The following is a 122729-nucleotide window of genomic DNA, read 5'->3' as shown; positions in this document are numbered from 1 at the left end:
AACCAGATTAGTAAAACATTCACAGAACAAAAGCATATATCCAATTTGGTTTGATCAACGTATGTCAAAGTTAAAGCTTAATACATCTAACAAGATGTACATAGTAGAGGAAGGCCAAGAAGAAGATGACAACATGAATATATGTACAATGCAACATTTGTGCATGAATATATGTACAATGCAACATTTGTTCATGAATATATGTACAAAATAAATTAGTACATATATTCATGTTACTAAAATTAAAAACACCCAAGGAAATATGAGATAACTATGGTTAAAAGATATTGAAGGCTAAAGAGAAACTAAGTTATTCATTCTTATATTTTTTCCCCAACCAAAATAAAGCGATAGCGATATTAACAATATTAAGAACCCTGATAAATGGATCTTGAAAAATATATAGTCTAGTGATGTCATTCTATTAGATGTTTGAACAAGAGAAGGTTTCTATTTGGCTTGTTTTGAGAGTGGAAACATGTACAGAACTATTTTAACTGGATTATTTTAATAATGGGAATTAAACTAAGTTTGGAATATAGTTTTGACCTGGTGCTGGTGTAGGGGAACCACATTTTAACTTAGCCCCATCTTACAATTAGATATTCAACTCTGATATCCTTTAAGATTTGACTTTGCAGCCACTGACCAGACTTCACAACAATGCAATATACAGGGAAAATATTTAAAAAATGACTTCACAACAATGCAACAAAGAAGTAAAAATGTTTAAAAAATGTTATACATTGTAAGCAAAATAGTTAAATGCAGCTTTGAAAGCAGTATGCTGTAAATATTAAGAATTTTATAAAATACTAAGCTTTATGCAGCAAATATTACTCATCTCTAGTTAAGCTGTTACATTACAGATTACCATAATGTGGCACCTACCTTCAAAAGTTTCCACAAAATGAAAACTAAGAGGGAAAACTAATAAAACTTACCAGTTTCCTGGGGCAAGTGTTTTCCAGATAGTTCACAGTTTCAAGTTATATCACGATTAAGAATAAGGAAGAGGGATGGGTGCTTGTTCCTTCCTTTCCTGGACTTCCTGTTTTAACAAGGTAAAAATTAAAAAGAATGAAACCAAAATGTAACAGATGGGATATACACATAATTTATAATCAGAATTTACTGTATGCTTTCTCTTTTTTTAAATTTTGTTAAGTGATTAAAATTCCATGGCTATTTTCCCCTACTAGCCAGAAACATAATGAAAAAAACAAGGTAGATGTATACTGTACACAAAAATCATAATTGATACTTTCATAATAATCTTGTCTTCAGTTTGTGGTAAATAACTGGCTGAACTAGGAAATCCAACAAACCATATTTTATAAACAGCATACTGACAATGACATATAATGAAAAAGGCAAACCTGCTTATTCAAATAAAGATGAAAGAAAAATAGGTCACAAGGGATTTAGGGTTACTTTAAGTTATAATTTAGAAAAGTTATTTTGTTAAAAGATAGTAATGTGGATTCCAAAATCAAATAAAATACCAATTTTGATATACAGTAAGCCCTTACTTCATTATTAAATTTAATCATATAATTTGTGAGAAATCATTTAAACTTACAAATTTAATGACATTTTGAAAAGATAAATATGTAAAAAATATCAAAACTCTAAATAAAAATAAAGACGAAAGAACAAATCTGACTAATCAGCTTATGAGTAGTTAACCATTATTTATCTGTTGCCAATTAATTAAGAGAAGGACCTTACATATGAGATTTTTAAAGTACATGAGAAGAAAACTAAAACTAAGAAATAACACGGTCTATTTTTTTCTTTTGGACCCATTTGAACCAGATAAAGGGATTCCACAGTAGAATCCAGAAATGTTTAGCACTGAAACATTCTTGAACTCAGGCAGTTGTAATGAGAAATTTTAAATAACAAAATAAATTAATTTTTCCAGGTTTCACATCATTTTGTTTATTTCAATGATTAGACTGGTCTGCAGAGATTTCAATGCTTCCAAAATTCATGGTGTTTCTGGGTGTACATTTCACAAATCCAAACCATTTTTACCTATCCCACACAGCTCTTTTTATCAACAGTAAGAATTGTTTTCTTAGATATGCATTCCATGTATGTGAAATTGTTGCCATTGTGTAGTATCGATACAGAATAGCATTACGTATATCTCGAACTTGATAGCGTAAGGCATAATGTAAAACTAGATAGCGTACACATTGGCACTAATGACATTACGTGTAGATCTGCAGATTTACTAAGTAAGTACAGGTCAATGCTGAAAAAAAGTCGCAAGTTAGGGTTAAATTTAAAAGTGTCTGCAATCCTGCCCAGACACGATAGGAGAGAGTACATGATGAGAGCCTTGTCAATCAATTCAGCCCTGGAGAGACTGTACTCATGTGGTAGAATTTTTCTCAGCGTGGTCTGTGCTTGTTAATAGGAGACATTGCTTCTACAGGGATGGGATATACTGTAGCACTGTAGTAGGAATCTGTTAGCTTAGTATAGTATTGGCAATTAATCAATTAAATTTGTAAATACTTTTAATTTTTTTTGTTAATTAAATTGTATTTAAACAGAAATAATGCTCCAGACTAGAGCAGCAAAGCAACTTGCACAAACTAGTGAAAGTTCTGTGGTTTGCAGGAGAACCATATGGGACAATTCTCCAATGCATCACAGTTTAAAAAAATGTGCAAAATGCGACATGTTTGCAGATCTCTCTTGGATTGGACATGATCTAGCCATGGAGGATGTCTGTGTGTGTGCTAGGTGCAGAGAATGTGAAGAAATTAGGTGCCAACTCAGCGTTCTGATGGGTATCTTTGAGAGCTTGAAGAGTTGGGTGGATGCCCTCGAAAGAATTAAAATGGAGGACCCATCAAGTTCTCAGCTGCCCAACTCAAGGCCAGAGCGAACTCTTATGCACCAAGTAACAGTGTGGCAACCTTCAGGGCAGAATGTGCTGGTCCCACAGAGCTAATTATTATTGGTGATTCAATTGTCAGGAAAACTGGAAATATATTGTGCAAAAAGGATAGGACCAGGGTATGTCTGCCAGGGGCAAAAGTTGATGAGGTTGTAGAGCAGATATCTTTTAAGGGCACAAAAAGTGATATCGTTGTACACATTGGCACTAATGACATTACGTGTAGATCTGCAGATTTACTAAGTAAGTACAGGTCAATGCTGAAAAAAAGTCGCAAGTTAGGGTTAAATTTAAAAGTGTCTGCAATCCTGCCCAGACACGATAGGAGAGAGTACATGATGAGAGCCTTGTCAATCAATTCAGCCCTGGAGAGACTGTACTCATGTGGTAGAATTTTTCTCAGCGTGGTCTGTGCTTGTTAATAGGAGACATTGCTTCTACAGGGATGGGATATACTTAAATAGAAGGGGTGCTGATGCTATCAAGGCAATGTTAGGTGGGGCGGAAAACTGCTAGCGTGGGGGATTCACAGACTAATAGATTAGAATCATTTCCACCTCTGCAGGCACAGAGGCGGAAATGATTCTTGCACTGCTTCTATTGGAATGAGCAGCAGCTCGGAAAGCCAGTTGCTGGGGATTTCCAGAACTACTGGGTGTCATGACACATGGAAATACATGGGCTGTGTCAGAGTAACTAAGAGTAAGAACAAGTGCAAATATACTTATATGTACACAAATGCTAGGAGTATAGTAAATAAATTTGATGAATTTGAATTGCTGGTTAAGACATCCAAGGCTGATATTTTTGGGATATCAGAGACATGGTGCCACTCAGATATAAGGGATGCAGAATTGGAATTTGGGGAATACAATGTTTACAGGAAGGATAGACAGGATAGGAAGGAAGGAGGGGTTATGCTTTTAGTTAAGAAATACATAAAATCTAAGGAAGTGCATCCAGTTGACATAGATGGACAGTGCAATGATGAGTCAGTTTGGTGTGACATAGGCACTGGGAAAGCAAAAATGAGGGTCAAGTCAAGTCAAGACATAGGCATTGGGAAAGCAAAAATCAGGGTAGGAGTTTGTAATAGGTCTAATGACTCTGATAAGTACAATGAACAACTATACAGAGAAATAGAGTGGGCCAGTAAGTCAGAGTGTCTTATAATCGGGGATTTTAACTTCTCGGATATACAGACTGGAACTTGTGAGTTGGTCACTAGCAAGGATTTGTGGATTTATTGGATGATTGTTTTCTACAGCAGCATATTAGAGAGGCAACAAGAATGAGTAACAATCTCCATCTGATTATCAGCAGTGATTATTCATGCATTAAGAATTTACAGATAAAGGAACCACTAGGAGGCAGTGATCACAGTGTACTGATATCGAATTTACTTAAAGATGTAACTACCATCAAGGGTAAAGGGAAGGGTTTTTTCTTTTATAAAGGTGACTAGTGGTCTCAGATTTTTTAGATTCCGTACAGTGGGACCAACTGATGATGTCACCAACAGCAAATTCTTAATGGGAAGCATTCAATAAGTAATTCTGGAACCTACAAGGCTTTTATAGTTCCAACTAAGAAATACTGCTCTACATTTAGAAACAAATGGTTGTCAGATGAACTAATGAGACTCGTGGCAGAGAAGAAAAATACATGAAATGCACATAAATTGTCAGGCGACACAGAAGCCTATGTCAGATACAAGCTAGTCTGTAATCAAGTCACAAAGGAGGTTAGGCAAGCTAAGGCAGATTAAGAAAAATCTTTGGCAAAAGATGCAAAGAAAAACAGCAACGACTTCTTTACTTATATAAACTCTAAAAGGAAGGGATGAATCAGATTGATTCATTCCCTTCCTTTCAATCACTTGATATCAATGGTTTGACTGAAGATGATCATTCTCAGATAGTTCCCGAACTAAATGAGTATTTTGCATCTACATTTACACATGGAGTTATTCAAGGAGAAGACCAGATGTTCATCAAACTCTAGCAGGGAGTTAAATATTTTTTAATAACTGAGAGCAAAGTGGAGGAGAAATTGTTTAAGTTAAACATAAGAAAGCATCTGGGGTAGATGAGGTCCAGTTATATTAAAGGTGGCAAAGGAAGTAAGCAAATCCTTAGCCATAATTATGAGAGCATCCTTGGACTTGGAGAAAGTTCCCATGGACTGGAGATGTGCAAATGTATCACAAAGGGTATCAAAGGGTGACATGAGTAATTACATACCTGTTAGTTTGACTTCTGTTCCAGGGAAAATAATGGAGTCACTGGTTAAAGAAGCATTGCAGGATCATCTAGACAAGGCAGCAGTAATAATTCAGACACAGCATGGATTTGTTAAAGGGAAGTATTGTCTGACCAATTTGATTGGATACTATGATGTGTTCACAAAGGAACTGGATGCAAAAAATAATTTTGATATCATACACAGTAAACCCCCGCTATTCGCAGTATCTGTATTCGCGGTCGCTGATTTAATATAAAATGAAACCTAAAAAAATGTGAATTTTAAAGCGCCATTTTCAGCCATACAAAATATGGGAGCAGCTAAAATCATCTTTCCCAGTCAAAACAGAGCTTAGTGGGTAGGGGGGAGAGGGGTGACAAAATCACGAGCGCGGATATTTCCCACTAATCCTTGTTCAGTATGTGTGATGCGCTTGTCATGGAAGGTTTCGTTGTTTGCTTTTAAATGCTTATAAATTGAATAAATTTATCAATTTATAAATTGCTATGCTTACAAAAGTGAAAAATCTACCGTTTTGCAGTATGTTAGTGTAAACAGACTTTTTCGAGTGTGTTAATGGTTAAAAGAAAGTGACTTTATTGTGGACAAGTTCTTTTCTAACCCCTACGAATCAAAGAAGGTGGTGACATTAGCGAGTAAAATTGAGCTATTAGACAAAATTTCTAATGATGAAAGTGTCTCGTCAGTGGCAAAACATTATAAAATCAATGAGTCAACAGTGCGATCAATCAAGAAATCGGAAGAAAAATCCGCCGTTTTTTACGGCGGATTTTTTCTTCGGTGCGTTTTCACACAATTAGTGCGTGAAAATGCACTAATTACTTCAAAAATTTTCTCTGCAACTCGTGATATTAAATTAGAAAAAATGGAAAAGCTTTAAAGCTGTGGATAGAAGACCAAACTCAAAATAAAATTCCGTTAAGTTCACTTATCATTCGTGAAAAGGCAAAACACCTTTATCAACACTTTAGCGAAACTGGCGGGACAAGTTTTTTTAGCTAGCAAAGGCTCTGGTTTGAAAGATTTGCTTGAAATTTCTAATAAATATTACATTTAATATTAAATTGTTTCTTATTTTCATTTCGATGCCTTATGCTTGTATTTCACTAGGTACTATCTATGTACATAGTCATATTATGAAGGTACATATAATACATACATAGACAAAATTTTAGACTAATTTTTTTTCTTATACACTGGAGTCCCGCTAGTCCGAACTAATTGGACCGACCCCTGTTCGGATTAGCCGAATAACTGCAATAATGCAGCAGCAAGCAGTAAAACAGGTCTGGTTTATTAAGGAATGAATGTATAGTAGGCCTACTAGCATTTGTACATGAGCGTGACACACCGGACGTTTCCGAGTTGACATCAGGGGATATAAAGGCAGCTTTCTTACCTCCTAATGTAACACCATTATTACAGCCCATGGACCAGGGGGTGTTACAGTCTATCAAGCTTGCATACAGAAAGAAATATCTTAGGTCCTTGATAGAAGATAACACCAATTCACTTTCTTTACATGAGAAAACGAAACAAGTGAACTTAAAAGATGTAGTATATTGGGGTGCTGAGTCGTGGGAGGGTGTAACCGAGCAGTCCATACAAAGATCATGGAAGAAATTATGGCCCTCTCTCAGCTTTGTTGTTAACTTGTGTCGCATGCAGATGCAGCAGTGGCCCTTGACCTCGCTTTATGCTACTTAGAACAACATCCCAGTGCTACACCAGCAGACTACATGTTTATGAAGCGGTGGCGAAACATAGCAACTTCTAGCCAATTTTCATCATTACTTCAAAATAAACTAACAGAGTTTGTTACTTCTGAAAAATGATTCTGAAAAAGTTACTTCTGAAAAAAGTGTGTAAGTATAGATCTGTAGTTTTAATAGGCCATGTCAAACACTGATTTATTAATTCTGTATTAGTACAGTACTACAATAAAATACAATTTTTTTGTGGAATTCTAAATGTTTTTGTACCATTAATACCATTTAAATTTAACATATTTAACGTATATTTTGCGAACTAAAAAATTTCCTCTCCGCCGACCGAAATGTGTTCGGATTAGCGGGACTCCACTGTATATTTCATACTTTGGAATGGAACCCTTTTATTATTATGGCAGCCATAACTGAGTATTCATAACGTTTTTGATATTCGTGGCATTTCTCAGGAACGTAACCCCTACAAATAGCAGGTGTTTACTGTACTTGGATTTCAGGAAAGCTTTTGATACTGTTGCACATGGAAGACTACTATACAAATTGGAGCAGTATGGCATTAAGGACAAGTTGCTACAATGGATAAAAGGATGGTTGAGTGGGAGAAGACAGAGAGTGGTAATCAATGGGTACTGCTCTACGTGGATTATCGTTATTAGTGGTGTCCCTCAGGGTTTAGTGTTGGGCCCATTGTTGCTTTGTATATTTATCAATGATATTGATGAAGGTATATCAAGCTTAATGTCAAAGTTTGCAGATGATACATACATAGGTTGGCAGGGTGGTTAATAATAGTAATGACAGTATGCTGCTGCAACAGAAAGCCGTGATACTGAAGAGAAAGTCTAATAAAATCCTATGGAGAGTCACAGACCATCTCAATCAGCAAATAATACCACATTACCTTGACAACAATGGAACAACACTGGAGGCCATCTACACAGCTGTATACTGTGCTGCTACAGCAGCTACCAGGATTAATGGAAGAGAAACGAGAGACCAGCAGCAGAAGAACTGAAAAAAGGAGCCGCTAGATTGGGAAAGAAGACTTTAGCAGAAGATAGAAGAATTAAGAGTCAAGATAGACCTATTGACCCAGTACCAAAGTGGTAATAGGAGTAAGAAATTGATTGGAAAAGTGAAGAGCATCCTCAAGACAGCATCCAGAGCAAACATGAGACCAAAATTCAGAGACTAAGAGAGTACTTGGACACACTGAAGCAGAACCTTCTCGCACTCAGCAAGAGACTACGCCAATACTAAGAGAGCCCTCAGAAGAAAATAAACAACCAAATCTTCAATGAAAACCAAAGAGCCTTCTACAGGAGTCTTGGAAAAGATGGGAAATACAGAAATGGTCCACCCAAGCTGAAGAAAATCAAGGAGTTCTGGGGCAACATAAGAAGCAGTGAAGTAAGACATAACAGCCGAGCCCCCTGGATAGAACTAGAATGGAAGAAAATCAAGGACATACAAGGGATGAATGAGTGGGAGATTTGGGAGGAAGAAGTAAAACAGTCGATCAGGAGCTCCCACAACTGGCAAACCACAGAAATAGATAATGTCCACAACTACTGGTACAAACTCACTTGCACAGACAAACACCTAGCAGAGCAGTTCACCAGGATGATAAGGCACCCAGAGACAATCTCAAAGTATCTCACTCAAGGAATCATTTATCTGAAAGCTAAAGACCAAGATACAAGAAACCTGGCAAAATACAGGCCAATCACCTGTCTCCCAACGATGTACAAGATCCTGACCAGTGCATAACCAAGATATCAGACCACTTGGAGAGCCAGAACATAATGGCCAAATGGCAGAAAGGATGCAAGCAGATGAGCAAAGGATGCAAGGAGCAATTAACCATAGATGCCGCAGTTACAGAGCAAGCCAACAAGAAGCACTGCAACCTGTACATGGCCTAGACTGATTACTGCAAGGCCTTCGACTCTGTACTTCATAGTTGGCTAATATAGATGCTGAAGATCTACAAAGTCGATCCAACAGTAACAAACTTCCTAGAAGCAACCATGGCGAAATGGAGTACCACCATCAAGAACGAAAACATCACAACCAGATCAATCCCCCATCAGGAGAGGAATCTTTCAGGGAGATGTCATGAGCCCATTGTGGTTCTGTCTAGCACTCAACCTGCTATCCACCATGCTCAACAGCAGAAAGTATGGCTACAACCTCAAAGAGGAAAGGAAAAACCTGTACACCCTCTCACACCCGAGTGGGTGTACACGGATGACATCAAGCTCTATGCGGCAACTGAAAAGCAACTCCAGCAACTACTCTGGATCACCGAAGAATTCAGCAATGATATCAGGATGGAATTTGGCCTAGACAAATGCAAGACTCGCGGACTGCATCGGGGGAAATTAGTCAGCAGAAACTACCAGCTGCAGACTGGTAAAGAGATAGAAGCCATGACAGGGGAAGAGACCTACAAATATCTGGGGATGATGCAGGCTCAGCAGTTAGAGCACAAGGAACTCAAGGCCTGCCTGACTGAAAAATACCATCAGAGACTCAGAAGCCTGCTGAAAGCAAAGCTGAATGGAGGGAGTTAAAGCCAAAAACACCTATGCAATCCCAGTGCTAACATACTTCTTTGGGATCATATATTGCACTAACACAGATCTGGAGGACATCATGAAAAAGACAAGGACAACAATCACCTAGAGTCGACAACACCACCTGAAGTTAGCCATGGAGAGACAATCAATAGCTAGGAAAGAGGGAGGAAGGGACCCATAGACCTCATTGACTCTATCAAGCCTCTAATAAGGAAGACAGACAAGCAGCGCGCCCCACTTAACCCATGTTAGGAGTACCCTCCAAACCATATGGCGGAAATGAAGACAGAAAGATGAGCAAAGAAGACACTCCATGGTAGACACTACAATGCCTTCATCAAGATCACATTGATAAAATGGCTTCCACATAGCTCATAAGGGAAGCTCTTCCACTGAGACTGAAGGATTCCTGCTCACCATCCAACACCAGGTAATCAATGCTAGAAATTATAGAAAATACATTGCCAAGTAGCCAAGAGTGTCAGTTGATATCATGTGGCTTCAAAAACGATCCAACACGTCGCCGCAGGATGCAAGGTGATCACCCAGACAGAGTACACTCATAGACATTACCAGGTAGCTAGGATAATACATCAGAAGCTACCGAGTAAATACCAGGAAGTACACAAACTTAAGGCAGGAGGTCAAAGAGATGTGGCATATTAGCATTAGTAGAGGCATACAATGCAAGAAAGCAAGTTATGCATCATCAGCCAAAAAAAAAAAAAAAAAACCCTCCCATTTCACTCCTCCATTCGTTTCAAATGCCTGTCCAGCTCAGCCTTAAATTTATTTAGGCTATCAACTTCCACAACAAATGATGGAAGTCTGTTCCACCAATCAACTGCCTGCTGGCTAAACGCAAATTTCTGCACATCTATTCTACAACTGTGTTTCCTCAATTTGAATCTGTGCCTCCTCAGGTTCTTAATCTGAGCAAAAGGAACAATCCCATCAGCCATTCACGGCCTTATACACCTCCATCAGATCACCTCATAGGTGCCTACTCTCCAGGTGCTGCAATTTGCAGAACTTAAGCCTTTCTTGGTAAGAGCACCCCTTTGTTCCCCTCACCAATCTTGTTGTCCTTCTTTGTAGTACTCATTCTAGCAACTCTACATCATTCCTAAAATGAGGCCTCCGGACCTGTACACAATACTCTAGGTGTGGCCTGACCATTGCCTTGTATAACGGGATAATCACCTCCTTGTATCTGCTAGCAAAATTCCTATATATCATTGACAAGATCCCAAGAACTGCCATGGCAGCCGGTCTGCACCATTCAGCAAACTTCATATTCAACTGCACAATTACCCCCAGCTTTTTTTAACTTTCCACTTCCCTGAGTGTAGAACTACACAGTTGGTAGGTTTCTCTTCAGTTATTGCTACACATGCAATATTTTGCATTTGCCAATGTTAAACTTCAGTTGCCACTTCTCAGCCCATTTGCCCGACTTATCTAGATCCAATTGGAGTAGCATACTGTCTTTACTGTTTAACAACCCTGCCAACCGTTGTGTCATCTGCAAACTTGGACATTAAACCTGATATACCTTCATCAATATCACTGATAAATATACAAAACAACAATGGACCCAACACTGAACCCTGGGAAACTCCACTAATAACATTTGTCCACAAAGAGCAGTGTCCATTCATTACCACTCTGTTGTCTCCCACTCAACCATTCCTTTATCCATTGTAGCAACTTACCCTTAATGCCATATCTCTCCAATTTGTACATCAGTCTTCCATGTGCAATAGTATCAAAAGCTTTCCTGAAATCCAAGTATATGATATCAAAGGAACTGAATGCCAAAAATTATTTTTGGCATTCAGTTCCTTTGTGACACACATCATAGTACTGGTCAGACAGGACCTCCCTTTAACAAACCCATGCTCAGTCTTAACTATTACTGCAGTCTTCTTTAGGTGATCCTGCAATGCTTCTTTAACCAGTGATTCCATTATTTTCCCAGGAATACAAGTTAAACTAACAGATCTATAGTTATTTATGTCACCTTTTGAACCCCCTTTGTGAATTGGTGATACATTTGCACACCTCCAGTCCATTGGAAGGTATATCAGGTTTAATGTCCACACCTCCCCTGAGTCCAAGGAAGCTCTCATAATTATGGCTAAGGGTTGTTTACTTCATTTGCTGCCTCTAATATAACTGGATAGATCCTGTCAATCCCAGGTGCCTTTTTTATGTTAACTTCAACAATTTCTTCTCCACTTTGCTCTCAGTTATTATAAAATCACTTACTCTCTGTTACAGTTTGATAAACTTCTGGCACTCCCCTCATTGAATAACTCCTCATGTGTGAATGTATATGCAAAATACTCATTCAGTTTATCAGCTACCTGAGCATGATCATCAATAGTCAACCCATCTATGTTAAGTGGTTCAATCTGATTCATCCCTTTCCTTCTAGAGTTTATAAGTAAAGAACTGTTTGCTGTTTTCCTTTGCATCCTTTGCCAAAGATTTCTCGTAATCTGGCTTCACCTGCTTAACCGCCTTTGTGACTTGATTACAGACTAGCTTATATTTGTTATAGGTGTCTGTGTCATCTGATACTTTATATGCATCCCATACATTTTTCTTCTCTGTCATGAGCCTCAATTAGTCCATCTGACATCCATTTAGGCCTAAACCTTGAAGAGTATTTCTTAGTTAGAATGAAAAGCCTAGTAGCCTCCAAAATTAAGTCCATGAAGGCTTCCCATTTAGAATTCATTGTTGGTAACATTATCAGTTGATCCCAATGTACAGAATTTAAAAACTGTTTGAGACCCCTGTAGTCACCTTTACAAAAGCAATAGCCCTTCCCTTTAGCCTTGATGGTAGTCACATCTTTAAGAAATTCCCACATCAGTACAGTGTGATCACTGTCACCAGTAGTTCCTTTATCTGCAAATTCTTAATGCATGAATAATCACTGCTGATAATCAGATCAAGAGTATTACTCCCTCTAGTTGCCTCTGGAACATGTTTCTGTAGAAAACAGTCATTCAATAAATCCACAAAAGTCTTGCTAGTGTGCGACTGACTGACCCACAAGTTCCTGTCGATATCTGGAAAGTTAAAATCCCCCATTATAAGACATTCTGATTTACTGGCCCACTATTTCTCTGCACAACTGCTCATTATACTCATCAGATTCATTAGGCCTATAACAGACACCTACTCTCATTTTTTCCTTTCCCAGTGGTTATGTCACACCAAACAGACTCAACATTGCACTGTCCACCAACATCATTTGGATGCACTTCCTTAGATTTTGTGTTTCTTAACTAACAGCATAACCACTCCTCCCTTCCTGTCTTGTCTATCCTTTCTGTACACATTGTACTCCCCAAATTACAACTCTGCACTGCTGATTTCTGTGTGATACCACGTCTCTTTGTGTAATGATTTGTCTTATCTTTTATTGAAAAGGGCAGTAATTGAAAAGGTGGAGTCATATACTTATCTGGGACAAGTTTGATATTATATACTTGGATCTTAGAAAGGCTTTTGATACTGTTGCACATGGAAGACTGCTGCACAAATTGGAGCAGTGTGGCATTGGAGGCAAGTTGCTGCTATGGATAAAGGGGTGGTTGAGGGGGAGAATACAGAGAGTGGTAATCAATGGACACTGCTCATCGTGGACTAATGTTATTAGTGGAGTCCCTCAGGGTTCAGTATTGGGGCCTTTATTGTTTTCTGTATTTATAAATGGTATTGATGATGGTATATCGGGCTTAATGTCCAAGTTTGCAGACGATACGAAGGTTGGCAGGGTTGTCAAGGACACTACTGACACTATGCTGCTGCAACAGGATTTGGAAAGGTTGAGCAGATGGGCTTCGAGGTGGCAAATGAAGTTTAACATTGACAAATGTAAGGTGCTGCATATGGGAAACAGCAACCCCAGAGCGGCGTATCAGCTCTGTGGTGCTACACTGACAGTGGTGGAGAATGAGGGGGACCTGGGGGTGGTGGTGCAGGCGGATGTGAGGTTCTCTGAGCGGTGCAGACGAGCTGCAAGAGTAGCTCATGGTGTATTGTCAATGATATATAGGAATTTTTCTAGCAGGGATAAGGAGGTGATTATTCCCTTGTATAAGGCAATGGTCAGGCCACACCTAGAGTACTGTATACAGGCCTGGAGGCCTCATTTCAGGAAGGATGTAGAGCTGCTGGAACGAGTACAGAGAAGGGCAACTAGATTGGTGAATGGGACAAAGGGGTTCTCTTACGAAGAAAGGCTTAAGTTTTGCAAATTACAGTGTCTGGAAACTAGGCACCAGCGGGGTGATCTGATAGAGGTGTACAAAGCCTTGAATGGTTTGAGCATGCTCAATGCTGATGGGATTCTTCCTCTAGCTCAGAAAAATCACCTGAGAGGGCATAAATTCAAATTGAGGAAAGACAGATGTAGGATAGATGTGCGGAAATTTGCCTTTAGCCAGCGGGTGGTTGGTGGGTGGAACAGACTTCCATCCCTTGTCGTGGAAGTTGATAGCCTAAATAAGTTTAAGGCTCAGCTGGACAGGTATTTCGAACGAACAGAGGGGTGAAGTGGAAGTGGTTATTTTTATTTATTTATGTTACTTTTTTTTTTTTTTTTTTTTTTTTTTGGCTGATGCTGCATAAGCTTGCTTTCTTGCATCAAATGCCTCTACTAATGCTAATGCTAATGTCTCTGATATCCCAACAATATCTGCCTTTGATGTCTTGATTAGCACTTCAAGCTCATCAAATTTATTAACTATACTCCTAGCATTGGTTTACAAGCAAGTATACATGCACCTGTTTCTACTCTTAGTTACCCTAACACAGCTCATGTATTTATTTGTTCCACTATGACTCCCAGCATAGTAATAACCAACAGTAATAACCAGACAAAACCAACCAGCCCATGTATTAATTACCAGTACCTGTCATGGGGTGGGTGGAAAAAAATTCCATAAAGAGAAAAAGTCATAATAATAACACAGACGAACTTGGTTATGAGTATCAAGGGACAGACAAAATTTCCTCGTTATAATCATTATTAACTATATCGGTGATGAGTTAAATCTACCTCCTATTTTTTTTTAAATTCTCAATAACTTGATAAAAAGATAGATTCAAAAAAAAAGAGAGAAAAAAAATAATATAAGTATATACACATAACCCTCATATAACGTGGTAGTGTGGTTCCTACAAAATCTTGTGTAATGCGAAACCATGTTATAAGGGACTAAGAACCAGTACAAAAGGTGGGGTACGTTCCGAAAGCTAACAAAAATACACCATTTTTTTTTATAGCTATCAGAAATTTTATTTTTATAATAGTAATAACTAAATATTTTAACTTTATTTTTATAATAGCAGTAACTTAAAAAAAATAGTAATAACTGGACAAACATCTTACCTTACAACTGTGATACTTATATGTCAGATAATGTACGTTCATTTAATTTTCTTCCTCTTCATCGCTGCTAAGCACAATCAAAAGAGAATGTTTTGTCTGTTGCAGAATATCTCCTTCTGAACTTTCTTCGGCAGCATCTAGATTTCGTGTATCTTTTGCGCTCTTTAAAAAATCAGTAATCTGAGTTTGTTTACTTTTGCTTGATAGATCTTTGCAAATTTCTTAGTATGGAGCTAAACATTTTTGAAGCTCCTTTTTGAACTTTGTGCTCCTTTCAGTATAAGGTTCAGCATTAAAAAAAAAAATAAGATTCTAATTCCTCGGCTAAGTTTATGCCTTCCCGTATGCTTTTTAGTGTAAAATTTGGAACTACAGAATTTTCAACTCCGCTATCATCCTCTGAATTGATTTGGCTTATCTCCAATGTCATCTCCACCAAATCCACTTCGCCAGCCTCTTGTTCTACCAATAATTCGTGAACATCTTCAGTAGTCATATCATCAAAACCTCCTACCGACTTAGCAAGTTCTACTATCACACTAATTCCGTTTTAGTTTGAACATATTTCCTGAATAAACTGACTTTGGCAATACATTTTTCCAACACTCAGTTTAAGGCTGGTTTCACTTTGAGCGATAAAGCTATGATTCCGATACAGTCCACAATTAAAATGTTTCAATGCCTCCATCACTTCAACAGATTCGGAATCAATTTTTACCAAATTCCATTGTAATGATTTTTTGATGTAACAGGTTTTAAAGGTAGATATAATGCCTTGATCTAATGTTTGTTTGTTATTTGGTTTTTAGGAGCATTAGCAACTAAGGCCATATTGCTCCGGGGATATGCGGTGGTCATTCCCTGACCTTACCGCATCCTCCGTATTTAGTGGTCACGGGTTCGAACCTCGGTCTAATCAAGAAGCATGTGCTATGCACTGCTGCTCCTGCCTACCCGTCTACGGAGGCACCCCTTGATCTAATGGCTGAAGTTGTATTAGGTTGAACATTACTTCAACACTTAGATGACTTAAACCTTTTGGATGGCCTGTCGAATTATCCAATAGTAATAAAACTTTGAAATCTGGATTTTTAAATAACAAAGAACACGGCATGCACAAGTTGCAACAAACATGATATGCGCATTGAGACACGGAGTAATGAGTTTCTGAAAATTTATTTATGTTTTTTATATGACTGAATATTTCATGGAAGGGGGAAACACATTTCACCATAATAACGTGAAAACCCATAGAATTCCAACTATCGGAACAAATGTAATAAGATAGAGTTTACTACCCATTTATAATTGATTGCACTAACAGAAAAGCCCAATAAAACAGAAAGTGCAAATTGTTTTTATTGTTTTATGGTAGTGACATCCAGAAATGTGTTTTAGAAAAATATCACGAAGGCGATAGCAACTAGCGAGTCAACAGCAGAGATTCACAAAAAGGAATGGAAACGTCGCAAAATTACATCTAACAGGGTTTTCCCAGCACAAAAGCTCAAGCATATGGTTTGAGTAAGGTTTCTCGCAATTCTCTAACCGTGTTAGAGCGAAACAGTGTTGTAGAAGTCCCATGTTAAACAGGGGTTGCCTGTACCTACATATTATTTGTATTAATATGCTTGTATAAACTACAATACACTTAATACTAAACACTATTTTTCCGTAATTAAAAAAAGTACTAATTAATAATAAACTCTATTTCAATTAGTTTTTTTATTTATGAATCTTAAAGTTGATGTTTGTAAACTCACACTTTCTAAATTTCTTTTGGTTATATTCTTTTCCAGTGCTGATATTTAAACATGTTTATTCTTCCACAATGTCGATTGTGGAAGAATAACTGTTAGCATTGGCATTAGTAGAGGCACATGATGCAAGAAAGCAAGCTTATAACACAGCATCAGCCAAAAAAAAAAAAAAAACCCTTCCCATTTCACTGATCCATTAATTCCAAATGCTTGTCTAGTTCTGCCTTGAATTTATTTAAGCTATCAACTTCCACAACAACAGATGGATGTTTGTTCCAACAATCGACTACCCGCTGGCTAAAGGCAAACTTTCGCACATCTATTCTACAACTGTCTTTCCTCAGTTTGAACCTTTGTACTGTTGAAGAGGACAAAGAAAACTTTTTACACACTTCAACATTTTTTGCACCATGTTCTGTTTTTTGTTGTTATTTGGTTTTTAGGAGCATTAGCAACTAAGGCCATATTGCTCCAGGAATATGCGGTGGTCATTCCCTGACCTTTCCACATCCTCTGTATTTGGTGGTGATGGGCTCGAACCCCGGTCTATATCAAGAAGCGTGTGCTATGCACTGCTGCTCCTTCTCACCTGGCTAAGAGGCGCCTTCACCATGTTCTAACTCACGAATAATTTCGAACTTTCTGCAAATTGAGACACTTTCTTTTGTTAGTAGACGTTTCCGAAGGAAGGGTTCGTTTCTAATTGACATGACTTTTAAAATGACAGTAAAGTGATCTGCATACAAACCATTATCATTTCCAAAATTCTTAGAAGTCCCAAAATAAATTTATGGTTCGTTGAATACAAAACAATCTGTAAATAGGGTAATGCGACCATAGAAATTACAAGTGGAATGCCAATACACTATTGTATAGCCCCCGTCCCCGAAAGGAGACGGTTAAGTCATAAATCGGGCTCCTAATCCGATGCGGGTGGTCATAACAGCAAAGTTGCCCCCGTTCATTTTTGTCATTCCAAGAATTTGGTTTTTTTGACTACCCAAGCAATTAAGAATGTCTGCATAGTTACCAAAATTTGTACGGTATATCTGAGTAGTACGCTCATTATAACAGTGAATGATTGTATGGGAATACGAGTAAATTAAAATCATTATGACTTTTTGCCCATTACAGCCATGATCTCATTATTTCAGTGCTTGCTATAACCAAGTTCAACTGTAATTACAACAACAACAACAATAATAATATAATAAACAATATATAATACAGCCATAAACACCTATGCAGTCCCAATATTAATGTACTCCTTTGGGATCATACAGTAATACTGAGCTGGAGAAAAATTGTGAGAAAGACCAGGACAACGATGACATAGAGGTGGTCAATATGTGGTCAATACCATCTGAAGGTGGCTGTCAAGAGATGACAATGAACCAGAAAGGAGGAAGGGGTTTGACAGACCTAAGAGAAAAACAGAATAAAGTGACTGAGAACCTAAAAAAATACCCCCAATAAAAACACAGTACCAATCTAGCAGGCAATAAGGAATACAGATAAGTGACACACTCCACTCAGTCAATGAGGAGATCCCATCCACCCAGCCAGAAGAAACAAAGACAGAACTATGGACAAAGAAGGGATTCCCTGGTAGGCACCACACTGGCTTCCATCGATACTTCATAGATAAGAAGGCTTCCAATGCATGGCTCAGCATAGCAAGATGCTCTTCTCCGAGACCAAAGCATTCATGCTCACCATCCAAGAGAAATACATCACTAAGGATCACAGATGACACATGTCAATGATGCCACCTTGCCCCAGAAACAATCAGCACATCACTGTGGGATGCACGGTGATCAACCAGACGAAGTAAATTCACTTACAGACATGACCAGGCTTCCAGGATTAACCATCAAAAGCTAGTGAAGAAATACCAGTTAATCAAAGGAAGTATACCATATTACGAGTAGAAACCTCAGGCCATACAAGAGACCCCTACCCACAAGTAGTAGTGGAACTGAATCAGACAACAGACCAGATATAATCCTCACTGACAAGAAGGAAAAGAATACCTACTTGAGTGGCATAGCAGTGTCCAACACAAGCACTCTCCAGAAAACCTACAAGGAAAAGATCAAGAATTACAGAGAGAGAGAGAGAGAGAGAGAGAGAGAGAGAGAGAGAGAGAGAGAGAGAGAGAGAGAGAGAGAATGGTACCAAAGAGTCCAACAGAAATAGCATAAGCATTAGTAGAGGCATACGATGCAAGAAAGCAAGTTTATGCAGCATCAGCCAAAAAAAAACCCTCCCATTTCACCACTCCAGTCATTCCAAATGCCTGTCCAGCTCTGGCTTAAATTTATTTAGGCTATTAGCTTCCACAACAAAGGATGGAAGCCTGTTCCACCAATCAACTGTCCACTGGCTAAAGGCAAATTTCCGCACATCAATTCTACAACTATCTTTCCTCAATTTCAAATTGTGCCCCCTCAGGTTCTTAGTCTGAGCAAGAGAAAAATCCCATCAGCATTCAGCTTGCTCAATCCATTCAAGGCCTTATACACCTCAATCAGATCACCTCGCAGGTGCTTACTCTCCAGGCGCTGCAATTTACAGAACTTAAGCCTTTCTTGGTAAGAGCACCCCTTTGTTCCCCTCACCAATCTTGTTGCCCTTCTTTGTACTCATTCTGGCAACTCTACATCCTTCTAAAATGAGGGCTACAGACCTGTACACAGTACTCTAGGTATGGCCTGACCATTGCCTTGCATAACGGGATAATCACCTCCTCTCTGCTAGCAAAATTCCTATATATCATTGACAAGATCCCAAGAACTGCACTTGCAGCCCATCTGCACTGCTCAGCAAACTTCATATTCGACTGCACAATTACCCCCAGCTCTCTTTCACTTTCTACTTCCCTGAGTGTAGAACCACACAGCTGGTAGGTTTCTCTTTGGTTATTGCTACCCATATGCAGTATTTTGCATTTGTCAATGTTAAACTTCAGTTGCCACTTCTCAGCCCATTTGTCAAACTTATCTAGATCCACTGGAGTAGCATACTGTCTTTACTGTCGTTAACAACCCTGCCAACCTTTGTATCATCTGCAAACTTGGACATTAAACCTGGTATACCTTCATCAATATCACTGATAAATACACAAAACAACAATGGGCCCAACACCGAACCCTGAGAAACTCCATTAATAACATTTTTCCATGAAGAGCAGTGTCCATTGATTACAATTGTTGTGTCCCACTCAATCATCCCTTTATCCATTGTAGAAACTTACCCATAATGCCATACCTCTCCAATTTGTACAACAGTCTTCCATGTGCAACAGTAAAAAAAGCTTTCCTGAAATCCAAGTATATGATATCAAAATTATTTTTGGCATTCAATTCCTTTGTGACCAGATCATAGTATCCAATCAAATTAGTCAGACAAGACCTCCCTTTAACAAACCCATGGAGGTTAACTATTAACCTCCATGTAGACAAGCAGGACCATCTAGACAAGCAGTCTTGTCTAGATGATCCTGCAATGCTTCTTTAACCAGTGATTCCATTATTTTCCCAGGAACACAAGTTAAACTAACAGGTCTATAGTTACTTATGTCACCTTTTGAACCCCCTTTGTGAATTGGTGATACATTTGCACACCTCCAGTCCATGGGGACCTCCCCTGAGTCCAAGGAAGCTCTCATAAGTATGGCTAAGGGTTTGCTTACTTCATTTGCTGCCTATAATATAACTGGATAGATCCCGTCCACCCCAAGTGTCTTTTTTATATTTAACTTCAACAATTTCTCCACGTTTCTCTCAGTTATTACAAAATCACTTGGCTCCCTGTTAGCATTTGATCAACTTCTGGAACTCTCCTCATTGAATAACTGCTCATGTGTGAATGCAGATGCAAAATACTCATCTCATTCAGTTTATCAGCTACTTTAGCAGGATCACCAATAGTCAACCCATCTATGTTAAGTTGTCCAATCTGATTCATTCCTTTCTTTCTAGAGTTTAAATAAGTAAAGAACTCTTTGCTGTTTTTCTTTGCATCCTTTGCCAAAGATTTCTTGTAATCTGCCTTTGCCTGCCTAACCTCCTTTGTGACTTGATTTCAGACCAGTTTATACCTGCCATAGGCTTTTGTGTCACCTGATACTTTATATGCATCCCATACATTTTTCTTCTCTGTCACAAGCCTCATTAATTCATCTGACATCCATTTAGGCCTAAACCTTGAAAAGTATTTCTTAGTTGAAATGAAAAGCCTAGTAGCCTCCAAAATTAAGTCCATGAAGATTTTGCCATTCAGAATTCAATGTTGGTAACATCATCATCAGTTGATCCCACTGTATAGAATTTAAAAACTGTCTGAGACCTCTTTAGTCACCTTTACGAAAGCAAAAGCCCTTCCCTTTAGCAACTTTAAGTAATTCCCACATCAGTACATTGTGATCACTGTCACCCAGTGGTTCCTTTATCTGCAAATTCTTAATGCATGAATAATAACTGCTGTAATCAGATCAACAGTATTACGCCCTCTAGTTGCCTCTGGAACATGTTTCTGTAGAAAACAGTCATCCAATAAATCCACAAAAGTCTTGCTAGTGTGCAACTGACCAACCCACAAGTTCCAGTCAAAATCTGGAAGTTAAAATTCCCCATTATAAGACATTCTGATTTACTGGCCTAATCTATTTCTCTGCACAATTGGTCATTAAACTCATCAGACTCATTAGGCTTATAACACACACCCTACTCTTATTTTCCCTTTCCCAGTGCTTATTTCACACCAAACAGATTCAACACTGCATTGTCCACTAACATCAATTGGATGTACTTCCTTAGATTTTATGTGTTTCTTAACTAACAGCATAACCCTCCTCCCCTCCTGTCCTATCTATCCTTCCTGTACACGTTGTACTCCCCAAATTCCAATTCTGCACTGCTTATATCTGTGTAACAGTCGGGATATTGTCGGGATATCGTCTCTGATATCCCAACAATATCTGCCTTTGATGTCTTGACTAGCACTTCAAGCTCATCAAATTTATTAACTATACTCCTAGCATTGGTGTACATACAAGTATACATGCACCTGTTCCTACTCTTAGTTACCCTAACACAGTCCATGTATTTACTTGTTTCACTAGTAAATACATGGGCTGTGTTAAGGTAACTTTCCCAGCAGTCCTGAAAATCCCCATTACCTTGTTTTCCTGACTGATGCTCATTCTAATAGAAGCCTCCCAGAGAACACCTACAAGGAACTCCAGAAAGCCACAATCCTCACCACCTGTAGGTTAGTCACAGAGTTCCTCAACCAATAATAATAATAACAAAAGCTGGACATGACAACTATCCCATGCACCTAGTAGCAGTACCCATCATGAGGATGAAAAAAAACCCATAAGGAGAAGAAGAGAACACAATAATAATAATCATCATTATCGTCATTAGGTTTAGGAATACAAAATTTCATATTTACAGAAACATAAGCAGAATAACTAAAACATTAAATTTAATATTTTGGTTATTCTGCTTATGTTTGAACTATCTTTTTCCATGTAGCACTATTTTGCTACATGGAAAAAGATAATTGCCAACTGCAACTAATAATGCTGAAGAGGTGTGATTTGCCATCTGTATGCAAGTGAAAATTAAAAATAAAAAATTATAAAATTTCAGAAATAAACAAACAGAAGCCTACACTCATTCAGGGAAGCACAGTGACATGTCTCCTGCTTAAAATATAGCACAACTGCTGCCAGAAACAAGCAAGGATACCTTCACTCCACCTATCCCAAAAGGTCAATGTGGACACCCAATAAAGAAGAAAAACATAAAATAAAGACTTTAGGGGAACCACTAAAATTACTGCTTCTTCAAAGAGGCATCAAGCTCTGCCCTGTGGAAATTCCCAAAACACTCGCATTCCTGTCGTGGCCATAAGTTTGAGTTGCTCTTGGTTATTGGGATAACAATATTTAGGACATCTTCTGTTGTTGCATCTGTCTCAAATGTTCACATCAAGGCATCTGTGGTTCTTCTACTGTATGCAAACTGTGACACAAATGTAAGTGTTTTGGGAATTTTACATGACTGATTCCTCTTTGAAGAAGTGGTCACTGTGAGCTAAACTTTATTTATTTTTTTAAATGTTTTTCTCCTTTAGTGGCTGTCTATGTTTGCTTGTTGGGTCAGGTTGTTGTTATTTGGATTTTAGGAGCATTAGCAACTAAGGCTATATTGCTCCGGGGATATGCGGTGGTCATTTGCTGACCTTTCCGCATCCTCCATATTTGGTGGTGACGGGCTCGAACCCCGGTCTAATCAAGAAGCGTGTGCTACGCGTTGCTGCTCATTCCCACCTGGCTACGGAGGCACCATTGGGTCAGGTGGAGTGAGTGTTTTCTTGATTGTTTCTGGCAGCAGTTGCAATACTTTAAGCAGGAGGTCATACAACAGTGCTTCCCTGAATGAGAGTAAATGTTTGCTTATTTATTTCTGAAATTTTGTAATTTTTATTTGTACTTGATATTTTTATTTTTAATTTTCACTTGCACACATGTGCTGATTAACACCTCTTCAGCAGTTGCTTCTTATTGGTTGCTGCAGTTTGCAACTATATTTTCAATGTAGTATATGTTTAATTTTATAAATAATTATTCATAAACTGCCATGGTATGAAGAGTCTGAATTTTTGAATCATGTTTGACTCCAAACAAGACAAATGTGTTATGAACCTTGGCACAAGTGCTGAAGGATTAACAAAGCAAGTACTCTGAACAGATTTTAGTTTATTGGCAATCAAAATGAAAGAAGTTACAAGAGCCAAGAAACAACTAATTGCTAATGTGTAGTTATTAACATGTGGTCTATTTATAAACATATGTTGTATTGTATACCTTGAACTCTTATCTGGTGCTACACTTAGCATTAGCATTACTAGAGGCATATGATGCAAGAAAGCAAGCTTATGCAGCATCAGCCAAAAAAAAAAAAAAAAAAAACCGCCACTTCCCATTTCACCCATACATTCACTCCAAATGTTTGTCTAGTTCTGCACTGAATTTATTTAAGCTGTCAAATTCTACAATGACAGATGGAGTTTGTTCCAGCATTCAACCACCCACTGGCTAAAGACAAAATTTCTGCACATCTATTCCATAACTTTCTTTCCTCAATTTGAATTTATATCCCCTCAAGCGATTAATCTGGGCAAGAGGAAGAATCCCATCAGCACTGAGCCTGCTCAAACCATTCAATGCCTTATACACCTCAATAAAATCACCTCACGGGTGCCAAAGTCTCCAGACACTAATTTGCAAAACTTGAGCCTTTCTTCCATTCACCAATCTCGTTGTCCTTCTCTGTACTCGTTCAAGCAGCTCTACATCCTTCCTAAAATGAGGCCTCCAGACCTGTATACAGTACTCAAGGTGTGGCCTGATCATTGCCTTATAAAACAACCAGAAATGATAAAATTCAAGTAATACACAGAATATTCGGCTGACGAGGCTACTAGAGACGGTCGTGTTCAAAGCCGCTAAGTGGATTTTTCTTATTTATTGATTTGAAATTATTGTTTTTCTAAAACTTTTGATTTAAATTTAGTAGTATAACATTATTTTGTGATTTTCTGATTAATTTGGTGTATTTATTCTTTACTCGGCCTTGTAATTGCATAAAAGTATTGGTAAAGGTTTCCACGTGTTTCAACTCCGCTACCGTTCGTAAATTTCCCGCCATTGTGATACGATAGCGTTAGTGAACTTCGTTAGCAGTTAAATTGTACGTTTAAATAAATACATATAACGACTTAGATTACAAACGTAATATAATTAATTATATTTAACATAATTAATAACATAACATAATTAATTATAATTAATTAATAAATTAATAGAATCATGACTCAGACCAGAGCAGCAAAGCAAAAGGCTCAAGCTAATGGAAGTGCTGTGGCTCAGAGCAGAACTGAGGGGGGGGGGGGGCAGTTGTCCTCTGACTCACAGCCTTATAAAATGCACTGTTTGCTTGATGTTTGCAGAGCAATCGGGTACGGGACATGATACTGCCATGGGAGATGTCTTTGTGTGTGCGCGATGCAAGGAGTGTATCGATATCAGGCAACAACTCGGCCTTCTTGTGGGCCTATATGAGAGCTTGAAGGACAGGGTGGATGCCCTCGAAGAAACTAAATTGAGGGGCCCATCAAGCTCTCAGCTGCCCACATCAACGCCAGAGCTGGAACTTGGGCATCGCGTGACACAGAGGCAACCCCCAAGGCAGAATGCGCTGGTCCCTAAGGAACTAGTAGTTGTTGGTGACTCTATTGTCAGGGAAACGGGGAACATGCTTTGTAAAAAAGATAGGTGGAACAGGACCAGGGTATGTCTGCCAGGGGCAAAGGTTGATGACGTTGTAGAGCGAATATCATCTTTTAAGGGCACAAAAGGTGATATAGTTGTACACGTTGGCACCAATAATATTAAGAGTAGGAGACCGGCAGAATTACTTAACAAGTACAGGTCACTGCTGAACAAAAGCCGAGAATTAGGGTTGAATTTGAAAGTGTCTGCAATTCTGCCCAGACACGATAGGAGGGAGTATATGATGAGAGCCTTGTCGATCAATTCGGCCCTGGAAAGATTGTGCAAGGCTCAAGGGGTAGAATTTTTTTCGGCCTGGACTGTACTTGTTAACAGGAGAGATTGTTTCTACAGGGATGGGATACACAAATAGAAAGGGTGCAAGAATATTTGCTGATGCTATCGAGGCAGTGTTAGGTGGGTCGGAAAACTGCTAGCTTGGGGGGAGACAAAGATGAATAGATTAACAGTAGCCACTGGCAGAGGTGAAAGAGATTCTTGCACTCCTTCTATTAGAATGAGCAGAAGCCTGAAAAACAAGATGCATGGTATTTCAGAGACTGCTGGGAGCCATTGCGGTACAAGTAAACACATGGGTTGTGTTAGGGTAGCTAAGAATAGAAACAGGTGCAGGTATACTTGTGTGTACACCAATGCTAGGAGTTTAGTAAATAAATTTGATGAATTTGAGGTATTGCTCAAAACATCAAAGGCACATATTGTTGGGATATCAGAGACGTGGTGTCACACAGATATAAGGGATGCAAAACTGCAATTTGGGGAGTACAACGTCTACAGAAAGGATAGACAGGATAGGAAGGGGGGAGGGGTTATGCTATTAGTTAAGAAACACATAAAAACCAAGGAAGTGAAGCCAGTCGACATCGCTGGACAGTGCAGTGTTGAGTCAGTTTGGTGTGACATAAGCATTGGGAGATCAAAATTGAGAGTAGGAGTGTGCTATAGGCCTAATGACTCTGATGAGTATAATAAGGAACTGTACAGGGAAATAGAGTGGGCCAGTAAATCAGAGAGTCTTATAATGGGAGATTTTAATTTCCCAGATATTGACTGGAATTTGGGGGCTGGTTACTCACGCACTAGCAGGGCTTTTGGGGATTTATTGGATGATTGTTTTCTACATCAGCATGTTCGGGAGGCAACTAGAGGGAGTAATACTCTTGATTTGATTATCAGCAGTGATTCTTCATGCATTAAGAATCTGCAGATAAATGAACCACTAGGTGGCAGTGATCACAGTGTGCTGAAGTGGGATTTACTCAAAGAGGTAACTACCATTAGGGGTAAAGGGAAGGGTTATTGCTTCCGTAAAGGCGACTACGATGGACTGAGACAGTATTTAAATTCTATACAGTGGGACCAACTGATGATGTTACCAACAGCAAATTCAAAATGGGAAGCATTCAAAGAACTTATCTTGGAAGCTACTAGGCTTTACATACCAACTAAGAAATATTGTTCAAGGTTTAGGCCAAAATGGATGTCAGATGAACTAATGAGGCATATGGCAGAGAAGAAAAATGCATGGGATACTTACAAATTAACACATGACAGAGAAGCCTATGATAGATACAAGTTGATATGCAACCAAGTTACAAAGGAGGTTAGGCAAGCGAAGGCAGATTACGAGAAATCCTTGGCAAGAGATGCAAAGAAAAACAGCAAAGAGTTCTTTACTTATGTAAACTCTAGAAGGAAGGGGATGAATCAAATTGGTCCACTTGATATTGATGGGTCAACTGTTGATGATCCTGCTCAGGTAGCTAACAAACTAAATGAATATTTTGCATCGACATTCACACATGAGGAGTTATTCAGCAAGGGGAATGCCAGAGGTGTATTCAACTCTAACAGTAAGCTAGAGAATCTTGAAATAACTGGGAGTAAAGTGGAGGAGAAACTGTTGAAGATAAACACAAGAAAGGCATCTGAGTTGGATGGCATCTATCCAGTTATATTAAAGGAGGCAGCAAAGGAAGTAAGCAAACCCTTAGCCATAATTATGAGAGCTTCCTTGGACTCAGGGGAGGTACCCATACACTGGAAATGTGCAAATGTGACCCCAATTCACAAAGGAGGATCAAAGGCTGACACAAGTAATTATAGACCTGTGAGCTTAACTTCTGTTCCAGGAAAATTAATGGAGGCACTGGTTAAAGAAGCACTGCAGGATCATTTAGACAAGACTTCAGTTATAGCTCAGACACAGCATGGTTTTGTTAAGGGGAAGTCTTGCCTGACCAACTTGATTGGATACTATGATGCAGTCACAAAAGAACTGGATGCAGGGAATAACTTTGATATTATATACTTGGATCTTAGAAAGGCTTTTGATACTGTTGCACATGGAAGACTGCTACACAAATTGGAGCAGTGTGACATTGGAGGCAAATTGCTGCTATGGATAGAGGGGTGGTTGAGGGGGAGAAGACAGAGAGTGGTAATCAATGGACACTGCTCATCGTGGACTAATGTTATTAGTGGAGTCCCTCAGGGCTCAGTGTTGGGTCCATTATTGTTTTCTGTATTTATAAATGATATTGATGATGGTATATCAAGCTTAATGTCCAAGTTTGCAGACGATACAAAGGTTGGCAGGGTTGTCAAGGACACTACTGACACTATGCTGCTGCAACAGGATCTGGAAAGGTTGAGCAGATGGGCTGAGAGGTGGCAAATGAAGTTTAACATTGACAAATGTAAAGTACTACACATGGGAAACAGCAACCCCAGAGCATGGTATCAACTCTGTGGTACTACACTGACAGTGGTAGAGAATGAAAGGGACTTGGGGGTGGTTGTGCAGGCAGATATGAAGTTCCCTGAGCAGTGCAGATGGGCTGCAAGAGTAGCTCATGGAGTATTGTCAATGATATACAGGAATTTTTCCAGCAAGGATAAGGAGGTGATTATTCCATTGTATAAGGCAATGGTCAGGCCACACCTAGAGTACTGTATACAGGTCTGGAGGCCTCATTTCAAGAAGGATGTAGAGCTGCTGGAACGAGTACAGAGAAGGGCAACAAGATTAGTGAATGGAACAAAGGGGTGCTCTTACGAAGAAAGGCTTAAGTTTTGCAAATTACAGTGTCTGGAGATTAGGCACCAGCGAGGTGATCTGATAGAGGTGTATAAAGCCTTGAATGGTTTAAGCATGCTCAATGCTGATGGGATTCTTCCTCTAGCTCAGAAAAATCACCTGAGAGGGCATAAATTCAAATTGAGGAAAGACAGATGTAGGATAGACGTGCGGAAATTTGCCTTTAGCCAGCGGGTGGTTGGTTACTTGTCCAGCTGAGACTTAAACTTATGTTTAAGGCTCAGCTGGAAAGGTATTTTGAACGAACAGAGGGGTGAAGTGGATTTTTTTTTTTTTTTTGGCTGATGCTGCATAAGCTTGCTTTCTTGCATCAAATGCCTCTACTAATGCTAATATGTATAAACAGATGTTTTTCGAGTCGTAAATAAGCGACAAACGGCATTATAAGTCGTCACTGGGATATTAGTGTATCTATTATCTTGCAAACCCCACTGTCTTCACACCTGCCGCTCAAAAAGGAAAAAAAAAAAAAAAAAAAAGAGAGAACAAATGTTTAGTTTGTTTTAGTGCATTGCATCGATTGTTGTGTTCCGTTGCACCACAAAAAGGCAAATTTTGTTTTGTTATTTGCGTCAGGGACGTTGAAATTTTTTTTATAGTAAAAAAATTTTTTTTTTATTTAGAAATCGCGAAAATGATGGATAAACGCAAAAGAATTGCGCTTTCAGTTAAACAGAAATTTGAAATTATTCGAAAGTTTGAAAACGATGCATTCATTAAATTCTCAAATGAACCATTATAATGTTGGTGACCAAACCATATGCAACATCGTAAAAAATATAGGAAAGCTATAGACTTAAAATCGACATCGCAAAAAATAAAGGGAAGCATCGTATTGGACATACAAGTAGTACGTGGTAAGTTTTTTATCCATTGCTATATTTTTTTTACGTAGGTTGCTGAACATTTTTCGATACAGTAAGTCCTCGACTTGCGCAACTACGGATTTACATAAATTTTTTTCACTCAATTTTTTTTTTTTTTTTTTTTTTTTAGGATTGTAAAATTTAAAACAAACAAAAAAAAAAATAAAAAATAAAATAAGCAATCAATAGCGATGATCACTGCACGCACAAATTGTACAAGTAAGATACGGAGTAACAAGCAAAAAAATTGGAAAGAAGAAAAGATTCTTACAATTTGTTTATGGGTTTTTTTTTTATATGATTGAAGATTTCAATGAAGGGGCAACACATTTCACCATAATAACATAAAAACACAAAGAATTCCAGCTATCAATATTATTGCAAATACAATAAGATCGAGTTTACTACCTGTTTATAATTAGGTGCATGAACAGAAGAGTCCAATAACACGGAAAGTGCAAATTGTTTTTAATGTTTTATGGTAGTGACCTCCAAGCTCACATTTTGCTTTAGCAAAATGTGAGCTCACACGGGGTGATAATAGTGAATTTTTGCCTAAACCCTGTGAAGTTCTTTACAGAAAATTTCATTTTGACTGTTATCATGGTATCGACTAAGAGAATAAGTGACAGGGCTACTAGTAAATCTACCAACAAAAGGAAAGTGATCGATTTGGATCAGAAAATTAAACTAATAAGGATGTATGAAAATGGTCGAACATTACCAAGTATCGCGCGGAATTCAGATTTATCAATAATAATATAGTAGCAATATGTTACTAGTCATTCCCGAGTTACGTCAAACTCGATGAAGTAAGAAGTCCTGGAATGTATCTCTTACGTATGTTGGGGACTTCTGTATTTTTGGATTAACCAGGATTCGTTTTTTACCATCTATCCCAGAAAATCGAGTGTCTACTGTATATCATTGATAAGACACTATGACACTCTTGCAGACTGTCTGAACTGCTCAGAAAACTTCATATCTGGCTGCGCAATTACCACCAGGTCTTATCCCCTAGTCATTAATGACTAGGAACAGCAAAATTTTACTGGAACTTTGTTTAAAGTATAAATTAATAAACAACAGTAAAAACAGATTGAGTTAGCAGTTTTATTTAAAGATTCAGATTAACAGCATGTCTGGAACTTCTCAAGCAATTATAACAGAAATTGACCATTTGGTCTCTACAAAGAATTATTTAGAGGAACAGATTTTGGGTTAATTCTGAAAGGTATGTAGGATATTTGTCATATTGCCACAGATGAGAGTTCAGGTGTATACATTTACACAAATTATTCAATTTTTTCATTGTATACCATGCAAAAATGTCAATTAGATAAGAGGATCAAATTATGAAGCTGGACTACTTCAGCTATTCAGATATATAGAGCTTGGCATACAGACCTCCTTATCATATTTCCTTCCTGTATATGCACGTGTACGTGCATACTCTACATACCTGACTTCAGTAAAGAGCAGAAATATAAATACTGAAATACAATTTGATATATAAATTATTTTTAAGAAATAGAAAATCACAAAGTCTGACTTTCACACTCTTCTTTGAAGTTATCACAAATGGTATCAGGAGTCAATACAGAAAAAATTTCAGAAATAGGGTGGAGTAATATGGCATATAGTTCACGAGTTATATATCCTTGTTATGCTTAACGCATTCCAGTGCCTTTTTTGTCAACACAAATTAATGCAGCACCTTGGGGCTATTGTGAGTGAAATAATAAATGGACAATAGGAACCTGGAAATTATGTGATTATACTTATGTTTAATTATTTTTTTTGAAACTTAGAATACAAAGGTTTTATTTTTTTTTTTTACTCATATGAATCAAGAGGTTTTGGTACTTGGAAAAAAAATATATATTTCCTTAGAGGAACACATGATTTCTGCACACAGACCAAATATGTTACCCTTTGAAAACATTTTCATCATGCAATATCAATTTTTGTAGCTTATTATTTTTTCAAGAATAGTTTCTGGTGTTCTTCCTGGTGCTGCTTCTATCAGAACTGTTTTATCTCTTGATTTTGATCCCTGAAAGTAAAGTAAGAAATATGGATACTGATTTAACACAGTAAGAATGGGAATAAATATACAAGAATTAAGAATGGCCTAAGTGAAAAAAGAATTCTGCAACTTTAAATCTAGTGATTCTAAAGTTTAATATATCACAAAACAGAAGACATTCAATGATGGAGTTTATTGTAAAAAGTTGAAGAAAGTTGCTCCAAGTTTTATCTTCTTGTCATTTCACATGTACTTTTTATGCAAAAAATATTTGCTTTGGGGTTACCAAAACAATTAGGGGATCACAGCATGTACACATGATGTTTTTGTAAATATGATAACATGCATGCTTCAAGATATACTTCAATCCAAGTTCCAATTTATCTGTGTCAAAATGTCCAAATTTGCATGTATACCAATGCTAGAAGTATAGTAAATAAATTTGATGAATTTGAAGTGTTGGTCAAGACATCAAAGGCGGATATTGTTGGGATATCAGAGACATGGTGTCACACAGATACAAGGAATGACGAACTGGAATTTGGGGAGTACAATGTGTACAGAAGGGATAGACAGGATAGGAAGGGAGGAGGTGTTATGCTGTTAATAAAGAAAAACAAAATCAAAAGAAGTGCATCCAGCTGATATAGATGAACAGTGCACTGTTGAGTCAGTTTGGTGTGACATAAGCACTGCGAAAGCAAAAATTAGAGCAGGAGTGTGTTATAGGCCTAATGACTTCAATGGGTACAATGAACAATTGTACAGAGAAATAGAGTAGGCTAGTAAATCGGAATGTCTTATAATGGGGGATTTTAACTTCCCAGATATTGACTGGAACTTGTGGGTTGGGCACACACACACTAGTCAGACTTTTGTGGATTTATTGGATGATTGTTTTCTGCAGCAGCATGTTCGAGAGGCAACCAGAGAAAGTAATACTCTTGATCTGGTTATCAGCAGTGATCATTCATGTATTAGGAATTTGCAGATAAAAGAACCACTAGGTGGCAGTGATCACAGTGTACTGACGTGGGATTTACTTAAAGATTAAATTACCATCGGGGGTAAAGGAAAGAGTTTTTGCTTCCGTAAAGGCGAGTATAGTGGTCTCCGACAGTTTTTAAATTCTGTACAGTGGGATCAACTGACAATGTTACGAACAGTAAATTCTAAGTGGGAAGCATTCGAGGAATTAATCGTGGAAGCTACTAAAAGTTTCATACCTATTAAGAAATATTGTTCAAGGTTTAGGCCTAAATGGTTGTCAAATGAACTAATGAGACTTGTAACAGAGAAGAAAAATGCATGGGATGGATATAAATTATCAAGCGACTCAGAAGCCTATGGCAGGTATAAGTTAATCTGTAATCAGGTGACAAAGGAGGTTCGGCGGGCGAAGGCAGATTACGAGAAATCCTTGGCAAAAGATGCTAAGGAAAACAGCAAGGATTTCTTTACTTATATAAACTCTAAAAGGAAGGGAATGAATCTGATTGGTCCACTTGACATCGGTGGTTCGACAGTTGATGATCCTGCTCAGATAGCAAACAAACTTAATGAGCATTTTGCATCTACATTCACACATGAGGAGAAATGTTTAACTTCAACCATTTCTCCTCACACATGAGGAGAAATGGTTGAAGTTAAACATAAGAAAGGCACCTGTAATGGATGGGATCTATCCAGTTATATTAAATGAGGCGGAAAAGGAACTAAGCAAACCCTTAACCATAATTATGAGAGCATCCTTGGACTCAGGGGAGGTCCCCATGGACTGGAGATGTTCTAATGTATCCCTAGTTCACAAAGGGGGGATCAAAGGTGACAAGAGTAATTACAGACCAGTTAGTTTAACTTCTGTTCCGGGTAAAATAATGAAGTCACTGGTTAAAGAAGCATTGCAGGATCATCTAGACAAGACGGCAGCAATAATTCAGACACAGCATGGGTTTGTTGAGGGAAGGTCTCGTCTGACAAATGATTGGATACTATGATGTGGTTACAAAGGAACATGATGCAAAAAATAATTTTGATATCATATATTTGGATTTCAGGAAAGCTTTTGACACTTTGCGCATGGAAGACTATTGTACAAATTGGAGCAGAATGGTATTAAGGGTAAGTTGCTACAATGGATAAAAGGATGGTTAAGTCCTAGAAGACAGAGGGTGGTAATCAATGGGTGCTGCTCTTCTTGGACTAATGTTATTAATGGAGTCCCACAGGGTTCGGTGTTAGGTCCACTGTTGTTTTGTATATTTATCAATGATATTGATGAAGGTATATCAGGCTTAATGATGAAGTTTGCAGATGATACAAAGGTTGGCAGGGTTGTTAATGACAGTAATGGCAGTGTGCTACTGCAACAGGATCTAGATAATTTGGGCATATGGGCTAAGAAGTGGCAACTGAAGTTTAACCTTGACAAATGCAAAGTACTACATATGGGTAGAAGTAACCCCAGAGAAACGTACCAACTGTGTGGTACTACACTTAAGGTGGTAGAAAATGAAAAAGACCTGGGAGTAATTATGCAGGCAGATATGAAGTTTTCTGAGCAATGCAGACAGGCTGCCAGGGCAGGTCATGGGGTTTTGTCAATGATATATAGGAATTTTGCTAGCAGGGAAAAGGAGGTGATTATCCCTCTGTATAAGATAATGGTCAGGCCACGCCTTGAGTACTGCGTACAGGTCTGGAGGCCTCATTTTAGGAAGGATGGAGATTTAATTGAGCATGTACAGAGAAGGGCAACAAGATTGGTGAGGGGAATGAAGGGATCCTCTTACCAAGAGAGGCTTAAGTTCTGCAAATTGCAGTGGCTGGAGACTAGGCACCTGCGCGGTGATCTGATTGAGATATGTAAGGCCTTGAATGGGTTGAGCACGCTGAATTCTGATGGGATCCTTCCACTTGTTCAGATTACGAACCTAAGGGGGCATAAATTCAAATTAAGAAAAGTCAGATGTAGAATAGATGTGCGGAAATTTGCCTTTAGCCAGCGGGTGGTTAATTGCTGGAACAAACTTCCATCTGTCGTTGTGGAAGTTGATAGGTTGAATAAATTTAAGGAGGAACTGGACAGGCATTTGGAGGGAATGGTGTGATTTTTTTTTTTTTTTTTGATTTTTTTTATTTATTTATTTTTTTTTGGCTGATGCTGCATAAGCTCATACATTTGCTTTCTTGCATCACATGCCACTACTACTACGTTTATTCTGCAATTGTCTTTTCTTAATTTGATTCTATGAATCGTCATGTTCGTAATCTGAGCAAGCAGAAGAATCCAATCAGCATTGAGCTTGCTCAAGCCATTCAACCACCTTATACACCTCAATCAGATCACCTCACAGATGCCTAATTTCTATATGCTGCAACTTGCAGAACTAAAGCCTTTCTTGGTAAGAACACCCCTTTGTTCCTCTCACCAATCTTGTTGCCCTTCTTTGTACTCATTCTAGCAACTCTACATCCTTCCTAAAATGAGGACTCCAGACCTGCACACAGTACTCAATTTGTGGCCTAACCATTGCCTTATACAAGGGGATAATCTCCTTGTCTCTGCTAGCAAAATTCCTATATATCATTGACAAGACCCCATGAACTGCTCTGGAAACTTGTCTGCACTGCTCACAGAACTTCATATCTGACTTGGCAGATTATTAGAAGGGAGGGATAAAGTGGCTATTTTTTATTTATTCAGTGGCTGAAGCAGTATAAGCTTCCTTGAACTGTTTTGCCACTACTAATACTAACCGAATACACAGAAAGATTGCAAAAGAAAACTATAATTGTTTTTTATTCCTTTTCATTTCAAATAACCATGTTCACAGTGTTTTAAATTTCCAACCAAATAGACCTAAAGTCATCAATGTATCTTGTAAATATCCTTGATATACAGTATACATACTGTATTCCAAAGAAATAAAGAACTAAAACATGTTCACTTCAGTCAGTCAGACAATCAATAGGCCGGCCACAATAAGGTCATTATCAACACTGAGTGTTTTTCTAAAGGAATACCACACACTTCCAGATTGTTCAAAAGAAGATGCCCAATACATGCCCTATAGATTTACTTTCCAACATTGGCAATGAGGGCAAGCTGCTTTCGATTTGGCAACTTTATATTTGAATAAGTTACCAATGGAAATTTGGACAATTTGTTTAGTGCCATCTGTAGCAATCAAAAAATGCTACATTCTTTCCCACTCTGTCTAATTTCACTAACAATGCAAGCTGCTTTTGTTCTTCCATAACCATATTTTTTGCTTTTTACTACCAGGAAACATACTTCTAAACAATGCAACTGCATGATTAGCAGTGCAACTCATAGGAAGATTATGTTCTATAATAAACAACATGGATAAACATTCAGCATGTATGACAGTATCATGTTCACTGCGAAATTTTATTTTTGAATTTCTTGCCACAGTGCATGTTGTATTTATGCTTATTTGTCTAATTACATTGCAATTCTTGTCACCTAAAACCAAAATATGACATATACATAGTACACAAATCAAATGTGTTACCTTTTCTACATTTTAAAATATGTGGAAAATCTTGCATATATACAATAAGACCCTCCATATCCACGGGAGATACGTTCCAAGACCTACCGTGGATGGCTGAAACTGCGGATATAAGTGAACACCCGCTGACCCCATATGTAATGCGATTTTCTTGAACATACATATGTATAATAAAGTTTAATTGCTAAATTAGACTCACAGTAAGACATTACCAACATTAAATACGGTAATAATAAAGTACAGCAGACTCTCGATTTATTGGAATTGGATTAACCGGGACACTTCAAGCCTCCAAATTAAAAAAAAAAAAAAAAAAAACGCCCAGAACTCATAAAATTCAAGTAATAACTGGAATAGGTATAAACAGATATTTTGCAAGTCATAAATAAGCGACAAGAACCAGCATTATAAGTTGTCATTGGGAGATTAGTGTACTTATTATCTTGCAATCCCCGCTGTCTTTTCACAGCCACCGCTCAAAAAAAAAAGAAAAAAAAAAAGAAAAAGAAAAGAAAAAAAACAGAGAGACCAAATGTTTAGTTTGTTTTAGTGTGTCGATTGTTGTGTTCCATCGCACCCCAAAAGGGCAAATTTTGTTTCATTTTTTATGTCAGGGATGTCAGAATTTTTTTTTTTTTTTTTTGTTTGCACTCTTGCACAACTCGCACAAGAGTTGTGCTTTCAAATTAAACAAAAACTTGAAATTATTCAAAAGTCTGAAAATGGTGCATCCGTTAAATCTCTAAAGAACCATTATAATGTTGGTGACCAAACCATACGTGACATCATAAAAAATAAACAGAAGCTATTTGATTTAAAATCAACATTGTAAAAAATAAAGGGCATGCGTAAAAAATAAACGGCATTGTATTGGGCACGCGAATAGTACATGTTAAGTTTTTTCGTTTATTTTCTGTGGTTAACTGTGGGTAACAGAATCAGCGGATACGGGGGCACAACTGTATATATATATATATATATATATATATCTTCATAAATTTTATGTCATATATCTCTGGATTCACAGGAGGTTCCTAAGGACTGGAGATGTCTATCTCCAGTTCACAAAGGGAGATCATTGGTAACATAAGTAAATTGCCTGTTAGCTTAACTTTTGTTCCAGGGAAAATAACAGTCTCCAGTTAAAGAAGTAATGAAGGACCATCTAGATAGGAATGCAATTATATTGCAGTCACAGCATGGATTTTTTTTACGGGATGATTTTGTCTGACCAATCTCATTAGATATTATGATGCAGTAGCAAAGGAACTGGATGCAAAAAATAATTATGATATCATATCTTATTTCAGGAAAGCTTTTGATACTGTGCACATAAAAGACTGTTGTACAAATTGAGGCATAGTGGTGTTAAGGGCAAGTTACTGCTCTGGATAAAGGGATGGTTGAGTGGGAGAAGACAGAGTGGTTATTAATGTACACTGCTTTTCATGGACTAATGTCATTAGTGGGGTTTCCAGGGTTTAACACTGTGCCCATTGTTGTTTTCTACATTTTATTAATGATACTGACGAAGATATATCAGGCTCAATGTCTAAGTCTGCAGAGGATACAAAGGTTTGAAGGGTGGTTAATGACTAATCATGGTAAGCTACTGCAACAAGATCTAAAAGAATTAGGCAGATGGGATGAGAAATGGCAAATGAAGTTTAAAATTGACAGAGGCAAGACACTGCACACAGACATATCAAAGTATCTTTGTGTTTTGTTTAGCATAAAGCCTATACATTTTCTATAGCTTCATAGGTGAGAGTAATCCACATGTGGAAAGCTTCCAATGGTGTTTTATGTTTGTATGCCAATTTTAAGCAAAATTGTATTAGGTCAATGTGTATTTGTTTATTAATCATATTAAATCTACTTTTTGTACTAGGCCTAAATTTGAATTCATAAGATGTGAATACACCTATATCACATAATATGATGTTTAGTAGAGATTCCAGTAGAGATTTAGAGGTTTCGCAATTCTGTGTGAGAAATGATACTCAAATCCCCGGTAATGATGTGTTCATGGTACTTATCCACATATGTTTGATATTGAGGCAGAGGGCAAAAACATTCTGCCTCAATATCACTTTCACTAGGTTGCAAGCCACCTGTTTGTAATTGCATACCATTAGTCCTATAGGTTTATTGTAACTAAAGCGAGAACTAATATAGCAGTTTGTAATTGGTAGTGCATATTTAAATATGCTGATTATTTGATCCATTAGTATATTATTCAATACTAAGTTATGGAATTTAAAAATGAGATATTCCTTGGTGACCTTAGACATATTACCTAATATAAATTTAAAGATATCATTCAATAAATGGTTTAAGTGTATGTTATTATAGCTATATGTAATACTAATTTTAAATAAGGCTCTAAGCTTACTATGTTTCAGGCCAAAAATAATGTCATGAATATACTTAACATATTCAAAGGTCACCGTTGAACAAAAGCTGAGAATTAGGGTTGAATTTGAAAGTGTCTGCAATTCTGCCAAGACACGATAGGAGGGAGTATATGATGAGAGCCTTGTCGATCAATTCGGCCCTGGAAAGATTGTGCAAGGCTCAAGAGGTAGAATTTTTTTCAGCCTGGACTGTACTTGTTAACAGGAGAGACTGCTTCTACAGGGATGGGATACACTTAAATAGAAAGGGTGCAAGAATATTTGCTGATGCTATCGAGGCAGTGTTAGGTGGGTCGGAAAACTGATAGCTTTGGGGGATACAAGGACTAATAGTTTAACAGCAGCCATAGGCAGAGGTGAAGGTGATTCTTGCACAACTTCTATTAGAATAAGTAGCGACCTGAAGTGAGGGGTGTTGGGGGTTTCAGGGAAGGACAGCGGTCATCCTGAAATAGGTGGGTATATGGGATGTGTTAGGGTAGCTAGGAATAGGAATAGGAGCATGTATACCAATGCTAGAAGTATAGTAAATAAATTTGATGAATTTGAAGTGTTGGTCAAGACATCAAAGGCGGATATTGTTGGGATAGCAGAGACGTGGTGTCACACAGATATAAGGAATGCAGAACTGGAATTTGGGGAGTACAATGTGTACAGAAAGGGAGGAGGTGTTATGCTGTTAATTAAGAAAAACATAAAATCAAAAGAAGTGCACCCAGTTGATATAGATGAACAGTGCACTGTTGAGTCAGTTTGGTGTGACATAAGCACTGCAAAAGCAAAAATAAGAGTAGGAGTGTGTTACAGGCCTAATGACTCGAATGAGTACAATGAACAATTATACAGAGAAATAGAGTGGGCCAGTAAATCAGAATGTCTTATAATGGGGGATTTTAACTTCGCAGATACTGACTGGAACTTGTGGGTTGGTCACTCACGCACTAGTCAGACTTTTGTGGATTTATTGGATGACTGTTTTCTGCAGCAGCAGCATGTTCGAGAGGCAACCAGAGAGAGTAATACTCTTGATCTGGTTATCAGCAGTGATCACTCGTGTATTAAGAATTTGCAGATAAAGGAACCACTAGGTGGCAGTGATCACAGTGTACTGATGTGGGATTTACTTAAAGATATAATTACCATCAGGGGTAAAGAAAAGGATTTTTGCTTCCGCAAAAGTGAGTACAGTGGTCTCAGAAAGTTTTTAAATTCTGTACAGTGGGATAAACTGACGATGTTACCAACAGTAAATTCTAAGAGGGAAGCATTCAAGGAATTAATCGTGGAAGCTACTAAAAGTTTCATCCCTATTAAGAAATATTGTTAAAGGTTTAGGCCTAAATGGTTATCAAATTTACTAATGGGACTCGTAACAGAGAAGAAAAATGCATGGGATGCACATAAATTATCAAGCGACTCAGAAGCCTATGGCAGATATAAGCTAGTCTGTAATCAGGTCATAAAGGAGGTTAGGCAGGCGAAGGCAGATTACGAGAAATCCTTGGCAAAAGATGCTAAGAAAAACAGCAAGGATTTTTTTACTTATATAAACTCTAAAAGGAAGGGGATGAATCTGATTGGTCCACTTGACATCGGTGGTTCGACTGTTGATGATCCTGCTCAGATAGCAAACAAACTTAATGAGCATTTTGCATCTACATTCACACATGAGGAGAAATGTTTAACTTCAACCATTTCTCCTCACACATGAGGAGAAATGGTTGAAGTTAAACATAAGAAAGGCACCTGGAATGGATGGGATCTATCCAGTTATATTAAATGAGGCGGAAAAGGAACTAAGCAAACCCTTAACCATAATTATGAGAGCATCCTTGGACTCAGGGGAGGTCCCCATGGACTGGAGATGTTCTAATGTATCCCCAGTTCACAAAGGGGGGATCAAAGGTGATCCCCCCTTTAATTCAGCAATAATTCAGACACAGCATGGGTTTGTTGAGGGAAGGTCTCATCTGATAAATGATTGGATACTATGATGTGGTTACAAAGGAACATGATGCAAAAAATAATTTTGATATCATATATTTGGATTTCAGGAAAGCTTTTGACACTTTGCGCATGGAAGACTATTGTACAAATTGGAGCAGAATGGTATTAAGGGTAAGTTGCTACAATGGATAAAAGGATGGTTGAGTGGGAGAAGACAGAAGGTGGTAATTAATGGGTGCTGCTCTTTGTGAACTAATGTTATCTGTAAAGTCCCATAGGGTTCGGTGTTGGGCCCACTGTTGTTTTGTATATTTATCAGTGATATTGATGAAAGTATATCAGGCTTAGTGTCGAAGTTTGCAGATGATACAAAGGTTGGCAGGGTTGTTAAGGACATTAATTGCAGTGTGCTACTGCAACAGGATCTAGAAAATTTGGCCAGATGGGCTGAGAAGAAGTGGCAACTGAAGTTTAACATTGACAAATATAAAGTACTGCATATGGGTAGAAGTAACCCAAGAGGAACATTCCATCTGTGTGGTACTACACTTAGGTTGGTAGAAAATGAAAAAGATTTGGGAGTAATCGTGCAGTCAGATATGAAGTTTTCTGAGCAATGCAGACAGGCTGCAAGAGCAGATCATAGGGTTTTGTCAATGATATACAGGAATTTTGCTAGCAGGGAAAAGCAGGTGATTGTCCCTTTGTATAAGGCAGTGGTCAAGCCACACCTTGAGTACTGTGTACAGTCTGGAGGCCTCATTTTAGGAAGGATATAGATTTGCTTGAGTATGTACAGAGAAGGGCAACAAGATTGGTGAGGAAAATGAAGGGATTCTCTTACCGAGAGAGGCTTAAGTTCTGCAAATTGCAGCGGCTGGAGACTAGGCACCTGTGAGGTGATCTGATTAAGATGTATAAGGCCTTGAATGGGTTGAGCATGCTGAATTCTGATGGGATTCTTCCACTTGCTCAGATTACAAACCTAAGGGGGAATAAATTAAATTTGAGGAAAGACAGTTTTAGTATGTGCAGAAATTTGCCTTCGGCCAGCAGGTGGTTAATTGCTGGAACAAATTTTCATCTGTTCAGATGGAAACCACTTCCATGGTTTTATAAATTATCAAATATACTTGTAAGCACTTCTGGAAATCTAAAGAGGCTGACAAAAAAAGATATGTCAATTCCTATGAATCTTGTGGCGAATTTATATGCCACATAAAAAATTTAAAAAAAACAGTGCCGAGGAAGTAAGCAGAAGTATGTTCTACTATCTTGTATGGTAATTTGGTGAAAACTGTTGTTAAACAATTGTTATATGAACGAACTATCACCTTTACTATATGTCAAACTATAGCTTATGTAAAATATCTTTAAATAAAAATCAGCTGCACCTCTTAACTGTTTTATATCTCTCAGGAAGTTTTCTATTCTGATTACAGTTTCAAATTAAATGAGTTGCTGAAGTACTTCTGTACTTACTTTGTCTAGTGAGAGTTGTTTCTTCTTAATGTTTAACACTTCTGCTAGATATCTAATTAATTCACAGTTAGCTTCTCCATCAACAGGAAGAGCACCTATTTGTATTTCTACGGCTTCCTCACCCACCTCTATGAAAAAATTCAATACAATAATAGTGTTCAAATTATAAAAAAGAAACTCCATTAACAATAAAATCTACATTATTGAAGGCAGTAACTAAACTTAATGACAAGCAAATATTTAACACATTGCCTCACTACTAATAGATTTACATCTTCACTGTATATAAACTCAGTGGGCAATATTTAACAGAACCTACTTCGTGACCTCTATAATGAATTCTCTGATGAATTCTTTCAGTCGAAGGAAATTACAGAAAAAAAATATAAATTTAATAAATAGTTTGTCATTTTTTTTCAACTTGTTGTTCATCCAATTCAGCTTTTGATTTAGGTAATTTCTGACACTCATGTGGCCATACTGTTGGCATGTATTCAATCACTCTTGAAGACACGGACATTGGGTATCGTAATAAATACCAAGCTGCCTCTTGTGAACTCATCTCCACAGAATTCAATACATCTACACTTAATGCTTGTGTTAGATCAGTTATATCCACATCAGGATATTCTTCTTATAGCTCTATAATTTTCCTTTGCAGGTTGCTTATTCACATTTTCACACTTCAATTTATTTTAGTTTTATTCACATTTTCAACTACATACACTGCACATGAATATTATTCTATGATAAATTGTAAATCCAAATTAGACTTGAGCACTCCTAAAATCCAAGGATTGTAATTATTCATATATTTTTCTTCTGTCTTGCATTTAAGAAATACATGTGGCCGCTTGATACCAGTCCTCAAAATATTTAGATATTCTTCTTCTGATTGGCATTGATTTGATTTAAGGAATTCTTCGAAATTAATACGATCATCCAATTCTAACAAGTCATGCATTTTACAATATTTTTTGCGATAAGCTAATCTTCGATCTGTGGTCATCGATATCAATATACAAGTTTGCGACATTGGCCAAAAAGGTGCTTCAAATTGACATTTGCGTCGGTTTGCATTATTATTTTTATAACAGGTAATAGTAGTGGCATATGATGCAAGAAAGCAAGCTCATACAGAAACAGCAAAAAAAAAAAAAAAAAAAAAACACACTACCCATTTCACATATCCATTTCCTCCAAAAGTTAGTTGAGTTCTTCCTTCAATTTATTTAAGCTATCAACTTCCACAAAGAGATGGCACTTTATTCCAACAATCAACCACTCACTGGCTAAAGGCAAATTTTCACACATCTATACTCCATCCGTCTTTTCTCAATTTGAATTTATGCACCCTCAAGTGTGTAATCTGAGCAGAGGAAAAATCCCTTTAGCACTGAGCTCGCTCAAACCATTCAAAGCCTTACAGGTTCCTAGTCACCTTGCAGGTTCCTAGTCTCAGAATGCTGCAATCTGCAGAACTGAAGCCTTTCTTGTAAGAGCACCCATCTTCTCCTCACCAATCTCGTCCTTCTCTGTACTCATTCCAGCAGTTCTACATCCTTCCTGTAATGAGGCCTCCAGACTTGTATGCAGTAAATCAATGTATGTCCTGACCACTGCCTTATACAAAATTCCTGTATATTGTTGACAAAACGACACAGGAAGCCTGTCTGCACTGCACAGAGAACTTCATATCTAACTGCTAAATTACTTGCAAGTCTTTTTCATTCTCCACTACCTTGAGTGTAGTACCACACAGTTGGTACGTTACTCTGGGGCTACTGTTACCCATATGTACTTTACATTTGTCAATGTTAAATTTCAGTTGCCACTTCTCAAGAACCTGTTGCAGTAGCATAATGTCATTACTGTCATTAACAACCCTACTAACCTTTGCATCATATGCAAACTTAGACATTAAGCCTGATACACCATCAATATCATTGATAAATATAGAAAAAAATTATGGGAAACACCAAACTCTGGGAGACTCCACTAATAACGTTAGTCCATAAACAGCAGTGTCCACTGATTACCGCTCTGTCTTCTCCCACTCAACCATCTCTTTACAAGCAGCAACTTACCCTTAATGCCACTGTTCCAATTTGTACAGCAGTCTTTTATGTGCAACAGTATCAAATTCTTTCCTGAAATCCAAGTATATGATAATATCAAAATTATTTTTTGCATCCGGTTCCTTTGTGACCACATTGTAGAATCCAATCAAACTGGTCAGACAAGATTTCCCCTTAACTAGATGATCTAGATCAGGGGTCACCAAAATTTTTTCACGACAGACCAGATAACCGAGAGATTGACGAGCGCGGGCCGTATAATCATTTTGTTCAATATGTACAATTCAGTAAATACAACAAAAATGAAGACAACGAATATATTTATTTACCAATACACAAAATATGCAAAAATAAAGAATATATAGAAAAATAAAGATAACAAATATATTTATTTATCAAAAACTTATCAAGGAAGGCGACATTAGGAATAAGATAAGCAGAAAAGATTAATGTGATTTATGGAACTGGCGTTTAGCTTTTAAAATATCATCAATGTTTGCTTTTGAATTGCTACACCCAACCAAGAGAATTGCCTTTAAATGTTCATCACTAGCCTTGTTCGATATGTGGACTTTACATATTTCAGTTTTGAAAATGCTTGTTCACAGACATAAGTTGTACCGAACACTGATGCCATACCAGAGGCAAATTTCTTTAATTCTGAAAACTCATTATCAGATAAGCAGCGACAAAATTCTACAAGATTTCCTTCTCTGCGTTTCACTTTCAATAGGTCATTTGCTCGTAAATCAATGATCTCTAACTGTAGTTCGACTGGCACATCATCAACGTTACAATGAAACGGATTTTGAAACAAAAAAATATCACTCTCAATTCTGCCAAGGTCTGAAAATCTTTCCAAAAAATGCTTTTTTAAGTAAATTAATAATTTTATTTGGAAACTCGAGATTGATATCTTCTCCGATTTCGCTGGCCATTGTCAAGGTATAAACCCCGCTCACAAGCTGTCATTGAAACAGTAGTATTTCGTTGATTCACTATTTATTATATTTCCATATAAATAATTACAATATATTTTAGAAATTTTGATCATTTGTAGCTCAGTGCGGGGCGGACCGTAGTTGGGTGACCCCTGATCTAGATGATCCTGCATTACTTCTTTTAGCATTAGCATTAGTAGAGGCATATGATGCAAGAAAGCAAGCTTATGCAGCATCAGCCAAAAAAAAAAAAAAAAAAACACTTCCACTTTGCCCTTTGTTCGTTTGAAATACCTGTCCGGCTGAGCTTTAAATTTTTTTAGACTATCAACTTCCACAACAGGGGATGGAAGTCTGTTCCACCAACCAACTATCCGCTTGCTAAAGGCAAATTTCCGCACATCTATCCTACATCTGTCTTTCCTCAATTTGAATTTATGCCCTCTCAGGTGGTTATTCTGAGCAAGAGGAAGAATCCCATCAGCACTGAGCATGCTCAAGCCATTCAATGCTTTATACACATCTATCAGATCACCTCGCCGGTGCCTAGTCTCCAGATACTGTAATTTGCAAAACTTAAGCCTTTCTTCGTAAGAGCAACCCTTTGTTCCATTCACTAATCTTGTTGCCCTTCTCTGTACTCATTCCAGCAGCTCTACATCCTTCTTGAAATGAGGCCTCCAGACCTGAATACAGTACTCAAGGTGTGGCCTGTGACCATTGCCTTATACAAGGGAATAATCACCTCCTTATCCCTGCTAGAAAAATTCCTGTATATCATTGACAAGACACCATGAGCTACTCTTGCAGCCCGTCTGCACAGCTCAGAAAACTTCATATCTGCCTGCACAATTAACCCCCAGGTCCTTTTCATTCTCTACCACTGTCAGTGTAGTACCACAGAGTTGATACATTGCTCTGGACTTGCTGTTTCCCATATGTAGTACTTTACATTTGTCAATGTTAAACTTCATTTGTCACCTCTCAGCCCATCTGCTCAACCTTTCCAGATCCTGTTGCAACAGCATAGCATCAGTAGTGTCCTTAACAACCCTGCCAACCTTTGTATCATCTGTAAACTTGGACATTAAGCTTCATATATCATCATTATTATTTATAAATACAGAAAACAATAATGGACCCAACACTGAACCCTGAGGGACTCCACTAATAACATTAGTCCACGATGAGCAGTGTCCATTGATTACCACTCTCTGTCTTCTCCCCCTCAACCACCCCTCTATTCATAGCAGCAATTTGCCTCCAATGCCACACTACTCCAATTTGTGCAGCAGTCTTCCATGTGCAACAGTATCAAAAGCCTTTCTAAGATCCAAGTATATAATATCAAAGTTATTCCCTGCATCCAGCTCTTTTGTGACAGCGTCATAGTATCCAATCAAATTGGTCAGGCAAGACTTTCCCTTAACAAAACCATGCTGTGTCCGAGCTAAAACTGAAGTCTTGTCTAGATGATCCTGCAGTGCTTCTTTAACCAGTGCCTCCATTAATTTTCAGGTCTATAATTACTTGTGTCAGCCTTTGATCCTCCTTTGTGAATTGGGGTCACGTTTGCACATCTCCAGTCTATGGGTACCTCCCCTGAGTCCAAGGAAGCTCTCATAAATATGGCTAAGGGTTTGCTTTCTTCCTTTGCTGCCTCCTTTAATATAACTGGATAGATCCGATCCACCCTAGTTGCCTTTCTTGCGTTTATCTTCAACAATTTCTCCTCCACTTTACTCTCAGTTATTACAAGATTATCTAGCTTACTGCCAGAGTTGAATACACCTCTGGCATTCACCTCGCTGAACAAATCCTCATGTGCGAATGTCGATGCAAAACATTCATTTAGTTTGTTAGCTACCTGAGCAGGATCATCAACAGTTGAACCATTGATATCAAGTGGACCAATCTGATTCATCCCCTTCCTTCTAGAGTTTACATAAGTAAAGAACTCTTTGCTGTTTTTCTTTGCATCCTTTGCCAAAGATTTCTCGTAATCTGCCTTCGCCTGCCTAACCTCCTTTGTAATTTGGTTACAGATCAACTTATATCTATCATAGGCTTCTGTGTCACATGTTAATTTATATATATCCCATGAATTTTTCTTCTCTGTCATATGTCTCATTAGCTCATCTGACATCCATTTAGGTCTAAACCCTGAACAATAGTTCTTAGTTGGTATGTAAAGCCTAGTACCTTCCAACATAAGTTCTTTGAATGCTTCTCATTTTGAATTTGCTGTTGTTAACATCATCAGTTGGTCCCCCTGTATAGAATTTAAACACTGTCTCAGACCACTGTAGTCGCCTTTACGAAAGCAAAAACCCTTCCCTTTACCCCTGATGGTAGTTACCTCTTTATGTAAATCCCACTTCAGCACACTGTGATCACTGCCACCTAGTGGTTCCCTTATCTGCAGATTCTGAATGCATGAAGAATCACTACTGATAATCAAATCAATAGTATTACTCCCTCTAGTTGCCTCCTGAACATGCTGATATAGAAAACAATCATCCAATAAATCCACAAAAGCCTTGCTAGTGTGTGTGTCCAACCCACAAATTCCAGTCAATATCTGGGAAATTAAAATCCTCCATTATAAGACTCTCTGATTTACTGGCCCACTCTATTTCCCTGTACAGTTTCTTATTATACTCATCAGAGTCATTAGGCCTATAGCACACTCCTACTCTCAATTTTGATCTCCCAATGCTTACATCACACCAAACTGACTCGACACTGCACTGTCCAGTGATGTCGACTGGCTTCACTTGCTTGGATTTTATGTGTTTCTTAACTAATAGCATAACCGCTACTCCCTTCCTATCCTGTCTATCCTTTCTGTACACATTGTACTCCCCAAATTCCAGTTCTGCATTCCTTATATCTGTGTGACACCACGTCTCTGATATCCCAACAATATCCACCTTTGATGCTTTCAGCAATACCTCAAATTCATCAAATTTATTTACCAAACTCCTAGCATTGGTGTACAAGCAAGTATACACACACACCTGTTCCTATTCTTAGCTACCCTAACACAACCCATGTGTTTGCTTGAACCGCAATGACTCCCAGCAGTCTCTGAAATATCCTGCATCTTGTTTTCCAGGCTTCTGCTCATTCCAATAGAAGCAGTGCAAGAATCACTTTCACCTCTGCCAGTGGCTACTGTTAATCTATTAGTCTTTGTATCCTCCCCAAGCTAGCAGTTTTCCGACCCACCTTACACTGCCTCAATAGCATCAGCAAATATTCTTGCACCCTTTCTATTTAAGTGTATCCCATCACTGTAGAAGCAGTCTCTCCTGTTAACAAGTACAGACCAGGCTGAAAAACATTCTACCCCTTGAGCCTTGCACAATCTTTACAGGGCCGAATTGATCGACAAGGCTCTCATCATATACTCCATCCTATCGTGTCTGGGCAGAATTGCAGACACTTTCAAATTCAACCCTAATTCACGGCTTTTTTTCATCAGTGACCTGTACTTGTTAAGTAATTCTGCCGGTCTCCTACTCTTAATATCATTAGTGCCAACGTGTACAATTATATCACCTTTTGTGCCCCTAAAAGATGATATCTGCTCTACGACGTCATCAACCTTTGCCCCTGGCAGACATACCCTGGTCCTGTTCCACCTATCCTTTTTACATACCATGTTTCCCATTTCCCTGACAATAGAGTCACCAACTACTAGTTCCTGTGGGACCAGGGCATTCTGCCTCGGGGGTTGCCGCTGTGTTGCGTGATGACCAAGTACAATCTCTGGAGTTGATGTGGGCAGCTGGGAGCTTGACGGGCCCCTCAATTTAGATCCTTTGAGGGCATCCACTCTGTGGATGCCCTCGAAATTTATTATAGGCCATAGAAGATGAGTGGACATAATGAAATATGGAAATATTTCAAGAGAAGTAACAATAAAGTGCAATGCAATCTGTGTAAAAAAATACTAGGATGTAAAGCATCATCAAAGCTTACACAGGGACTTAGTGTGCCTGCTATGAAACGAAATCAGAAAGAAGACTTTGTTCTTTGCACTTCCATATATATTATTTGCAGAAGTGAATTTATTGAGAAAATTGCCAGAACAACCATCCGATGTAATGAAATTCATATATAAATTTTAAGATACTGTAAAACAAGAAATAGTATTGAAAATCAGTAAAATGAAAGCAGAAAATAAAAAAATTAGTCAATACCTAGAAGAATGGACTAATTTTCAAAACTGCCGATACAAAAATTTACGTACACAGCAATGCCCCGCATAGCACTGATAATTGGTACCGAAACTATTCCGTGTTATGTGAAACTGTGCTGATTGAGGTATAATTATAATATTATAATTACAATTATTATAGATTTATAATAAATCTATAAACAATTTGCACTTGATAGCCAATTAAAAGGATTTGAAATTTTAAAAAAAATTGCAAAAATTTTATTAATGAAAAGGTAACATCATGAGAGATGAGAAAAAAAGCTTTGAAAAAACGGTTGTTTGAGGTATTTCAATAATGAAGTCTGGTGAAGCCATCTCTTTTTTTTCTCGGCGTACAAGCCTTTGTAGCATCGAATCCCATCTTGTAAAATTTGCCATGCCTTGATGCTACGTTCAACATTCAGATCTCTATTCATAATCACCTCATAGGCCATTTCAACCCCCCAAAAACTTTGTCCAGTCCTTCTGTTGAAAACTGTTTTGGTGACACTTCAATGATATCCACTTCAGAATTGTTTTCCTCTTCTGCATATGCAGTTTGTGTGTCAATTTCAAGGAGAGTTGCATCATCCAAGCCACCACATGTGAGTCAATGCAGTCACATACATTGACAATGTCCAAAGTTTCGAATCCCAAGTCTTTTCCGACCTTCACAATGTCTTCGGAAATTATCTGAAATCATTTACCAAATGAGGCAAAATGTGCTACCAAACAGAACGCACGTTGTTGGCAGTGATTTCTAGCCAAGATGTAGATATATTTTCGACCGTATTTAAAGGGGCAAAAAATAAATTTCGAAATGAAAAGTTTGAAAAACTATCATTTCGTCTCATCAGGATGGAATTAAGAATACTGAACACTGTTGCACATTGCAGCAGACTGCTTGAAGGGAGCTATTGTCACATGTGCAGAGTAGACAATAGCATTGGCACCATAGCATATATGTATAGTACCTGTCTAGCTATTGAATGAGTTTTAATATGTACAGTAAATTTTCAACTTAAACTTAATTGAAAACTGTGTTATAGTGAAACCTGTGTTGTTTGAAGCCGTGCTAAGCGAGGTACTGGTGTATATATTTGAATGATGGAGATTCTGAAAATTTGGATTTAATGCGAATACAGGGTTCTTGTTCTACCGAAAAGATGATTGAACTTATTGATTCAAAACGAAAAACATTTGGAAGGTTTAATCCATCTCCAGGATTAAACCAAACTGGTGTCCTCCTGAAGAGTTTTTGATAAAACTTCATTCATGCTGTCCAAATGCTCTTCTAAATTTATATAATAAATGTCTACAGTGATCTGTTTTCCAAAATTCCTGGTAATCTGCTATCTTAAGAATTCTGTTGAAACCTGGCAAGTCCTCTAACCTTCCCCAGTCTTACAGACCTATCATTTTGTTATCTAATTTTGGTATGATCCTAGTATGTTTGATCTCATATAGAATCCTGGCTTTGCTTCAGGACACAGACAGCTATTCTCGCAATCAATATGGTTTTCGTTCTGGTGTTGGTGCTGAAGATGCCCTTGTTACTCTTCTGAATTTCATTAATGAATCATCTTCTAAATACGTCTTGGCAATTTTTATTGACTTTGAGGCAGCTTTTGACTCTCTATGGTGAGAGAGCGTCCTCGAACATCTTAGAACTCTGAACTGCTCTGATAACCTATACAATCTTAATAGGAATTATTTTGCAGATAGAACTGTTTAGGTTACATCAAATTTTCAGTTTCTTTGAAAGTCTCATGTGGATGTCCGCAAAGGCCTATTCTTGGACCCTTGTTTTGGAATCTTATTCTCAACCAATTTCCCAAACTATTCTTCAGTTGCATATGTGGATGATTTAGTTCTTTTTTTATGGAAATTCTCGCCACTCATTAGAAGAAAATGCAAATTCTGTTCTTCAACAACTTTTTGACTGGTGAACGCTTAACAAACTCACTATTTCTCACAGTAAAACTTTTGTGATGGTCTTCAAAGGTACCCTTTCGCCAACTCATCCTCCACTCATAAAAATCAATGGTAAATTTCTCCCTTTTGTAAAGACAACAATTCTATCCACATTCTTTTCTTTTGCCCTATTTAGAATGAATTTTGGTCATAGTTACTGTCTGACACTGGTCCTGTGACTCCTGGTCAGGAATCTGTCTTCATTTCCTCTCCTACTTTCTTTCAGTCCTTTCAGAATTTTTCACCCTCTGTCTTTGTTAAAAGACAACAGTTTTTGTCTGAATTATAAACCTATTTTGCATTTATCAACCTATACTTAACATTCTTAAATTCATTCGCAATTCCCAAATTCTTTCAGACTTCAACCAAGCTTCTACCCTAAATTTGTTAAATTATTAATTTTAAGTATCCAACTTACTTGTTGCTATCAGACTGGTAGCACAAATTGTGTTTTTTTTTTTTTTTTTTTTTTGGTAGTTGTTGGCGCATCGGCTTCTGTGGCCATATTGCACCTCCCAAGGTTTTTTTGTAATACTTTGATCCAAGCCCGAGGCGGGAATCGAACCCGCGACCTTTGGGTTGCCGGGCAGGTACTTTACCCACTCGGCTAGCCCGGTCGGCCCACAAATTGTGTAAGCTGTAACATTCATCTCAACTGTTTCCTCAATATTTTTTACAGTGAAATTTGTCATTGCTTATTTGATTCTAATCACAATTTGAGCATTATGAAATCTAATGGACAATAACATAATTTATGCCATTATCTTATAAACTTTATTGTGTGAACACCTGTTCATGTCTTGAACTGATTGGACATTTATTAACTTTAATGGTTAATCCCCCCCCCTCGTTTTTTTGAATATGTAATAATTTCTTTGTATAATTATTTGAATATTTGTACAATTCTGTACATTTTTGTATATTGGTATCTGTATAATTTTGTATATTTTGCAGCTGTATAATTTTGTAAATTTTCTGTATAATTTCTTTTGATGCAAACAGTTTGTATAACTATTTGTATAAGATTGTGTAATTTTTTGTATAAGCCTTTTTCTGAAAACAGTTGAGTGGTTAACTATTTCAGGTTATCTATCTCTAAATGGGTTTCTCATTTTTAAAGAAAATCTAACTCTAAACAAATTTTCTTTCAATCTGAATCCCTAATTTAACTTGAAATGATTTCTTTTGTTTAGTTCTGGTTTTCTACCTACAGCCATATCCTTTATCACCACAGCAAAACATGGCGGAGTTGAACTGATGTTCCAGGTGCTGTGATTCATCAAACACACTATATACAATGCATTATTATACCTGTTTGTAAAAAGTCATATAAAATAAGAATAAAAATAGTAACAAAAAATAGGATTATTTATTAAGTCAGAACCCATGTTATAAGTCAAATCAAATTTTGTTCAATTGGCATATACAGATGCACTTAACTACACTTCTCAAATTAAAGACGAACCTGTTATCATGCTTTGTTTTGCACCAGGTTTGGCATGGATCCTGAGTAAGATCTGGCTCCCTTTCCCAACTGACACTGGTGACTTCAGATGAAGTTTATTCTGAAATAATAGTTTTCTCTTAGATATTTTTAATAGGCAAATATGAAATTATAACTTATTTTTTAGGATACAAACATTTTTAAGGAAAAAGCCAAAGAGACAACAAAAAGCACTCCAAGAGAGAATAATTCAGTGAGCAATAAAACAGAAATGTGGCAAAAGCATTTATCAATGTCAGAAAATAGGCACACCCACAGCCTTGACCAAACTCCCTACCTCCCAACTCAAACCTTTTGCCTAGTGGACCCTACCACCACAAGCCTTTCTCAAATCTTAACAGTCCCCCCCCCATGCAGGGAATGGGCTCGTCTGCAGTGGAGGGGGCCCTCACCTTTACTCCAAACTCAAACTTATATGGTGGGTGACCACCCAGGTGTGAACCAACGTAAGCAGGGGTCGAGGTGTGGTGCCCACACCACATAGAGGAATACTGCCCCTCTATGTTACCAGGCAGTACTAGGTGGTAGATGACTCTCATCAAACGGTGCAATACCACCACTTTGCTTATTGGAGGCTTGAAGTGGTGGAACCCATGTTTAGTCTCAAGAGCTAAGTTCCGGTCAACCCTTCCCTATCTCTTCCATCATGCAGTATGATTGATGACTTTTGAGGTTATGATGAACATCGTGGCGAGATCCAATATTCGTTACATTTTGAGGGTACAGCTCTAAAACGGTGTTCACAGGCCGGCAGCTAGTTAGTACACCGGACCGAACCTATTGGTAACTCTCTGAAAGGCTTCCGGATCAGCTAGTGTATAATCTTGCTACCTCTACTCTGCCAGATAGTGACTGGAGGGAGTCCGAGTAGTGTGTATGCGGGGAGCAATGTCGAGGCCACGTTATGTCAAGGATCTGGGTATATTCTTACCATGTGTACACCATATCCAAAAATTTCATTACTTCATACAGCATGCCCCACCCACTTTCTCTTACTATTGAATACACTATAAATTGTCAAACTAATAGAGAAAGCTTATCTGCGAAAAGATCTAAACCTCCCAAGCACTTCCTAATTCATTTCACAAATATACGTCATCTCAATTCTAATCTTAACGATGTGCATTTTCACTTGCAGTCACTGCCAAACCCCATGTACTTTTTCTGACAGAATTTCAGTTATCGGTTGATTCAACTACTGCTCATCTCAGATGCCTAAATTATTCGGTGTATGATTCCTTTCGCCTCAAAGGTGGTACTTGTGTGTATGTCCGTTCTGATATTCCCTGTCAGAGACTTGGCAATTTGGAATCTACTCTCTTTGATCTTCTCTGGCTTAAAATCTCTCTACCTCATTGTGTCAAATTCATCTATTGTTTCTACCGTTCTCCCAACTTCACTAATCACTTGGAGCTCTTTGACTTCCTCTCTTTGCAACTTGACTTTCTCCAGTCTAACTTTCCTAACAGTGAGGTAATTTTCCTTGGTGATTTTAATGTTCACAACTCCAGCTGGCTTCCGTTTTCTAGTCACACTGACCCAGCAGGTCGAGATGCTGAGGCTTTTGCAATTACTAATGACCTAGCACAGATTGTTCATTTACCTACAAGAATACCGGACAATCCTAATCATACAGCCAATACACTTGATCTTTTTCTCACAAACAACCCTTCTAAGTACACGGTCGAAGTGAGAGGTCCCTTAGGCACTTCAGATAACGACTTGGTAATTGTCTCTTCTCCAATGGAGCCTTTATCTGATGGCTATTCTAAACCTCGTGTTGTTTGGTATTACAAGAATGCAAAATGGGATGACCTCCGAGATTTATTTTCTTCTTTTCCTTGGTCGGATTACTGTTTCAAAACTTCTGATGTCAACGTTTGCTCAGATCATGTCCGTGAAATCATACTTTCAGGAATGGAATCCTTTATCCCACACTCCACTTTAAAATCTCATTCTTTATCTAAACCATGGTTTTTCAATAATTGTGCTAAGGCTGTTCAAGAGAAGAATGTTGCATAGTGTAATTGGCTTGTTTCTAATTCTTCAGTTTCATTTTCTGCCGACACCAAAGCTCACAACAATTGTAAAGCAGTTATTAATCAGTCCAAACTAGAGTTTGAACAGGCTAAGAGTAGAAAACTTGCTTCTTGCCCTAATGGTAGCCGAGCATTCTGGTCTCTTGCCAAAGCTATTTGCCACAACTTTTGCCCATCTCTGCTCCCATCTCTGTCCAAACCAGATGGTTCTGTTGTCACTTCAGCCAAGGATAAAGCTGACCTGCTAGCATCCCATTTTTCTTCCAAATCATGTATTAATGATCTTGATAAAACACCTCCCACCATTCCCAAAACGCTCCATTCAATGCCTCCTGTGGTCTTCCGTCAAAAGGATGTCAGAAGGATTTTGACGAATCTTGATGCTAAGAAAGCTCCAGGTCCTGATGGTATTTCTCCACTTGTTCTCAAATCCTGTGCTCCTGAACTTACTCTTATTCTATGCCACTTTTTCTCACTTTCTTATTCCAAAGGTGTTTTTCCTTCTGCTTGGAAATTTGCTCATATCCAGCCAGTTCCAAAAAAGGGTGACAAATCCCTCCCATCCAATTATCGTCCCATTGCAATTACTTCTACTCTTTCTAAAGTAATGGAGAAATCAATTAACCGGCAACTCTTAAACTACCTATGTTCTGGCTTATGTTACCCATTTATGGACTAATTCAATGGAAAGGTTCGGTGAAACACAAGTAGTTGCTCTTCACATCTCAAAGGCTTTCAATTGTGTTTGGCATAAAGGTCTTCTAAACAAGCTTCCATCTTATGGTTTGCCAACAGTTTTTAGTAATTGGTTATCCAGTTTTCTCTCTGATCGCTTACTGAAGGTGATGGTAGATGGCTCTCTGTCTTCTAACTTCTCTACTAATGCCAGTGTCCCCCAAGGTGTAGTTCTTTCCCCCACTCTTTTCCTCTTGTATATTAATGACCTTCTTCCATCGACTGGAAATCTTATCCATAGTTTTTCCAATGATAGTACATTGCATTCCACTTTCCATTTTGAAAAACTTTGCCCTGTTCAATCAGCTTCAACTTCTCGAAAATCTGCTACCAATTCCTTAAATGCCGATCTTCAGGTAATTCTCCAGTGGGGCAAAGACAACTTAGTTGATTTCAACCCTTCTAAAACTTAGTCTTGTCTTATATCTCGCAAAAAGGATTCTTCTGCTCCTATGCTTATCTTTAGTGACACTCAGATTTCTAGGCAAAATGATATATCTCTTTTGGGGATTACCCTGACTTCTAATCTCTCTTGGCACAAGTACATTACAAATATTGCTTCCACTGCATCTAAAAAACTTGGTTTTCTCTTTCTCTATCGGCATTACTTTTCTTCCAAACAGCTGCTCACTCTGTATAAATCGCAAATCCGCCCTGCCATGGAATATTGTTCCCACATCCTGAGAGAGGTTTTGGTGGTGGCCCCAAAACCTCTCTCAGGCTTCTTGATTCTGTTCAGAAGAGGGCAGTTAGGTTAATTAATGATTCATCTCTAACAGAGTCTCTCCACTCGCTGTCTCATAGATGTACTGTTTCTGCTGCATGCCTCTTCTACAGATACTTCCATGGGTACTGTTCTTCTGAATTGGCTTCTATAATTCCCGCTCTCTCTTTCAAAACAGTCCGAACACGTGCCGTCACTAGCCAACATCCATTTACTGCCAACTTCAAAATCACAGAAGCAACTTTTCATCTTCCTCGTTTATTCATTCAACTGCCGTTTCTGGAACAACCTTCCTTCATACGTATTTCCTGAAAATTACAGTCTACAGACGTTCAAGTCCGATGTCAACAAATACCTTTTTTCGTCTTCTCAACCATCTCCAACCCAAGCACTGTACAAAGTACTATAGGTTCTAATGCCTCTGGTTTTCGGGTTTACATAAAAAAAAAAAAAAAAAAAAAAAAAATCACTATCATCCCTATGCTCCTCTTTCAACAAAAAACTTCAAGATTATTGTGTTTTTTTTTTTTTTTTAATTTGGGGCTCAGACTCAGGCAATATCTAGGGTTTGCCCCTGCCAGAATCATTTCACTCCCTACTGACCGGCCCACCTCCACATGGTGCCTGATCGAAACTAGAGGACTGCGATGTTCCATGAGGCCCTACACCAAGCAGCTAGAGGAACAACAGACCAACGTAACCCTCGATAACAGGTTCGGCCAGTAAGGCTCCTAGAGTTGATGGAATATACCCTATAATCTTAAGGGAGGCGGCAAGTGAGTGCATTGAACCATTAAGGTTAATTATGTTTCTTAGTTTGTTATTTAGGAGCTTTAGCAACTAAGGCCATATTGCTCCGGGGATATGCAGTGGTAATTCCCCGAACTTTCCGCATTTTCCATATTTGGTGGTCACGGGCTCGAATGCCGGTCTAATCAAGAAGCGGGTACTATGCACTGCTGCTCCTGCTCACCTGGCTACAGAGGCACCGAGGCTAATTATGCAAGCATCACTAGACTCTGGGGAGATTCCCTTGGATTGGAAAAGTGCCAATGTATCTCCCATACATAAGGGTGGCTCTAAGAGTGAAGTGGGAAATTATCGACCAGTCAGTCTGACTTCAGTGGTGGGGAAAATCATGGAGGCAATGATCAAGGGTCGATTTCAGGATCATTTGGATAGAATTGATATTCTCAAGGATACTCAGCATGGTTTTGTAAAGGGAAAATCATGTTTAACAAATCTGGTTCGCTATTTTGAAAGGGTCACTCATGAGCTGGATTTAGGGAATAATTATGACATTGTTTATTTAGATTTCAGCAAAGCTTTTGACTCTGTCCCACATGAAAGATTGCTTTATAAGCTGGAACAGGTTGGAATCACTGGGAAAATTCTTAGATGGAGATCAGGATGGCTTCAGGGCAGGAGGTAGAGGTAGATGATGGGATGGAGGGCGTGATGTTTAAATTTGCAGATGATGTTAAAATTGGTAGAGTATTAATGATCACTGTCAAGCTGAGCTTCTTCAGAGAGACCTAGCTAGACCTAGGAATGGTCAGAAAAATGGCAGCTTTGCTTTAATGCAACAAAGTGTAAGGTATTACACCTGGGAAACAGTAATCCCAAAATAACTTATTCGCTTGATGGAGTTCAACTAAACCCTGTACTAGAGGAAAGGAACTTGAGTGTTACGATACGGTCAGACATGAAATTCTCTGAGTGTTGTAAACAGGTTGCAAGGAAGGCCCATGGTGTCCTATCGATGATCTATCAAACTTTTGCAAGTAGAGATAGGGACGTGATAATCCCATTATATGAGGCTTTTGTTAGGCCACACTTGGAATACTGTGTTCAAGTATGGAGACGGCACATAAAGAAAGACATTGAGCTTCTTGAAAGGGTGCAAAGACGGGTAACTCGCCTAGTGAGATCAGCAAAAGGGCGTCCTTATGAAGAAAGATTTCGAATATGTAGGTTTCAGAGTTTGGAAACTAGACACCTTAGAAGAAATTTGATTGAGGTGTTTACGGTTCTGAGAGGCAGCAGTAAAATTAATAAAGACGAAATTTTCAAGATTATAAATGATGCTAGAACTGGGGGACATAAAATCAAGTTACGGGGGAGATGTTTAGATTGGACTGCATGAAATTTCATTTTAGCCAGAGAGTTATAAATTACTGGAATAAGTTGCCTACATGGGTGGTAGAGGCTGACAGTTTGGGGAAATTCAAAGGTCATCTGGATAGTACCTTTGGGTGAGGGAAATGCATAGGATGATACGTTTAATTTGCTTTTCTTTTATTAATTATTAGTTTTGTTGTTTTTTTTATCATTGTTTTATTCGTTTTTTTTTTTTCTTTGGCTGGTGCAGCATCAGCCATAGGCTTTCTTGCACCATGTGGCCATTACTAATACTAATAATTTGCTGCTATCAATATTAATATCTTAGCATTTCATGATCACTCCCTGCTACTTATCAGAATCACTTATATAGTATGAATCAGAGTTGTAATACTCAATATGTTCTACGTTGATAAAAATATTAGTAAAATAATAAGAGGAGTTTACCACAATATAGTACATAGAACACTTTCGTATGATACCCTCCAGAAATTAAAAAGGAAAAAACGAAAAAAAATCGACAACTTACCGGTACATTAGAGTAAAATATAAATAATTAAATAATCAATTTAACACAATTAAAATCAATTAAAAATCAAATTAACGCAATTAAAAGAATCTAACAAAAATATTCAAAACGATTTTCCTTCCTGACGGTGACAACGCTTTTCGACCATCTGTCGTGATCACAGGAATGAAAATTACCGAATCGGGTTAAACCTGAAACTTAAATAGTGATTATTTGCCTTCGCGCATGCAGGTACAGCATCGGAGATCAAATATGGCCGCCGAACATTAACAGAATTCTCGTGTAATTTAATTTCAACGGTTTCTGCAATTAACAGTCGCGTATAATTACATTGAACATTAAGTATTTTGGCCTCGTTAAATAAAAATATATTAATGATCTGGTATACAACATTTTTTGCGGTGACTGCGACTCGTATTACCAAGGTTCAACGTGATTTTCTCTTAATATTCGTGTAAATCAACATGAAGCCTCCATTCGTGCTTCTCGTTCAGCAGCGTCAGAATTAGCCTTTCATGCCATTAACGAAAAACATACTTTTTTATTTAACGAGGCCAAAATACTTAATGTTCAACGTAATTATACGGGACTATTAATTGCAGAAACCGTTGAAATTAAATTACACGAGAATTCTGTTAATGTTCGGCAGCCATATTTGATCTCCGATGCTTGGACCTTTACGAGCATGCGCGAAGGCAAATAATCACTATTTAAGTTTCAGGTTTAACCCGATTCGGTAATTTTCATTCCTGTGATCACGACATACGGTCAAAAAGCGTTGTCAGCGTCAGCAAGGAAAATCGTTTGAATATTTTCGTTAGATTCTTTTAATTGCGTTAATTTGATTTTTAATTGATTTGAATTGTGTTAAATTGATTATTTAATTATTTATATTTTACTCTAATGTACCGGTAAGTTGTCGATTTTTTTCGTTTTTTCCGTTTTAATTTCTGGAGGGTATCATATGGAAGTGTTCTAGGTACTATATTGAGGTAAACTCCTCTTATTATTTTACTAATATTTTTATCAACGTAGAACATATTGAGTATTACAACTCTGATTCATACTATATAAGTGATTCTGATAAGTAGCAGGGTTTGATCATGAAATGCTAAGATATTAGTATTGATAGCAGCAAATGATTAGTATTAGTAATGGCCACATGGTGCAAGAAAGCCTATGGCTGATGCTGCACCAGCCAAATAAAAAAAAAAAAAAACGAATAAAACAATGATAAAAAAAAACAACAAAACTAATAATTAATAAAAGAAAAGCAAATTAAACGTATCATCCTATGCGTTTCCCTCACCCAAAGATACTATCCAGATGACCTTTGAATTTCCCCAAATTGTCAGCTTCTACCACCCATGTAGGCAACTTATTTCAGTAATTTATAACTCACTGGCTAAAATAAAATTTCATGCAGTCCAATCTAAACATCTCCCCCATAACTTGAATTTATGTCCCCTAGTTCTAGCATCCTTTATAATCTTGAAAATTTCGTCTTTATTAATTTTACTGCTGCCTCTCAGAGCCATAAACACCTCAATCAAATTCCTTCTAAGGTGTCTAGTTTCCAAACACTGAAACCTACATATTCGAAATCTTTCTTCATAAGGATGCCCTTTTGCGATCTCACCAGGCGATTTACCCATCTTTGCACCCTTTCAAGAAGCTCAATGTCTTTCTTTATGTGCCGTCTCCATACTTGAACACAGTATTCCAAGTGTGGCCTAACAAAAGCCTCATATAATGGGATTATCATGTCCCTATCTCTACTTGCAAAAGTTCGACAGATCATCGATAGGACGCCATGGGCCTTCCTTGCAACCTGTTTACAATACTCAGAGAATTTCATGTCTGACCGTATCGTAACACTCAAGTTCCTTTCCTCAAGTACAGGGTTTAGTTGAACTCCACCAAGTGAATAAGTTATTTTGGGATTACTGTTTCCCAGGTGTAATACCTTACACTTTGTTGCATTAAAGCATAGCTGCCATTTTTCTGACCATTCCTAGGTCTAGCTAGGTCTCTCTGAAGAAGCTCAGCTTGACAGTGATCATTAATACTCTACCAATTTTAACATCATCTGCAAATTTAAACATCACGCCCTCCATCCCATCATCTACCTCTACCTCCTGCCCTGAAGCCATCCTGATATCCATCTAAGGATTTTTCCAGTGATTCCTTTCTGTTCCAGCTTATAAAGCAATTTCTCATGTGGGACTGAGTCAAAAGCTTTGCTGATAGCTAAATAAACAATGTCATAATTATTCCCTAAATCCAGCTCATGAGTGACCCTTCCAAAATAGCAAACCAGATTTGTTAAACATGATTTTCCCTTTACAAAACCATGCTGAGTATCCTTGAGAATATCAATTCTACCCTGAAATCGACCCTTGATCATTGCCTCTACGATTTTCCCTACCACTGAAGTCAGACTGACCGGTTGATAATTTCCCACTTCACTCTTAGAGCCACCCTTATGTATGGGAGATACATTGGCACTTTTTCAATCCAAGGGAATCTCCCCAGAGTCTAGTGATGCTTGCATAATTAGCCTCGGCGCCTCTGTAGCCAGGTGGCCAGGAGCAGTAGTGTGTAGTACCCGCTTCTTGATTAGACCGGCATTCGAGCCCGTGACCACCAAATACGGAAAATGCGGAAAGTTCAGAGAATTACGACTGCATATCCCCACAGCAATATGGCCTTAGTTGCTAAAGCTCATAAATAACAAACAAACAAACATAATTAGCCTCCTTGGTTCAATGCATTAGCATTAGCATTAGTAGAGGCATTTGATGCAAGAAAGCAGGCTTATGCAGCATCAGCCAAAAAAAAAAAAATAAATAAATAAATAAATATATAAATAAAAAAAAAATAACCACTTCTACTTCACCCCTCTGTTCGTTCGAAATACCTGTCCAGCTGAGCCTTAAACTTATTTAGGTTATCAACTTCCACGACAAGGGATGGAAGTCTATTCCACCAACCAACCACCCGCTGGCTAAAGGCAAATTTCCTCACGTCTATCCTACATCTGTCCTTTCACAATTTGAATTTATGACCTCTCAGGTATTTATTCTGAGCAAGAGGAAGAATCCCATCAGCATTGAGCATGCTCAAACTATTCAAGGCTTTATACACCTCTATCAGATCACCTCGCCGGTGCCTAGTCTCCAGACACTGTAATTTGCAAAACTTAAGCCTTTCTTCGTAAGAACATCCCTTTTTTCCATTCACTAATCTTGTTGCCCTTCTCTGTACTCGTTCCAGCATCTCTACATCCTTCTTGAAATGAGGCCTCCAGACCTGTATACGGTACTCTAGGTGTGGTCTGACCATTGCCTTATACAAGGGAATAATCACCTCCTTATCCCTGCTAGAAAAATTCCTATATATCATCGACAATACACCATGAGCTACTCTTGCAGCCCATCTTCACTGTCAGAAAACTTCATATCTGCCTGCACAACCACCCCCAGGTCCCTTTCATTCTCTACCACTGTCAGTGTAGTACCACAGAGTTGATACGTTGCTCTGGGGTTGCTGTTTCCCATGTGTAGTACTTTACATTTGTCAATGTTAAACTTCATTTGCCACCTCTCAGCCCATCTGCTCAACCTTTCCAGATCCTGTTGCAGCAGCATAGTGTCCGTAGTGTCCTTGACAACCCTGCCAACCTTTGTATCATCTGCAAACTTGGACATTAAGCTTGATATACCATCATCAATATGGTATGCACTCACTTGCCACCTCCCCTAAGATTATAGGGTATATTCCATCAACTCTAGGAGCCTTACTGACCGAACCTGTTATCGAGGGTTACGTTGGTCTGTTGTTCCTCTGGCTGCTTGGTATAGGGGCCGTGGAACATCGCAGTCCTCTAGTTTCGATCAGGCACCATGTGGAGGTGGGCCAGTCAGTAGGGGCAGGGGCAAACCCTGGATATTGCCTGAGCCTGAGCCCCTAATTAAAAAGAACACAATAATCTTGAAATTTTTTGTTGAAAGAGGAGCATTGGGATGATAGTTTTTTTTTTTTTTTTTTTTTTTTATGTAAACCCGAAAACCAGAGGCATTAGAACCTATAGTACTTAGTACCGTGCTTGGGTTGGAGATTGAGGTGATGAAAGAAGATATTTGTTGATATTGGACTTGAACGTCTGTAGACTGTAATTTTCAGGAAATACGTATGAAGGAAGGTTGTTCCAGAAAAAGGCAGTTGAATGAATAAACGAGGAAGATGAAAAGTTGGTCCTGTGAGTTTGAAGTCGGCAGTAAATGGATGTTGGCTAGTGATGGCACGTGTTCAGACTGTTTTGAAAGAGAGAGAGCGCGAATTATAGAAGCCAATTCAGAAGAACAGTGCCCATGGAAGTATCTATAGAAGAGGCATGCAGCAGAAACAGTACATCTATGAGACAGCGAGTGGAGAGACTCTGTTAGAGATAAATCATTAATTAACCTAACTGCCCTCTTCTGAACAGAATCAAGAAACCTGAGAGAGCTTTTGGGGGCATCACCAAAACCTCTCTCAGGATGTGGGAACAATATTCCATGGCAGGGCGGATTTGCGATTTATACAGAGTGAGCAGCTGTTTGGAAGAAAAGTAACGCCAAGAGCGAAAGAGAAAACCAAGTTTTTTAGATACAGCGGAAGCAATATTTGTAATGTGCTTGTGCCAAGAGAGATTAGAAGTCAGGTAATCCCCAAAAGAGATATATAATTTTGCCTAGAAATCGGAGTGTCACTAAAGATAAGCATAGGAGCAGAAGAATCCTTTTTGCAAGATATAAGACAAGACTGAGTTTTAGAAGGGTTGAAATCAACTAAGTTGTCTTTGCCCCACTGGAGAATTACCTGAAGATCGGCATTTAAGGAATTGGTAGCAGATTTTCGAGAAGTTGAAGCTGATTGAACAGGGCAAGGTTTTTCAAAATGGAAAGTGGAATGCAATATGCTATCTTCAGCAAAACTATGGATAGGATTTCCAGTCGATGGAAGAAGGTCATTAATATACAAGAGGAAAAGAGTGGGGGAAAGAACTGCACCTTGGGGGACACCGGCATTAGTAGAGAAGTTAGAAGACATCGATGATCTATCGAACTTTTGCAAGTAGAGATAGGTACGTGATAATCCCATTATATAAGGCTTTTGTTAGACCACAATTGGAATACTGTGTTCAAGTATGGAGATCGCACCTAAAGAAAGATGTCAAGCTTCTTGAAAGGGTGCAAAGATGGGTAACCTGCCTGGTGAGATCGGCAAAAGGGCGTCCTTACGAAGAAAGACTTCGAATATGTGAGTTGCAGAGTTTGGAAACTAGACATCTTAGAGGAGATTTGATTGAGGTGTTTAAGGCTCTAAGAGGCATCAGTAAAATGAATGAGGATGAAATTTTCAAGATTATAAATGATGCCAGAACTAAGGGACATAAATTCAAGTTGCAGGGGGAGATGTTTAGATTGGACTGCAGGAAGTTTTATTTTAGCCAGCAAGTTATAAATTACTGGAATAAGTTGCCTACATGGGTGGTAGAGGCTGACAGTTTGGAGAAATTCAAAGGCCATCTGGATAGTACCTTCGGGTGAGGGTAACGCATAGGATGATAGGTTTAATTTCCTTTTCTGTTATTAATAATTAGTTTGTTTTTTTTACCATTGTTTTATTCGGGTTTTTTTTTTTGGCTGGTGCAGCATAAGCCATAGGCTTTCTTGCACCAGGCAACCATTACTAATACTAAATGATCAACTGATGGATATCAACACACTAATTGGACCGTGGACTATTTGCATTATGGCTGGGATTTTGCTTAACATCAATTGCACTGTCTAGAGCAGTGGTTCCTAATATTTTGTCACTCAAGTCACACTTTAAGTTAAAAGATGAATATTAACAGCACACCGAAATAGTAATTGCCATTGAACTCAATGGAATTTCTCCTAATCTCGGCACACTGGTTGGGAATCGCTGACCTAGAGAGTGCTGTAAAAGCTATATACTTGGTTCATAGTTTCACATGTACTTGGCTTGTGTTGATGTAATTTTATTCATATTTTCTATTTGTAAAAGAATAAGAGAAGTTTACCTCAATATGATACGTAGAACACTTCCGTATGATACTCTCCAGAAATTAAAACAAAAAATTTTTTAAAAAAATCAAAAATCTTACATTATAGTAAGAAATAATTAACAATAATTAAAAATCAAGTGAACACAATTAAAAATCAATTTTAACGCAATTAATTTTCCTTCGATTTTCCTTCCTTAGGAGGAAGGAAAATCGAAGGAAAATTCCTCTGGTTCATACTATTAAATTCATATTTTCTATAAGAAAAGGCAAAATATTTTGAAGATTACTTCAAAAATTTAATTCTTTAGTTTGTGAAAAACAAAACACTATGTCCAGTGATAAAATTTTGTGTAAAAAGTATTTTTCTATAAAATTTTACTCTAAGTGATTCCTATAATGGATCCACAGACTGAGATATCACGACTGAAAAGGAACAGTACATTGAAGCTGGTGACAATGAATTAGCTCTTTATAATATGTCATCTGATAATGAAATAGAATTCTATTCAAGTGATGCAGATTTTAAATCTTGTTCAAATGCATCTATTGATGTTAGAATGCTACAAACAACATACCGGTGTTATTTGGAGTGATGAGTCATCCCTGATGAAATTCCATTTTCATTTACTTCCATATACCCTTCCATTTACTAAAAAGCAGTGCCTAATGTCACAGCATCCTAGAGAAAAATGCAATTAGTTATTTTGAGCTGCTTGCAACTGATGGTAGAAAAACTTGTTTTCTGCCCAAATGGTAATTGAGTCTTCTTGTCTATGTCAAAACTGGTGAACAAATTCTGCTCATCTATACTTCCACATCCGTTACAACTGAATGGTTCTACTGCATCCTCAGTAAAGATAAAGTTGAACTACTAACACGATACTTTTTTTTTTAAAAATCTTGCATCAATGACCAAGGTCACTGATGCAAGATTTTTACACATTCCACTGGTATTTTTCGTTCTGCATTGAAATTTGATCATATCCAGCCAGTTCCTAAAAGGACGACAAATCCCTCCATCCCAGTTATCACTGCATTGCATTTCTCTACTCTTTCCGAAGTAATGGAAAAATACAACTTCCAACTCTTAGCTTGTTTGTAGCCATCTAAATTTGAGAGAACCCACTCATTGTGCCACAATTTTCAGAATGTTTAAAAAAATTTAACATTCCAACATTCTAAAAATACCTAAATAATGGTTGAAAATTAATAGTTTGGAATTCATTGCTAAAAGCAAACACATACTTTTGTGATGAGCTATAAATCAGAACAAATTATAATTTTATAGAATGTTTAATCATGTATATAAACTTATCTTGATTATATATCTTGATTGCTGGAACAAACTTCCATCTGCCGCTGTGGAAGTTGATAGCTTAAATAAATTCAAGGAAGAAGTGGACAAACTTTTGGAGCGAATGGATGGGTGAAATGGGAAGGGTATTTTTTTAGTTGATGCTGTATAACCTTGCTTTCTTGCATTGCATGCCTCTGCTAACGCTAATATCAATATAAGAATATAAAAGACATGTCTTTTATATTCTTGTATACAAAAATGTAAATAAAAGTCAAGCACTGCTGCAAAAAGTTGAATCAGTATGCCAATACAGAGTAGTTATTAATTTCATGTGCCTTTATGTTTAGAACACTTGTTTAAGTTATTAAGAATAACTGCTCTCTAATTAAGAGCCAAATACACACACAAACACTTCGCGATATTCCCATCTTGTGAACACAGCGATCAGCCGAAACACGTGGTCTGCTTAAGGAAGGGAAACAGCTGTGCATTTCGTTTAATTTGAGTGTTCATCCAAATTTTAATTGTGATTTTAATCTTTTTAATCGTGATTTTAATTTATCATCGGAAGGGGTTTTAATTATTTATTCTGACACAATGTCTTCTCACATTCATGGTCTTGCTGTGGTGGTTTTATGTGCGGAGTCAGGTTGGGGCTCTCGGCTTTCGATTTCGTTCTTATCTCTACAAGTGAGGGAATTCATTAATTCATTTTTTTTTATCTTATTTTATTAGTTACATTTGGAGAAAATGGACTGGAAGCATGCCATGAAAAAGATTGAGGTAATCTCTTATTTTTTTTTTAATCTGTTGTATAAGGCAATGGGCTGCATCTTGAGTATACAAGTAGTTCTCGACTTTACGAGTTAATTCGTTCCTAGCATGTGCTCGTAAAGCAAAAACTCGTAAAGCGGGAATTTATTTCCCATAGACATAATGTTAAAATTAGGGGTTACATTATCAACAATAAAATTAGTTAGATAATTAGTTTGTTTAAACAATGATTGATTTATCCAAAGAAATGAAAACGTTAGCTGCAAAATCAAGCAAATTATAATAATAGAGAAATTATTTATGACTTACATATGTTAAAGAATGTTTATTGTTCACCATCGTTATTGACTAAATGCACACTCGTTGATCACTCATTACTGGCTCGGCACCCGTTGGTTTGTTGCACAAGGAGTTGTCTTCTTCAGAAATGCTTCAAAAGGCATTTGTTTTCAAGATAATCTTCTCTTTTCTTTATAAATTTCAATAGATCCATAAGCATTTTTTAACGGAACACACAAATTGCAACTAACACGATTTGCGCTGAGTAACAAGTTTACGAAGCTTAAAAAAAAGGAATGAAGAGAAGATTCTGAAAATTTATTTATGTTTTTTATACGATTGAAGATTTCAGTAAAGGGGAAACACATTTCACCATAATAACGTAAAAAAAACCACACAATTCCAGCTATCGGTATTTTCGGAAATGCAATAACATCAAGTTTACTACCCGTTTATAATTGCTTTCAATAACAGAAAAGCCCAATAAAATGGAAAGGGCAAATTGTTTTTATTGTTTTATGGTTGTGACTTCCATAAATGTGCTTAAGAAAAATATCACAAAGCCGTTCAAAATTGGTTCTTATAACATGTGATAACGATGAAAGTGTAGTGCATTTAATGATTTGAATTGGTAACTAATACAATTTGCACTATAAAAACGACCCTGATTTACATATAGTGAAAATTTGAACTTCCGAGGTCATGGAATGAATTACCAAAAAACAATCTGTTATTGGGTTCACATTATGATATTTTCGCGATAGGATGGTAACGGATTAATATCGTAAAGCGGGGTAAGCTGCATTGTATAGCTAAGCACGTGGTTTGAAATGTGGTATTTATGAATGTTTCACATTATTTTTTGCAATTAATGTTCATATTTTTGATTTTATTATTTTATTGATACTTGATACTTCGGGAGAAAAAACTCGTAAACCCGAGCACTCGTAAAGCGAGAACTGTCTGTACTTCATACAGGTCTGTAGGCTTCATTTTAGGAAGAATCTGCTGGAATGGGTGTGGAGAAAGGAAATGAGATTGGTGAAGTGAATGAAAGAGTGTTTTTTTTTTGTTTTTTTTTATAATAATAATATCAAAAAATCCGTCTTGATTTAATCACATACACCCAAAGTAATGACAACACATGTGAAACACTCCTATCCATTACACTGCAGGCTAACTGTTATATTGGAGCTTAAAAATCCTGATTTACAACGTTAGTGAGTCATATTCACAAACATATTAATTACATAATGTTTACTATACAATTCTCGTGTGTAAATCATCTTTGGTTAAAAACATTTTCATTTCAGAAATATACTTAAATAATTTATTTAAAAAATAAAGACTTTACAAATATTTCATAAAAGGAAACAAATTTACCTCATCTGTCTTCTTGTTAATAACTCTAGAAGGCTGAGCTTCCTTCATTGCCGATTTCTTCATTTTTGGCATGATGAGAATAATATTATAATGCTCATTCCTGGGGAAATGTGACCAAATTTTAAAAGCAACACCTCTAAAGGAGATACATTCATTCATCAATAACTTAAAAAGGCAATATCAAACATGTACAATTGGGTTAAATATTATTATTACTTTATTTTAAATATTACTATATATGCATAAACATGTACTTCACACATATTATACAAATACAGCAATACCCCGCATAGCACTGATAATTGGTACCAAAACTGTTCTGTGTTATGTGAAACTGTGCTGATTGAGGTATAATTATAATGGGCTTTAATTGAATGCATACCAGAGAAACAGTCTATAAACAAATTATAATAAATCTATTTTTCCAAAATGATGATCCCACTCGTGTTGAAGCTTCAGTCGCTTGGGAAAAAGTTCGCTGCAGATAATATGCTTCTTGTTAATAACAAGAAGCATATTATCAAGGGAGATGTTGTGTTAGGTGGAAGAAAGCAGATTTTAAAATTTTCATTGAGATCAGAAATTTCAGGTGGATGGCCTGGTGCATTGTCTAAAAGCAACAAAATTTTGAACCCCATCCCTTCATCTTTGCAGTAATGTTTTAGAGCAGTAACGTCTTCGGTTTTCTGATCTGAATATGAGTAGAGGTTCCAATTTAAAATCCCCAGATGAGTTTCTACCCAACAAAAGTGTTAAATGATCTTTTGATGCTTTGTATCCAGGATGGGCCTTTCCATTTTCGGCTAAAAAAAGTTCATGAATAGTCCAGTTTCGTCAACATTGAAAATTTGTTCGTCCTTGTAGCCACCTTCCTCAATGATGTCTTTCAATTCACTGGGAAATCTTGCAGCAGCAGCATCATTATTTGCACTTGCACTTTCACCAGAGATATGAACATTGTGAAGTCCAACACGGTTTTTAAATTGGAAAAACCAACCACGACTGGCTGTAAATATTTCTTTAGTCTCCTCCTCTTCATTTTCTTCTTTTTCCTTTAGTGTGTCATAAAGTCTCATGGCTTTCGCTTGAATTCGTTTTGACTCAAGGAATTCTCTTTTGATTACAATCTTCTATCCATATTAATAAAAGACATTCTATATTAATCAATAGCAAACTTCTTTACTCAGTTATCACATTCTTCATGTAAGATACTGTAGAAATTCCCTGCTCTTTATACTGATCCTTCTTTCGAATAATCGTCCGCACTGGTGCTTCATTCCATTTTTCCACGCAATTTTAGCATACGATGCACAATCATCATGGCACTTGATAATATCAAGTTTTTTTTTTTTTTTCTAATGTAAACCATTTGCACTTACATTATAAATGTATTTATTTATTAATTTATTATTATAAATGAAAGCGGTGGAGCCACTAAACACAAATTAGTGTTTAGTGGCTCCACCGCTTTCATTACTTTTCCTTTTTTTGACTCATCGTTTTGTATTTAAAGGGTTAAAATATAAATTGTGAAATTAAAAGTTTGAAAAGCTATCACCTTGTCTCGTCAGGATGGAACACTGAACACTGTTGACGCTGGCTGCCCGAGGAGAGCTATTGGCACATTGTGAATGTGAGACAACCACAGTTATGCACATTATGGCCATGTTGCTTTTGTTCCCTAAAGTCTCCCCCCACACAAACAAACATCATGTGAGACAATAGAGTTGGCACCGCAGCATATATATATGCGTACCTAGGCTTCAACAATGCAGCATATATGTAGAGTACGTGTCTAGGCAATTATTGTAAATTTTCGACTTAAACTTAGTCAAAGTTTATTGCTTCCTCTGAAAACTAATAAATTTATTATAAGTTAAGATATAAAAATATAAACAAACAGGAGTTTTCGGGGTGATGGAACATTATAGCAATAAACTTTGACTATTATAGAACCTGATACCAAAGTCCTTTTCGCAGACTTAAATTTAATTGAAAGCCGTGTTATAGTGAAACCTGTGCTGTTTGAAGCCATGCTAAACGAGGTATTGCTCTAATACATTAACCCAAAATACATTAACCAACACCAAAATAAAATAAATTAATATGCAAATCAAACTAAAAATTCTGTTATCCTTATATAGGGATAACTGATAGCGAATTCTACTGCGCACGCATGTCAGTATTTTCACAATGCACTTCCATAAAAAAACACAAATAATAATAAATTAATAAATAAATACATAGGCTCTTAATTACACTAGCCAACAAAAAATATTTTTTGTCATACCTCCGCAATGAAAATGTGATTCTGGAGGAAATAAACACACTGATTCCGAAAATCACCATAAAAAGTCTCTATCGCATCTACATCAAAAGATGTTTAATGTTAAAATAAAGGGAATATATGTATAATTTATGTTTGTAATACAAGCGTAAAAAAAATATAATACATTCTCTATAACTCATTTAACTTTGGAAAACATATCATAAACCATTGTGAAATAGTTATATAAAATCAATTTTAATCAATATGTAAACATCTTAAGTTTCCGTTACTCATAAAACTTGATTTATACAGGCTATCTCCAAAAGAAGCATACATACTTTTCAGGACATTTGTAACATAACAAATAGGGAGGTTTCTAACATGTTACAATTGATTCCAGCAATGTTTATATTATATTATTTATATATTATTATATATAAATAATAATATGTAAACATATATGTATAATTTATGTTTGTAATACAAGCATAAAAAAATATAATTAAAAAAATTATATAAAAAATATATATATAGTATTAATATATTATATATATTAATATTATTTATATATTATATATAATATTATTTATATTATATAACTTGACGATATAACTTGATGTTACAAATAAATTGAGAGAGACTGGGGCGCATGCGCATACTTATACTGTATTTTCCTAGAAAAACCAAGATTAAAAGGGGCATATTATATTGGGATTACGTAATTAAAAGTAATTTTTATTACTCTTTTCTCTCTCTCTCTTCTATAGAGAGAGCTGTCGAAAAGAATTCTTTATATACTTTATATTCTGTATTTCTTCTTTACATACACAAAATTTTGATTTCCTGGTAGTTTTTTTCCTGTCCGATTTCTTCCATCTATTTTTTGACATTTTCTGCATATATATGTGTTACCTTTTAATACACTTTTGTACATTTTTATATGCGCATTCGCATATCCTTTGGACATGCGTGCATTAAACAGACATGTGCATGTCTGTTTAACTATGCGCGTGCCCGTTTATGTGACATTGACACACAGTAGAAAGAGACCAGCATGAACTGTAAGATTGGCCAATATTGTTCTACATGTATATATTATTATCTTTATTTTCTCCTAAGAGACACCGCTTACGGCTATTCATATATACAAATATGTTTTGTATATATGACCTCTATTTTATATACATAATTTTTAATTTTCAATTTATAAATTATCAATTTATAATTTATACAATGATTATTTATAATCACTGTCTTAATAAATTATACAAATTATACACTGTCTAATTAATCATATTATACAGGCAGATAGAAAGAGCATAAGCACAATTTGCAATTTTACAAGGAACTAGAGAATGTTCACATCTATACCACTATTTACAACGAGATAACAGAAAGATAAGATGTATAATTTAAGAGAAGAGGCAAACTTGTGGATGGAGTTCATCAGTGATTGGAATTTGTCAAAGAAGTCAATGAGAGATTCATTTGCTGATTTGCTGATTCTGTTCAGTGGACTGAACTTCATAAAGTCCGTGGTGGCAGAGTCAAGGCAAAACGGTGTAAGGTTCCTGACTTGTCTACAAGGAGCATTGAAGTTGATTTTGCTAAGGATATCAGATGCTTCGTAAGTTCCAGTGATTTCTTTGGCTAGAAGGGTGATGTCAGCAGTAACTCTTCTGGTGCACAGAGGCCTCAGATGAAAGTAATCACACAGCGATTCATAATACACTGAGTGATAGAACAGAGGATTGCGGTACATAAGGTAACGGACAATTTTTTTGTACTGCTTCAATTTTATTAGTTAAAGTCTTTGTGTGAGGATTCCAGATGGGTGAACTGAATTCAAGGATTAGCAGAACAATAGTTTTATAAAGGATAACCGCATATCCTGTAGTTTTTGAACTTGTATGTGTTCCATTTGATGAATCCCAGTGTTTTGAATGCTTTGCTGGTGATTTTAAGGACATGAGCATCGAATTTAGCACTCCTGGAGAAGAGAATCCCCAAGTCGTTAACTTGGTCACACCTTTTGATGATCACAGAGTTAATACTGTACTCCGTATTTATTAGTTGTGAAGGTCTGGCGAATGAGAAAGAGATTACTTTGCACTTCGAGGGGTTAGCAGACAAACCATTCAGAGATAGCCACAGAGAAAATTTATTGAGAGCACATTGAAGCTGTTGAGAATCAGTAATCTCCTTCACTGCTGAGTAGATCTTAAGATCATCTGCATAGAGAGCAACTTGAACATTGGAGGTGTAGATGAAAGAAGGAAGATTATTTACGAAAACAATGAAGAGAAGATGACCTAAGGGGGAGCCTTGTGGTACTCCAATTAGTGGTATAAAACAGTCTGAGTTCACTTGACTGATGATAACGCTCAAGGAACAATGCGTAATATAACTGCGTAGCCATGAGAGCAAAGGGTCACAGATACCACATAGCTAAAGTTTTTCCAGAAGTTGTTCGTGCGGGACTTTATCAAATGCCTTCTATGATATGTCTGCATAGACTGTATCAACTTGAAGGTTATCAAGAGCTTCAGAGGTGTATTGCCAGAAAGGAAGTAAATTTGTGACTACTGCAGAAACCACGTTGATTCTGATCAATGAAAGGCCTGAAGAATTCTAAGAGATGTTTGTGTACTGCTGTGTCGAAGAGTTTAGCCAGGCAGTTTTGCAAGGTGTATTAATAAAAATACCATTATGTTTTCTCTACCAAGTCTGTCTTGGTAGAGAAAACAATGGTGGAGAAAACAGTCTTCTTTACTTTTTCATACAATTTGAAAATGCATAACACTTCTGAATGTTTCTTATTGATTACCTGAGAGACAGATGTTCCACAGCATACAACATTCTTGAAAACTAAGAAATGAGGATGAGGACTTTGCATATTTTATATCCTCTATAGACCCTTCTGGTGGTCCCAGTATATCACATTCATTACGTGCGATAGAAAGTTCATTTTTATTAATAAGCATTTTATATATCAAATTCCGACATACTAAAGCAACATTTCAGTTAGTCTTGAAAAGAAAAATATTAAAAAAAAAAAACAGCTGCTGCATATAAGAATCAAACAGCTGATGAAATCATTAATACAGAATTACCTGCACAGAGCTGAACTGAAACTGCACATGAACCAGGGGTACAGCATAAGAATCCACAGGCTAGAATTGCTGTCTCCCCTACATCTAGAAGACCTCAAATAGTTTCCTAAATATCACAGAAAATAAAATATATTAAAAAAATTGTCACATAATTTTACTATAAACTACAGAAAATAGTTTGTTTTTTTTTCAAATATAAGCTTTGTTTTTTAAATCAGAGGGCCTCAGATTTTCTGCTATACCAGTGATCTAACCTAATTAGTCATAACATCTTTGTCCATACAAAGTGCATGGTTTTGGATGTTACTTATCCTTTGCTCAAGCAAAATGCACTTTACACAGGCAGAAAAATGCATAATAACTTTAAAAGAGAAATCAAAATGAAAAAATACCCAATGATAACAGGTATCCATTATATACAGAAAAAAATGAATGGCAGAGACTAACTAAAGCAGTAGCTAATGATATCAGTGTTTAAATGTCCATAAAAAAGTAAAAATTTTCGGCTTTGGTGGTTTTCACTATATAACACTATGTACTTCAGTCTTAGATATAAAGGTTTCTTTATCATAATATTCTGGAATGCTTCTGCATAAACCAGGAATTTATTTCCTATGACTAATTTATTATTTCTATCAAAAATGCACCTTTGTTTTCACAAAAATAACTAAATTATAATTAAATTATAAAAAATATTTATTATTAAATTATTATCCATGACATGATACTTTTATAAAAAGGAGGCTTTCGTAATAATTTTATTTAGTTCCAAGACCCTGGAAGTTAATTTTTGCTATTTTTGCTAAGCTATTTATCTCTCTAAAAGGTCATTCTTATAATGGAAATTGCACTACCCTTTCATTGTTATCATATAATGCAGGGTTGTTAATGACACTAATGACAGTATGCTTCTGCAACAGGATTCCATTAGCATTAGCATAGGCATATGATGCAAGAAAGCAAGCTTATGCAGCATCAGCCATTATCATATTCCATTATAAGAATCAATTTTGAACGCTTTTATGATATTTTTCTAAAACATTTCTGGAAGTCACTACCATAAAACAATAAAAACAATTTGCACTTTCTGGTTTATTGGGCTTTTCTGTAAGTGCAATCTATTATAAACAGGTAGTAAACTTGATCTTATTGCATTTGCAATAATACTGATAACTGGAATTCAGATGGTCCACTTGATATCGATGGTTCAACTGTTGATGATCCTGCTCAGGCAGCTAACAAACTAAATGAGTATTTTGCATCTACGGATCATCTAGACAAGACTTCAGTTACAGCTCAGACACAGCATGGGTTTGTTAAGGAGAAGTCTTGTCTGATCAATTTGATTATGTCACAAAGGAACTAGATGCAAAGAATAATTTTGATATCATATATTTGGATCTTAGAAAGGCTTTTGATACTGTTGCACATGGAAGATTGCTGCACAAAATGGAGCAGTGTGGCATTGGAGGCAAATTGCTGTTATGGATAGAGGGATGGTTGAGTGGGAGAAGATAGAGAGTGGTAAGCAATGGGAACTGCTCTTCGTGGACTAATGTTATTAGTGGAGTCGCCAGGGTTCAGTGTCTGTATTTATTAATGATATTGATGATGGTACATCAGGCTTAATGTCCAAGTTTGCAGATGATATGAAGGTCGGTAGGCAGGATAGGATTACCCATTAAGGCAATGAGGTACGTGCTAGGGGCCCCAGGCTTTGGGGAGCCTCCAAGCCAAGACATTTTCCTATAGTGTACTAAAATAGATTGTTTTCAGTAAACATCATAAAAATCTTGATTATTTTAAGCAAAAATTTTTTCAAAACAATTATAGTCAGTCCTCGTATAACACGTGTTTACACTGCACGAATTCGATCATACACGATTTATAAATAGGGGAACGATATTGTATATAACACGAACCGAATTCACTTATGCACAATTCGGCTTTGTGTTTACAAGAAATGGCAGTCGAACGCGGAATCACCCCAACTGAAAGCAACACAATAGGAATGAAGAGAAGATTCTGAAAATGTATTTATGTTTTTTTATATCAGTGAAGGGGAAGCGCATTTCACCATAATAACGTAAAATTCCAACTATCGGTATTATCGCAAATGCAATTAGATCGAGTTTACTAACAGTCTATAACAGATTCCACTAGCAGGAATGCAACTTGAAATTGTTTTTATTGTTTTAAGGTAATAACCCCCAGAAATGTGCTTTAGTAAAATGTGAGCTAGTGAAGTAGAGTTGTCTTTGCCTTTACGGTTTGTTTATTCAGTTGCTACACGCGCACAGCTTTGTTTATGTGTATCAAGCATACCTCCTCATTTTGTAATTGTGCTTTATTCCCTAACAATGAGTAAAATACTTAAAAGGTGTGAAAAGGAAGCGTCCTGGTGAAGACACTACAGATTTAGAGAGAAAAAGAAAAGCAATATCAATAAACAGAGGCGGACTGGATCAAAAATTTTTACCCGGGAAAATTTGTAGTGGCCTCATACTAGTGTTTATGGCCAAAATCACACCGGCCTCCGGCCAACCCGGGGTTTCTCTGGTAAGGCTTATGGCCAGTCCGCCTCTGTCGATAGAGAAAAAAATATGAAATTGTGAAACGCTTTGAGCGAAATGAAAGACCATGTGATATTGCATGTGCTACAGGCCTAAATAAGGCAATGCCGAGAATTACAAAGAATGCAGAGAAAATAAAAGCAACTTTCATAGCAGGAACAACTCAAAGTGTAATTAAAATCCATTAGACTAAGACACAAAGAATTGGAAGAGATGGAAAGGCCGTCATTTGTTTGGATAGAAAATCAAACAAAAAACAAGTTTGCTTACGATAGAAGCAAAAGCATTAGCAGAGAGAGAGAGAGAGAGAGAGAAAATCTTTATTGTGCACTATAGATACAATAATGTGCCTGCCACAGCTAGGAGGCCAGGGGCTTGACAAAGATATAGGGTAATATAAAAATATGTACAGTATAACAAAAAAATAACATAGTCGTAATAAAATACTTAAGTATTTTATTATGATTATTTATTGTAATCTTCTCCCCTGGGAAGGGGCCAATCTGTGCTATTAGCTCTGTTCTGGGGATGTCATATATTATAGTCTTCACTTTCGCCACAGGGGCAGTCTGGGACAATCAGCCCTAAGGAGGTTAGTTTCGCCTTTAGGGAGATTCGTTTCCCCTTTAGGGATGATTTTGAAGAAAATATATGAGAGTGCTACCTCCTTTATTAGACTAGACAAAGACAGTAGGAAATTTAAAATCGAGAAAGGAGTTCGACAAGGAGACACAATATCTCCAAAGCTGTTTACTGCTGCCCTTGAGGAAGCTTTCAGAAGATTAGACTGGTCACAGAAAGGAGTCAATGTGAACTAAACCATTTATGATTTGCAGATGACATTGTGGTCATAAGCCACGATCCCAAAGAATTAGAGGAAAATCTTAATCAGTTATGCACAGTTAGTAAGGATTTTGGACTAAAGATGAATATGGCTAAAACAAAAGTAATGATGAACAAGTATGCCACGGAAAGGGAAATAATGATTGAAGGAGCAGTAATTGAAAAGGTGGAGTCATATACTTATCTGGGACAAGTTATTAGCTGTAATAATGATAAATGGCTGGAAGTCAAGAGAAGAATAAATTTTGGATGGATAGCATTCAGGAAATATAGTCACATACTGAACAGCAATATCCCAGTTTGTCTGAAACGTAATATAATGAATCAATGTATACTCCCCACCATGACTTATGGAAGTGAAACTTGGGCACTCGCCAAAAGAATGGAGGAGAATCTGAGAACTACACAGCGAAGAATGGAACGAATTATACTGGGAATCAGACTGTTAGATAAGAAGAGAAACACGTGGATTAGGCAGCAAACTCAAGTAAAGGACATTCTTATCAAAACTAAAGAACTAAAATGCTCTTGGGCAGGACACATAGCTCAAAGACATGATGACAGATGGACTAAGAAAATAACAGAATGGTACCCAAGAGGAGCTAGAAGAAAACCTGGAAGACAAAGGCGGAGATGGATAGATGAAATTCATGAGTTTTTGGGTAGTAAATGGATGGCCAGTGCTCAAAACAGAAGAAACTGGAAAGTCGCTGGAGAGGCCTTCATCCTGCAGTGGATTGAAAATGGCTGATGATGATGATAATTAGGGAGACGTGAACTGTCAATATAAATGTTGTAAAAAGTCCAGGGGCAAACGACTTAGATGGCTTTGGGCTAACCATTGACACCAGTGGCAGAAACCATTTGGTAACCAGACCTCTGGTTTCCTGCTCCCACTTTGTTTGCCATAGCTCATGAAGCTTTGTGGCTGTTCTTTTTGTTTCATCATTGAAGGTGTTGGTTGTATCAAGGGCTATCCCCAGAAATTCTGAAGGTATGCCCTTTTTAAATCTATAATATAAGCCTCTTTTGGCTACTTCCAGGTAAAGTGGGAGAGCTCTAGCCAGCAACTGTAGTGCAGGTGTGCTTACTGTGGGGCATGCTCTGGTAATAGTGAGTAGTATTGTCCTTTGTATCGATTCTAATTTATTCCTATTTCTTACTATGGCCGAGCGGGAGAACCACGCACCGGCTCCATAGGTGATAACAGGAGGGAACATTGCATGGTATATGCAATACCATGCAGTACCATTTTTATAGTGGTTGTGTTAATTTTTATTTGTGGACGTCTTCTTATGTCCAAATTGCCTTTTAGAAGTATTTGTTTGGTTTTTTCAGGAGATATTTTGAGCATGTGCATTTGTGCCCACTCCTGCAGCTGCAGGAGGGCGGCATATGATCTTTGCTCTACAACCACTCACGTGTTACCTTTTACAAGGAAAATCGTATCATCTGCAAAGGCTAGGCTTTTCACGGGGCCCAGATCCAAGACCAGAAATTCATCCAAAACAATGTTCCAGAAGAAAGGGCCAAGGATTGAACCCTGCGGGCAGACTTTATTCATAGGGTGTGTCAATTCCTGGAACCTTGTGCCTACTGAGACACTTCTGTCTGTAAGGTAGCTGTTTATTACCTTATAGAGGTTTTGTGGGGCATTTGCCTGGCAGAGTCTCCTAAGGACACTAGGCCACCAAAGAGTCAAATGCCCCAGCAAAGTCAATGGAGATTGCCAGCATATATTTCTCCTCTGTGTTTTTAACTGTTGTCAGTAGGTGCTGCATGGCATCCTCTGTAAAATTGCCCTGCTTAAAACTGTACTGATTGTTGGAATGTAAACCTTCTTCTGTGTAATATTGATCTAATCTGCTATATATTAGTCTTTCATATATTTTCCCTAGTACAGGGAGTAGGGCTATTGGTCTATATGATTTGGGATCAGTAGGGAGTTTTTCAGGGTTTTGAGAATTAGTCTTAACACTACTTTTTTCCATATTTTTGGGAATATACCTTCTGTCATACAGTTATTATATAGTGCTATTAATTTATCTGGTGCTATTTCTGGTAATTTTTTGATAATCTCAACCTCTAAGAGGTCAAAACCTGGGCATTCATTGTTTTTGGTTTTAGAAGACTACTCTGACAGTGACAGAGAATGAAAATGATCTGTGGGTAATTGTGCAAGCAGATATGAAGTTTTTTGAGCAGCACAAAATGGATTGCAAAGGTAGCTCATGGTATCTTGTCAATGATATATAGGAGTTTTTCTAGCAGCGATAAGGAGGTGATTATCCCCTTGTATAAGGCAATGGTCGGACACACCTTGAATACCGTATACAGGTCTGGAGGCCTCATTTTAAGAAGGATGTAGAGCTGCTGGAAAGAGTACAGAGAAGGGCAACAAGATTAGTGAATGGAACAAAGGGCTGCTCTTACGAAGAAAGGCTTACGTTTTGCAAATTACAGTGTGTGGAGACTAGGAACCTGCGAGATGTTGTTATTTGGTTTTTTAGGAGCATTAGCAACTAAGGCCATATTGCTCCGGGATATGCGGTGGTCATTCCTTGACCTTTCCGCATCCTCCATGTTTGGTGGTGACGGGCTCGAACCCCTGTCTAATCAAGAAGAGTGTGCTACACACTGCTGCTCCTTCCCACCTGACTATGGAGGTGCCAATTGCGAGATGATCTGATTGAGGGGTATAAAGCCTTGAATGGTTTGAGCATACTCAATGCTGATGGGATTCTTCCTCTTGCTCAGAATATTCTTCCTCTCACCTGAGAGGACATAAATTCAAAGTGAGGAAAGACAGTTGTAGGACAGATGTGCGGAAGTTTGCCTTTAGCCAGCAGGTGGTTGATTGCTGAAAAAAAACTTCCATCTGTCGTAGAAGTTGATAACTTAAATAGATTCAAGGCAGAACTAGACAAACATTTGGAGTGAGTGAATGGGTGAAATGAGGTTTTTTGTTTTTTTTTCACTGACACTATATAAGCTTGCTTTCTTGCAACATACACCTTTACTAATGCTAATGCAATGATGAAGGGAAAGCCACCAACAGAAAGTGCATGTGGGGGCAGCGCTAAGAAACAAATCTGGCAGAGGCGAAAGTGATTCTTGTACTGCTTCTATTGGAATGAGCAGAAGCCTGGAAAACAAGATGCAGGATATTTCAGAGACTGCTGGGAGTCATCGCGGTACAAGTAAACACATGGGTTGAGTTAGGGTAGCTAAGAATAGGAACAGGTGCATGTATACTTGCATGTACACCAAAGCTAGGAGTTTAGTAAATAAATTTGATGAATTTGAGGTATCAAAGGTGGATATTGTTGGGATATCAGAGACGTGGTTCACACAATATAAGGAATGCAGAACTGGAATTCGACAAAGTCTATAGAAAGGATAGAAAGGGAGGAGGGGTTATGCTATTAGTCAAGAAACACATAAAATCCAAGGAAGTGAAGCCAGTCGACATCGCTGGACAGCATCGACTGATGATGTTACCAAAATTGAGAGTAGGAGTGTGCTATAGGCCTAATGACTCTGATGAGTATAATAAGAAACTGTACAGGGAAATAGAGTGGACCAGTAAATCAGAGTCTTATAATGGGGGATTTTAATTTTCCAGATATTGACTGGAATTTGTGGGTTGGTCACTCACACACTAGCAAGGCTTTTGTGGATTTATTGGACGATTGTTTTCTACATCAGCATGTTTGGTAGGCAACTAGAGGGAGTAATACTCTTGATTTGATTATCAGTAGTGATTCTTCATGCATTAAGAATCTGCAGATAAAGGTACCACTAGGTGGCAGTGATCACAGTGTGCTGAAGTGGGATTTATTCAAACAGGTAACTACCATCAGGGGTAAAGGGAAGGGGTATTACTTTCGTAAAGGCGACTACGATGGTCTGAGCCAGTATTTAAATTCTATACAGTGGGACCAACTGATAATGTTACCAACAGCCAATTCAAAATGTGAAGCATTCAAAGAACGTATCTTGGAAGCTACTAGGCTTTATACACCAACTAAGAAATATTGTTCAAGGTTTAGGCCTAAATGGATGTCAGATGAACTAATGAGACACATGGCAGAGAAGAAAAATGAATGGGATACATATAAATTAACACGTGACACAGAAGCCTATGATAGATATCAGCTGGTCTGTAACCAAGTCACAAAGGAGGCTAGGCAGGCAAAGGCAGATTATGAGAAATCTTTGGCAAAGAATCAAAGAAAAACAGCAAAGAGTTCTTTACTTATGTAAACTCTAGAAGGAAAGGGATGAATCAGATTGGTCCACTTGATATCGATGGTCCAACTGTTGATGATCCTGCTCAGGTAGCTAACAAACTAAATGAATATTTTGCATTGACATTCACACATGAGGAGTTATTCAGCGAGGGGAATGCCAGAGGTGTATTCAACTCTGGCAGTAAGCTAGATAATCTTGTAATAACTGAGAGTAAAGTGGAGGAGAAATTGTTGAAGATAAACACAAGAAAGGCATCTGGGGTGGATCGGATCTATCCAATTATATTAAAGGAGGCAGCAAAGGAAGTAAGCAATTCCTTAGCCATAATTATGAGAGCTTGCTTGGACTCAGGAATTACCCATAGACTGGAGATGTGCAAATGTGACCACAGTTCACAAAGGAGGATCAAAGGCTGACAAGTAATTATAGACCTGTGAGTTTAACTTCTGTTCCAGAAAAATTAATGGAGGCACTGGTTAAAGAAACACTGCAGGATCATCTAGACAAGACTTCAGTTATAGCTCGGACACAGCATGGTTTTGTTAAGGGGAAGTCTTGCCTGACCAATTTGATTGGATACTATGATGCAGTCACAAAACAGCTGGATGCAGGGAATAACGTTGATATTATATACTTGGATCTTAGAAAGGCTTTTGATTCTGTTGCACATGGAAGTCTGCTGCACAAATTGGAGCAGTATGGCATTGGAGGAAAATTGCTGCTATGGATAAAGGGGTGGTTGAGGGGGAGAAGACAGAGAGTGGTAATCAATGGACACTGGTCATCACGGACTAATGTTATTAGTGGAGTCCCTCAGGGTTCAGTGTTCAGTCCATTATTGTTTTCTGTATTTATAAATAATATTGACGATGGTATATGAAGCTTAATGTCCAAGTTTGCAGATGATACAAAGGTGGGCAGGGTTGTTAAGGACACTACTGACGCTATGCTGCTGCAACAGGATCTGGAAAGGTTGAGCAGATGGGCTGAGAGTGGCAAATGAAATTTAACACTGACAAATGTAAAGTACTACATATGGGAAACAGCAACCCCAGAGCAACGTATCAACTCTGTGGTACTACACTGACAGTGGTTGAGAATGAAAAGGACCTGGGGTAATTGTGCAGGCAGATATGAACTTCTCTGAGCAGTGCAGATGGGCTGCAAGAGTAGCTCATGGTGTCTTATCAATGATATACAGGAATTTTTCTAGCAGGGATAGGGAGGTGATTATTCTCTTGTATAAGGCAATGGTCAGGCTGCACCTTGAGTACTGTATACAGGTCTGGATGCCTCATTTCAAGAAGGAATGTAGAGTTGCTGGAACGAGTACAGATAAGGGCAACAAGGTTAGTGAATGGAACGAAGGGTTGCTCTTATGAAGAAAGGCTTAAGTTTTGCAAATTACAGTGTCTGGAGACTAGGCACCGGCAAGATGATCTGATAGAGGTGTACAAAGCCTTGAATGATTTGAGCATGCTCAATGCTGATGGGATACTGCCTCTTGCTCAGAATAATCACCTGAGAGGGCATAAATTTCAATTGATGAAAGACAGATGTAGGATAGATGTGCAGAAATTTGCCTTTAGCCAGCGGGTAGTTGGTTGGTGGAACAGACTTGCATCCCTTGTTGTGGAAGTTGATAGCCTAAATAAATTTAAGGCTCAGCTGGACAGGTATTTTGAACGAACCGAGGGGTGAAGTGAATTTTTTTTTTTTTGGCTGATGCTGCATAAGCTTGCTTTCTTGCATCACATGACTCTACTAATGCTAATTCTAAAACAAAAATTGCTTTAGAAATAGAGATGATTAAGAAGTATGAAGCAGGATAAAGTTTGCCATCTATTGCATGGAATCTCGCTGCTTCAACAGTGAATACTATTTTAAGGGATGGTGCACGTATAAAAGAACATGTTCTTTTATACGTTCTTTACATGTTCTTAAAGAACAAGGAGACCGGCAGAGTTACTTAACAAGTACAGGTCACTGTTGAACAAAAGCCGAGAATTAGGGTTGAATTTGAAAGTGTCTGCAATTCTGCCCAGACACGATAGGAGGAAGTATATGATGAGAGCCTTGTCGATCAATTCGGCCCTGGAGGGATTGTGCAAGGCTCAAGGGGTAGAATTTATTTCAGCCTGGACTGTACTTGTTAACAGGAGAGATTGCTTCTACAGGGATGGGATACACTTAAATAGAAAGGGTGCAAGAATATTTGCTGTTGCTATCGAGGCAGTGTTAGGTGGGTCGGAAAACTGCTAGCTTGGGGGGGAGACAAAGACCAATAGATTGACAGTAGCCACTGGCAGAGGTGAAAGAGATTCTTGCACTGCTTCTATTAGAATGAGCAGAAGCCTGAAAAACAAGATGCATGGTATTTCAGAGACTGCTGGGAGCCATTGCGGTACAAGTAAACACATGGGTTGTGTTAGGGTAGCTAAGAATAGAAACGGGTGCAGGTATACTTGCGTGTACACCAATGCTAGGAGTTTAGTAAATAAATTTGATGAATTTGAGGTATTGCTCAAAACATCAAAGGCAGATATTGTTGGGATATCAGAGACGTGGTGTCACACAGATATAAGGGATGCGGAACTGCAATTTGGGGAGTACAACATCTACAGAAAGGATAGACAGGATAGGAAGGGGGAGGTGTTATGCTATTAGTTAAGAAACACATAAAAACCAAGGAAGTGAAGCCAGTTGAAATCGCTGGACAGTGCAGTGTGGAGTCAGTTTGGTGTGACATAAACATTGGGAGATCAAAATTGAGAGTAGGAGTGTGCTATAGGCCTAATGACTCTGATGAGTATAATAAGGAACTGTACAGGGAAATAGAGTGGGCCAGTAAATCAGAGTGTCTGATAATGGCAGATTTTAATTTCCCAGATATTGACTGGATTTTGGGGGCTGGTTACTCACACACTAGCAGGGCTTTTGTGGATTTATTGGATGATTGTTTTCTACATCAGCATGTTCGGGAGGCAACTAGAGGGAGTAATACTCTTGATTTGATTATCAGCAGTGATTCTTCATGCATTAAGAATCTGCAGATAAATGAACCACTAGGTGGCAGTGATCACAGTGTGCTGAAGTGAGATTTACTCAAAGAGGTAACTACCATTAGGGGTAAAGGGAAGGGTTATTGCTTCCGTAAAGGCGACTACGATGGACTGAGACAGTATTTAAATTCTATACAGTGGGACCAACTGATGATGTTACCAACAGCAAATTCAAAATGGGAAGCATTCAAAGAACTTATCTTGGAAGCTACTAGGCTTTACATACCAACTAAGAAATATTGTTCAAGGTTTAGGCCAAAATGGATGTCAGATGAACTAATGAGGCATATGGCAGAGAAGAAAAATGCATGGGATACATACAAATTAACACATGACACAGAAGCCTATGATAGATACAAGTTGATATGCAACCAAGTTACAAAGGAGGTTAGGCAGGCGAAGGCAGATTACGAGAAATCCTTGGCAAGGGATGCAAAGAAAAACAGCAAAGAGTTCTTTACTTATGTAAACTCTAGAAGGAAGGGGATGAATCAGATTGGTCCACTTGATATTGATGGGTCAAGTGTTGATGATCCTGCTCAGGTAGCTAACAAACTAAATGAATATTTTGCATCGACATTCACACATGAGGAGTTATTCAGCGAGGGGAATGCCAGAGGTGTATTCAACTCTAGCAGTAAGCTACAGAATCTTGAAATAACTGGGAGTAAAGTGGAGGAGAAACTGTTGAAGATAAACACAAGAAAGGCACCCGGGGTGGATGGGATCTATCCAGTTATATTAAAGGAGGCAGCAAAGGAAGTAAGCAAACCCTTAGCCATAATTATGAGAGCTTCCTTGGACTCAGGGGAGGCACCCATAGACTGGAAATGTGCAAATGTGACCCCAATTCACAAAGGAGGATCAAAGGCTGACACAAGTAATTATAGACCTGTGAGCTTAACTTCTGTTCCAGGAAAATTAATGGAGGCACTGGTTAAAGAAGCACTGCAGGATCATTTAGACAAGACTTCAGTTATAGCTCAGACACAGCATGGTTTTGTTAAGGGGAAGTCTTGCCTGACCAACTTGATTGGATACTATGATGCAGTCACAAAAGAACTGGATGCAGGGAATAACTTTGATATTATATACTTGAATCTTAGAAAGGCTTTTGATACTGTTGCACATGGAAGACTGCTACACAAATTGGAGCAGTGTGACATTGGAGGCAAATTGCTGCTATGGATAAAGGGGTGGTTGAGGGGGAGAAGACAGAGAGTGGTAATCAATGGACACTGCTCATCGTGGACTGATGTTATTAGTGGAGTCCCTCAGGGCTCAGTGTTGGGTCCATTATTGTTTTCTGTATTTATAAATGATATTGATGATGGTATATCGGGCTTAATGTCCAAGTTTGCAGACGATACAAAGGTTGGCAGGGTTGTCAAGGACACTACTGACACTATGCTGCTGCAACAGGATCTGGAAGGGTTGAGCAGATGGGCTGAGAGGTGGCAAATGAAGTTTAACATTGACAAATGTAAGGTGCTACACATGGGAAACAGCAACCCCAGAGCAACGTATCAACTCTGTGGTACAACACTGACAGTGGTAGAGAATGAAAGGGACTTGGGGGTGGTTGTGCAGGCAGATATGAAGTTCTCTGAGCAGTGCAGACGGGCTGCAAGAGTAGCTCATGGAGTATTGTCAATGATATACAGGAATTTTTCCAGCAGGGATAAGGAGGTGATTATTCCATTGTATAAGGCGATGGTCAGGCCACACCTAGAGTACTGTATACAGGTCTGGAGGCCTCATTTCAAGAAGGATGTAGAGCTGCTGGAACGAGTACAGAGAAGGGCAACAAGATTAGTGAATGGAACAAAGGGGTGCTCTTACGAAGAAAGGCTTAAGTTTTGCAAATTACAGTGTCTGGAGACTAGGCACCAGCGAGGTGATCTGATAGAGGTGTATAAAGCCTTGAATGGTTTAAGCATGCTCAATGCTGATGGGATTCTTCCTCTAGCTCAGAAAAATCACCTGAGAGGGCATAAATTCAAATTGAGGAAAGACAGATGTAGGATAGACGTGCGGAAATTTGCCTTTAGCCAGCGGGTGGTTGGTTGGTGGAACAGACTTCCATCCCTTGTGGTGGAGGTTGATAGCCTAAATAAGTTTAAGGCTCATCTGGACAGGTATTTTGAACGAACAGAGGGGTGAAGTGGAAGTGGTTTTTTTTTTTTTTTTTTTTTGGCTGATGCTGCATAAGCTTGCTTTCTTGCATCAAATGCCTCTACTAATGCTAATGCTAAAGTTAAAAGATCAACGCATTTGAGATCAACAGTGATTACAAAACAGCGTTCAGGTATTATATCGAAGATAGAAAAGCTATTAATAATATGGATGGAAAATCAGATTAAGAAGGAAGTGCCCTGAATCCAATGGCCATTGAAGCAAAAGCAACAAGTATTTATGAAGACATTAAGGATAAGTATAGTGAACCCCAAGTCAAGTTTGTGTCAAGCAACGGGTGGTATAATAGGTTCAAGCATCGCGCTTGTTTCCAAAACATTAAATTATGCAGTGAAATGGCTGGTGCTGATCCTGCAGCTGCAGAGAAATTTTGTGATGTGTTGGGAAAAAACCCCTTCTAAATCTCCACAGCTGTCAACTTTGGCAGTGGCGTGCTTATCAGCTAGAGAGTTAATTCTTGCAAAGATACTTGAAAGGTAAAACTTGCTGACATTATGCCTGTCTCCTCTCTCTTTTTGTAATTTTATAATTTTGAAATTTTTGTAATTTTATAGACTTTTGTAATTTTTCTTGTGCATCAGATAAAAATATTGAAAAATATTCTATTTACATGTTCGTTGAACATTTCTTTTTTTGCTTCACTCAAATTTGTGAGTGCTGCATAACTATTTATACTTGGATTTCAGGAAAGCTTTTGACACTGTTGCGCATGGAAGACTACTGTACAAATTGGAGCAGAATGGTATTAAGGGTAAGTTGCTACAATGGATAAAAGGATGGTTAAGTGGGAGAAGACAGAGGGTGGTAATCAATGGGTGCTGCTCTTCGTGGACTAATGTTATTAGTGGAGTCCCACAGGGTTCGGTGTTGGGTCCACTGTTGTTTTGTGTATTTATCAATGATATTGATGAAGGTATATCAGGCTTAATGTCGAAGTTTGCAGATGACACAAAGGTTGGCAGGGTTGTTAATGACAGTAATGGCAGTGTGCTACTGCAACAGGATCTAGATAATTTGGGCAGATGGGCTAAGAAGTGGCAACTGAAGTTCAACCTTGACAAATGCAAAGTACTGCATATGGGTAGAAGTAACCCCAGAGAAACGTACCAACTGTGTGGTACTACACTTAAGGTGGTAGAAAATGAAAAAGACCTGGGAGTAATTGTGCAGTCAGATATGAAGTTTTCTGAGCAATGCAGACAGGCTGCTAGGGCAGGTCATGGGGTTTTGTCAATGATATATAGGAATTTTGCTAGCAGGGAAAAGGAGGTGATTGTCCCTCTGTATAAGGCAATGGTTAGGCCACGCCTTGAGTACTGCGTACAGGTCTGGAGGCCTCATTTTAGGAAGGATGTAGATTTGCTTGAGCGTGTACAGAGAAGAGCAACACGATTGGTGAGGGGAATGAAGGGATTCTCTTACCAAGAGAGGCTTAAGTTCTGCAAATTGCAGTGGCTGGAGACTAGGCACCTGCGCGGTGATCTGATTGAGGTCTATAAGGCCTTGAATGGGTTGAGCACGCTGAATTCTGATGGGATCCTTCCACTTGTTCAGATTACGAACCTACGGGGACATAAGTTCAAATTAAGAAAGGACAGATGTAGAATAGATGTGCGGAAATTTGCCTTTAGCCAGCGGGTGGTTAATTGCTGGAACAAACTTCCATCTGTCGTTGTGGAAGTTGATAGGTTAAATAAATTTAAGGAGGAACTGGACAGGCATTTGGAGGGAATGGTGTGATTTTTTTTTTTTTTTTTTTTTTTGGCTGATGCTGCATAAGCTCCTACACTTGCTTTCTTGCATCATGTGCCGCCACTACTACTACTACTACTACTATTTAGGGAAATTGCGGTTTACATAAAATTCCGACTTATGTACAGTTCCTTACGCAAGCCGGGGAGTGGCTGTAATCTTGATCTGATTATCAAGATTACAGAATTCAGCGTGCTCAAGGTTGAGCACGCTGAATTCTGATGGGATCCTTCCACTTGTTCAGATTACGAACCTAAGGCGGCATAAATTCAAATTAAGAAAAGACAGATGTAGAATAGATGTGTGGAAATTTGCCTTTAGCCAGTGGGTGGTTAATTGCTGGAACAAACTTCCATCTGTAGTTGTGGAAGTTGATAGGTTGAATAAATTTAAGGAGGAACTGGACAGGCATTTGGAGGGAATGGTGTGATTTTTTTTTTTTTTTTGGGCTGATGCTGCATAAACTCATACACTTGCTTTCTTGCATCACATGCCACTACTACTACAGTGTACTAATGTGAAATTTCCTTAAAGATGTAACTACCATTAGGAGTAAGAGGAAGGGTTTTTGCTTTCGTAAAGGTGATTACAGTGGTATCAACTGATGATGTTACCAATGGTGAATTTTAAATAGGAAGCCTTCGGGGACTTAATCTTGGAGGGTACTAGGCTTTTCACACCAACTAATAAATAAGTTTTGGACAAAACCATTTCAAGGTTTTGTCCTAAATGGATGTCAGATGAATTAATGAGGCTCATGGCAGAGAGGAAAAATGCATGGGATGCATATAAATTATTACACTACACACAAGCTTATGGCAGATATAAGCTAGTCTGTAATCAATTCACAAAGGAGGCAGGCAAAGGCAGATTACAAGAAATCTTTGCCAAAGGATGCAAAGAAATACAGCAAAGAGTTCTTTACTTATGTAAACTCTAGAAGAAAAGGGATGAATCAGATTGGTCCACTTAACGTCGATGGTTTGACTATTGATGATCATGCTCAGGTAGCTGATATAACTGAACGAGTATTTTGCATCTACATTCACACATGAGGAGTTATTCAAGGAGGGGGATTGCCAGAAGTTTATCAAACTCTAACAGGGAGACTCAGTGATTTTGTAATAACTGAGAGCAAAGTGGAGGAGAAATTGTTGAAGCTAAATATAAGGAAGGCACCTGGGGTGGATGTAATGTATCCAGTTATATTAAAAGAAGCAGCAAAGGAAATAAGCAAACCCTTAGCCATAATTATGAAAGCTGACTGAGGGGAAGTCCCCATGGACTGGAGATGTGCTAATGTGTCCCCAATTCACAAAGGGGGAACAAAGGGTGACACAGGTAATTATAGACCTGTTAGTCTAAATTCTGTTCCAGAGAAAATAATAGAGTCACTGGTTAAGGAAGCATTGCAGGATCATCTGGACAAGACTGTAGTTATAGTTCAGACACAGCATGAGTTTGTTAAAGTGCAGTCTTGTCTGACAAATTTGATTGGATACTATGATGTGGTCACAAAGGAACTGGATGCAAAGAATAATTTTGATATCATATACTTGATTTTTGGAGAGCTTTTGATACTGTGGCACATGGAAAACTACTGTACAAATTGGGGCAGTATGGCATTAAGGGCAAGTTGCTACAATGGATAAAAGGATGGTCGAGTGGGAGAAAACAGAGATTGTTAATCGATGGGTACTGCTCTTTGTGGACTAATGTTATTAGTGGAGTCCCCCAGTGTTCAGTGTTGGGCCCATTCTTGTTTTCAGTATTTATCAACATATATCAGGGTTAATGTCTAACTTTGCAGATGATACAAAGATTGGCAGGGTTAGTAATGATAGTACGCTAACTCAACAGGATCTGGAAAAGTTGAGCAAATGGGCTGAGAGATGGCAACTGAAGTTTAACATTGATAAATGTAAAATACTGCATATGGGTAGCAGTAACACCAGAGTAATGTGTCAACTGGGTGGTACTACACTCAGGGTAGTGGAGAATGAAAAGGACCTGGGAGTAATTGTACAGTCAGATATGAAGTTTTCTGAGCAGTGCAAAAAGGCTGCAAGAGTAACTCATGGTGTCTTGTGAATGATATAGAGGAATTTTGTTGGCAGGGATAAGGGGTTAATTGTCCCCATGTGTAAAGCAATGGTCAGGCCACACTACTGTATACAGGTCTGGAGGCCTCATTTTAGGAAAGATGTAGAGCTGCTAGAACAAGTTCAGAGAAGGGCAACGAGATTGGTTAGTGGAACAAAGGGTTGGTGTTACCAAGAAAGACTTAAAAGTTGTGCAAATTTCAGCTTCTTGAGACTAGGCACATTGCGGCATATAAGGCCTTGAATGGATTGAGCAAGCTCAATGCTAATGGAATTCTTCCTCTTGTTCAGATTAATCACCTGAGGGGACATAAATTCAAATTGAAGAAAGACAATTGCAGAACAGATGAGCAGAAATTTGCCTTTAGCCAGCAGGTGGTTGATAGTTGGAACAAACTTCCTTCTGTAGTAGTGGAGATCAGCAATTTAAATAAGTTCAAGGCATAACTAGACAAACATTTGGAGTGAATGGATGGGTGAAATGAGAATTTTTTTTTTTTTTTTTTGGCTGATGCTATATATAATAAGCTTGCTTTCTTGCATCATATGCCTCTACTAATGCAAATGAGTAGAGGTAAGTGCAATGGGATGATAACTAGATGAAGGGATTTGACATCCTTATATGGAGAGGTATGGGCAAATTTCAAAGGAGAAGAGAAAACACGGATGGAATAAGGAAGTGTAAAAAGGTGACACAGGACAGAAATAAGGTCAGGAGCACATATTTTGTGAACAAGTGGAAAAATACTATCAGGAACTGTATCTAGACTGTTCAAAATTCTTCTGACATCCTTTTGATGGAAGACCACAGGAGGCACTGAATGGAGTGTAGTATTCCTACTACACTCCATTATCATCAATCAACAGATTGATGATAAACCACCTTAACAATATATGAGATAGAAGAAAAGTAGGATGCTGTCAGGTCAGCTTTATCTTTAGCTGAGGTGGCAATAGAATCATCCAGTCTTGATAGAGGTGGGAACAGAAATGAGCAAAAGTTGTAGCCAATAGCTTTAGGACCAGAATGTCAGACTACTACTTGGACATGAAGCAAGTTTCTTACTCTTAGCCTTTTCAAAATCTAGTTTGGACTGATTAATAACTTTCAATTTTTGCTTTGTTATTTGGTTTTTAGGAGCATTAGCAACTAAGGCCATATTGCTCCGGGGATATTCGGTGGTTATTCCCTGACCTTTCTGCATCCTCCGTATTTGGTGGTCACAGGCTCGAATCCCAGTCTAATCAAGAAGCGTGTGCTACGCACTGCTGCTCCTGCCCACCTGGCTATGGAGGCACCTCTCAATTTTTGCAAACTTGTGTAGGCACAACTGAACCTGGAGCTTTGGATGCAAACCAATTTTGATATGCAACATTCTTATCTTGAATAGCCTTAGCACATTTATTAGAAAACCAAGGTTTAGATAAAGGACAAGGTTTTAAGGTGGAGTGTGGAATAAAGGATTTCATCCCTACAAGAATAATTTCACTGATACAATTTGAGAAAATGTTGACATTAGAAGATTTGAAACAGTAATCCAACCTAGTTAAAAAAGAAAGGACATCTTGCAGATCATCCAATTTTTTATTCTTGTAATGCCAAAAAACATGAGGTTGAAAATGGCCACAAAAGAAAGGCTTCATTTTTAGAAGAGACCATCACCAAGTTGTGACCCGAGTGCCTAGAAGATCACTCACCTTAACCGTGTACTTAAAAGTTTGGAGAAAGAGATCAAGTATGTGGGCTGTGTGTTTAGAATTGTCTGGTATTCTGGTAAGTAAATGTGAAATTTGTGCAAGGTCATTAGTAATTGCAAAAGCCTCAGCATCTCGAAAGTCAAATTTCTAAGTGAGGAAGTCAAAGAGTTCTAAGTGATTAGTGGAGTTGAGAGAACAATAGAAGTAACAGATGAATTTGACAGAATGGGGCAGAAAGATTTAAAGCCAGAGAAGATCAAAAAGAGGAGATTCAAAATTAGTGCATCTCTGACAGGGAAAAATCGTAGCAGACATATGCACAATTACAACCTTTGAAGTGAAAGGAATCGTATAGCTAATAATTAGAACAACTGAGATGAGCTGTGGTTGAATCAACCAATAATTTGGATTGTTAGAAAAACTGTGTAGGGTTTGGCAGACTAAGTGGAAATGGACAGCACTGAAATTGGAACTGAGACCATGTATATTTGTAAATTGAATGGGGATGTGTTTGGGAGGTTTTTCACAGATATTTATTGGTTTAGTATCAGTATTAGTAGTATAAAATGATGCAAGAAAGCAAGCTTATACATCAGCCAAAAAAAAAAAAAAAAAACCTCCAACTACCTGAAGGTACTGGCTGAAGGCAAATTTCCTCACATCTATCTATCCTTGAATCTAAATTTATATTCCCTTATATGTTGCCTCAGCAAGAGGAAGGATACCATTAGCATTTCACTTACTTGATCCATTTTTTTTTTTTTTTTAATATATGAAAACCCAAAACACAAGAGGTATTAGAACCTATAGTATTTAGTACCATGCTTGGGTTGGAGGTTGAAAAGACAAAAGAAGATATTTGTTGACTTGGACTTCTGCAGACTGTAATTTTCAGGAAATACATATGAAGAAAGGTTGTTCCAAAAAGCGGCAGTTGAATGAATAAACGAGCAAGATGAAAAGTTGGTTCTGGGAGTTTGAAGTTGGATAGTAAATGGACGTTGGCAGCCTGTGTTCTGACTGGTTTGAAAGAGAAAATGGAAATTATAGAAGCCAATTCAGAAGAACAGTGCCCATGGAAGCATCTTTAGAAAAGGCATGCAGCAGAAACAGTACATCTATGAGACAGCGAGCAGAGAGACTCTGTTAGAGATGATTCATTAATTAACCTAACTGCCCTCTTTTGAATGGAATCTAGAAGCCTGAGAGAGGTTTTGGGGGCACCGCCCCAGATGTGGGAACAACATTCCATGGTAGGGCAGATTTGCGATTTGTACAGAGCGAACAGAAAAGTAACGCCAAGAGCAAAAGAGAAAACCAAGTTTTTTAGATGCAGAGGAAGCAATATTTGTAATGTGCTTGTGCCAAGAGAGATTAGAAGTCAGGATAATCCCCAAAAGAGATATATCATCTTGCTGAAAGCATTATAAATGGCCATCATATCTCATTACAGGTGCCTGGTTTCCAGATGCTGCAATTTATGGAATTGACTTCTTTGTAAGAATACCCTTTTGATCCCCCTCACTAATCTCACTGCTATTTTCTACATCCACTCCAACAGTTGTACATCCTTCCTAAATTAAGGATGAATACTGCATATTGGCTTTTGTATACAGTACTCAAGATGTGGCCTAACTATTGCCTTATACAATGGTACAATCTCCTCCTTATCACTGCTGGCAAAAGACCTATATATCATTAACAAAACCTTACGAGCTGTCCTAGCAGCCTGTCTGCACTGTTCAGAGAACTTCATGTCTGACTGTACAATTACTGCCAGGTCTTTATTTCTCCTCTAACTTCAGTGTAGTACCACCTAACTGGTATGTTATTCTGGGATTACTACTATCCATACGCAATACCTTGCATCTGTAAATGTTAAACTTCAATTTCCACTTATCAGCTCATCTGCCTAATTTTTTTTTTTCTGCTCTTGTTACAGTAACATTCCCTGATTGCTGTCATTAACCATGCCAATCTTCGTTTTACCTGCAAACGTAGATAATAAACTTCATATGCCTTCTTCAATTATCATTAATAAATACTGAAAACAATGAGATAAGCACTGAACTCTGAGGAACTCCACTAATCCTTGCACCACAAGCATTGGTGCAAGAAGAGCAGTGTCCATCAATAACCACTCTGCCTTCTCCTGTTCAACTTTCCCTTTATCCCCAGCAGTAACATGACCCTGATGTCCCACTACAATTTGTACAGCAGTCTTTTATGCGATATAGCATCAAAAGCTTTTCTGAAATCTAAGCATATGAAGTCAAAATTATTATTTGCATCCAGTTCCTTTGTTGCTGAATCGTAGTATCCAATCAGATTATGTTCACTCCTTACAATCTTGTCTGGCCAATGCTGCAACTGCAATATAACTGCATTCCTGGCTAGATGATCCTGCATTACTTTTTTTAACCAATGATCTCATACTTCCCCTGGAATAGAAGTTAAGCTAAAAGGTGACGTCAGTAATTACAGACTCACTTTATCTTTTCATCCCATCCCTTGTGAATAGAAGAGACATTTTCACATCTTCATTCTACAGGAACCTCTCCTGATTCCAATGATCTTATCTCTTTTGCTGCTTCTCTTAATATAACTGGATAGACCCCATGAGCTCCAGATGCCCTGTTTACTTTTACCTTCAACAGTTTCTCTTCCACTTTCTTTTCAGTTATCACAAAATAATTTGGTGCCCTGTTAGAATCTGATACCTCTATTCATAAAAATTTCCTCATATGTGTCCATGGATACATTATATCTGTTCAGTTTGTTCACAACCTGAGCAGGATTGTGAACAGTTAAACAATTCATATCTTGTGTACCAATATGATTCATTCCCTTCCTCCTAGTGTTTACACAAGTAAAGAAGCCTTTGCTACTTTTCTTGTATTCTTTCCTACACCTCTCATAATCTGTCTTAACTTGCTAACCCACTTGTTACTTGACTACTTGACCTGAAAAAGGTGGGATGCTTTACAAGCATCCCACATTTTCTTCTCTGCCAGGAATCTTATCAGTTCATTTCACATCCATTTGAGTCTAAGGCTTGAACAGTATCTCTTTGTATAAAAATCCTAGTATCTTCAACAATTATAAATGTGTCCCCGAATGCGTTCCATTTTTAACTTGGTGTTGACAACATCAGTTGGTCCAACTAAATAGAATTTGAAAACAGTACTATAGTCAACTTTATGAAAGCAAAAATCCTTCCCTTTGCCCTTAACGACAGTTATATAAATCCCATATCAATATATTGTGATCACAGCCACCTAGTGAATCTTATCTACACATTCTTAATGCATGAGAGGTCACTACTGACAATCAGATCAAGAGTACTGCCCTCTCTTGTTGCCTCTCTAAACACTGTTGTAATATTGTTGGTTTTGATTCAATAGCACGTACAATAGCACGTTCTTGATACCTGGGAGTCTAAAACGCTGATGGAATTGATAATCGAGTGATACTCAAGTCAGGTGGACCCAATTTTGGCGAAGTCCTGACGGTCTGTGACAGCCAAATCCTCTGCTTGCACCTTCACGATGGTGGGCCTGTTAGTAATCCTGGATATAACCTCCATGAACAAATACATCGTGGGTGACCACCCAGGTGTGAACCAACGTAAGCAGGGGGTCTGGTGTGGTGCCTACAATACATGGAGGAATATCGCCCCTCTATGTTATCAGGCAGTACTAGGTGGTAGATGACTCTCATCAACCGGTGCAATACCACCACTTTGCTTATTGCAGGCTTGATGTGGTGGAACCCATGTTTAGTCTCTAGAGCTAAGTTCCGGTCAATACTTCCCTATCCCTTCCATCATGCAGTATGATTGATTCCCTTTGAGGTTATGATGAACATTGTGGCGAGATCCAATATTCCTTACATTTCGAGGGTACAGCTCTAAAACGGTGTTTGCAGGCCAGCCGCTAGTTAATACACCGGACTGAACCTATTGGTAACTCTCTAGGAGGCTTGTTACCATTGGTAACTCTCTAGTGTATAATCTTGTTACCTTTACTCTGCCAGATAGTGAGTGGAGGGAGTCCGAGTAGTGTGTATACTGGGAGCATTGTCGAGGCCATGTTATGTCAAGGTTATGGATATATTCTTACCAAGCATACGCCATATCCAAAAATTTCATTACTTCATATAGCATGTCCCACCCACTTTTTCTTACTATTGAATACACCATGAATTGTCAAACTAATAGAGCAAGCTTATCTGCGAAAGATCTAAACCTTTGCCATAGTGCACCTCCCAAGGTTTTTGCAGTGCTTTGATCCAAGCCGAGGCAGGATTCGAACCAGCGACCTTTGGGTTGCCAAGCAGGCACTTTACCCACCCAGCTAGCCCAGTCGGCCCATTTCCACTTGCAGTCTGCCAAACCCCATGTACTTTTTCTGACAGAATCTGTTATCGGTTGATTCAACTACTGCTCATCTCAGATGCCTGAATTATTCGCTGTACGATTCCTTCCGCCTCAAAGGTGGTACTTGTGCATATGTCTGTTCTGATATTCCCTGTCAGAGACTTGGCAATTTGGAATCTCCTCTCTTTGATTTTCTCTGGCTTAAAATGTCTCTACCTCATTGTGTCGAATTCATCTGTTGTCTCTACCGTTCTCCCAACTCCACTAATCACTTGGAGCTCTTTGACTTCCTCTCTTTGCAATTTAACTTTCTCCAGTCCAACTTTGCTAACAGTGAGGTAATTTTCCTTGGTGATTTTAATGTTCACAACTCCAGCTGGCTTCCGTTTTCTAGTCACACCGACCGAGCTGGTCGAGATGCTGAGGCTTTTGCAATTACTGATGACCTTGCACAGATTGTTCATTTACCTACAAGAATACCAGACAATCCTAATCATACAGACAACACGTTTGATCTTTTTCTCACAAACAACCCTTCTAAGTACACGGTCGAAGTGAGAGGTCCTTTAGGCACTTCAGATCACAACTTGGTGATTGTCTCTTCTCCAATGGAGCCTTTATCTAATGGCTATTCCCAACCTCGTGTTGTTTGGCATTACAAGAATGCAAAATGGAATGACCTGCGAGATTTCTTTTCTTCTTTTCCTTGGTCGGATTACTGTTTCAAAACTTCTGATGTCAACGTTTGCTCAGATCATGTCCGTGAAATCATACTTTCAGGAATGGAATCCTTTATTCCACACTCCACTTTAAAATCTCATTCTTTATCTAAACCATGGTTTTTCAATAAATGTGCTAAGGCTGTTCAAGAGAAGAATGTTGCATAGTGTAATTGGCTTGTTTCTAATTCTTCAGTTTCATTTTCTGCTGACACCAAAGCTCACAACAATTGTAAAGCAGTTATTAATCAGTCCAAACTAGAGTTTGAACAGGCTAAGAGTAGAAAACTTGCTTCTTGCCCTAATGGTAGCCGAGCATTCTGGTCTCTTGCCAAAGCTATTTGCCCATCTCTGTCCAAACCAGATGGTTCTGTTGTCACTTCAGCCAAGGATAAAGCTGACCTGCTAGCATCCCATTTTTTTTTCAAATCATGTATTAATGATCTTGATAAAACACCTCCCACCATTCCCAAAACGCTCCATTCAATGCCTCCTGTGGTCTTCCGTCAAAAGGATGTCAAAAGGACTTTGACGAATCTTGATGCTAAGAAAGCTCCAGGTCCCAATGGTATTTTTCCACTTGTTCTCAAAACCTGTTCTCTTCAACTTACTCCTATTCTTTGCCGCCTTTTTTCACTATCTTATTCCAAAGGTGTTTTTCCTTCTGCTTGGAAATTTGGTCACATCCAGCCAGTTCCTAAAAAGGTTGACAAATCGCTCCCATCCAATTATCGTTCCATTGCAATTACTTCTACTCTTTCTAAAGTAATGGAGAAATCAATTAACTGCCAACTCTTAAACTACCTAGAAACCTTCCGTCTGATCAACGATCGCCAGTATAGATTCCATCAGTGTCGATCCACTGGTGATATTCTGGCTTATGTTACCCATTTATGGACTAATTCAACGGAAAGGTTCGATGAAACACAAGTAGTTGCTCTTGACATTTCAAAGGCTTTCGATCGTGTTTGGCATAAAGGTCTTCTAAACAAGCTTCCATCTTATGGTTTGCCAACTGTTTTCAGTAATTGGTTATCCAGTTTTCTCTCTGATCGCTCACTGAGCGTTATGGTAGATGGCTCTCTGTCTTCTAACTTCTCCACTAATGCCGGTGTCCCCCAAGATTCAGTTCTTTCCCCCACTATTTTCCTCTTGTATATTAATGACCTTCTTCCATTGACTGGAAATCCTATCCATAGTTTTGCTGATGATAGCACATTGCATTCCACTTTCCATTTTGAGAAACCTTGCCCTGCTCAATCAGCTTAAACTTCTCAAAAATCTGCTATCAATTCCTTAAATGCCGATCTTCAGGTAATTCTCCAGTGGGGCAAAGGCAACTTAGTTGATTTCAACCCTTCTAAAACTCAGTCTTGTCTTATATCTCGCAAAAAGGATTCTTCTCCTCCTATGCTTATCTTTAGTGACACTCCAATTTCTAGGCAAAATGATATATCTCTTTTGGGAATTACCCTGACTTCTAATCTCTCTTGGCACAAGCACATCACAAATATTGCTTCCTCTGCATCTAAAAAACTTGGTTTTCTCTTTCGCTCTTGGCGTTACTTTTCTTCCAAACAGCTGCTCACTCTGTATAAATCGCAAATCCGCTCTGTCATGGAATATTGTTCCCACATCCTGAGAGAGGTTTTGGTGGCCCCAAAACCTCTCTCAGGCTTCTTGATTCTGTTCAGAAGAGGGCAGTTAGGTTAATTAATGATTCGTCTCTAACAGAGTTTCTCCACTCGCTGTCTCATAGACGTACTGTTTCTGCTGCATGCCTCTTCTACAGATACTTCCATGGGCACTGTTCTTCTGAATTGGCTTCTATAATAACCGGTCTCTCTTTCAAAACAGTCCGAACACGTGCCATCACTAGCCAACATCCATTTACTGCCGACTTCAAACTCACAGAACCAACTTTTCATCTTCCTCGTTTATTCATTCAACTGCCGTTTTCTGGAACAACCTTTCTTCATACGTATTTCCTGAAAATTACAGTCTACAGAAGTTTAAGTTCAATGCCAACAAATATCTTCTTTCGTCTTCTCAACCATCTCCAATCCAAGCACTGTACAAAGTACTTTAGGTTCTAATACCTCTCATGTTTGGGGTTTACATATATATATAAAAAAAAAAAAGCATATAATTATAAATAATACGCCTATTTTAAATTTGTTTTATACTGTTTTTGATAAACTAGAAAACTGAACTGCAATTATGCTTTCATTTCAAAAGCAAAATATACTAATCAAAATTTGCTTTTAATTAAATTAAAATAATGATACAGAATTATGTTCATAAACTAACAATATTGTTTCTTTTAGCTGCAGAAACTATAATAAAATAATGCATGCTTACTGCACAAGCAGTGATGAACATGTTAGCGTATTGATAACTGTACTGTTTGTTTATTTGGTTTTTAGGAGCATTAGCAACTAAGGCCATATTGCTCCGGGGATATGCGGGGGTCGTTCCCTGACCTTTCCGCATCCTCCATATTTGGTGGTCACGAGCTCTAACCCGGGTCTAATCAAGAAACGTGTGCTACGCACTGCTGCTCCTGCCCACAGAGGCACCAATATAACTGTACTCAAGCATATACTAATATGATAGTAAAATGCCTAGAAACATTTTGTATAATAATAATTACTTCTGTTTAAAATACTGATGTATGATGGCTGCAGACAACATACCTACTGATGTGCGAAGCAAATAATAGAACTTTGTATAACTTTTGCTCTTTTTTTTGTGTGTTATTTTTTGACAACAAACTATTTCATTTTAGTTTGAACATTTCTTTTTCAACCAATATCGTGCAGGATATGCTGGGGAAAAAAGATAACTAGGGCATGGCAAATGTGGTTCCAAACGCAGGTGCCAAACGAAGTTAAACTTTAGAACTGAATTTATAATTTATTTTAAAAAACTGATAATTGTTATATAAATGAATTATTATAAAAGCATGTCTCTTTTCTATAAAAATGCTACATTATGTATAATAGTGCTCATTTTTATTATTTAATTATAATTTATGAAAACAAAAAGTACATTTCTGCTAGTTAGCCATAATGGTCTAAATTCCTAGTTACAATTCTGATGATGGCACTTCATTATTTAAAAAACTGTCCTAATACACACAATGGACAAAAAGAAAAAAAAATTAGCCTTTGTATTAAGACAGTTATAGACAGAAGAAATGCAAACAGATGCAAAGAAAACTGTGACATGCAGTGAGACATGAGACATACTGCACAGGCTGTTTGACTTCCATAATTCAAAGCCAGAATGGAGAAAAAACACATGATCTATCAGACATTGAAAAACGTCTTATCGTGACTACATTAGCAGGAGCCATGATTCAAGAAAAGACAACTGGTTCATCAAAAGCATCCATCTCAAAGGTTTTGAATGACTGGAAAGCAAGCAGTTCTTCCATATCTCTACGACTTAAATGTGGCAGAAAAACAATACTTCAAGAAAGAAGCCATTCAATCCAGTGTGCAGCAAATAACATCTGAATTCAAGCAAGCCCATACAGGGAATTGAAGAAATTGGGTATTGCCAGTTGCCTGCCTATTTGGAAGCCACTTGTTTCAGAAAAACAAAAAATCTGCTTGCAGTGGTACCGAGAATGTTGTGATTGGACAGTAGAACAATGGAAGAAAGTCATATAGTGAGATGAATCATGATACATTTTGTTTTGCACTAGTGGTAGGCAGAGTATGGCAAGAACCTGACAAAGCAAGCATGGAGATGGTATCATGGTATGGGGAATGTTTTGTTGGCACAGACTGGGTCTGTTGATACTGGTGGAAGGTTGAATGTCATCCAGAAAGTACCTGAATTTTGTATCAGATCTACTGCACCCTGCAATGGTGCACTTTTATCCAAAAGGTGATGGTCACTTTATGAATGACAAGGAAACAAAGCATCATACCAGAATCATGCAAGAATGGCTCAAAGAATACGACATGGATTTCTAATATCTTCCCTTGCCCCTTGAAGATGTTCTGAAAAAAACTGAAGAAAATCCAGACTTTGAGTACTATGATTACTTGCAATGAAAGTTGACTGTTTCAGTATGACCCAGAAACTAAAAGACAATCAATGGAAGACAAAAAAAAAAAAAAAAAAAAAAAGGTCAAAATCAAAAATGAAAACCATACTTCCTGTTTTCTTTGATATTAAAGGAATAATAATTCCTTTTTACTTTGGCTGGACGTATTCAGCTTATGGCTGAATACGTCTCACCAAATCAGACATACTACACTGTCAATCAAACATACCATGCTGAAGTATTGAAGTGCTGGATGTTCTATCAAACAATGGTTCAGCACAAAATGCATTCCTTGTGTGATCCTTGTGATTTTCTTCTCTTCCCTAAACTGAAAAGTGTACTTAAGGAAATCCATTTTCAGGCTGCTTAAGATTCAGACAAAAAAAAATGAATAAAGTGTTAAAAGGGCTTACAGAAGATTTCAAGAAATGTTTCTGTGCTTGGAAGAAACATATGGGCAGTGTGTGCAAGCCCAAAGCTTTTGAAGGGAATAACTTGTAAGGTATGAAATATTTCATATTTATATTATTGCAACAGTCTCATTATTTAATGGCCGCACGTCATATTATTTTAAAAATTAAGTAATTTCTAGAAATTGAACTTCTACAAGCATAGTATGTACTACACATATAATACATACGCATTTACCAGGTCCTAATGCTATAAATGTACAAACTTAGTTTTTTCTATAGTGAATAAAATTTGGCCTTAGTGGAAACAATGGAGTTAAAGTGGATATGGTAAAAACTATAACTTTCTGTCTTTCTACTCAACTTTATACTTATCTGGTAAATACAGCCTTATAGATAGTTTGCTATTTTTCGAATTATATCTCTTTATATCATATCTAAACGTGATTCCTGCACTTAGCCCAGAAAATGCATTTAGATTTTATAAATTCATCCTAGAACATTTTAGATGTATATAATCAACCATCCTCGATTTCTGCATTTTCCATAATCAGTTCATAATACACTACTAATAATTGGTACGTTATATTAGGATTACTGCTGTCCAAATGCAGTACCTTTGTATTGATCACATTATTATTATTAGCTATATGGTGCAAGGAAGCCTGCAACAGCCAAAAGAAAAAAAAAAAAAAAATCACTAGTTACCCTGAGAGGGAGGGAGGGAGGGAGAAAGAGAGAGAGAGAAATAGAAGGGAATCACCAAGAAAGAGGAGAATGATATCCAGCTCAGGACCCTGGGTGTGCCAAGCCCATACTCACCAGATGTGAGCCCCCGGCATTAATCTTATTAAACCTCGACTGTGCGACCCTGCTAAATTTTACGGAAAAACGTTAATCAAAAATTCGCTGAAAAACCTACTGTTATCTAAGATACTGTTTTGGTATTTTAAAAAGTAGAGAAAATGAATAAGAGAAACCGTATGCAATATAAATGCTAAAACAACATCCGCCAAAACATAAACCTAATCGATAACCAAACAGTAGTGCCACCTACTGAATTTAGCGAAAACAACTTATATCTACATGTATCTTTCAAAAACAACAAAAAAAAAAAAAAAATTGCACTCTCCCTGCTTCAGCAAGAACCATGAAGTAAATATTTTTTATGGATTCTGTGATGGGACAGGGAATTCGGCCACACTTTTGTCAAATATCAGAAAGATACAAAGCTCTGGAAGTAGCGCGCATCCCTAATAATAAATTTCCTTTTATTCTCAAAATGGAACCCCAGGGGCGGTTCTGGAGAAACTGTGATTTTTGTAAGGAAGACTGGTCATTGCTATAGTGTGAGCTCAAGCGCTCGATTGCTACTTGTTATTTTGAGCTCTTTATTCTCTGTTTTTGGATCGTTTTGTCGTTGAAAAAACGCAACTGAATAGAATAGTTGCTCATACCTTCTCGTGGTCTGGAGCGAGCAGTTTGGGGTTCTCTGGCTGACTAAATTGAGGAAGTTTAACATCAAGGTGATTCTAGAAATCTATGGAAGTTGAGATCTATATTTACGTGCCCGTGAGAGGAGGATTATTTAGCCCTTGGGCTTTTTGTATCGTGAGTTTAAATTCTTTAGATTGTGTTTTTTTGCATTTTGTGGTTGTAGTGTGATTTTAGGAGCATTAGCAACTAAGGCCATATTGCTCTTGTATATTGTCTGTAAATTGCGTGTGTTCTGAGGTCTATTTTCTGTTTCCTGAACGAAAAACCCGAGTTTCCGAGAAAAAAACATACTACCCTCGACCGATTAACTCAGACTATCAGTAGTCAAAATGAAACTACTATAATAGAGTTGTTGCAATTGAATGCTCAACGTGCAAAGGAAGTGGCTCTTCAATTGATTAAGGAGGTGGAGGAAAGGTCGTGATATCTTACTGTTACAGAAACCTTACTCTTTCTTAGGAAAGATAAGGGGACATCCGGGCAATTACAGAATTTTACAATGAGGGGAGTAACCATACGCGGCCATAATCGTCACTAATCCTAATTTGGTTGTTACAATGATCACTTCATTGTGTTTCGAATATGGCGTACACTGTGAAGTAATTGGTCCTTTTTGATCGGTCTGTGGGGTAGCACAGTGGTATCGTCGCCGTCCTCCCCACAGCGGGTGGAGAAGGCCCGGGTTCGAATCCTGTCGATGACGCGAGGAACTTTTATGGACTTTTTTCACTCCGTGGCTGAGTTAGTCAGTCTCATAGTAAGGTTTCCCCTGGAACACGGGGTCTTTCGTCCAGCAAAGCAGTAAAATCGACCAGAGAACACGCACAATTTACAGACACAATACACATGGGTAGATGAAATAACTTTCCGAGTGACCCTAATAAAATAGTTTTTTAGGTTATTTTGGTATCCTTGTACTTGGTGTTCATTTATTGTAAATAAATATAATAATTTATTGTAAAAGATGGTTGGAACAGGACCAGGGTATGTCTGCCAGGGGCAAAGGTTGATGACGTTGTAGAGCAGATATCATCTTTTAAGGGCACAAAAGGTGATATAGTTGTACACGTTGGCACTAATGATATCAAGAGTAGGAGACCGGCAGAATTACTTAACAAGTACAGGTCACTGTTGAAAAAAAGCCGTGAAATAAGGTTGAATTTGAAAGTGTCTGCAATTCTGCCCAGACACGATAGGAGGGAGTATATGATGAGAGCCTTGTCGATCAATTTGGCCCTGGAAAGATTGTGCAAGGCTCAAGGGGTAGAATTTTTTTTCAGCCTGGACTGTACTTGTTAACAGGAGAGATTGCTTCTACAGGGATGGGATACACTTAAATAGAAAGGGTGCAAGAATATTTGCTGATGCTATCGAGGCAGTCTTAGGTGGGTAGGAAAACTGCTAGCTTGGGGGGAGACAAAGATGAATAGATTAACAGTAGCCACTGGCAGAGGTGAAAGAGATTCTTGCACTGCTTCTATTGGAATGAGCAGAAGCCTGAAAAATAAGATGCAGGATATTTCAGAGACTGCTGGGAGTCATTGCGGTACAAGTAAACACATGGGTTGTGTTAGGGTAGCTAAGAATAGAAATAAGTTCATGTATACTTGCGTGTACACCAATGCTAGGAGTTTAGTAAATAAATTTGATGAATTTGAGGTATTGCTCAAAACATCAAAGGCAGATATTGTTGGGATATCAGAGACGTGGGGTCGCACAGAACTGGAATTTGGGGAGTACAACATCTACAGAAAGGATAGACTGGATAAGAAGAGAGGAGGGATTATGTTATTAGTTAAGAAATACATAAAATCCAAGGAAGTGAAGCCAGTGGACATCGCTGGACAGTGCAGTGTCGAGTCAGTTTGGTGTGACATAAGCATTGGGAGATCAAAATTGAGAGTAGGAGTGTGCTATAGGCCTAATGACTCTGATGAGTATAATAAGAAACTGTACAGGGAAATAGAGTGGGCCAGTAAATCAGAGAGTCTTATAATGGGAGATTTTTTAATTTCCCAGAGATTGACTGGAATTTGGGGGCTGGTCACTCAAACACTAGCAAGGCTTTTGTGGATTTATTGGATGATTGTTTTTCTATATCAGCATGTTCGGGAGGCAACTAGAGGGAGGAATACTCTTGATTTGATTATCAGCAGTGATTCTTCATGCATTAAGAATCTGCAGATAAATGAACCACTAGGTGGCAGTGATCACAGTGTGCTGAAGTGGGATTTGCTCAAAGAGGTAACTACCATTAGGGGTAAAGGGAAGGGTTATTGCTTTCGTAAAGACGACTACGATGGACTGAGCCAGTATTTAAATTCTACACAGTGGGATCAACTGATGATGTTACCTACAGCAAATGCAAAATGGGAAGCATTCAAAGAACTTATGTTGGAAGGTACTAGGCTTTACATACCAACTAAGAACTATTGTTCAGGGTTTAGACCTAAATGGATGTCAGATGAGCTAATGAGACATATGACAGAGAAGAAAAATTCATGGGATATATATAAATTAACATGTGACACAGAAGCCTATGATAGGTACAAGTTGATCTGTAACCAAGTTACAAAGGAGGTTACGCAGGCGAAGGCAGATTACGAGAAATCTTTGGCAAGAGATGCAAAGAAAAACAGCAACGAGTTCTTTACTTATGTAAACTCTAGAAGGAAAGGGATGAATCAGATTGGTCCACTTGATATCGATGGGTCAACTGTTGATGAACCTGCTCAGGTAGCTAACAAACTAAATGAATATTTTGCATCGACATTCACACATAAGGAGTTATTTAGCGAGGGGAATGCCAGAGGTGTATTCAACAAATTCTCTAGCAGTAAGCTAGAGAATCTTGTAATAACTGAGAGTAAAGTGGAGGAGAAATTGTTGAAGATAAACACAAGAAAGGCACCCGGGGTGGATGGGATATATCCAGTTATATTAAAAGCGGCAGCAGAGGAAGTAAGCAAACCCTTAGCCATAATTATGAGAGCTTCCTTGGACTCAGGAAGTACCCATAGACTGGAGATGTGCAAATGTGACCGCAATTCACAAAGTAGGATCAAAGGCTGACACAAGTAATTATAGACCTGTGAATTTAACTTCTGTTCCAGGAAAATTAATGGAGGCACTAGTTAAAGAAGCACTGCAGGATCATTTAGACAAGACTTCAGTTATAGCTCGGGCACAGCATGGTTTTGTTAAGGGGAAGTTTTACCTGACCAATTTGATTGGATACTATGATGCAGTCACAAAGGAACTGGATGCAGGGAATAACTTTGATATTATATACTTGGATCTTAGAAAGGCTTTTGATACTGTTGCACATGGAAGTCTGCTGCACAAATTGGAGCAGTGTGACATTGGAGGCAAACTGCTGCAGGGGTGGCTGAGGGGGAGAAGACAGAGTGGTAATCAATGGGCACTGCTCGTCGTGGACTAATGTTATTACTGGAGTCCCTCAGGGCTCAGTGTTGGGTCCATTATTGTTTTCTGTATTTATAAATGATATTGATGATGGTATATCAAGCTTAATGTCGAAGTTTGCAGACGATACAAAGGTAGGCAGGGTTGTCAAGGACACTACTGACACTATGCTGCTGCAACATGATCTGGAAAGGTTGAGCAGATGGGCTGAGAGGTGGCAAATGAAGTTTAACATTGAAAAATGTAAAGTACTACACATGGGAAACAGCAACCCCAGAGCAACGTATCAACTCTGTGGTACTACACTGACAGTGGTAGAGAATGAAAGGGACCTGGGGGTGGTTGTACAGGCAGATATGAAGTTCTCTGAGCAGTGCAGACGGGCTGCAAGAGTAGCTCATGGTGTATTGTCAATGACATATAGGAATTTTTCTAGCAGGGATAAGGTGGTGATTATTCCCTTGTATAAGGCAATGGTCAGGCCACACCTAGAGTACTGTATACAGGTCTGGAGGCCTCATTTCAAGAAGGATGTAGAGCTTCTGGAACGAGTACAGAGAAGGGCAACAAGATTAGTGAATGGAACAAAGGGGTGCTCTTACGAAGAAAGGCTTAAGTTTTGCAAATTACAGTGTCTGGAGACTAGGCACCGGCGAGGTGATCTGATAGAGGTGTATAAAGCCTTGAATGGCTAGAGCATGCTCAATGCTGATGGAATTCTTCCTCTAGCTCAGAATAAATACCTGAGAGGGCATAAATCCAAATTGTGAAAGGACAGATGTAGGATAGACGTGAGGAAATTTGCCTTTAGCCAGCGGGTGGTTGGTTGGTGGAATAGACTTCCATCCCTTGTCGTGGAAGTTGATAACCTAAATAAGTTTAAGGCTCAGCTGGACAGGTATTTCGAACGAACAGAGGGGTGAAGTGGAAGTGGTTTTTTTTTTTTTTCTGGCTGATGCTGCATAAGCTTGCTTTCTTGCATCAAATGCCTCTACTAATGCTAATGCTTTCATAATTCTTTCACAAATATAATGATGAATTAGATGCATACATACAGTATGCATCTAATAGATAGAGTGAAGGGTTTATTAAGGTCTAAACCTGTAACAGTTGCAGGGGAATTGATACAAACGCTGGCTCTACGCTCTAGAAAGGTGTCATTTCTGATGACAGAGGTTTAGATCTCGAAGATTTCCTGTATCTTTGAGGTGGGAGGTGGTGAATGATCGGTTGCAGTTGCAGACATTTTCTTCGATCATTAGAATCATATATCAACATGACTGCGTGCTGTAGTGCTTCAATAAGATATGTTCGAAATGGCACTGTTCATGAAACTATGGTAGCAAGTGACCACAGATGCATTACATATGCGTACTCTGTGACAGACTTGCCCAAATCTGGTACGAGACCAATAGGTATGCTGTCAAACTATTAGATGGAATAGGTTTGATAATTCCGTCAATAGTAATCTTAATTTAACGACTGATTGGTTTATGAAAAGTGATGCTGTCAAAGCTAAGACATTAACATCTATTTTGCAAACGGCTTCTAGGAGTGCCATGCGTAAGAAGAAGAAATGTATAAGAAGCTTTCCGCGGTGGAACAGTGTTTTAACTGATTTGAAATGATAAATGAGAGCTGCAGGAAGAGTTATTAACAAGTAAGGACTGGAACTGATGTTGATTCAGAAAATGAAAGGAATATATTTAGATTTAAAGAGACTTTTATTCTTCCAGGATTAAGTTTTATAAGTTACTTGCATGGCAGAAATTTGTTGAGAATGCATGTAATGCAGACCCATGACAATCTATATATAAGGTAATTACATAGTATGAATCAGAGCTGTAATACTCAATATGTTCTACGTTGATAATAATATTAGTAAATTTATAAGAGGAGTTTACCTCAATATAGTACGTGGAACACTTCCGTATGATACCCTCCAGAAATTAAAACGGAAAAAACGAAAAAATCGACAACTTACCGGTCCATTAAAGTAAAATATAAATAATTAAAGTAAAATATAAATAATTAAATAATCAATTTAACACAATTCAAAATCAATTCAAAACAATTAAAATTAAAATTAACGCAATTAAAAGAATAACGAAAATATTACAGCTCTGATTCATACTATAGGAAGGAAGATCGTTTTGAATATTTTCGTTATTCTTTTAATTGCGTTAATTTTAATTTTAATTGTTTTGAATTGATTTTGAATTGTGTTAAATTGATTATTTAATTATTTATATTTTACTTTAATTATTTATATTTTACTTTAATGGACCGGTAAGTTGTCGATTTTTTCGTTTTTTCCGTTTTAATTTCTGGAGGGTATCATACGGAAGTGTTCCACGTACTATATTGAGGTAAACTCCTCTTATAAATTTACTAATAAGGTAATTACGGATAAGGTTAACCTATCAGTTGTAATGCACGGTGTCGTTGATGAAAATCGGAGAGCAAGAGAGATATATACTGTCACCTGGGCTCAATCGGTGCGACAAGTTGTTGTTAGAGTTTTAGGAGCATCGGCAACTTAGGCCATGTTGCTCAGTGTATATTGCCCATAAATTGCGTGTGTTCTGAGGTCGATTTTCTGTCTGCTGGAGGAAAAATCCGAATTTCCAGGAATTTCAATAATATACAGGAACTTTGCCAGCAGGGATAATTTGGTGATTATCCTATTGTATAAGGGAGTGATCCCGTCGATGACGCGAGGAACTTTAATGGGCATTTTTTCGCTACGTGGCTGAGTTATTCGGTCTCAGGCGTATACAGCAAGGTTTTTCCCCCAGATGGGGTTTTTTCGTCCAGCAAAAGGGATCCACCCCAATAAATGAATGTACGTGTGTAATAGCTCTCTCACACATACTCACACAATCCGGGAATCTCTAAACCAAGGAATCACTTACCTGAAGTAAGTGATCCCTTGATTTAGATTTCTAATCTACCTAATTAGAAAGACGTCACAAACCCAGCAAATTCCAGACCAATCACCTGTCAAACAATGTACAAGATCCTAGCCAGCTACATAACTAAAAACATATCAGATCACTTGGAGAGCCAGAACATTGTGGCCGAGTAGCAGAAGGGAGGTAGCAGATGAACACAGGAAAGTAAGAAACAATTGATCATTAACGCCGCATTTATTGAGAAAGCCGGAAGCCTATAAGAAGCACTGCAACCGGTACACGACCTACATCGACTACCGCAAGCCCTTCGACTCCGTACCCCATAGCTGACTGATTGAAACACTGAGGATTTTCAAAGTCAATCCGACACTGACACACTTCCTTGAAGCAATCATGGCGAAATGGAGGATGACCATCAAGGACGAAAACATCACGACCAGACCGATTCCCATTAGTAGATGAATCTTCCAGGAAAATAGTCTGAGCCCACTATAGTTCTGTCTAGTACTCAATGCACTGTCCCTCATGTTCAATAAAAGCAAGTACGGATATACCCTAAAAGAAGGGAGGAAGAACTGCACAGCGTCGCTCATCTGCTGTACATGGATGACATCAAACTCTGTGCTGCAACTGAGAATCAACTCCAACAGCTAATATGGATCACCGAACAGTTTAGCACTGACATCAGGCTGCAATTTGCCCCAGAGAAATGTGAAAACCCTGGATTGCATCAAGGACATCCAGAAATACCATCTGATCAAAGAGAGTTTACCGTATTACAAGTACAAGCCTCAGGCCGTACTAGAGCCCTCTACTCAAACTATACTGGGACCATTCCATAATAATGGACGAGATGATTCCGCACAATTGACTAGACATAACCTACATCAACAAGAAAGAAATGGCTACCTACCTGATCCAAGTAGCGGTGCCCAACACCAATAAACTTCAGAAAATATACGAGGAACAGATCAGCAAGTACTGAGACCTAAGACAGGAAGTCAAAGATATGTGGCTTCCAGTCCGAAGAGTCTCCATAAGAACCTAGCAATAATCAACCTCTCAGAGAACACTCACATGGAACTCCAGAAAACAACAATCCTGAATGCATGTAATACAGTAAGAGAGTTCCTCGATCAATAGTAACAATAATAATAATAACCAGACACAACCAAACACCCCATGCATTTGGTACCGCATCCATCACGTAGAGGAAAAAAATACAATAAAAGGGGAAAAAAACGTTTTTTTAATAATAATAATTTATTCCAGAAACCTATAAAAAATGAAACTCATGTTTCATTTTTATAGAAATGTTTGCTGGAAATCCATGCAAACATTAGCATTCGTATATGATAGAAGAAAGCAAGCTTATGCAGCATCAGCTCAAAAAAAAAAAAAAAAAAAAAAAACCCTTCCCATTTCACCCATCCGGTCACTCCAAATGTTTGTCTAGTTCGGCCTTAAATTTATTTAAGTTATCAACTTCCACAACAACAGATGGGAGTGGAAGTCTATTCCAGCAATCAACTACCCACTGGCTACAGGTAAACTCGCACGTCTATTCTACAAATGTCTTTCCCAATTTGAATCTATGGCCCTTCAGGTTCTTAATCTGAGCAAGGGGACGTATCCCGTCAGCATTGAGCCTGCTCAAACCATTCAAGGCTTTGTACACCTGAATCAGATCACCTCACAGGTGACTAGTCTCCAAATGCTGCAACTTACAGAATTTAAGCCCCTTTGTTCCTCTCACCAATCTTGTTGCCCTTCTCTGTACTCGTTCAAGCAACTCTACAGCCTTCCTAAAATAGTGTCTCCAGACGTGTACGCAGTACTAAAGGTGTGGCCTGACCATTGCCTTATTCAAAGGTATAATCACCTCCTTGTCTCTGCTAGCAAAGTTCCTATATATCATTGACAAAACTCCATTACCTGCTCATGCAGCCCGTCTGCACTGCTCAGAGAACATCATATCCGACTGCATAATTATCCCCAGGTCTTTTTCATTCTCAATCTTCCTGAGTATAATACCGCACAGTTGGTACGTTTCTCTTGGATTACTGCTACCCATATGGAGTACTTTGCATTTGTCAATGTTAAACTTCAATTACCACTTCTCAGCCCATCTGCCTACCTTTTCTAGATCCTGTTGCAATAGCATACTGTCTTTACTGTTATTGAAAACCCTGCCAACCTTTCTGTCATCTGCAAACTTGGACATTAAGCCTGATATACCTTCATCGATATCATTGATAAATACACGAAACAACAATGGGCCCAGCACCGAACCCTGGGGGACTCCGCTAATAACATTAGTCCACGTATAGCAAGGTCCATTTATCACCACTATCTGCCGTCTCCCACTCATCCATCCCTTTATCCATTGCAGTAACTTGCCATTAATGCCTTACCGCTCCAACTTGTATAGCGGTCCTTCATGTGAAACAGTATCAAAATCTTTCCTGAAATCCAAATACAGGGTGATTCACTACCAGTGCGACAAACTTGCAGGAGGTGTAGGGGGCTCAAAGACGAATCGGAATCGCATAGAATTGCAGGGTCCGAAATGCCTTCGTCATGCGGTAGAGGAAGTTGAACGGGAGGTCGCTTGAACAGCGATCCCGCTGGAAGTCAGCATTTGCGAACCGATTCCCGAGGCAGTAGGATGGACGAGTATTCAAACGTTGAACTGGCTGACATGCACCTCGCGTATGGAGCTGCGGACTGTAACGGGCGCACCACTCTGCGCTTGTACCAGGAACGTTTCCCGCACAGGCGTGCTCCTCATCTTAAGATTTTCGCACTCGTGCACAGAAGGTTACGTGAGACTGGTTGTTTCACGAGAGGTACCATGAATCGAGAGCTAACGACGAGGACGCCAGACAATGAGGAGAATGTCCGACGTCTTGCAGAAGGCAATCCGAGTACGAGTACTCGAGCGATAGGCCAACGATTGGGTATTTCCCAATTCACTGTATGGAGAATGCTGTCAACAAACCAAATGAGTTCATACCATCTGCAACGCGTCCAATCTTTGAAGCCTGTGGATTATCCACTCCGGAGAACTTTTGCTACTTGGTTTCTTCAACAGAAACGGTTCGCAAATGCTGACTTCCAGCGGGATCGCTATTCACGCGACCTCCCGTTCAACGTCCTCTACCGCATGACAAAGGCATTTCGGACCCTGCAATGCTATGTGATTCCGATTCGTCTTTGTGCCCCATACACCTGCTGCAAGTTTGTCGCACTGGTAGTGAATCATCCTGTATATGATATCAAAATTATTATTTGCATCCAGTTACTTTGTGACCACATCGTAGTATCCAGTCAAATTGTTCAGACAAGACTTTCTCTAAACAAACCCATGCTGTGTCTGAGCTATTACTGCTGTCTCGTATAGGTGATCCTATAATCACCTGTTTAACCAGTGACCCCATTATTTTTCCTGTAAGAAGAGTTAAAATAACAGGTCTATAAATATTTGTGTCACCCTTTGCACCCCCTTTGTGAATTGGGGATATATTTGCACACCTCCAGTCCATGGGGATCTCCCCTGAATCTAAGGATGCTCTTATAATTATGGCTAAGGATTTGCTTAATTCCCTCGCTGCCTCCTTCAATATAACTGGATAGATTCCATCCGTCCCATGTGCCTTTTTTATGTTTAACTTCAACAATTTCTCCTCCACTTTGCTCTCAGTCATTACAAAATCACACTTAACTCCCTGTTCGAGTTTTATAAACTTCTGGCATTCCCCTCCGTGAATACCTCCACATGCTTGAATGTAGATGCAAAATACTCATTCAGTTTATCAGCTACTTGAGCAGGATCATCAATAGTCGAACCATCTATGTTAAATGAAACAATCTGATTTCCTTCTAGAGTTTACATAAGTAAAGAACTCTTTGCTGTTTTTCTTTGCGTCCTTTGCCAAAGATTTCTCGTAATTTTCCTTCGCCTGCCTAACCTCCTTTGTGACTGGATTACAGACTAGCTTATATCTGCCATAGGTTTCTGTGTCGCCTGATCATTTATATGTGTCCCATACATTTTTCTTCTCTGCCACGAGCCTCATTAATTCATCCGACATTCATTTAGGCCTGTACCTTAAACAATATTTCTCAGTTGGTATGAAAAGACTAGTAGACTCCAAGATTAAGTCCCTGAAGGGGATGTCTCTGATATCCCAACAATATCTGTCTTTGATGTCTTGATCAGTACTTCAAATTCAAATTTATTTACTATACTTCTAGCATTGGTGTACATGCAAGTATACATGCACCTGTTCTTACTCTTAGTTACCCTAAAACACAGCCCATGTATTTACTTGTTCCATGATGACCCCCAACAGCTCTTGAAGTCCCCAGCAACTTGCACTCTAGGCTGCTGCTCCTTACAATAGAAGCAGTGCAAGAATCACTTTCGCCTCTGTCTCTGGCTACCGTTAATCTTTTAGTCTGTGAATCCCGCCAATCTAGCAGTTTTTCGAACCACCTAACACTGCCTCGATAGCATCAGCAAATATTTTTTCACCCTTTCTATTTAAGCCTCATCCCATCTTTGTAGAAGCAGTCTCTCCTGTTAGCAAACACAGACCACGCTGAAAAAAATTCTGCCCCGTGAGCCTTTCACAATCTCTCCAGGGCCGAATTGATTGACAAGGCTCTCATCACATACTCCCTCCTATCGTTGTCTGGGACGAATTGCAGACACCTTCAAATGTAACCCTAACTCGCTTCTTTTTTTCAGCATTGACCTGTACTTGTTAAGTAAATCTTCAGATCTCTTACTCTTAAGGTCATTAGTGCCAATGTGTACAACAATATCGCCTTTTGTTCCCTTAAACAACCTCATCAACATTTGCCACTGTCAAAATACCTTAGTTCTGTTCCACCTATCCTTTTTGCATAATATATTTGCAGTCTCCTTGACAACAGAGTCACCGACAATAACTCGTTCCTGTGGAACCAGACCATTAAAAATAATTTAAGAAAATTTTAAAATCAAGAATTAGAAAAAACAGTTAATGGTCCAAGGTAAAACAGCCAGATTGGTTGACGTGTAGATACAAACCTTTCTTTCATGGAGTAACAACACCAACCACCATACTTCTTAACTTATATTAACAGTAGAAAAAAGGGGTTGGATCATATTAGTACACTTGATGTTGATGGTTTAACGGTTGATAATGCTCAGGTTGCTGACAAACTGAATAGGTATTTTGCACCCATTCTGGCCTGAGGAGTTCTTTAGGAAGATAAATGCCAGGAACGAATATAGTTAGGGAATGACGTCACGTGGTTGTTTTCCATTAAGATTATTACTATAATTAATACCACTAATATACCACGTGAAATACAGTTTATTAAGCTAATTGCCTAAAACACTATACAGTTTAAGGTGACGTTTCAGGCATCTTACCCATCATCAGACCATGTTACTGTCAGACTCCTCTTGCCGATGCTCCCAGAAACTTGAAGTGCATTTCTGGGAGCATCGAAAAGCATTGTCTCATGATGGGTATCGGTCAGATGCCTGAAACCTCACCTTAAATTATATAGTGATTTAGGCGATTAGCTTAATAAACTATATTATTAATTTCACGTGGTGTATGAGTGGAATTAATTATAGTAATAACCTTAGATGCCAGGAAGTTTACCAACCTAACTGGCATGTAAATGATATTGTGATAACTGAGAGCAAATTGGAAGAGAAACTGTTGAAGTCGTTGTTAAACAAAATTCAAATTATTATATAAAGGTCACCCGCAATTTCTTACATAAACCTGTATTATTGTTAAACATAAAAAAGTCGGCTGGAGTGGATGGGATCTATCCAGTTATACTAATATAACTGGGAGGCAGCATAGGAGTTTAGCACATCCTTAGCCATAATTATGAGAGCATTTTTGGATTCAGTGGACGTCCCTATATACTATAGATTTGCAAATATATACCTAAATCACAAAGGGGGAAGAGAATCATAAGGTGACATAGGTAATTACAGACCCATTAGCTTTGCAAGTCTGTAATGTTGGTCGTTGTAGAGTTACAGGTTCATCAGCGCCTCAGATTATTACACCGTGAATTGCATGTGTTCTGTGGTATTCACTGGAGGAAAATCTGAGATTCCGGGAGAAAAACTATGATACCCTCGCCTGAGACCGACTGTCTCAGCCACGTAGTGAAAAAGAATGATAAAAATTCCTCGCATTATTGGCGGGATTCGAATTCAGGTCTTTTCCATCGGCTGTAGGGGGTGCTGTTTATTGCCAACTATTCTACCTCCGACGAAGGCCTATAATGTGAATCGTAAATAAAGTGGAATCACTTTTTAAAGAAGTAATGCAGTCACAGCATGGGTTTGTTAAGGGACAATTTTTTCTGACCAATCCGATTGGATAATACAGTGCAGTAACAAGGGAACTGGATGCAAAAAAAAAAAAATTGATATCACATACTTGGATTTCAGGAAAGCTTTTGATACTGTTGCACATAAAAGACTGCTGTATAAACTGGAGTAGCGTGGCATTACGGGCGATTTACTGCTAGGTATAAAGGAATAGTGGAATTAGAGAAGACATAGTATATATTAAAGGACACTGCTCTTAGTGGACAAATGTTAGTACACTGTACTAGAGTTCCCCAGGGTTCAATGCTGGGCTCACTATTCTGTTCTCTATTTATTGATGATATTGATGAAGTTATATCAGGCTCGATGTCTAAGTTTACAGATGATACAAACGTTGGCAGAGTGGTGAATGAACATTAGAGTAAGCTATTGCAAAAATATCTAGAAAAATTAGAAATGGCAGTTTAAGTTTAACATTGAAAAATGCAAGATGCTGCATATGGGTAGCAGCAATTCCAGATTAACATAATAACTGTGTGGTACTACTCAGGGTAGTGGGAAAACGAAAAAGACCTGGGATAATTGTACAGTCAAATATGAAGTTCTCTGAGCAGTGCAGACAGACTGCCAGGCCAGGTGCATAGAGTTTTGTCAATAATATACAGGGACTTGGCTAGCAGGGATAAGAATGTGATTATCCAATTGTACAAAGCAATGGTTAGGTCGCATCTTAAGTACTGCATACAGGTCTGAGGAAGGTGTAGATCTACTAGAACGGGTGCAGAAAATGTCAAAGCGATTAGTGAACGGAACAAACGGATGATTTTACCAAAAAAGGCTTCATTTCTACAAATTGCAGCGTCTGGAAAGTAGGCACTTGCGTGGTGATCTCTTTGAGGTTTCAAATGCTTTGAATGGATTCAGCAGCTCAATACTAATAGCATCCTTCTTCATGCCAAGACCACACACGTGAGGGAGCATAAATTCAAACTGAAGAAGGATGGCTGCAAGATACATGCGAGGACGTTTTGCTTTCAGTCAGTGGATGGTAATTGTTGGAACAAACTTCCATCTGTTTTTTTTTTTTTTTTTTTTGGTGGGGGGAAAGTGGGTTGTTTGAATAAATTCAAGAAAGAACTAGACAAACTGTTACAAGGGGTTGCACACGTGATATGGTAAGTGGTTTTTTTTTTTTTTTTTTTCCTTCTTGATGTATAAATTCTTGCTTGCATCAATTACCGCTACTAATGCTAGTTAGTAACAAAACAACTGAATGCTACAGAACCACTTCGCACGTTTATATAGCTACCTGATTTGCAGAATGTTGATCTATACCTGTCGGTCACAAAGGAAGCAGTATGCATATCGCATACACATAGGATGTGCATCTAAGAAAACAATTCTACCTTCTTGGGAGGAATCTACTTGATAGCTAAAACGGTTTTTATTTCTATAATTAGCACTAAAAGAAACCCAAAAACACCATGAATTTTGGAAACATCAAAATTTATGGAAGACAGTGTCATATTTGCAACAAGATTAATTTTTCTTATTTCGTGTTATACATATGTTATCGATTAATTGATATACATTTACCAAGTATTCTAGTAATTATTCACTGTACCTCCTCACCTCAGTGTAAACCAGAGCAATTGTAGAGTAGAATAATCTACCAATTAGCTCATTGTAATGTAGGAAGTTTAAACTTTCCGCATATCTTTGTATTTAAGATAACTCTACCTGATATTAAACAGGCCTTAACAAGGCCGAAATTCCCACCCTCACCGGGGTTTTATTGTTTATGAGAACAAAATTATATGATCAGTTATAATTACGTATCAGAAGAGTAGGATAAATTAGGTGATTAAAATAATTATGGGACCCATATATAATTACTGAAGCTTTATTTTAAAATATTAATCACACCATTAGGTTTTCGTAAAAGCCATTTTAATGCTAACCTATACCAAATAAAAATAAGCATCAGATATAAGTGATTAATTTTTTCATGTAGTGTCTGAATAGATGCTGTAGCCTTTTGGATTGATTTAGTGCGCCTATACCCTTAACGAATTGTAATTCTATAATGAATACAAAATGTGATATATATACAAAGGCTGCTTAATGAACAAACGGGCTCTTATCACGCACTCAGATACAGTATGCATATGCAATTTTAATTATGTCGTTTTGTTTTCGAATTTAATTTTCCTAAGTAAGTTTTATACCCTCGGTATTATGGGATTGTAAATTGATAACAGTTATGTGTTATCATTTAAAGTCTACTATTTTTTGTCCCATTAAAATTATTTTCGGAACCCGAATCACGAATATTTTCTATAAAGCTAAATGAATAATAACTCCGTACTAATTTAAAATTATTTATTGATAGGTATTAACATATTAACAGACCCACGAACTCTTCTCCTCGTCCTCCATTTTAATGCTTTTCATGACTTAGTTTAATACTACACATTTATAAGCATATAAATTTTCAATTAATCAAGAAATTAACGAATGCCAACAAAAGAATAATAACGACTTTGCATCGTTCACAATTATTACAAAATTAATATACATTACTAATTCATATATCAATTCCGCATTAGTATGTGAATTATTAAAGCGCAAAATTATTATTGCGTAGATTAATTTTCGCACGCTGGTAAATTAAACAGAATATAACCTAGAAAACATCATTTAAAATTCGAATGATCACACTGGTCAGTACGAAGAAAGGTTTTTGGTACCTCGGTAGCAAAAGTTGCAGATTCTAAATGAAATTGATACACTGATTACAAGATTACTACTATGTCTCAATTTCGTGTGCATTGAAAGATATCCTGAAATTTTAGTAACTCAGTGAACCACCAATTTTAAATATATTATATAATAATACATATGCCAGCTTAAAAATGAGTTTTATTCATTTTAAAACGCTTTAATAAAATATGGAATGTACTGCATACATTCTATATCCTTGGAAATGTTTATCACTCAGAAAGTTTTTCTTAAGTCCATTTTAATTTCTATCTTAAGAAACCAGCAGTATCCCAGCGATCTTGGTACCGCTTTAACATTCTGGGTATATTCTGATGAAAGCGCTCATTACTTATATCTCCAAAATTCTGAGGGAAAAAATTGATTTTGGAATTAATAAAATGGATTTTCAAAGACATATTTTTATACTCTTAACATTTCAAAAAAAGTTGACACCAGTGATTCATAATTATCTTCTTTCTTTCTTACAAGAAATTCATGTACAACTATTTTATACTATCGCCAAACTGCTAGTTCAGTATCCTGTATTTTTTTTTTTTTATACACATCATCTTTGAGGAGTTACTTTATTTGAAGCCCAATAATTTCCTTCTTTATCCAGAGCCTTAACAAAGTTATTCATTAATATGTATTAATATACATTAATGTGCAAAACGGTATAAGAAAAATCCTTTTTTGTTCAACTAGTAGAACATATTTTATATTACTTCTCTTTGGTAAAAATTTCTCCCTCTTCTTTCATTGCTGCGCAATATAATGTTTTTCTGTTACATAACTGAACACAAACTCAAAAAACAACAGAATTTTGTGAAACTTCCCTGTACACCAGGAATAATCCAATTACTTTAGGATCACTACGCACACATTCCAAACAAAATAATGGTACTTCATTGCACTCGAGATCTAGGATATACTTTCAATGTTTTATTCAAGCCAACATCACGGAGCAGAGGAAATTATGGGTATGAATTCCGTCGTGCGGCAAAACTACTTTTAAACTTAATTTTGAGGCATTATTAAGTGATTATTTAATTAGGATTGTATTCAATGTCCAGTTCGTTCAGACGACTGCTTAATATTTTTAGAGAAACACCTACCGTCTTCCATAACGAAATATTTTGAAAACTCTGTGACCATTACGACGTACTGTGATTTTAGTTCCTGCTTCAAGTAACAATTTGCACTGTTATAAGCTAGATCCAAGGAGTTCTGTTTACACTTTAGATAAGTTTATATCACCAAGTCACTGAAATCTTCTTGATTATTAAATGCGACACATTCTAATTTTCTGGTTGTTAGCTCAAATTTGTTGAAGTGAATGGACCAGCAAAGTCTGCAACATAAGAATCCTCACTATATTCATCACTGCTTCCTTTATCCCAATGATTTTGGAAGATCTGGTATCGGCAGGTCTTCATTATGTGTTTAGTAATACGACTACTGTACTGGTATTTGACGCTGTGCTTGCTTTTTCTGGAAATCCCTGGTAATACTTTTATGCAGAAATAATAATCGTCAAAGTGGTTGCACAGTTCTCGCCATACCATAAGAATAGCAAAAGGCATATTTTTAATTTTTCCGATTAGCCACATCCTCAGATTTGTGAAGCCCAAATTTTTTCCTATCACCAATCTTACAACCAAAGTACAGTACAAAGAACGAACGTTTAGTAATACTATAGATTTTCTTCTTAGTTTTCGTGACAAACCGTCCACACACATATTAGAGTGATACAGACATTTCATTTGCTTCTGATTAAACATACACTGCTCCACAAAATGAACAGAACACGTAGAAAACGTGGTAATTCGTGCAGCTTCCATTGAAGCGGGACAAAATTTGGGACAGTAGTGTACCATAGAATAACGATTAAATCAGGAGACAGAGAGCAATTTCGGACAGATATAAGGGACATTTATAAGGGCTATATAAGAATTACCAAAAAGGTCACATTACAGAAGTCGATACAAGATGCTCGAAAATGTGGTCCCATGACATCAGTATGGCGTATACGCCCCTCCGACGGATAAACAGGCCTGACAGCGGTGAAATAAGCTCGATATAAGAGAGTCTATAATATTCTGCAGCAACAAATCCCAATTTTTCATAGCTCACCAAGTGACCGAGGAGTTGGCTGTCGGCATGCAATGCGACGCTCAAGCGCGTCTCACACATGTTCGATCGGATTTAAGTCTGCTGACCCCGATAGTCGTTGGATATCTTCCGTTTCAAGATATTCCTCCACCAATCGAGCTTTATATGCAGTGGCGTTGTCATGCATCAAAATAAAATCTGGGTCAACCGTACCTCTAAAAAGTTGCACAAAGGGTTCGAGATATGTTCTCTGTACTCAGTTATGGTATCCAATCAAAAACCTGAAGAGGGGTGCGGACGTTGATCATTATTCCGCACGAGAACACCGCCTCCACCGTAAGTATCCCTTTCTCTGCTATTGGAGGGATGGTACCACATTCTTCGTTGTATCCATATGAAATAACGTGTAGAATCTGTTTGTAGGCTCAGCATTCATCAGAGATCAGAACTGTATCTCATTTGTCAAGGCTCCAAGTCACATACTCGTGGCATCAGTTTCGACGAGCTCTGCGGTAGTTTAGGATTAATGGGATTCAAAATTCAAATTGTTTTATTAGAGTCAAGTCACCTAGAATTTCTTCTATATACCCATGTGTATTGTGTCTGTAAATTGCGTGTGTTCTCTGGTCGATTTGCCTGCTTGGGGTTAATGAGATTTAAGGTATTTATGGTATTCTTGTTTTTTGAGGCGGTCTGCAGGGTTTCCCCTATGTACCGCAGTAGCGTCTGAAAAGCAAACATGCCAAAGCCGGCAAGTGTGAATAAGTGTTGGTGTGTAAAGTTTATGTGTGCATTATATTGAAGGTTAAGTGCCGGCGCCTGGCAACTTCGCAGCCAGAGGGCAGTGAACATTTGGTTCACTGCCCCCTGACTCCCATCCCATATCACTTGGAGGCGTGCCTCGTATCATCTAAACGACGATGACTTTCCATCCTGGAAAGTCGGATGCCACTGAGCAAGCCAAAAAACGGGAATTAAGTGATGTCGTCGCAACCCCTATTTTCATAGGCATGAATAATTTGCATAATGTGGGGCTCTGTAAGGTGGTAGATCGATTTCGATGGTAGAAAGAATGATCGATCGATCATTCTTTCTGGCCCACTGTGGTTAAGGCACACAAAAAATGATTTCGAACGGGTCAAACCATCTCCCGCAGACAGAACTGAAAAGGATTCTGCAAAATGGAGCGAATGGTGCAACGCGTTGTACGGCTAAAGAGCAAGCCATTGTGCGACGGTTGACATCGCAATACAATATGGGGAATGCAAGAAAAATGTGCCAAATGACGATACGCCACACACTCAGACGTATGGGGTTTCACAGCAAACGACGCAAGAGAGACCCACTCCTCACCGCCGATCATCGTCCACGGCGAATTCTGTGATGTCAGCAACACGCTCCTTTGACACGGAGGAATGGAAACGAGTGTGCTAGTTGGATGAGTCAAAATACCTGGAACAACAAGCCAATGGACGCCTTCGTGTGTGTGACGCAAGCAATACTAGTCCATGGATCCATCGTGCACAGTGTCCACTATCCAACTGGGTTGGTTGCTTAAGAACTAGTACCTCTAGTATGCGTGGACCTTCTGCTGAGGTCTACTGGCTTCTCTTAGGAGAAGATGTGCACCTTGCCATGTTGCATTTTTTCCCGGATATAACAGGTTCTTCCAAGACGATAATGCGCCGTGTCATCGGACCGGCACTGTGCACGAGTGGATCGAAGAACACAGTGAAGATATTATCCACCTTGGTTCGCCCAACCTCAATCCAACTGAATACCTGTGGGATGTTTTGGAATGGGAAGTGAGATGTATGATCGCGCAACCGTCATCTATTCCGGCACTGTGGAAAGCTTTGCAGGCACAATGGCTGCAGATCCATCCCTAGGGACTCTTCGAACATCTAGCAGTCAGTGCTTAGGTGAATAGCGGCTATTATCGGTGCGAATAGTGGCACAACACGGTATTAGGTAGGTAGGTGGTCATAATTCATGTGATCACTCAGTATAAATAAAGATATATTCAAAAAATTGCATAAAATGTGAATATGTAAACAATAATAATAAATAAATAGTAATTATATTCATGTGGGTTGGTGAATAGGTATGTGAGCGATATTAATCAATCTCATAATGTAATTGGTCTCATAGCAAACACTA

General features: G+C 38.1%; 1 protein-coding gene across 2 annotated transcripts; it reads right to left on the bottom strand.

Moving 5' to 3' along the window:
* Positions 1-30210: 30210 nt before the first annotated feature.
* LOC150089306 (UPF0235 protein C15orf40 homolog) lies at positions 30211-102455 on the bottom strand. 2 transcript variants are annotated; one of them, XM_090368485.1, is made up of 6 exons: positions 102324-102455; positions 73455-73560; positions 68073-68208; positions 52077-52176; positions 41412-41539; positions 30211-31054 (listed from the first exon to the last, which is right to left on the bottom strand). In XM_090368485.1, exons 2-6 carry the CDS (start codon positions 73499-73501, stop codon positions 30959-30961), a joined length of 507 nt encoding a protein of 168 aa, XP_090224611.1. In that variant the 5' UTR covers positions 73502-73560; positions 102324-102455; the 3' UTR covers positions 30211-30958. The 2 variants fall into 2 exon arrangements, with proteins under 2 accessions (XP_090224611.1, XP_090224612.1); XM_090368486.1 differs by having other exon boundaries at positions 68073-68172.
* Positions 102456-122729: the final 20274 nt, after the last annotated feature.

The sequence above is a fragment of the Mastigoproctus giganteus genome, chromosome 2, assembly GCF_048544385.1.
Source record: "Mastigoproctus giganteus isolate SK-2022 chromosome 2, ASM4854438v1, whole genome shotgun sequence".
Taxonomy (NCBI): domain Eukaryota; kingdom Metazoa; phylum Arthropoda; class Arachnida; order Uropygi; family Thelyphonidae; genus Mastigoproctus; species Mastigoproctus giganteus.
The sequence above is the reverse complement of the archived record's forward strand: the minus strand, read 5'-3'. Positions and strand labels throughout refer to the sequence as shown.

Coding starts and splice junctions, on each gene's coding strand:
- LOC150089306 (XM_090368485.1), bottom strand. CDS start 73,501: ATGCTGTACCCCTGGTTCATGTGCAGTTTCAGTTCAGCTCTGTGCAG. Junction 68,209..73,454: donor TTCAGTTCAGCTCTGTGCAG/GTAATTCTGTAT, acceptor TATCTCCTTTAG/AGGTGTTGCTTTTAAAATTT. Junction 41,540..52,076: donor AAAACAAAGCATGATAACAG/GTTCGTCTTTAA, acceptor ATTTTTTCATAG/AGGTGGGTGAGGAAGCCGTA.